The sequence below is a fragment of the Molothrus aeneus genome, chromosome 23, assembly GCF_037042795.1.
Source record: "Molothrus aeneus isolate 106 chromosome 23, BPBGC_Maene_1.0, whole genome shotgun sequence".
In the NCBI taxonomy this organism is placed as follows: Eukaryota; Metazoa; Chordata; class Aves; order Passeriformes; family Icteridae; genus Molothrus; species Molothrus aeneus.
Window position 1 is genome coordinate 5,971,349 of NC_089668.1, and position 125,064 is coordinate 6,096,412.

General features: G+C 57.2%; 5 protein-coding genes across 7 annotated transcripts; 4 read left to right on the forward strand and 1 right to left on the reverse strand.

The window, feature by feature from the left end:
• The first annotated feature begins 5,761 nt into the window (after positions 1–5,761).
• On the forward strand, positions 5,762–21,152 carry LOC136565965 (cAMP-dependent protein kinase inhibitor beta-like). Of its 2 annotated transcripts, XM_066564883.1 has the most exons (5): positions 5,762–6,151; positions 18,290–18,474; positions 19,610–19,714; positions 19,970–20,121; positions 20,661–21,152. In XM_066564883.1, exons 4-5 carry the CDS (start codon positions 19,977–19,979, stop codon positions 20,741–20,743), a joined length of 228 nt encoding a protein of 75 aa, XP_066420980.1. In that variant the 5' UTR covers positions 5,762–6,151; positions 18,290–18,474; positions 19,610–19,714; positions 19,970–19,976; the 3' UTR covers positions 20,744–21,152. The 2 variants fall into 2 exon arrangements, with proteins under 2 accessions (XP_066420980.1, XP_066420981.1); XM_066564884.1 differs by lacking the exon at positions 19,610–19,714.
• A 5,815-nt stretch (positions 21,153–26,967) lies between these two features.
• Positions 26,968–30,704, forward strand: FABP3 (fatty acid binding protein 3). Its single transcript, XM_066564630.1, has 4 exons — positions 26,968–27,156; positions 27,867–28,039; positions 30,134–30,235; positions 30,411–30,704. The coding sequence occupies exons 1-4, from the start codon at positions 27,084–27,086 to the stop codon at positions 30,462–30,464; spliced, it is 402 nt and encodes a 133-aa protein (XP_066420727.1). The 5' UTR covers positions 26,968–27,083; the 3' UTR covers positions 30,465–30,704.
• A 778-nt stretch (positions 30,705–31,482) lies between these two features.
• ZCCHC17 (zinc finger CCHC-type containing 17) lies at positions 31,483–53,114 on the reverse strand. 2 transcript variants are annotated; one of them, XM_066564628.1, is made up of 8 exons: positions 52,998–53,114; positions 52,746–52,844; positions 51,600–51,657; positions 46,992–47,092; positions 46,820–46,911; positions 43,530–43,630; positions 40,600–40,748; positions 31,483–32,165 (listed from the first exon to the last, which is right to left on the reverse strand). In XM_066564628.1, exons 2-8 carry the CDS (start codon positions 52,785–52,787, stop codon positions 32,001–32,003), a joined length of 708 nt encoding a protein of 235 aa, XP_066420725.1. In that variant the 5' UTR covers positions 52,788–52,844; positions 52,998–53,114; the 3' UTR covers positions 31,483–32,000. The 2 variants fall into 2 exon arrangements, with proteins under 2 accessions (XP_066420725.1, XP_066420726.1); XM_066564629.1 differs by having other exon boundaries at positions 52,746–52,854.
• A 277-nt stretch (positions 53,115–53,391) lies between these two features.
• Positions 53,392–70,174, forward strand: SNRNP40 (small nuclear ribonucleoprotein U5 subunit 40). The gene is made up of 10 exons (XM_066564627.1): positions 53,392–53,625; positions 54,700–54,829; positions 55,869–55,962; positions 57,836–58,001; positions 59,593–59,715; positions 61,863–61,983; positions 62,978–63,060; positions 63,454–63,515; positions 67,011–67,114; positions 69,778–70,174. The coding sequence occupies exons 1-10, from the start codon at positions 53,392–53,394 to the stop codon at positions 69,825–69,827; spliced, it is 1,167 nt and encodes a 388-aa protein (XP_066420724.1). The 3' UTR covers positions 69,828–70,174.
• An 8,094-nt stretch (positions 70,175–78,268) lies between these two features.
• On the forward strand, positions 78,269–116,852 carry NKAIN1 (sodium/potassium transporting ATPase interacting 1). Its single transcript, XM_066564964.1, has 7 exons — positions 78,269–78,527; positions 104,333–104,470; positions 104,976–105,056; positions 107,189–107,386; positions 108,230–108,290; positions 111,277–111,358; positions 115,170–116,852. The coding sequence occupies exons 1-7, from the start codon at positions 78,474–78,476 to the stop codon at positions 115,177–115,179; spliced, it is 624 nt and encodes a 207-aa protein (XP_066421061.1). The 5' UTR covers positions 78,269–78,473; the 3' UTR covers positions 115,180–116,852.
• Positions 116,853–125,064: the final 8,212 nt, after the last annotated feature.

Consider the following 125,064-nt stretch of genomic DNA (forward strand, 5'->3'; position numbering starts at 1 on the left):
TTCTCTCAGGCCTGCTCTGAGCTGTGGCTGGCAGCTCCCAGCAGGGCCCTGCACCCAGGCCCTTTGCAATAAACCCCAAGTTCCAGCCCTGGCTGCAGAGATCTCTGCTCTCACCCCATCCTGTGTTTGACAGAGCTGCAGGAGCCGAGCTGAGCCCAGCCCCAGCCCTGGGCCTGCCCTGCAGAGCCTTTGTGGGGTGCAGACGAGCCCTGCATGGATTTGGGGTTTGCTGCCTGCACCCCGCGGGCTCCCAGGGCTGTTCTTTGTTACCCACAGCAGCCAGCCGTGTTTCCCACCGTGTTTTTCCAGGATCAGGGATCCTAACCAGCTCCAGATGCTCCAGAGGGGCGGGAGTACCGGGCTGGGAGCAGAACCCAGGGCGGGGAGAAGGGCCCGGAGCCCGGCGGGAGCCCCAGCAGCCACCTGGGGCACCCAGGGGTGACAGAGTGACAGATGCCACCGGCGCGGGGCTGGCGCTGTCCCCCCGGTGCCGGCAGAGCCCCCCCGGCTCCGCCGAGCCCCACGTGGCCGTGCCGAGCAGATTTTGCTTGGCTGCCTGGGCTATATTTAGCCGCCTGTAAAAGGGGTTAGCGAGCAGCGCCGGAGCCAGTGGCACAGCTAAGAATGTCAACGTAAGAGCAGCCAGGGATAAAAAAAGCCCAGGCCGGGCGCTGGGAGCTTTGCACAAATCCCCGCGGCTGCGGGAGCTGGAGGCGGGCAGGGCTCATCTCCGGCACCGCCGTGGCCACTCCCTGTCCCCCCACCTGGAGGCTCCTGGCAGTTTTTGAGCCGGTTTGCAGCATCCCTGCGCTCAGCCGGGCACTCAGAATGGGGTGGGTTTGGTGAAACCGCCGAGTTCTGTCCCCTCTGTGCGCAGACAGGAGGCGCAAGGTGCTCCCCGAGCTGGGCGGTGTTCGTGAGGCTCCACATCCCCATCCAGGCATCTGCGAGTTACTGGAGCACGAAGAATGGATTTGAGCGCTCCTGCTTTTGCCCATGAACACATCTTTTTTGGGGATGCTGCCTTTCTGCTCGGTTAACTCCAGCACACCTTTCCTCCAGACGCTCCCCTCACTGCCCTGATCTGGCCCCTTAAAGCAAGAACGGGGCAAATCCCACCACATCCCAGCTCTTCCTTCCACATCCCTGCTCTTCCAACCACATCCCAGCTCCTCCTAACCCCTTCCCAGCTCTTCCTTCCACATCCCTGCTCTTCCAACCACATCCCTGCTCTTCCTTCCACATCCCAGCTCTTCCCATCCCAGCTCTTCCTACCCCATCCCAACCCCATCCCAGCTCTTCCAACCACATCCCAGCTCTTCCAACCCCATCCCAGCTCTTCCAACCACATCCCAGCTCTTCCAACCCCATCCCAGCTCTTCCTGCCACATCCCAGCCCTTCCTACCCCTTCCCAACCCCCTCCCAACTCCTCCCAGCCCCATCCCAGCTCTTCCCACCCTATCCAAGTTCTTCCAGCCCATTCCAGCTCTTCCCATTCCAGCTCTTCCCACCCCATCCCAGCCCCATCCCAGCTCTTCCTGCCCCATTCCAGCTCCTCCCAGCCCCATCCCAGCTCTTCCTGCTCCTTCCCAGCTCCTCCCAGCCCCATCCCAGCTCTTCCTGCCCCTCCTGTGCTGCTCTGAGCTGTCCTGACCTTGCCTGGGCTCACTCCTGCCTGTGCAGCCCAGGCTGTGCCCAGAACTGTGGGATTCCAGCCAATCCCAGAGCCAATGCACAGGCAAGGTGGTTTCCTGAGCTAATTCCCAGAAATAATTTGCGCGTTCTGCTGGTCCACTGGGGCAGGGGATGAATATTTTGGTGGCTGAGCCCCGAGAGAGGCACTTTGAGTCATTCATGCCCCTTTTCCCCCGGCTCCTGTGATGAGCTGGCAGCAGGATGAGCCTGGGGCTGGGATTGAGTCTGGCTGCAGGATCCACCTCACCTTTGGGTCAGGAGGGAGCGTCTGCTGCTGCAAAAACAGCAACAAATCATTCTTTTGGTTGAAATTTTCCATTCTGCCGGGGACAGCGAGGCTGCAGATGAGCTGCAAAGACCTGTGCAACTCACTGCAGATATTCCAGCTGCCCTGCCAGCCCGAACTAGGGAATAAAATCAGGAAAAGCAGCTCGTGCGCTGTCCCCCAGCGGGGCAGGATGCTCTGGGCAGGGCACACGCTGAGGGGGAGGATCTCCAGAAGGTCCCTGATGTCCTGGGGGCAGATGGAGCTGCAGAATCCCTGTGCCCTGTGAAGGACAGGGCGGAGCAGCACACTGGGATGCAGATGGCAGAGTCCTGGAGCACGGAGGGTGCCTGGGAAGGGCACTGCTGCAGCTCTGACATGGCCAGACTCTGCTCAGTGTGGCGCCCCAGCCTGCCTGGTGACAAATCTTCTCCCTGGGAGCTCTTTGCTGGCATTTTCCCTCTGCTTTGAAATCCTGCAGGCAAGGAAATGCTCTGGCTGCCTTTGTCCCCCAGATCTCACAGGCAAGAAGGTTTTCCCCGAGGGCTGAGGGCGTTTCCTGCAGGTCCATCCCTCAGGAGCCACCTCCATCCCTCCAGGGTGGCCTCAGGGCCGTGTCCTGTTGGACCTCATGGAAAGTCCCAGCCCCCAGCCAGGAACAACTCACAGGTCCCCAAACCCTGTGACCCATGTCCCAAAATAGCCCCTTAAGGGAGGCACTGACGCAGCCCCTGGGCTCAGGAGTGACCTTCCCTGCACGTCACCTTGTCCCCAGCAGGCAAGCAGGGGCTCAGCTGTCCCAGACATCTTTTATGGAAAATCCTTTCCTTAGGATTTTTCCTCCTGAGAAGCTGAGAGGCCTCAGGAACAAAATGTAACCAATGGTTATCTGCTGCTGTGGAATGCAACAGGGGCATCTGGGATTGGGCTCATGTGGTTGTTTCTAATTAATAGCCAATCACAGCCCAGCTGGCTCAGACTCTCTGTCCAAGCCACAAACCTTTGTTATCATTCTTTCTGATTCTATTCTTAGCTGGCCTTCTGATGAAATCCTTTCTTCTATTCTTTTAGTATAGTTTTAATATAATATATATCATAAAATAATAAATCAGCCTTCTGAAACATGGAGTCAGATCCTCGTCTCTTCCCTCATCCTCAGACCCCTGTGAGCACGGTCACACTCAGCCGGGCTGGAAATCAGAAAGGTGCATCTAAAAGAGGAACAGCACAGGGCTGCTCTCCCCCAGCAGTGACTTTTAGCCCAGATCAGAGCCCGCAGTGCTGGGCAGGGGAGTGGAAACCAGCTCTGCTCCCTCCCTGCTGCCTCCAGGAGCGCCAGGAGCTGCCCCAGCCCTGCAGCAGCCCCAGGCTCTGTGGGGATCATTGACCCTCCTGCCCCAGGGGGATAAAGCAGCTGGGCAGCAGCAGCAGCAGAACAGATTCTTCCAGACTGATTTTCTCCCTGTTCTGGATCCTGGGTTTTTGGGGGAAATAGGATTTAGAGCAGAGCAGGGAGCAGTCTGAGCCCGTCCTCACTGGCTTCACATCCCTGATGGATCAATCAGGGCTCTCCCAAAGCTCAGGAGGGCACAAATGATAGATTTTAGGCCCAGCTCATCCTGCTGGGAGCATCCTGGGAAGAGGATCCTGAGGTCTGCAAAGCCCCAGAGCAGCAGCTGGAGGAGCAGAGGGAGCACAGAGCAGCCCCTTTGCCCCACGCTGGGGCAGCACCAAGAACCACAGCCCTGCCCTGGGCCAGCTCCCAGTGGGAGCTGCCTGAGCAGAGAATAATTCTGGAATCATTTTCCCCTTCCCAGATGCTGTCCTGGATCCCTGGGGTTTGTACCCAATTCTGGGAGCTCCAGCTGGGGCTCTGGGCTGCTGCTGCTCTGCATGCCCTGGATGCAGGAGGGTTGGGAGAGGTTATTCCATGCCAGCACCGCCCTGGCAGGATATGGAGGCACTCACACACCTCTGGTGTGCCTCAGTTTCCCCAGGTCCCCCAGCCCAGCCGTCCCAAAGGATCACACTGGGGGGAATTGTTCAGCCTCGGAGGAATGGATGCTCTGCCCTTCAGCTGTCCCAGGGCGGAGCATCCGCCGGGCCCGCTCGGGAGCTGGGGAGAGGGAGAACTCTCCAAGGTGCTCCGAAGCACAGCGGGCTCTCCTCCCGTCCCTTCCCATTCCCATGCCCGCAGCATCCCCCGCTGCCTCCCAGCCGTCCCCTCGGCCCGCCACAGCGGTGTCACATCCGATCGGGTGCCAGGCAGGATAAACATCGCCGCTGCTCGGCCCGACGCTGCTCCAGCGAGGGGAGACAGTCAAGGAGAAAGCGGAGCGTGAGCAGCTAAAAATAGCGGCTGGCGAAGGCTCCGCTCCCCGCCGGCCGCGCTGGAGCTGCCGCCGCCCGTCCCCGCCGTGAGCGGCCACCGCCACCCGTGTGTCCCTCCCCGGGCACGGCACCGCCACCCGTGTGTCCCCACCGCCCCGGGCACGGCACCGCCACCCGTGTGTCCCCCACGTCCCCGCCGTCAGCGGCCACCGCCACCCGTGTGTCCCCACCGCCCCGGGCACGGCACCGCAGCCCCTGCCGAGGTTTTGGGGTTCGGGGGCACCAGAGGCGAGCCCCGGCCGTGTTCTGGTGGCTCCTGTCCGTGTCGCTGTCCCCTGGCCCGCTGGTGGCTGCGGGGCTCGGGGAAGCATCGCCCGTCCGGGGCGGCAGCCCCGCTCCAGGGGAAGGGACGGGATGGAAACCGCGCTCCGGGCGCTGAGCATCGCCCGTGGCCATCGGCGGCCAGCGGAGCTTGGCCAGAGCCGGGAATTTGGGATCACGGCCCAGCCGGGAATTTGGGATCACGGCCCAGCCCCGCTCCTGCAGGGATGGGGAGCAGGGACCTCATCACCCGCGGAGTCCCTCCCAAAGCACACCCCGCTGCCCCAGCCCTGGGGACAGCCACCTTCGGGGCCGGGAGGGACATCATTTTGGAGCCTCTCAGCCACCCAACGCGTTTCCCCGTGGCAGGGATGCCGATGGAAGCTTTGGGAGGTGGTCGCTGCTCCTGGCTGGAATTCCAGACCGTTTGAATTCCCGCTCTGCCTCCCGCACCTCCTGCCCTGACCCAGCTCGGGGTGGGGCTGAGAGCCCCCATCTCACACCCTCAGCGTTGGCCGTGTCCCCCCCTCAAGGTGACACCGGTGCCAGGCCAGGAGCAGCTGGCGGCATCAGCTCCGTGCCCGGGTTGTGCCCGGCGGGGCCGTGCCGTGATCCGCTGGATTTCCAGCCGCAGTTCAGGGTCTCCCAGCCCCCCGCTCCCTCCCCCACCCACCACACGGGTGCAGCCACGGATTTTTTAATTCTTTTTTTCCCCCAAAGACTGGGAGCCTGGCATTGATTTTGGCCGCACCAAACGGAGCTGTGTGGGTTGGGGTCAAATTGTCCTGGTGGGGGAGCAGAGCCCCCTCCACCCACCCCCCTGGGGGCTCTGCAGCCGGGGAGCCGAATCCAGAGGAAATCGGAGGGAAAATTTCCCATTTCCCCGAGCAGGGCTGGCGGCCACGCCGCGGGCTGGGGGTCCGGGGGGGGCAGAGTCCCCCGGAGCTGGGGACCCGGGGGATGTCACAGCCCTCCCTCCCTCCCTCCCTGCCGTGTGCCAGCGCGGGGGGACGCGGGGACACGGCAGCCCGGGGGGGGCCGAGGGGCGGCCCCGGCGGCGGGGGGAGCGGGGGGGGCGGCGGGCGGGGCCGCGCTGGGTCCCCCCCGCGCCGAGCGGGGGCCGGGCCGGGCGGGAGCGGCGGCGCTGGGCGGGCGGCGGCGGCGGCGGCTCGGCCCCGGGTGCCCCAGGGCCGCCTGGAGCCGGAGGCTTCCCCGCGGCTCCTCCCGAGCGCGGAGCATCCTTCCCCCGGCGGCCGGGCTGGCACCGGCACCGGCACCGGCTCCGATATCACCACCGGCACCGGCACCGGCATCACCATCGGAACCGGCACCGGCACCACCATCGGAACCGGCTCCGGCATCACCACCGGCTCCGGCATCACCATCGGCACCGGCACCAGAATCAGCATCAACAGCGGCACCGGCATCGCCCCCGGCACCGACATCTCCATCGCCCCCGGCACCGGCGGCAGCATCACCTTCGGTGTCACCGTCACCACCGGCCTCGGCACCGGCCCCGGGATCGCCGCCGGCACCAGGTGAGCGGCTGGTGGCTGCTGGGTGCAGGTGACGCGGTGGCACCGGGGCCCTGGGCCATCGCGGAGGGTGTCCTGAGCTCACCAGAGCGAGGGACCAGGTGCCCACCCCGGGGACTGGTGCCCACCCCGGGCACCTCCCTAGAAGGTGCAGAGGCCGGAGGGTCAGGGGTGGTGGTGGTGGCCTCGGGGACCGATGGGTTTTGTGGTATCTCTCGAGGGCTTGGGGTGTCTGTGCCAGGGGGCTCGGGGGAGGATTTGGGGGAGCAGTGCTGAGGCACCAGGCAAGGCTCGTCTGTCCCAGGGTGGGCACTCAGATCAGCCCCCATGGTGGCACCTCTGTCGCAGCCTGGCACCCACCCCTGCATGTCCTGGGCCACCGCTGCCCCTCCACCTTCCCCCTGCCCTGCCCTCTCAGCCGCCGCTTCTACCCCACCCCCAGCTCCGGCCCTCGGCCTCCCGGCTTGGAGCTTCCCAGGGGATTTGGGCCCGGGGCAGAGCCCCCCGGGGCAGAGCCCCCGAGCAGGAACACGGGCCCGCTCCTGTGGTGCTTCCAGCCGGGAGCAAAGGGCTTCCCCAGGGACAGCCCCTCCTCCCCGCCTTGGGGCATCGCTTTGGCACATGGCCCCTGCAGATGCTTGGATCGGGTCCCTTGGGTCCCCGGAGCTGGCTGCTGTCCCCTGGCTGGGTGGCAGTGCCACCGAGGAGGTGGCAGAGGCAGGATGTCCCCTGCTCACCCCGAATGCTCCCAGCCCACGACCTTGGGGTGTCCACCCCAGTCCTCGCTGTCACAAAGGGACCCGGCCCTGCCGCTGTCCCCTGGCCTCACCCTCCAGCTCAGCACCAATTCCCCCCAGGCCGGAGATGGGGGAGGGTAAAGGTGGAGGCAGAGCTCGATGCTCACTTTGAATTGAGGGAATCCCAGCGGTTCTGCCCGGGCTGGGAGGCTGGAGGCAGACTGGGAGTGCTCTGGGGCTGCTCTGGGGCTGCTCTGGGGGTTTGGCTGTGGGGACACCTTGGGGTTCAGCTCCTGGGGCGGCTGCAGGAGCTCTGCTGGCTGCTCCAGACCTTGGGGGACCTGGCACCATGAACAGGATGGGGACCCCGGCCCTGCTCTGCCCTTGGCTCCTGGAACAGCAATTCCAGCTCCTGGAATGGGCAATTCCAGCTCCCTTGGCTCCTGGAATGGCAATTCCAGCTCCTGGAATGGGCAATTCCAGCTCCCTTGGCTCCTGGAATGGCAATTCCAGCTCCTGGAAAGGGCAATTCCAGCTCCTGGAATGGCAGTTCCAGATCCTGGAATGGACAAATCCAGCTCCCTTGGCTCCTAGAACAGCAATTCCAGCTCCTGGAATGCACAATTCCAGCTCCTGGAACAGCAATTCCAGCTCCCTTGGCTCCTGGAATGGACAATTCCAGCTCCTGGAACAGCAATTCCAGCTCTCTTGGCTCCTGGAATGGACAATTCCAGCTCCTGGCTCAGCCCTGGCCCACTGGGACTGGCTCTGCTCCATCACAGATTTCCAGCCATGCCTCTGATCCCAGAGCACCTGCACGGATTTCTCCCCTCCTTGGCTGCTGGTCCCCTCCCTGCCAGCTCCCAGGGCTGGGGTTTTGTCACAGGGTGGTGGTGGCAGCTGGAGGCTCCTGGTGGCGCTCCCCCCTCGGTGCAGGGACACATCTCGATCACCTCCTTGCACGGCCTCACCACCGGCTGGGAGCTGCTGCCTCAGAGCTGGGGGTCCTGGAAGTTTCCCAGCTCCCCTGGGCTGGGCTGCAGTGCCAAGGATCCAAAGGCACCCAGGGGCTGGGGAAGCAATTCTCAGGGCTCCCTGGAGAGCCAGAGCTCCCAGGGAAGCTCCAGCTGCCTCTGCTCCCTGGAATTCTGGCTGTCTGCACTTATCCCGGTGCTCCAGCAGGGCTGGGAGCCTCCTCCAACCCCAGCTGGACCAGGGTCCTCCCCAGGGTCCTCCCCAGGTGCCACCAGGGGCAGATGGAGCAGAAGGAGCTCCTGCAGGGAGAGGAGGCTCCCGTGGTGCCCGAGCTCTGGTGCCACCCAGGCCGTGGCACTCCCGGCATGGCACAGCCTGGGACAGGCTTGGTGGCACCCAGCAGGCTCCCTGGGACAGCCCACAGCTCCCTGGGTTTCCCCTGGCACCCATCCCGGTGCCACCCACGGCTCCACAGCCACAGAGCCGAGGGTGTCCCCGTTCCAACCCTGGATGCTCCACCCGGGGCTGGGGCTGAAAACCCTCTGGGGGGAGGGAGCCTGAGCCTGGCCAGGAATGGAACTGCTGTGCATGTGGGTGACACCTTTATTATGCTAAATTACCTGGTTGGATTATGCAAAATTACAGTTTGTGGTGTGTCAGAGCAGGGAGCTGAGGGTTCTGCTGGGAGCTCCATTACCCAGGGCTCAATCACCTTAATTACCCTCATTAGATCCCTTCCTTCCCCACGGAGATGCAGGGCTGCTGTTGATTTCCCTGAGTCCCAGAGCAGGGCTGGGTTATCCAGGTTATCCAGGCTGGGTTAGCCAGGCTGGGTTATCCAGGTTATCCAGGCTGGGTTGTCCAGGCTGGGTTGTCCAGGTTAACCAGGCTGGGTTAGCCAGGCTGGGTTAGCCAGGCTGGGTTAGCCAGGCTGAGTTATCCAGGTTATCCAGGCTGGGTTAGCCAGGCTGGGTTATCCAGGTTATCCAGATTAACCAGGCTGGGTTGTCCAGGCTGGGTTATCCAGGTTATCCAGGTTATCCAGGCTGGGTTAGCCAGGCTGGGTTATCCAGATTAACCAGGCTGGGTTGTCCAAGCTGGGTTATCTAGGTTAACCAGGCTGGGTTAGCCAGGCTGGGTTAGCCATGTTAACCAGGCTGGGTTGTCCAGGCTGGGTTACCCATGTTATACAGGCTGGGTTATCCAGGCTGAGTTACCCAGGTTATCCAGGCTGGGTTATCCAGGTTAACCAGGCTGGGTTACCCATGTTAACCAGGCTGGGTTGTTCAGGCTGGGTTATCTAGGTTAACCAGGCTGGGTTACCCATGTTAACCAGGCTGGGTTTTCCAGGCTGGGTTACCCATGTTATACAGGCTGGGTTATCCAGGCTAGGTTAATCAGGTTATCCAGGCTGGGTTACCCATGTTAACCAGGCTGGGTTATCCATGTTAACCAGGCTGGGTTGTCCAGGCTGGGTTATCCAGGCTGGGTTGTCCAGGCTCCAGGTCCATCTCATGGGGCTGGGGTGGCTCCCACCCCCCTGATGCCAAAGGGGCCGTGGTGTTTCCCCCTTGGACTCAAAAAGGAGCCGGATGCAGCCGATGGCACTGAGGAATGTGGGGAAGGGAAGCTCACCCAGAACCTTTGTACAGTCTCTGATTGGCACCCAAGCTCCCCAGTAGGAATTCCTGTGCTCCTCCCACCACTCCAGCTGATTACCTTTAATCAGTTAATTAAAGGGAATTAACTGATGGGGGTGGAGGATGGAATAGGAATAGCTCTGGAACAGGTCATGGCCTACAGGCTGGAGAACACCTGGCTGGGCGTGGCTGGAGCAGCTTCCCTTCCTCCTTGGGATGGGATCAATCCTTCCATTCCTTCCTTCCATTCCTTCCTTCCTTCCTTCCTTCCTTCCTTCCTTCCTTCCTTCCTTCCTTCCTTCCGCCACTTCCTTCCGCCACTTCCTTCCTTCCGCCACTTCCTTCCTTCCGCCACTTCCTTCCTTCCGCCACTTCCTTCCTTCCTTCCTTCCTTCCGCCACTTCCTTCCGCCACTTCCTTCCGCCACTTCCTTCCGCCACTTCCTTCCTTCCTTCCTTCCTTCCTTCCTTCCTTCCTTCCTTCCTTCCTTCCTTCCTTCCTTCCTTCCTTCCTTCCTTCCTTCCTTCCTTCCTTCCTTCCTTCCTTCCTTCCTTCCATTCCTTCCGCCACTTCCTTCCTTCCGCCACTTCCTCCCTCCCTCCCTCAGTGCCTCCTGGCAGAGGGACCTCACCCCTCACAGCCCCTCAGACCCTGCTCCATGTGCTGGGAGAAGCCAGAAATCCTCGTTCCTTGCACAAAGAGATGGAAACGTCACCCAGGGGAGAGCAGCAGTGATGCGTGCTGGGCTGGGGGCCTCAGAGCATGGGGAACAGGAGCTGGGATTTGGCCATTCCCTCTCTGGGCAGCACAGCTGAGGTTCTCCAGGTTTTCCATGGAGGTTTGGGATGCAGGATGGAGCTGCAGTGTCAGCCATGGCCTCGTGCCTCTGAGCCTTTGGTGCTTTGCTCTCTAATCAGAGCAGCTCAGGGCTGGATCCAGGTGCTCCTGAGGGAATCACACATCCAGGTTTGCCAGGTGCTTTCAGCTTCTTTCCAGGATGCCCCTTGTGCTGCTCCCAGGGGAGAAACACCTCGGTTTTATCCCAGTGTGGGCTCGTGGGAGATGCTGAGCTCAGCAGGGCTGTGCCAGGATTAAACTGCTGAGTCCTCTGAGCGCTGCTCCCTGGCCCAGCCCAGGCCTGCAGGATCCAGAGGGGATTTTCTCGGGGGTCACTGTCCTGTGGGGGAGCCAAGCCCTGGTGGGGATGAGGTGTGAGCACCCCCAGGTCTGGAAGCACCTGGATTGTGCTGGTGTTCACCGGGGTTCTTGGACTAGGGAAGAGATGAGGATCTGATTCCATGTTTCAGAAGGCTGATTTATTACTTTATGATATATATTACATTAAAACTATACTAAAAGAATAGAAGAAAAGGTTTCATCAGAAGGCTGGCTAAGAATAGAAAAAGAAGGAATGATAACAAAGTTTTGTGGCTCAGACTCTCTGTCCGAGCCAGCTCCCTGTGATTGGCCATTAATTAGAAACAACCACATGAGCCCAATCCCAGATGCCCCTGTTGCATTCCACAGCAGCAGATAACCATTGGTTACATTTTGTTCCTGAGGCCTCCCAGCTTTTCAGGAGGAAAAATCCTAAGGAAAGGATTTTCCATAAAAGATGTCTGCGACACCTGGATTTGGGTTGGCAGAATTTGGGTTTGCTTAGGAAAATTTAGGATTGGGATGTCCAGGAGCACAAGAGCTGGGTTTGCTCCCACACTGGAGCAGGGCTTGCTCTGGTTTGTGTTTCCAGCACTAAAATCCCAAGGAACAGTTTATACAAACAGCCTGAAATCCCTTCTGGACAGACTCAGCTTGGCTTTTGGGCACAGCTGAACTCTGCCATCATCCCCGTGGGTGACAGAGAAACAGCAGAGCCTCTGCTGCTGCCGGCGGCTCCATCCTGGCAGCAAACCCCTCCTCCCTGCACCCCGCCCTGCTGGGAGCCGGCAACCGCAGGGATGGAGATTACCGGTGTCCCATTTCAGAGCCCTTCCTTCTCCTTGCCTTCTACAGGAATTTAGGTCTCAGTATGCCACAAGCCCAGCTGAGCCCCTGAGGAGAAGGGTTTGTGCTCTGCCTAGGCTGTATTAGCTGGGACACAGCTCAGGTTTTGTGTGGAAATAAAAATTCCGAGTCCTACAGCTGGAAAAAAAAAAAACCCTAAATAATAAGTCATAGAATCCCTGGTTGGAAAGGACCTTAAACCCCACCCAGTGCCACCCCTGCCATGGCAGGGCCACCTCCCACTGTGCCAGGTGCTGCCAGCCCCAATGCCCAGCCTGGCCTTGGGCACTGCCAGGGCTCCAGGGGCAGCCACAGCTGCTCTGGGCACCCTGGCAGAGCCCAAACCTCTCCAACCAGGCCTTGCCAGGCTACAAACCCCTGTGGCAAATGGCACTGGGGGCACCTGGAACCATGCAGGAAATCATTCTTTCCTTTCCTTTCTCCATTTGCTGCAATGGTTTTTGCTGCTGGTTTCCATCCTGGATTGAGGAATGGGAATGCCAGAGTGGTTTGGGTGGGAAGGGATCTTCAATGCCAGCTCATTGCAGCCCAGGGCCACCTCCCACTGTGCCAGGTGCTGCCAGCCCCAATGCCCAGCCTGGCCTTGGGCACTGCCAGGGCTCCAGGGGCAGCCACAGCTGCTCTGGGCAGTGAAACCCTGAATTGTGCAAAAGGAAGTAGAGGATGAAGGCTGATCTTTAAAAGGATCCCTGGGATCTGGGAGATGTCTGGGTGGAATAATTCAGGATTTGGGCGTGAGCAGGGGTGGGACTGAGCCTAAAGCTGGTCCTGCCCATCTGCAGAGCAGCAATAGGGACCAGGCAGGAAGGAGGGATGGGATGTGAGGGTGATGGAAAGGACAAAGAGACCCTTCAGCATCTCCCAAATCCATGGGTGGGACAATCCTAGCACAAACAGGAGTGGTGGAGAAGAGGCAAAGCCAATCCAGCTGTGAGGATGAGTGTGCAAGAGCAGGAGGAAGGTCAGAGCTCAAGGCAGGACACAACAGGAGGGGGCTTAGAGGGTGATGGGGATTCCTCTGGAAGTGGAATTATCCCAATGAGGGGGATCTGCTGCTCCATGGAGAGGGAAGGAGTAGGAGCCACTTGTCCAAAGCCTTTGGAACAGGGCGGGTTTGCTGGGAAGGGAATCCTGGGGAAGAGCCAACCCTGAGGGTACCAGGATGTGCCAGAGCTTTGGGGAGCTGCCAGTGTCACCCCTGCCTAGGAATCCCACTGGAACAATTCCTCAGAGCTTTGGGAAAGAGCCAGGGAGGAGAAGAGCCAGAGGAAAACTGGGGGAAAACCAGTGGGAGACCTTGCTGGTGCTCCAACAGGATGCAGGTTCACTTGGATCCCTGACACTTCACTCCAGACCATCGCTCCCAAAGTGCCCAGCAAGATCCAAGCTGGCCCAAATTCCTGCCTGGCCCACCTGGAATCCTGGGGATTTAGGGCTGAAAATGCCAGGCCATGGTTGGAGAGGTTCTGCTGCCCAGGGCAGGCAGGGGGGTGCCAGCATCCCATGGGGATGGGTCTGGAAGCTGCATCCCTGCCAGGAGGGACCATCATCCTCTCCAGACACTCCCTCATGTGGAGCAAAACCTGTTCCAAAAGTCATTCTGCACCTCCACGTTCCATATTCCTGCACCAGCCCTCATTCCTGCAGCTTTTCCCCCTTTCAGGAGTTCAGGCCAGTGTTTCTGTCCTTCCCCCTCCCTGGGACCCTGGAGCTGTCCCTGGCAAGTGACACAGCCCGTTCCCACCTGGCTCAGCATCCCCAGGGCTCCTGCAGCCACTTCCCTGGAGAGGAGCTGAACCTGCTGCCTCCCCGGGGAGCTCCAGGCTCTCCAGATTTTATCCTGTGTTTAATTATTGCCATCTGCTGCTCCCAGCTCCGGGGCTGCCTGCTGCCTCTCAGGCTCTGGTTAAGCCAAGCCCATTGGATTTCCCTCCTGTGTGGACTCCTGGCTTATTTTCCTGGTGATGCTCCCATTCCCTTCTGACCTGGGGCATCTCTTTCCTTCCCATTCCACTCAATTTTACAGTTTCATCTCACTAAATCCTTCCCATTTTTCATCGTGTTCATCAGCACTGAGTGGATGAACTGGTTGGATTTTTGATGGTTTGTTGCTGGTGGATTTTTGATGGTTTGTTCCAGGCTGCAGCATTCCCAGCACAGATCCCATAAAACGTTGAATGAAATGAGCAGGAGGAACCCCCAGAGAGAGGAAACCAAGATCATTAAATGCCCCAAACCCCCTTCCAGAGGAGCTCATGGCCCACTAACAACTCAGAAGCTGAAGAAGAAGCAAATCCTTGTGGTTCAATGAATCCTCAAGATTCCTGTAACACCTTCCAGGCCCTAAATTCCTGGAGCATTCCTGGTTTGTTGTCTCTGGTGGGGGAAGAGTTCAGCTGCTACCCCAGCACACATCATAGGAGTGTCCCTGGTGGTCCCCATGCTCCAGGTGCAGTTTGGGGTCCCTGCCACCCCCAGCAACCCCAAGAAGTTGTGTCAGAGGGGATCATGGATGTGTGTGACCCTGACCTGGGTTCCTTGGACTGCTCCAGCCCCAGGTGGGTCCTGTGGTGCTGTTTGAGGGTCCCAGGACGAGGGAAGAGATGAGAATCTCGACTCCATGTTTCAGAAGGCTGATTTATTATTTTATGATATATATTATATGAACAGAAAATGATATATTCAAACTCTACTAAAAGAGTAGAAGAAAGGATTTCATCAGAAGGCAGGAAAGGAAAGGAAAGGAAAGGAAAGGAAAGGAAAGGAAAGGAAAGGAAAGGAAAGGAAAGGAAAGGAAAGGAAAGGAAAGGAAAGGAAAGGAAAGGAAAGGAAAGGAAAGATAATAAAAACCTGTGACTGCTCACAGCCTCCACACAGGTGGCTGTCATTGGTCATCAAGTAAAACCAATTTCACATGCTGGGTAAACAATTCTCCAGATCACATTCCAAAGCAGCAAAACGTGGAGAAGCTGGAGCTTCTCAGGAGAAAAGATCCTGGCAAAGGGATTTTTCATAAAACATGTCTGTGACAGGTCTCACCTTCCTCTGCCCCTTCAGCACCCTCCTCCCCTCCTGCAGGGCTCTGCTGTTCCCAGGGAACCTGACCAAGGAGCTCATCCATGCCTGGCCATCTCCTCCCTCCACCTCTCCCAGCACCTTCCCTGCCCATCTCCAGTGGGATTAAGGTTTATTTCTGCCCTTCCCTCCTCGATCCCATTAGGGGCATTAAAGCAGGAGCCAGTGGCCCCGAGGAGCTTCCATGTGACTCCGGAAGCTTTTTTAGGCTGAGACCCCACTAAGCCACCAAAAGTGTCCCTGCTTAGAAGGGGAAATCCTCCCTCACCAGGTCTATCCAGTGGGATTTGCCCCATTTGGGTTGGAATTGCCTGTGGGACCTGTACAGCTGTGCTGTGAGGGGCCCAATGAAGGAGGAATGATGAGGAGGACTCTATTGGTATCAGAAGGCTAATTAATTACTTCATTATACTATATTATTCTATACTATATTACACTGTGTTATTCTATACTATATTACACTATATTACCCATCTAAACTGAGTCTGCCAAGCACCCAACCCTGCTCAACCTGCACAGAATCTCGTGACTGTCCCCCAACAGTCCTGACACACACACACACACCTGGCCCTGACAGGCCAAGGGAACCAAACCCCATCACTGTGGGTGAACAATCTCCACATTGCATTCTGCTTTGGCACAAACACAGAACAGCAAATGAGATGAGAATATTCTTGGGGAGAATTGTGCCTTGCTTTTCTCTGTGAGGAGAAATGTGGGGCTGCACACTTGGCCCTGACAGGCCAAGGAGCCCAAACCCCATCACTGTGGGTGAACAATCTCCACATTGCATTCTGCTTTGGCACAAACACAGAACAGCAAATGAGATAAGAATTGTGCTTTCTTTCTCTGATGTTCAGAGAATATGAAACCCAGAAATATCCTTGGGCAGAATTGTGCCTTGCTTTTCTCTGTGAGGAGAAATGTGGGGCTGCAGACCTGGAGGTCGTGGCATGGGGCAGGTGTTGGTGGCCTGGCCAATGTCCCCGGGTGCAGGGACAGCTCCATGGGCTCCTGGGACAGCAGTGCTGTACCCCAGGGAGCTCAGGGTGGTGGTGACAACCCCGGGTTTGTGTCCCCAGCCAGCCCCAGGGTCCTGGTCCCCGGTGGGACTTTTCAGAGCGGGGTCTGATCCCATCCCCATGGCCGGGACCCACGGGAGGGGCACGGGCAGGACCCGGCCGGCCCGGGCTGGGCACTCCCGGGCTGGGCTCCCCCAGGCTGGGCACTCCCGGGCTGGGCACTCCCAGGCTGGGCACTCCCGGGCTGGGCACCCCCAGGGCTGGGCATTCCGGGGTTGGGCACCCCTGGGTTGGGCACTCCCAGGCTGGGCACTCCGGGGTTGGGCACTCCCGGGCTGGGCTCTCCCGGGCTGGGCACTCCCGGGCTGGGCTCTCCCGGGGCTGGGCACTCCCGGGGCTGGGCACTCCCGGGCTGGGCACTCCCGGGCTGGGCACTCCCGGGTTGGGCACTCCCGGGCTGGGCACTCCGGGGTTGGGCACTCCCAGGTTGGGCACTCCCGGGGCTGGGCACTCCCAGGGCCGGGCACCCCCGGGCTGGGCACCCCCAGGGCTGGGCACTCCCAGGGCTGGGCACTCCGGGGCTGGGCACCCCCGGGTTGGGCACTCCCGGGGCTGGGCACCCCCGGGTTGGGCACTCCGGGGCTGGGCACTCCCGGGGCTGGGCACCCCCGGGTTGGGCACTCCCGGGGCTGGGCACCCCCGGGGCTGGGCACTCCCGGGCTGGGCTCTCCCGGGGCTGGGCACTTCCAGGGCTGGGCACTCCCGGGGCTGGGCACTCCCGGGTTGGGCACTCCCAGGGCTGGGCACTCCCGGGTTGGGCACTCCCGGGCTGGGCACTCCCGGCTCCCGGCGCTGCTGCGGCTGCCGGGGCAGCTCTGATCCGGCCGGGGGCCGGGCTGGGGCAGGGATTGTGTGTGTGAGTGTGAGCGTGAACGAGTGTGAGTGTGCGTGAGTGTGAGTGTGAGAGTGTGTGTGTGTGTGTGTGTGTGTGTGTGTGTGTGTGTGTGTGTGTGTGAGTGTGAGTGAGAGTGTGTGTGTGTGACCATGTCTGAGTGTGTGTCTGCATGTGTGTGTGTGCGCACATGAGTGTGAGTGTGAACACGCGTGTGAAAGTGTGTGAGTGAACATGTGTGTGTGTGCACATGTGTGTGAGCGTATCTGTGAATGTGTATGTGTGTGTGTGAGTTTGCATGAGAGTGTGTGAATGTATGTGTGTGCACGTGTGTGTGTGTGTGTGTGTGTGAACACGACTGTGTGTGTGCGCGCACATGTGTGTGCGTGTGAATGTGTGTGTAAATGTGTGTGAGTGTGTGTGTGCGAGTGTGAATGTGTGTGTAAATGTGTGTGAGCATGCACGTGTGTATGTGTGTGTGTGTGTGTGTGTGTGTGTGTGAACACGGCATCAGGGATCCGTAGGGATCCACAGGGAATCCCCTCATCCTCCAGCCTGGATCCCCGAGATCAGAGTCCGGCCATTCCCTCAGCCCTTCCCCTGTCCCCAAGTGCCACATCCCGCGGCTGCTCGGTCCCTCCCCTGTCCCCAAGTGCCACATCCCGCGGCTGCTCGGTCCCCTCCCCTGTCCCCAAGTGCCACATCCCGCGGCTGCTCGGTCGCTCCTGGTGGCTCCTGCCCAGCCCTTTCCGTGCAGGATTTCTCCCTCAAACCCACGGAGCCCCTGCAATGCGTGTGCTCTGTGCTCACACACACGGTGTGTGATCCCAAACACCCGGGGACACGGCGGGACACCCCGGGGGTGGCACACGGGTCCCCGTGCCAGGCTCGGGCTGCCCCGGGTGCCGCTGTGGCACGGGCTGGGCCAGGGGAGGGCCGGGACCTTGAGCACGAGGGGGTGGGACAAACTCTGGGACAAGGAGGTGACACGGCTGTGGCACTGGGAGCCTGGAGGTGCCACAGGTGCGGGCACAGTGACAGGGAGTGCCACACAGTGCGTGTCACACTGCACAGACTGCCAGTGTCACACAGGTGTGACAGGGAATGTCACACATGCACACACCTGTATGGGCACATCCAACAGCCCAGCAGAGGTGACATACAGAGACACACACATCTGTGACACTGCACACATACGTGACAATTCACACACACGTGACAATGCACACGTGGCAGTGTACACACATGCGAAAATGTGACAATTCACACCTCTGACAATGCACACACCTGTGACACTGCCCACACCTGTGACAACTCACACCTGTGAGAATGCACACCTGTGGCACTGCTCACACCTGTGACAATGCACACATGTGACAATTCACACCTGTGACACTGCCCACACCTGTGGCACTGCTCACACCTGTGACAATGCACACATGTGACAATGCACACCTGTGGCACTGCTCACACCTGTGACAATGCACACATGTGACAATTCACACCTGTGACACTGCCCACACCTGTGGCACTGCCCACGCCTGTGCTGGAGCAGTGCAGGTGGCTCCAGGGGGCAATGGCCATGCAGGTGTACAGGGAACCTTTGTCCCCACCCCTGCCTTTGTCCCCACCAGCCCGGCCCCGTGCCTCAGTTTCCCCCTTGAGCAGCACCCAGGTCCTGCCCCTCATGGCACAGCCACCCCAGCACTGATCACTAATTAACAAATCACTAATCACCTCCCTGGTTAATCATTTCTTTCTCCCCCTCCCCGCAGCTGTGGCCACCCCTCCTGTGCACACAGCACCTGTGCCAAGGACCTTGGCTCGTCCTCCCTGCAGTGATTCCTAGCAGGGATTCCCAGTGACTCCAGTGACTCCCAGTGACTCCCAGCAGGGATTCCCAGTGACTCCCAGTGACTCCCAGCACTGATTCCCAGCAGGAATTCCCAGCAGGACACCGGTGAGTTCACACCCCCACCGCCACCAGCTTGGGGACACCAGTCCCAGCATTGCCACCAGCATCTGGCCTGGAGGGGATGGGTCTACTGGGGGGGTGGTTCGGGGTCCCTGTGCTCTGTGTGGGGTGGAGGGGATCTGGGGGGTGGAGGGCCCCTTGTCCCTGCCAGGTCCTGTGCCCCCCTTGTGCCACCCCTGTGCCACCCCTGGACAAACCATGGGCCAGCCCTGGGCCACCCCTGTGCCACCCCTGTGCCACCCCTGGGCCACCCCTGGGCCACTCCCACCTCCCATGGCAAAAGCCCAAAGTGTTTCCAGAGCTGAGCAAACACCTCGAGAAGGTCCCAGCAGTGCAGGCATCTGGATGGCTCCGTGCCAGTTGGATTTTCCTGATTCCAGGGGCATCCCAGGAGTGCCCCCACCCACCCAGGGCACCCCAGCCCCTTCTGCCAGCAGGAGCCGCTCTCCAAGGGACTCAGGGGTGCCCCAGGCTGGGGACTCCATGCAGTTCCCTGGCAGTGCTGGCTCAGCCTCCATTCCTGTCACCTCTGCAGCCCCATCCCTGCTATCCATCCATCCATCCATCCATCCATCCATCCATCCATCCATCCATCCATCATCCATCCATCCATCCATCCATCCATCCATCCATCCATCCATCCATCATCCATCCATCCATCCATCCATCCATCCATCCATCCATCCATCCATCATCCATCCATCCATCCATCCATCCATCCATCCATCCATCCATCCATCCATCCATCATCCATCCATCCATCCATCCATCCATCCATCCATCCATCCATCCATCCATCCATCATCCATCCATCCATCCATCCATCCATCCATCCATCCATCCATCCATCATCCATCCATCCATCCATCCATCCATCATCCATCATCCATCATCCATCCATCCATCCATCCATCCATCCATCCATCCATCCATCCATCCATCCATCCATCCATCCATCCATCCATCCCTCTCCCATCCATCCCACCATGGATGATGCTCTGGGGGTGCTGTGGTTGCTCCCATGTGGTCACAGCCCATTGTCCCCCCCAGCTCTTTCCCTGCTCTGTTTTCACCCCCCTTGTCCCAGCCTCATTGGTGACCCCCTCTCTGCCTCCCCCAGGTCAGAGGCAGAGGGGACACAGCCAGGACAGATCCCTGTCCCCCGTGGTGTCCCTCACCTGGGCACGGGGCAGACGCGGTGCCAGGCCAGGCTGGAGGGTGCCCGGTAAGGCTGCCTGGGCTCGGGGGGGTGGTGGGAGCCCCTTCCCTCCCAGCAGTGCCCAGCAGAGATCAGAGCACCCAGAGGTGCCAGGGTGGGGGTGGCCAGTCCCAGGGGCTGCAGGGTGGCCCTGCCTTTGCTCCTGGAGGGCAGAGAGAGTGCAGGGGGAGCAGAGGGCACCAGAGCCGCCAGCCCAGAGCAGAGCCAGGTCCTGTTAGCTTGCCGTGCTCCAGAGGTGACACAGGGGACATCTCTCCCCAGGGTTAGCATGACCGAGGTGGAACCCGTGCTGGACTTCGCATCCTCCGGCAGGACGGGCCGGCGCAATGCCCTGCCCGACATCCTGGGCTCGCCCGCCGGCGTCAGCCCTGCCGACCTGCCCCTCAAACTGGCCGAGATGTCCCTGAGCGCAGGTGGGTGACCAGGAGGACGGGGGGGACGTGGGGTGGGCAGGGACAGCGGCTCTTGTGTTCATCCCGTGCTGAGGGACAAGGACACCGAGGGGCTGGAGCGAGGCCAGGGCAGGGAATGGAGCTGGGAAGGGTCTGGAGCCCCAGGAGAGGCTGAGGGAGCTGGGCAGGGGCTCAGCCTGGAGCAAAGGAGGCTCAGGGGGCCCTTGTGGCTCTGCACAGCTCCTGCCAGGAGGGCACAGCCGGGGGGGCCGGGCTGTGCTCCAGGGAACAGGGACAGGAGCAGAGGGAACGGCCGGGGGAGGCCCAGGTTGGATACTGGGGATAATTTCCCCATGGAAAGGGTGTCCAGGCATTGGAACTGCCCAGGGGGATTTGCAGTGCCCATGCCTGGAGGTGTCCAAGGTCACTGGGCTGGGGACAAGGCAGGCATCGGGCACAGGTCGGACTCGATGCTCTTGGAGCTCTTTCCCAGCCCCAATGACGCCGTGATTCCCTGCTCTGACCCCTTGCCATGACCGTGTCGCGCTCTCTCCCCGCAGGCAGTGCCCAGGACATGCAGTCGCCCTCAGCGGAGGCGCCCCCTCCGCAGCCGCCCAGCCCCGAGCTGAAGGACACGTCCTAACCCCGCCCGGGGGGACATTTGTGACCGGCGGAGGAAGGAGGGGGCTGCGGGCACCAGCCCAGCTCTCCTGGCTCGGCCGGAGCCCGCTGGGATTTCCTCGGTGCTGCCGCAGCGGGACCCCGGAGCGTCCCCCCGGCCGTGCGGGAGCCGCGCGTGGCGGGGACACGGAGGGGACAAGGAGGGGACACGGAGGGGACCTGCCGTGACCGAGGGGCGATTCCCACCCACGCCCTGGGCCAGGACTCGGGGGTGGGGGGGATGTTTTGGCCTCCCCGGGGGGAGGAATCTTTTTCTTCTGGGGCATTTGGCGGAGCCGAGCGCGGGGGGGTCCCGGGGGGCCCTCCTGGCCGCAGGAGCAGCCACGGGTGTTTCTTGCTGAGTGTGGTGTTCACTGTGATGTTTTTGGGTACCCCTCGTCTCCTGGCCTTTCTTCTGGGTGACTCACGAGCCACTCCCAAGTTTTTGGGGGGGTGAGGTTGGAAACACGACCCGAGAGCCCCCCAGCCCTTAAGCAAAGCTGCCAGCACGTCTGAGGGACCCCCAGCGTGCTCCCCGCTCCGGGGGATGGGGGATGCTGCTGAGTTTGGGGGCGGGGAGCAGGGCAATGCTGTTCGGAGCACCCCAGCCCCCGAGCCCCCACGGTCCCCACGCCGGATCCCCTCCCCAGCCCCGGGCGGGGCCCGCCGGGTCCTGCGGCCTTTGGGGACAGAGGGGACACGGAGTGGGGCTTTCCCAGGCTCTGCCCCTGCTCCCCAGAGGAGCTTCTGCCAGAGGGCGGGATGGGACCCTCCCGGCGGGCACTGAGGGACTCAGGGAGGGCTCCTCTGCCAGTCGCTGTCTCTGGCCGGAGCCGCAGCTCCTGGGAGGCCCCTGGAATCAGGAAAATCCGACTGGCACGGAGCCATCCAGAGCCCGCGCTGCTGGGACCTTCTTGAGGTGTTTGCTCAGCTCTGGAAACACTTCGGCTTTTGCCTCAAGAGGTGGGAGTGGCCCAGGACTGGCACAAGGGTGGCACAGAACCTGGCAAGGACTGGGTGTTTGGACGTGGAGCTGGACGCACCCCATCCATCCATCCATCCATCCATCCATCCATCCATCCATCCATCCATCCATCCCCCATCCATCCATCCATCCATCCATCCATCCATCCATCCATCCATCATCCATCCATCCATCCATCCATCCATCCATCCATCCATCCATCCCCCATCCCTCCATCCATCCATCCCCCATCCATCCATCCATCCATCCATCCATCCATCCATCCATCCATCCATCATCCATCCATCATCCATCCATCCATCCATCCCTCCATCCATCCATCCATCCATCCATCCATCCATCCATCCATCCCCCATCCCTCCATCCATCCATCCCCCATCCATCCATCCATCCATCCATCCATCCATCCATCCATCCATCATCCATCCATCATCCATCCATCCATCCCTCCATCCATCCATCCATCCATCCATCCATCCATCCATCCATCCCATCCCATCCCATCCCATCCCATCCCATCCCATCCCATCCCATCCCTATAGCTGTCGCTGTGGGACCAGCAAAGGAGTCCCGCAGCCCAGCTCCCAGGAGAGCCGTGCGGGGCCACAGGCGGGGCCACAGGTGGGGCCACCATCCCCAGCGCCCCACGGGGCCCAGCCACCATCGGGCTCCCAGGCACCTTGGCCTGGAGGGCAGTCCTGGGTGGGAGGGAGGGTTGGGTGTGAATGGACGCGTGCAGGGGCATCCCTGGCTGTGGGTATCCGTGTGTGGGGGCATCTGTGGGTGTGGGCACCCATTTACAGGGGCATTTGTGGCTGTGGGAACCCGTGTGCATGGGCATCCCTGTGTGTGTGCATCTGTGTGCGTGGGCACCTGTTTACATTGTCACGGGCTCTCGCGCACGCGTGTGTGTGTGTATCCATGTGTAGGGTCATGGGCACCCACACACACTGGAATCGCTGTGTGGGGCCATGTGTGTGCTCATGGGCACTGGTTTATGTGGGCATTCATGGGCATGGAGTCCCATGTGTGCACATCTGTGTGTGTGGGCATCCATGGGCACCCATGTGCACAGGCATCTATTTGTGTGTGTACCCATGTGTGTGCATCTGTGAGTGCGCATCCATGAGTGTGTGCACGTGTGCAGGGATATCTGTCTGTGTGTGTGTGCATGTGCGGGGCTATCCGTGTGTTTGTGTGCATCCATGTGTGTGTGCATTGTTGTGTGTGTGTGCAACTGTGTGTGCATGCACATCCGTGTGTGCGGGCATCCATGGGCACCATGTGCAGGGGCATCCATTTTTGTGTGTACCCGTCTGTGTGCATCTGTGAGTGTGTGCATGTGTGCAGGGACATCTGTGTGTGTGTGTGCATCTGTGTATGTGTGTGTGCATGTGCAGGGATATCTGTGTGTATGTGTGCATCTGTGTGTGTGCATCCTTCTGTGTGCATCCATGTGCATGTGCGCCCATGTGTGTGTGTGTGTGCAGGGACACATCCATGTGTGTGTGTATGCATCCATGTGTGCGTGTACATCTGTGTGTGTGCAACCATGTGTGTGTACACCCATGTGTGTGTGCATCTGTGTATGTGTGTGTGCATGTGTGCAGGGATATCTGTGTGTGTGTGTGCATCTGCGTGTGTGCATCCCTCTGTGTGCATCCATGTGTGTGTGCATGTGTGCAGGGATATCTGTGTGTGTGTGCATCTGTGTGTGTGTATCTGTGTGTGTGCATCCATGTGTGTGTGCATCCGTGTATGTGTGTGCACATGTGCAGGGATATCTGTGTGTGTGTGCATCTGTATGTGTGCATCCTTCTGTGTGCATCCACGTGCATGTGCACCCATGTGTGTGTGTACATCTGTGTGTGTGTGCATCCATGTGCATGCATCTGTGTGCATGTGTGTGTGCATCCATTTGTGTGCCGTGTGTGTGTGTGTGTGCGCGTGTGTGCAGGGATATTTTGTGCACATCCATGTGCGTGTGCATCGTTGTGCATGTGTGCATCTGTGTGTGTGTGTGTGTGTGCATCATCCATGTGCGTGTGCATCGTCGTGTGTGTGCATCTGTGTGTGTGTGTGCATCATCCATGTGCATGTGCATCTGTGTGTGTGTGCATCTGTGTGTGTGCATCATCCATGTGCGTGTGCATCGTTGTGTGTGTGTGCATCTGTGTGTGTGTGTGTGTGTGTGCATCATCCATGTGTGTGTGCATCCACGTGTGTGTGTATCTGTCTGTGTGCATCTGTGTGCACGTGCATCTGTGTGTGTTAGTGCATCCGTGAGTGTGCACCCATGTGTGTGCAGGGACATCCATGTGTGTGTGCATGTGCAGGGACATGCGTGTGTGTGTGTGTGTGTGTGTGTGTGTGTGTGTGTGCATCCATGTGCATAGCTGTGTGTACACGCACATGTGCAGTGGCACATGTGGGTATCAGCGTGTGTGTGCACCCGTGTGCGTGGGTATCTGTGCACATGTGCAGTGACATCTCTGTGGGTATCAGTGTGGGTGTGCATCTGTGGTCATGGACACTCATTTACACGGTATTTGTGGGCATGAGCTCCTGTGTGTGCATGTGTGTGTGTGTGTGCACGTGTGTGTGTGTGTGTGCACATGTGTGTGTGTGTGTGTGTGTGCATGTGTGTGTGAGTGTGCATCCATGGGCATGGGCATCTGTGTGTGGGCATCCACAGGCACGGGCACCCCTTTACACAGGCACTTGAGGGCATGGGCACACACGTGTGTGTGATAACAGCTCTGTCTGTGTGTGTGTGTGTGTGTGTGTGTGTGTGTGTGTGATAACAGCTGTGTGTGTGTGTGTCTGTGTGTGTGTGTGTGTCTGTGTGTGATATCAGCTCTGTGTGTGTGTGTGTGTGTGTGTGTGTGTGTGTGTGTGTGTGATAACAGCTGTGTGTGTGTCTGTGTGTGTGTGTGTGTCTGTGTGTGATATCAGCTCTGTGTGTGTGTGTGTGTGTGTGTGTCTGTGTGTGTGTCTGTGTGTGATAACAGCTGTGTGTGTGTGTGTGTGTGTGTGTGTGTGTGTGTGTGTGTGTGATAACAGCTGTGTGTGTGTGCACATGTGTGTGCATCCTGCAGGTGGGTGGGTGGCCATGTTCACAGGTGCTCCTGTGGGTGGCTGTGTAGGGGCAGCCCTGTGGGTGTCCCTGTGCCCCAGTGTCCCTGTGCCCTGTGGGTGTCCCTATGCTGGGGTGTCCCTGTGCCCCAGTGTCCCTGTGCCCTGCAGGTGTCCCTATGCTGGGGTGTCCCTGTGCCCTGTGGGTGTCCCTATGCTGGGGTATCCCTGTGCCCCAGTGTCCCTGTGCCCTGTGGATGTCCCTGTGCCGAGGTGTCCCTGTGCCCGGGTGTCATTCTGCACGGGCGCTCCTGTGGATGGGTGACCCTGTGGATGGGTGTCACCATGCGTGGGTGACCCTACCTGTAGGTGCTCTGTGTGGATTGGTGTCTCTGTCACTGGGTGTCCCTGTGCTGGGCTGTCCCTGTGCATTCCTGCCGGTGGGTGTCCCATGCCAGGGTGTCCCTGTGCCTGTGTGTCCCTGCCAATGCATGTGCCTGTGCCAGGGTGTCCCTGTGTTGGCGTGTCCCCATGCCTGGGTGTCTCTGTGCTGGGGTGTCCCTGTCAGTGGGTGTCCCTATGCCAGGATGTCCCTATATTGCGGTGTCCCTATATTGGAGTGTCCCCAACAGTGCCAGGGCAGCTGTTCCTGCCAATGCCCCCATCTCACGGTCCCGTTGTGTAAAGGGGACAGGGCTGTGCAGGTTTGGGACACTGACACCCAGGTGAGGGGACAAAGGACGCTCCTTGCCCTCTGTGTCCCCCCCCAGGCCATGGGGGCTGTGTCTCCCTGGGCAATAAATTGTCCTTGTCACCCTGGCCAGCAGAGCCCTGCCCGGTGTCCCAGCTGGGACAGGGGACACCCATCCCACGGGGACAGGTCCTGTGCCCCCAGGGCACGAGGTGAGGGGTCCTGCTCGGTGGCAGTGTCAGCAGGAGGACGCTGAACACGAGCTCTGGCTATTTTTGGGTGTCTGTGGTGTCACACAGGGGCCAGGCACAGGGAGAAGGTGTCCCTGGTCCCTCACAGCCCTGCTGGCTTTGACCCCAAGTCCCCAAGACAAGGGGACAGCCACGGGGCTGGGACAGGGACACCTGAGCCCCCAGCTGGGTGCCTCCATGACCCGGGGACGGGGACAGGAGTGGGCACCGTTCCCTGGGGTGGAGGGGACAGCAAATGCCATGGCCAGGGGTGACCCCAGCCACGCTGGGAAGGGGCTGGGGATGCGCTGGGGCCCAAAGCACAAGGACATGGGGGGGACCTGCTGGGGGTCCCACAGCCCCGTGCCTTGTCCCCAGTGTCCCCCCAGCACCCAAAGCACCACTGGTGGCACAGGCGTGTGTCCCCAGGCATGCAGGGAGGGGACAGGGTCACACACGTGCCCACACACACAGGGAGGGGACAGGGTCACACATGTGCCCACACGCAGGCACACCAAGCAGGGAGCGGGTCACACGTCCCCACAGACACACGGAATTGAGGGGGTGTCACACCTGTCCCCACACTCTCCTGGAGTCCCCACATGTATTCCGGTGCTCCTGCTCCCCGTGCCTCAGTTTCCCCAGCTCAGCTGTCCTTTCCCTGTGCCTCAGTTTCCCCAGCTCAGCTTCCCTGTCCCCGCCACTCGTGTCCCTAAAGGGCATCCCCACTGCCGCTGTCCCCACACCCTGACCGTGCCCAGGGGCAGCACCTGCCCCTCCCCACGCACCCACGGGACCACCCGGGCTGGGCACGCACCCCTGTACCCACCTCAGCGCCCCTGTCCCCATTCCTCAGTTTCCCCAGTTCATCTCTCTGTCCCCGTGCCTCACTTTCCCCACCTCAGCTCCCCTGCTCCCCGTGCCTCAGTTTCCCCAGTTCATCTCTCTGTCCCCGTGCCTCAGTTTCCCCAGTTCATCTCTCTGTCCCCATTCCTCAGTTTTCCCACCTCAGCTCCCGTGTCCCCGCCATTCGTGTCCCCAAAAGGCATCCCCACTGTGGCACATTGTCGCGGGGCTGAGGCGGGCACACACGCCCGTGCCCGGGCACATCTCACGGCCCGGCTGCTCCCGGGGCTGTGCCCGGGCGGGGGCTCGGCGCGGGGGCCGGGGGGCGGTGGCGGGGCCGTGCGGCCGCTGGCAGCGCTGCCGGGTGTATTTCTGGAGCGCGCTGTGCTCTTTCCAATCATGTGATGGGGACATTATTTAAGGCGGCCGCGGGGCCGCGGCAGCTGCAGGCGGTGCCTCGCTCGCAGCCGGCCGGACGCCCCCGAGCCCCCTCGCCATGGTGGACGCCTTCGTGGGCACCTGGAAGCTGGTGGACACCCAGAATTTCGATGAGTACATGAAGGCGCTGGGTGAGTGGGCGCGGCTGAGAGCGGCCTTGCGGTCACATCACCCCCTTTTATTTTCTTTTTTTTCCTACGCCCCCCCCCAGTTTGCCCGGCGAACCCTCGCCCCCACACGGGGGGTCTGGGGTGGGGGGCTGCAGGCGGAGGGGGGGGGTCGCTGCTGCCTTCATGAGTGGATTAGGGGGGCTCTGGGGCTTTGTGCACGTGGGGCTGGGCTGGGTGAAGGGATCCCGGGCTGGGTGAGGGGGTCCCGGGCTGGGTGAGGGGTCCCAGGTGGGTGAGGGGTCCCAGGTGGGTGAGGGGTCGCGCCCTTCCCCTGCCCCCCCCGGGCACAGCCTCTGGCAGAGGGTGGAGGGATGAGATGCCCCCCGTGGGTGCTGGGGGTCGCTCAGGAGCCCCCCAGCCTTGCCCAGCCCCCGAGCCCCCCATCAGGCAGTCCCGGCATGGTCAGGGGGAGTCCCCCAGCCCAGAGCAGGGTGGCAAAGGGGGGACAGACATCAGTCCCCCTCACCCAGCTCGGGTGGGTGGGTGCTGGTCCTGGATCCATCCCTCCTGGCCCCCCCTCTCTGCTCCGGCCCCGGGGGCGCACGGAGCCCCCCAGGACCATGAACGGGCAGCAGTTTTGGGGTTCACCCTCCGCCAGCACGGGGAGGAAGAGCTCGGGGGCGATGCCGAGGCTGAGTGGCTGCATCGTGCGCTCACCCCTCGCTCCCCAGGCGTGGGCTTCGCCACGCGGCAGGTGGCCGGCTTCACCAAGCCCACCACCATCATCGAGCTGGACGGCGACAAGGTCACCGTGAAGACCCAGAGCACCTTCAAGAACACCGAGATCACCTTCAAGCTGGGCGAGGAGTTCGACGAGACCACGGCGGACGACAGGCACGTCAAGGTGAGCCCCCAGCCCCCCCTGCCCCGCAGCACTCCCGAAAGGCTCTGTGGGCTCCGGGGGATCGCTCATCACCCCGGGGCTCTGGGGATCGCTCCATCACCCCGGGGCTCTGGGGATCGCTCATCACCCCGGGGCTCCGGGGGATCCCTCCATCACCCCGGGGCTCAGGGGGATCACTCCATCACCCCGGGGCTCAGGGGGATCGCTCATCACCCCGGGGCTCTGGGGGATCGCTCATCACCCCGGGGCTCCATCCCGGCTGCCTGAGCGAGGGCAGCACCTCTGTGCCTGCCGGGGCTGCTGCTCGAGCCTGGTCCTGTCCTGGCAGCCCCCCCGAGTCCGTTCTGCAGCTGGGCTGTCCCGGGGCAGGACGGAGCTGCCGGGAAGGTTGAGCAAGAGCCGGGCTGGCGAGTGCCAGCTTGCTCAAGAGGAGGCCGGTGGGGCGGTGAGGAGTGTCCCTGCTCCGGGGGAAGAGGGGCACCACCCCTCGTTTTTGAGCCCAGTCCCCTCTGTGCCTGCCCTCCCGAGCAGGCAGCGCTGCAGGGATGGAGCTCCGGGACGATCCCAGCGTGTCCGTGCCGCTCCAAGGGCTCATCCCAGGGCTGCCCCTCCCTGGGGAGCTCAAACCTTCCCAGCCAGGCTGCTCCTCCCTGGAAGAGCAAGGAAAAAATCACCTGAGAGAGAGCAATGACTTTCCTGGCCTCTCCCACCCTGCAGGGACATTTTCCCTCGAAGGAGTGGCCCAGCTGCTGATTTTTCCTAGATTCCAGCTGCGGCTGGCAGCTCTGTGCCCCACACCCAGCCCGGGGGGTTTTCGGGAGGAACCTGGGGGCTCTTTGGCCACAAACCCCTTTCCTGGCCCCAGAGCAGGAAGCACAAAGGGCCGGGCTCGGCGTGGGGCTGGGGGAAGGGGCTGAGTGTGAGCTGCCTCCCTCCCGCCCCGGCTCCTGGCCGCTGTTCAAGCGGCAGAACAGAACGTGTGACCGGCCCGCGGCTCCTGCCCTGCCCGGGCCGTGCCCTTGGGGTGTCCCCCAGCACGTGATGGGTCAGGGGGCCAGGACGGCTGCCCGAGAACGGGGCTGGACAGGATGGGGTCAGCCTTGGGGTGCCAGGAGTTGTGGGGCACCCATGGAATGGTTTGGGTTGGAATGGATCTTAAACCTCGTCCAGTGCCAGCCCTGCCATGGCAGGGACACCTCCCACTGTGCCAGGTGCTGCCAGCCCCAATGTCCAGCCTGGCCTTGGGCACCGCCAGGGCTCCAGGGGCAGCCCCAGCTGCTCTGGGCACCTGTGCCAGGGCCTCACCCCCTCCCGGAGAGGAATTTCTCCCCAGTATTCCATTCATCCCTGCCCTCTGCCTGTGGGGCACCCAAACCCTGCGGGTACCCGAACTTTTGGACAGCTGAGCAGTGGGGGGACCCAGCTATGGGGGAACTGGGGTCTGAGGGAGCACCCAGAGCCTTGTGGGGATCTGGGGCTGGGGCACACCTGGACAGACCCCAGCCATGGGGGCCCCGAGGGGCAGCCCCGGCTCTGGAGGGGTGGGTGGGGGGCACCGGGCAGGATGGGCACAGGCAGGCGGTGCCAGTGCTGGTGCCCGTGGTGTCCCGGCACGGCCCTGCCCTGCGTGCCGCTGTCACAGCAACCTTGGCACGGGCCGGGCTCTGGGGGCTGAGTCAGCAGCGGCGCTGTGCAAACAGCAGCGCGGCGAGCAGGGGCGCGTTCGCTGCATCAGCCGCTCCAAAAAGCCTCGGCGGGCCCTGCAGGGCAGGGAGGGTTCGCTCCAAGCCCCGATCCCTGCCCCGCCTCTCCGGTCCACGCGCTTGGGAGCGCGGCCGGGGCAGGTCCGGGTGGCCCCGGGGCACGGAGGGCAGGGTGACCGTGCCGGTGGCACCTGGGGACACAGGGGGACAGCCGAGGCCGTGCCCCAGTGCAGGATCCAGGCTGGGCTGAGCGCGGCTGACCCAGCCAGGCGGGGATGGTGCCAGATGGGCATCCCCAGGCTGATCCCGAGCCCTGCGGGGCTCCAGGGTCCCCTCTGAGGAATCAACCCCGGAGAGGAAAATAACTGCGGGTCTCAATCCCTCCCTGCAGTCCTTGGTCACACTGGATGGAGGCAAACTCGTCCACGTACAGAAGTGGGAGGGGAAGGAGACATCGCTGGTCCGGGAGCTGAAGGATGGGAAATTAATTCTGGTAAGGAAATGGTTTTATTCTGAGGTTCCCACCTCGGAACTGGTTTCATTCTGAGGTTCCCAACACAGAACTGGTTTTATTCTGACGTTCCCACCTCGGGAATGGTTTGAAGTGGGAAGAGCTCAGCTCGGAGCCGAGCAGGGCAGCACTAACTCCCCCCCCTCTCTGCCCCCAGACTCTCACCATGGGCAACGTCGTCTCCACCCGCACCTACGAGAAGGCGACATAGACGCTGTCCCAGGTCCCCTGCCTGTCACCCGGTGCCACATCGTCCCCACCTCCTGGCCCCGTGCCAGGCACGGCTTCCCGTGGGCTCGGAGCCGCTGCCCCAGCGGGGCCGCCCCTGCCCCCGCCCGGCGCCTGCAGGGGCTCCAGGGGCTCGGGTGGTGGTTTCGTGGTTCGTTGTTGGGTTCTTTTTTAATTGATAGTGGGAAAAGTCACATGGAAAAATAATAAAGGTGTTGTTACAGCTCTGTGCTCGGTTTACTCGGGAAAAGGCGTTTTGGGCACGTGCGCACCCACAGGGACGGCAGGGATGGGGTTAATGGCCAGTGGTGCCAGCAGCCCTGCGGGGCTCACTCTGGGAGTGCTCTCCGGGAATGCCCCTCCCAGGGCAGGAGGGAGCCCCACAGCCCCAGCCTCCCCTGGAACAAAGGTCCTGAGCTCCCGTGTCCGATTTGGGAAGGGAAAGGCCCCAAAGGTGGAGGCAGCCATGGGGAGCTGGGGTGGGAAGCACAGGGAAGGAAAAGGGATAGGGGGAGGCTGCATCAGCACTCCCGACTCTCCCACCACACCAAGAGCTGCCAATCCAGCTCTGTGCAGAGCCAGAGGCCGCAGGGACAGCTCCTTCCCCTTCACATCTGTCCCTGGCACACGGGGACAGCTCCTTCCCCTTCACATCTGTCCCTGGCACACGGGGACAGCTCCTTCCCCTTCACATCTGTCCCTGGCACACGGGGACAGCTCCTTCCCCTTCACATCTGTCCCAGCAGCGCCGAGCTGCTCCTGGCACCCTCCTCCTGCCATCCCTCCCCTGACCTTCAGCTCCAGTCACAAGATTTATGCTCCCTCCAGAAGGCTTCTCCTATGGGCTACCTCACCACACACCCCCTTCCCGCTCCAGGGAACCTGGGGGAGCAGCCAGAACTTCCCAAAAAAACCCTCTCCCATCTTCTCCATGCAGCCAGCACTGGTCTCCCCTGCCCAAGATGAAGTGGAGGGTACAGAAGAAAGGAGCAGGTACAAAGTACAGCTGCAGAGAGCAGATTTATTTTCCATCCCTTTCCAAGGCAGCAAACACTCCACAGTCCATGTTTACTCCCAGTATCTCCACTCCCCCATTTGCTCCTTGCTCCTCCACTCCTGGTGTTTGCAGAGAGGCCGAGGGAGCCGGGGCAGGTTTGCAGCCCAGAGCTCTGTGCCAGGGGCTGTGCTCCCACCAAACCTGTCCCCAGCACGCTGGGGGCCTGGCTGTGCCACCCCAAGCTCTGCAGCTGTCCCAGGAGCTGGCAGCAGCTCCAGCAGGCTGTGGCACAGCAGGCGTGCCCTGCAGGCTGTCATGAGCCTGTGCTGGCAGCAGCTGTGGGACAAAGGGGCAGCCTGTGCCCAAGGTGACAGAGGACAGCTCATGCAAGGTCACCACCTGTAACACCACATGTTACTTTGAAATAAACTCCTTGTCCTTGAAGCAGGAGCTGCAGGTCCCTGCTGGCTGCACCAGGGAATGGCCGTGGCAGCAGCCCAGCCTGCCCTGCTCACCCCAGGGCTACTTCTTGTGCTTCTTCTTCTTCTTCTTGGGAGCCTTGCTGGCTTTCCTGGAGTGCCTGGGCCTCTTGCTGGAGGGCTGAGCTCCGTCACTGTCCGAGGCCGAGCTGTCCGAGTCCGACTCTGAGGACTGCCTGGCCTTGTGCTTCTTCTTCTTCTTCTTCTCCTGGGAAAACACAGGAAAAACCTGGCAATGTGGGAATGCCCTCCCTGGTGCTCAGCAGGGCAGTGTGAGCCCTTCTGGGCCTGTTCCTGCATGGAAAGAGCACAGTGCCTTGGGAGGCAGGAGTTAAACACCACTGCCAGCCCTCAGCTGCAGAGCAGGGCACAGAGCACGGCAGCAACGTGGAAATCCAAGGCTGGAAAACACTGGATAATTCATGGAAGGAGTTCTCACTCTCATTCCATTATTTCATTGTTCTTTATTAATAAAAGTTGAAAAGATGAAGCGGTTTTTGCCCAAAAGTTGTGTTTCTAAACCAGCCAGGAGCAGCATCCCTGCAGCCCCACCAGGACAGGAGCACTGGAGCAGCCAAACTGTGCCAGCTCCAGGCAGGAGAGCCCAGTGGAGCAGCAGGACAAGGTCAGTGCCCTCCTGCAAGATGTGGCTCCTTGCACAACCAAGATTTCACCACCCCCTCCTCTTTCCCAACTTCCTCTGTGCCCCTTCCTGCTCATCAATTTCCTCTGCACCTCTTCCTGCTCCCCAACTTCTCCTGAACCCCATGCTGCTCATCTTCCCATGCTCCCCAATTTCCCCTGCACCTCTTCCTGCTCCCCAACTTCTCCTGAACCCCATCCTGCTCATCTTCCTGTGCTCCCCAATTTCCTCTGCACTCCTTCCTGCTCCCCAACTTCTCCTGAACCCCATGCTGCTCATCTTCCCGTGCTCCCCAATTTCCTCTGCACCTCTTCCTGCTCCCCAACTTCTCCTGAACCCCATCCTGCTCATCTTCCCCTGCTCCCCAATTTCCTCTGCACCTCTTCCTGCTCCCCAATTTCTCCTGAACCCCATGCTGCTCATCTTCCCACTGCACCTTGTCCTGCTCCCCAGTTTCCTCCACACCCCATCCTGCTGATTTCCTCATACACTCTCCTGCTTCCCAGTTTTCCTTGCACACCCTCCTGTTCCCAAACTTCCCTTCCACCCTCCTGTGCTGCTCTCTCCCTCATGCTGTGCTTCTGCAAAGCCCTGAGCCAGCAGCTCCAGACTGACCCTCAGCTGCAGCATGAGAACAGCTGGAATTGGAATAAAGCCCATGAAAACTCTGAAATGGATCTAAACCCTCAATTTGTGGCAAAGCAGCAGGCAGAGATTACCCTGAGGCCAGGCCTGGGGGGCACTGGGATCACCCCAAGGCACACCAGCAGTGTTTAATGATGAAGGATGGCAATTTGGGGATATTTAATCAGGGCACAGGCCTGGGGAGAGGATCTGACTGATGCCAGGGTTCATCCCCTGCATCCCCTTCCAGCTGGGAGCAGGAATGGTGCCAGCAGCTCCCAAGGGCCTGGCAAAGCCCATCCTGCAAAAGCTCAGGTGTTCCCTCCCCTTGGCTCTGGGAAGTGAAGGAGCTGAAGGGGCCTCTAAAACATCTGCACCGTGCACATGGTGAATGCACAGCTGCAGCTTTGTGTCCCAGCTCAGCAGCACCAGGATCCAGCAAGGATCCAACTCCAGCCACAAGAGAATTCCCTGGCAAAAGGCTCTGAGGATCATGGAATGGTTTGGGTTGGAAGGGACCTCAAAGGCCACCCAGTGCCACCCCTGCCATGGCAGGGCCACCTCCCACTGTGCCAGGTGCTGCCAGCCCCAATGCCCAGCCTGGCCTTGGGCACTGCCAGGGCTCCAGGGGCAGCCACAGCTGCTCTGGGCACCCTGGCAGAGCCCAAACCTCTCCAACCAGGCCTTGCCAGGCTACAAACCCCTGTGGCAAATGGCACTGGGGGCACCTGGAACCATCCAGGAAATCATTCTTTCCTTTCCTTTCTCCATTTGCTGCAATGGTTTTTGCTGCTGGTTTCCATCCTGGATTGAGGAATGGGAATGCCAGAGTGGTTTGGGTGGGAAGGGATCTTCAATGCCAGCTCATTGCAGCCCAGGGCCACCTCCCACTGTGCCAGGTGCTGCCAGCCCCAATGTCCAGCCTGGCCTTGGGCACTGCCAGGGCTCCAGGGGCAGCCCCAGCTGCTCTGGCAATTCCAGCCCAGCCCCTGCCCACCCTGCCAGGGAACAATTCCCAATTGCCAAGATCCCATCCAGCCCTGCCCTCTGCCACTGGCAGCCATTCCCTGCCTCCTGGCCCTCCATCCTTGGCCCCAGTCCCTCTGCAGCTCTCCTGGAGCCCCTTCAGGCCCTGCAAGGGCTCTGAGCTCTCCCTGGAGCCTTCTCCTCTCCAGGGCAGCACCCCCAGCTCTCCCAGCCTGGCTCCAGAGGGGCTGAGCAGGAATTTTTGCTCTGTTTGAGGACTCAAGCAGAGAAGCCAAGGAGGGTTTCAGGGAGCAGAGATGGCCACTGAGGTAACCAAAGCCATGGGACAGGCTTGGACACCCAGTGAGGAATGTGGCACAGCAAGCTCAGCTCAGGGCTCTGACTCACCCAAATTTAAGCAGCTGTGCCCAAATTGGGTTGGGTGTCCAAGCTCCAGGCCCAGAGGGAAAAGAAAGGAGCTGGCAGCTGGTTTTTAATCCAACAGATCAACTCTTTTAGGGAGCTGGAAGAGCAAAGACAACACCCAGAGCTGAGCATCCAGAAGATCCCTCTGGAATTCCAGGGAAGGGAGCAGAGGATGGAGCAGCTGCACACCCACCAGAGCCTTGGCACATTTTAGCTCCATACCAGCAAATAATGCCACCCAAAATTGGGTTTTGTTTTCCTGTGGGGTAACAACAGACTCAGCACAAAGTCCCTGACCCACAGAGGAAAGGCAGAAGCAAATCCTCCCAGTCCTAAGAGCATGGGAAGGAGTTAAATCCTCCCGAGAAGGGGATGCAGCAAGGAGAATTTTCTCAAGCTTTTCCAGCCCGTGCACATGGTGAGAAAGTTTGACAGGACCTTCACAACCAAGAGTTTCATTCCAGAGCTTGGGAAACTTTCTCAGGATGTGAGGGCTGCAGGCAGGACAGGATGTCACACACGCTCCTGGGGATGGAGCAGGGGACAAAAAGCACACATGGGCATTGTGCTGGCTGGGAAGAATCAACAAACCCCCACTCTGCCCTTTATGGGGGCTTCTAACAGCCAAGATCACTCCAAGAGAGACAAATCCCTTTTCTGGCACACAGTGGGGTGCTTGGGGTGTCCTGTGATCCTTGTGTGTGTCTTTTCCAGCCCTGGATATTCCAGGATTCTGATTCCTCCAGTGCAGAAGTGCAGGCAGAACAGCAAACACAGCCTGGGCTGGAAGTGCAGCAGGACACAAGGAGAGCTGAGCATTCCCAGAGGAAAAAATGTGGCAGCACCATGGCTGGAAGGGCTTTGGAGCACCCTGGGACAGTGGAAGGTACCAGGGGTGGCACTGGATGGGATTTAAGGCCCTTCCAATCCAACCCATCCCATGATTTTATGATTTTCAGTAGCAGGAGGCAGCACTGCTGCAAAATCCTCCTGCAGGAGCAGCATCCTGCCCCAGAGCTGCCCTTCAGTGCAGCATCCCAGCCCTGGAGATCTGCACTGAGGTCACACCAGGGACTCAGGGGATGGAGCACTGAGGTCACCAGGGACTCAGGGGATGGAGCACTGAGGTCACCAGGGACTCAGGGGATGGAGCACTGAGGTCACACCAGGAACTCAGGGGATGGAGCACTGAGGTCACACCAGGGACTCAGGGGATGGAGCACTGAGGTCACCAGGGAAGTCAGGGAGCAGGGGATGGAGCACTGAGGTCACCAGGGACTCAGGGGATGAAGCACTGAGGTCACACCAGGGACTCAGGGGATGGAGCACTGAGGTCACCAGGGACTCAGGGGATGGAGCACTGAGGTCACCAGGGACTCAGGGGATGGAGCACTGAGGTCACCAGGAACCCAGGGAGCAGGGGATGGAGCACTGAGGTCACCAGGGACTCAGGGGATGGAGCACTGAGGTCACCAGGGACTCAGTTTGCAGCCCAGGGATTGCCCAAAGCCCAGGTTTGTGCCTGCAGGGACACCCTGAGCTGCCAAGTGCCCTCCAGCCAGGCTGGATGGGGCTCAGCTCAGCTCTGGCACACCCAGCTCAGCTCTGGGCACACCCAGCACCCCAAACAATGCATTTTGGGGCAATATTTGGGGAGGTTTTGGCCCAAGCAGCTCTCAGTCAGCCTCACACAGAGCTGCACTTCACGGATCCTTGCACACCCCGCCCCACCTATGCAATTAGCACAGCAGAACCCAACCAAAAGTGCTCCAAAACCTCTCTCCAAGCCCCTGCTGGAGCTGCCAGCAGGGCAGCAGCAGGCTGGGCTGGAGCCTGAGTGCTGCTTTTCATGGAATTCCTTCCCTACTGCTCCAGAAACTCCTCCAAGAGGGGCCCCTTGGAGCACTCCAGGCCCCCTCCTGTCCTGTGGGAGGAAACTGCTCCAGGCTGTGCTCTCAGAATGTTCCAACAGCTCATTCCTCCTAAAGCTATTTGGGGTTGAGATAAGAGGGGAGTGCCCAGAATTGTCCAAGAAGTTGAAATATTTTTCACCAGACCCTTCTGAGGAGCTAAAATCCCATTCCAAGACTTTGTGTCTTGTCCTTGTGCAAAACAGGAATGGATTCCTAATGTCTGCCTGCACCCCCAGGGCTGTGCCAGGAATCCTTCTAGGCTTCTTCATTTCATTCTTTATCCTCATTCCAGCAGCCCATTTCATTCCAAACAAGATTCATTACACCAATCCAAAGGTGTTTTTGCATCCTTTGTTGGAGGAGCAGTCAGAATGAAGCTGAGGAGGAGAACCCAGCCTAGAGCCAGTAAATAAAGAGAGCCAGATTCAGAAACATTTCAAAGAAAACAATGTGTGAAGGGCTGTGGCCTCTTCATGCCATGGAAGAACCAGTAAAACCAGTAACACTGAGGATGGACCAAGGTTGGATGAGCCACAGGTCACAGAACAAACACACTTAGGTGTGGTTTTAACATGAAGATCTGCAAATCTTCCACCAGGTGGGGAAAAGAGCAGCAAAGCCATAAAAACGCCCCAATCCCAAAGGCCATCCAAAAGCACCCCAGGGATGAGCTGTTCCATGTGCAATAAAGCTGATAAGGAACTTTGAAATGGATCCAAACCCCCAGATTTGAGGTTGTGTGAGCAGAAGATGGGATAAACGTGCAGAATTTCAATGCAAGGGTTATCCCTCAGTCAGCACTGCAGGTTTGTCCTTGGAAAACAAAGGCAGCAGGAGGAGAAGGGCTCAGCCATTCCCAGCCTCCTGCCTCCCACACAGCCCAGCAGGGACACTGCAGTTCCCACAGGAGCCACTTCATCCCTGACCCCAGGAGGAGAAGGGACACAGAGCCTGGGCCTGCCCAGCTGTCCCAGCCAGCTCCAGGGCCCACCCCTGGCACAGCACCATGGAATGCTGGAATTGTTTAGGGTGGAAAAGCACCCCCAGATCAGCCAGTCCAACCATGGCCCCAGCACATCCCCAGGTGCCACATCCACGGGGTTTAGGAGGGATGGGGACCCCACCACTGCCAGGACACTTTCATCAACCCTTTCTGTGAAGGGTTTGTCCCAAGTATCTGCATGGGAGATGGGCTATAAGAAGGGCAAAGCAGACAAGGGAGTGAAATCTTCAAAGAGAAGTCAGGGGGAGGGAGGAGAACCCCTCCACAAACCTTCAAACACCCAGATTGCTGAGATGGCAGGGAAGGCAGGATTTGAAGCAGATGTGGGGTCAGAGTAGGTGCAACCCCCTGCCTCCTCCTGCTACAGGGGAGAGTAAACAGGGGCATCCTGCAGCACTGGCTCAGTGTTTGCTGGCTCTTCCTCTGCCCTTCAGTGCAGTCCTGCCCTGCTCTGGGAAGGAGGGAGCAGCTGCACACTCCTGGGATGAAGGTGCAGGGATGGGGAGAACAGCCATGGTATTGCTCTGTCAGGCTGCACACACGTGGAAAACCTTTAAATGTCTCATTTTTCTAACTTGCCCTGGCTTCCCTAAAGCTCCCTCAGCACATTCCCTCCCTCCCTGCCCTCACTCCCCGGGAGCATCCCCTGGCTGTCCCCTCCTGTTAGGGGCAGGGAGCAGTGCAGGGCCAAAAGGGCCCCCTTGATCCCCTTTTTCTCAGGCTGAGCCCATTCCCAGCTCCATTCCCTCCCCTGGACACCCTTCAGCCTCTCCCCTTCTCCTTCCATCACCCCTTTTGTCAGGGATTACAGGAGACAGGACAGGGCTAAGTGCTGCCACCCAGGATGTGTCACTGTCACACCAGTGCCACCCCCACACAGAGACCCAAATCCAGCTCCAGCCTGGGAATACTGGGGGGCTCAGGAAGGAGGGGAATCAGGAGCTGGGAAGCACTGGGAAGGCAAAGTGGGAAAAAAAGGGAGTGAGGATCATGGAGGAATCTCTGGGAAGAGGAGAAAAACCCCAGAAACTCCAAGGAAACATCAGATCCAGGAAGAGGAGAAAGGAAACATCAGATCCAGGAAAAGGAGAAAAACCCCTCAGGCAAGAGGGAAATCAGATCCAGGAAAAGGAGAAACATCAGATCCAGGAAAAGGAGAAAAGCCCTCAGGCAGGAGGGGAATCAGGAGCTGGGAAGCACTGGGAAGGCAAAGTGGGGAAAAAAGGGAGTGAGGATCATGGAGGAATCTCTGGGAAGAGGAGAAAAACCCCAGAAACTGCAAAGAAACATCAGATCCAGGAAGAGGAGAAAAACCCCTCCAGCAAGAGGGAAATCAGATCCAGGAAAAGGAGAAACATCAGATCCAGGAAGAGGAGAAAAAACCCCTCAGACAAGAGGGAAATCAGGAGCTGGGAAGCACTGGGAAGGCAAAATGGGGAAAAAGGGGGTGAGGATCCTGGAGGAATCTCTGGGAAGAGGAGAAAAATCCCAGAAACTCCAAGGAAACATCAGATCCAGGAAAGCACAAAATGCTGATCCTGAACAATCACAAATATTGATTTCATGACTCTGACACTCAGTGGAGATGGAAACCCTTGGGAGCTGGCAGCTCCCTCCTCTCATTTCAAAACGCCAGGGCCACGCTGGTGTCACCCACATGGGAGGGGACAGGTCAGCAAGGAGACTGTCCCTGAATGCAGGGAGCTATTTCCACGTGCTGTAAATCCCTGGAGCTCCAGGCAAGCAGGGAAGCACATGGTGGCTCCCAGACAAGATCACAGCAGGCACTCCAGACTACAAGGGAACCATTCATCTGCAGGATCCCACATCCTGCCTCCAAAAAAGCTCCAAGTTTTATTATTCCAGCTCTGGAAAACATCTGACAACTTTTGATGTCACCCTTGAGAAGGGAGGGAGATCAAAGGAACAAGGGAGATTTCAAGGAAAGCTATTAATCCACCAACCCCCAAAAAAACCAGGAACAAATTTGGGACAGTGACCCACATTTCCTGTAGTGTCAGCAGGGCAAGGCTCCACTGGGAATCCCCATGCTGGTGGATGGGCAGGCCTAGGATAACAAGCTGTTTGTGCACTTCTTTGTGTCATTTTCCCCCAAAACTTTAAAATAACTTGAGCCTTTTCTGCCTGTTGCCACTCTCCAGGGATCCAGAGAGGCCACAGAGCTGGGAAGAGGGGAAAAATAGAGAAAGGGTTTTGGAAGAGTCATTCAAAGTGGGACTGGGAAGGGGCTGATGGAAGAATTAATTGATTAATTAATTGCATTGTATTGTGGCTGCCCCTGGATGTGTCCCAGGCCAGGCTGGAGCAACCTGGGAGCACGGCAGGGGTGGGGTGGGATGGGATTTAAGATCCCTTCCACCCCAAACCCTCTGGGGTTCTGTGAATACTCATCCCTGAATAATCCTGAGCACCAAAAGCTCCTGGCCTGGGTTCAAGTCTCACCTGTGTTTTATTTTATCTCATCCTGCTCTGAGCCAGAGGTCAAACACAGCCTGGGAAATGTCTCTGATCTGGTGCCATTTTCACAGGGACAGAAATTGCTCTGGAGCCTGGGAATGCTCCCTGTGCAAACACAGCCAGGGATTTTCCCCCAGAGTGTGCAGATAAAGCCAATTCCCACAGCCCTGGCAGGGTCAGGATAGCCCTGGAGCCAGCAGGGCACTGAGTCCAGATCAAAGAAGGAAAAAGGAGGCAAACAGGAATCACAGGACTCAGGACACTGAAGCAATGCCTGCAGAGCCTCACAGAGATCAGGAAAAACAATAATCATCTTTTTCTCACTCTAAGAATATCCTCTGAGGGCTGTGTGGTGTAGCACAAAACGAGTTTGAAGGGAACCTGACAATGGCAGGAGAAAACCTAAGGATGAACAGGAAATCTGCAGAGGAGATTCCTGTTTAGCCACAGAGTCTGCCCAAACTGAGGCACCTCCTCAGGCCACACCTGGCCCCTCACACCCACCTTGCTGGAGTAACCCAGCTGGAACTACAGAGCCAATTCCCATCCCCCAGCTCCTTTTCCAGGCCAGCCAGGGGCCACCTTGTACCTTTTTCCTCTTTTTTGAAGACTCCTCAGCCTGGCTGATCTTTTTATCCCCTTCACGTCCTGCTGCTGCCCCCTCCTCTTCCTCCTCCTCTGGAATGAGGCTGTATTTGGTTCCTCCAGGCTGCATGAAACACTCCTTGGCAAAGTGACCTGGAGAAAAAAGGTGTTTGAAGGAACAACCCAGCCCCTTTTCCTTCTTTTGTTCTCTTTTTAACAAATGCATTTCATCCACCTGAAGTGCTGCCAAGGCTTTTTTTGATTATCAGTCACAAGGAGAAAATCTACACTCCAGGACATTTTTTATCCTGAAATTTCAGCTGGTTGAACGTGCCCTGATTAAACAGGACAGGGAACAAACATAACCCAGGTCATTCTGGAGGGATTAGTCAGGCAAAATAGAAAATATTCTTGTCTCAACAAGTAAAAATCTGTCTCTGCAGGGGCTTAATCAGCCCAGAAACGAATGGGAGAAAGGTAAATTGGTGTGATTGGCACCTGGAAAATGAGCTAAAGCCACAAAGAGAGAGAAATTCAGCTCTTCTGGTTCTACCCTTCCTACTCTGGAGACATCAAAGTTGACCTATTAAGCTGCAGGGGAAATTTGGAGAGCTGGCACCTGCTGTTAGGAGGAGACGCCATTATTAAAAAGCAGATTGAAAATAGGCATAATCCTGGTTTGGCACCTGCTGTTAGGAGGAGACGCCATTATTAAAAAGCAGATTGAAAATAGGCATAATCCTGGTTTTTGGGGTTCTTTAAAATAGTGTTTTATACATAAGAGTTCTTTAAATAGTGATAATTCTTTAAAATAATATTTGAAGGATACTTCTCTACAGCTACAGAGGCCACACTCAGCATTAACCTCCTCCAGAATAGCACAAGCCCCATTAACCATTTCTGCAAATAACACAAGTAGGGCACAGCAAAAACTCCTGCACAAAAAAAAAAACACCTTGTACCTCAGCAACTTGAATAAATCTACTGAAAGGCACCACAAAATCATCTTCACACTGCTGAACCAGGCAGGACATCCTTTCAGCAGGGCACAAACTGGGTTTTAGCTCTAGGACACAGCCCCAGTGTCCCACCAGCTGAGCTGGAGCTTCCACAGATGGGAGCTGACAGTGGGATCACCTGCTGAAGGTTTGTTTGCTTCTTAAAAACCAAAATCAGAGTCATTACCTCAAATGGGACTGAGCACTGGGGATGGTCCATCCTGCACTTTGGTGAAGCCCCAAAAATCAGCTCCATGCAGAAAACAGGCTGTTCCTGTGCCTTTCCTGTGCTCACCTGTCCCTTGGTGTCCCCCAGGGCTCAGGGGACTGTGACAGCTTTGCCACCCTGAAGGGACACAGCGGGGCTGTCATGGAGCTGCACTACAGCACGGATGGCAGGTGAGGGCAGGGGCTCTGTGCTGCTCAGGGAACAGGGCTGGAGCCCCAGGAGGGGCTGAGGGAGCTGGGCAGGGGCTCAGCCTGGAGCAAAGGAGGCTCAGGGGCCCTTGTGGCTCTGCACAGCTCCTGCCAGGAGGGCACAGCCGGGAACAGGGACAGGAGCAGAGGGAACGGCCTCAGGCTGGGCCAGGGCAGGCTCAGGGTGGGCACTGCAGGAATTTCCCCATGGAAAGGGGGCTCAGGCCTTGGCAGGGGCTGCCCAGGGAGGTTTGCAGTGCCCAGCCCTGGGGGTGTCCCAGGAATGCCTGGAGGTGGCACTCAGAGCTCTGGGCTGGGGACAAGGTGGGGATCAGCTGGGACTCGATGTCCTTGCAGCTCTTTTCCCACCTCAGCTCTGGCATCCTGAACACCAGAATCCCAAAGGCTTTTCCCACAAGGGAATCTCCATCCAATGCAAGCCCCAGCAGCAGAGGTGGCCCTACCCCAGCCCCTTCTGGCAGGGAACATTTCCTGTTCCCCACAGCTCCAAACCCCTCACACCAACAACAGAAAAGGAGCCCTGAGAGTCCTTAAAGTCCCATTTTTGCATATTGGGGTAAAATTTCCCCATGGAAAGGGGGCTCAGGCCTTGGCAGGGGCTGCCCAGGGAGGTTTGCAGTGCCCAGCCCTGGAGGTGCCCAAGGAATTCCTGGAGGTGGCACTGAGGGCTCTGGGCTGGGGACAAGGTGGGGATTGGGCACAGCTGGGACTCAGTGACCTTGGAGCTGTTTTCCCACCTAAATGACTCTGCCTCCCAGCAGGAGGCACAGAATGGTTGGGGTTGAAGGGATCACCTGGAGCAGGTGGCACAGGGACACATCCAGGGGGTTGAGATGGCTCCAGAGAAGCAGACTCCACTCCCTGCCTGTTCTCTGCCACTCCTCATGGACAGAAGTTCCTCCTCGTTGTGTTTTCCTTTCTTGCCATCACTCCTGGTCCTGTCCCTGAGCAGAGTCTGCACCATGCTCTGACAGCCCTGGGGATATTTGTGTGGATTGATGGGATTCCTCTGTTTTCTTCTCCACAACAACCAGGCCCAGCTCCCTCAGTCTCTCCTCATCTCTCCAATCCTTCATCACCTTTGTGCCCTCCACTGGCCCCTCACCAGTAGTAGCCCAAAGGGGTGTGATTTTAAGGAATAATTTTTTTTTTTAGTTTTTTAAGGACTTGAATTAATTCTTTTGTAGCAAGTGATAAAAACTCCCTCCTCTAAAGGACAAACATAGAACCAAAATTCAGTCCTTACAACCACATGTAACCATGTCAGCAGCTGTGGCTGCCCCTGCATCCCTGGCAGTGTCCAAGGCCAGGCTGGACAGGGCTTGGAGCAGCCTGGGATAGTGGGAGGTGTCCCTGGGGACTGCAATCAGGTGGGATTTCAGGTCCCTCCCAACCCAAACCATTTTGGGATTCCAACCACGAGACAGACACTGATCCAAGCCCAGCAAGGCTCAGTGCCTGGCTGGGACAGAGGCACAAAGCAGCAGCCCAGACCCACCTTTGCAGCCACACTTCTTGCACACCGTGTTCAGCACAGCCTCCAGGGTGATCTTCTGGCTCGTGTAGTCCCTGAAGGAGCGTTTCTTCCTCTCATCCTGGCTGGGAGGACAAGAACAGCTCCATTTTCAATCCATTCTCATCTTTAATCCCACATTTTTGTACAAACAAAAGGCTTTTACATTTTTGTACGACCACAAGGCTTTTAAAGGTTATTTGGTGTGGTGGTTTTGGTTTGCTAATTCAAGATTTCACTAATTTTGAGATCACTTGTGGCCATAGCTCTCTTCACAGAGAGCAGCAGGCACAAGATCCCAAGGATTTCTCCCCTAGGGAAAGGCAGTGAGAAGCTCAGAGAAGAAGAGAAAGCAATTCTTATCTCTATTCACTGCTCCTGTTGTTTGGCACATGTGGAATGTGTTATGGAGATTGTTTACCCAAAGTGATTTGTTAATTGGACACTGGTGAGGGTTGTTTTGATTCCTTGGCCAGTTGGGTCAAAGCTGTGTCCTGGCTGTCTCAGACACTCCCAGGTTTTTCTTTAGTATCCCTTTAGTGTAGCACCTTTTAGTACAGCATGTCTATAATTTAGTACAGTCTTAGTGTAATAAAGTACAGCTTAATAAAGCATTTGTTCAGCCTTCTGAGGCATGGACTCAGAGCACATCATTCCCTACACTGGGGTCACCCTGCATTGATAATCACTTTCATAAATGTCTCCTGCTGCAATGGATTTGCAGGGTTAGGCCATAGTGGCACAGTCAGCCTGCTCCTGAGTTTGCTGTCAAAGCCTCAGGGACTCCTCAAGGCTGTTGGAACATAAATTGTGCAAATGAAGAAAGAAGGGGCTGAGAAACCAAATACCAAGATGGCAAGGACAGGATAACAGAGGGCTGTGAAACACCTGCACTGTAACCAATCCCACACTGTGAGAAATGCAGGCACTAAACAGAGAGCAAGACCAAGGCACCAATCAAGCAGTGTGTACTTAGCAGTTTGCAGAGTCTCTGAAACTGTGTGTAAATGTAACAAAGGCTTCTGCTGGATCACACTGGTCAGCAGTGCAGGAGTCCTGGATTTCCTGCAATAGTCTCCCATGCAAAACCAGGACACTCTCAAAGTAAAACTTTCTAAACCCAAAGAGCAGAGCTGACCTGGCCTTGGGCACTGCCAGGGATCCAGGGGCAGCCACAGCTGCTCTGGCAATTCCAGCCCAGGGAACAGTTCCTTCCCAAAATCCCCTCCATCCCTGTCCCCTGGCAGGGTGATAATTAGCACTGATTCCATGATTCACAGAAGGCTGATCAATATCTATCTTTTTTAAGAAAGCCATTGCTTTTATAGATAGTTACAATACAAATAGACTTAATTGGTCCTCTAATCAAAACACCATCACCACTGGCTAATTAAGACACCACCCTTTGGTAAACAAATCTCCATAGCACATTCCACACAGCACAGCAACAGGTGCAGCAAGTGAAGGTAAGAATTGTTTCTCATTCTCTTCTCTGATCTTCTCACAGCCTTCCTCAGGACAATGCCTGGGAAAGTTGTGCTGTTCCCTGTGGCCAGAGAGCTGCTGCCACACAGCCCTGCCCTTTGGCAGAGGAAGCCATGCCCTGTGCCCCCCTGGGCAGCCATGCCCTGTGTCCCATAGGAAGCCATGCCCTGTGTCCCACAGGCAGCCATGCCCTGTGTCCCACAGGCAGCCATGCCCTGTGTCCCATAGGAAGCCATGCCCTGTGTCCCCTGGGCAGCCATGCCCTGTGTCCCACAGGCAGCCATGCCCTGTGTCCCATAGGAAGCCATGCCCTGTGTCCCCTGGGCAGCCATGCCCTGTGTCCCATAGGGAGCCATGCCCTGTGTCCCCCGGGCAGCCATTCTTTGTGCCCTGTGCCCCCTGGGCAGCCATGCCCTGTGTCCCATAGGAAGCCATGCCCTGTACCCCCTGGGCAGCCATGCCCTGTGCCCCCCTGGGCAGCCATTCTTTGTGCCCTGTGCTCCATAGGGAGCCATGCCCTGTACCCCCTGGGCAGCCATGCCCTGTGCCCCATAGGCAGCCGTGCCCTGTGTCCCACGGGAAGCCATGCCCTGGGCAGCCATGCCCTGTGCCCCATAGGAGGCCATGCCCTGTGCCCCTCTGGGCAGCCATGCCCTGTGCCCCATAGGAGGCCATGCCCTGTGCCCCTCTGGGCAGCCATTCTTTGTGCCCTGTGCCCCCCTGGGCAGCCATGCCCTGTGTCCCATAGGAAGCCATGCCCTGTGTCCCCTGGGCAGCCATGCCCTGTGCCCCATAGGAAGCCATGCCCTGTGTCCCCTGGGCAGCCATGCCCTGTGCCCCATAGGAAGCCATGCCCCGTACCCCACAGGCAGCCATGCCCTGTGTTCCATAGGGAGCCATGCCCTGTGCCCCATAGGCAGCCGTGCCCTGTGTTCCATAGGGAGCCATGCCCTGTGCCCCATGGGAGGCCATGCCCTGTATCCCCTGGGCAGCCATGCCCTGTGCCCCACAAGCAGCCATGCTGTGTGTTCCATAGGGAGCCATGCCCTGGGCAGCCATGCCCTGTGCCCCATAGGAAGCCATGCCCTGTGTCCCCTGGGCAGCCATGCCCCGTGCCCCCCTGGGCAGCCATGCCCTGTGTTCCATAGGGAGCCATGCCCTGGGCAGCCATGCCCTGTGCCCCTCTGGGCAGCCATGCCCTGTGCCCCATAGGAAGCCATGCCCTGTGCCCCATGGGCAGCCATGCCCTGTGCCCCATGGGCAGCCATGCTGTGTGTTCCATAGGGAGCCATGCCCTGGGCAGCCATGCCCTGTGCCCCCTGGGCAGCCATGCCCTGTGCCCCATGGGCAGCCATGCCCTGTGTTCCATAGGGAGCCATGCCCTGTGCCCCATGGGCAGCCATGCCCTGGGCAGCCATGCCCTGTGCCCCTCTGGGCAGCCATGCCCTGTGCCCCACAGGCAGCCATTCTTTGTGCCCTGTGCCCCACAGGCAGCCATGCCCTGTGCCCCTCTGGGCAGCCATGGCCTGTGTCCCATTGGAAGCCATGCCCTGTGCCCCATGGGCAGCCATGCCCTGTGCCCTGTGCCCCCTGGGCAGCCATGCCCTGTGCCCCTCTGGGCAGCCATGCCCTGTGCCCCACAGGCAGCCATTCTTTGTGCCCTGTGCCCCCTGGGCAGCCATGCCCTGTGCCCCTCTGGGCAGCCATGCCCTGTGCCCCCTGGGCAGCCATGCCCTGTGCCCTGTGCCCCCTGGGCAGCCATGCCCTCTGTTCTGCTCAGATTTACCCACTCAAGGGAAACGTTGTTGGGATCCAGGTCCTTCCCTGTGCCTTGGTGAACAACCTTCATGGAGAGGGAGAGCTTCAGCTTGTCATCCTTCATCTGCAAAGCCCACAATTAGCAGGATGAACGAGCCACCAGTGTTAATGAACCCCAGGGCATTGGATTGGAATCAGGGTTACCTCTCTCCCTATGAGCTTCACCCAGACCTTGTCCCCCACGTCGAGCATCTCTGCGGGTTTGTCCACGGGGCAGGAGGACATGTGGGTCCTGTGCACCAGGCCTGCAGGAGGATGGGACACAGGGGACACAATCAGCCCAGGGATGGGACAGAGGGGACAGGAACAGCCCCAGGGATGGGACAGAGGGGACAGGAACAGCCCCAGGGATGGGACAGAGGGGACAGGAACAGCCCCAGCTGTGCCTGCCAGAGAGCAGCTCCTGAGGGATGGGACAGAGGGGACACAATCAGCCCAGGGATGGACAGAGGGGACACAATCAGCCCCAGGGATGGGACAGAGGGGACACAATCAGCCCATGGATGGGACAGAAGGGACAGAATCAGCCCCAGGGATGGACAGAAGGGACACAATCAGCCCAGGGATAGGACAGAAGGGACAGAACAGCCCCAGGGGATGGGACAGAGGGGACACAATCAGCCCCAGGGATGGACAGAAGGGACACAATCAGCCCATGGATGGGACAGAGGGGACAGAATCAGCCCAGGGATGGGACAGAAGAGACACAATCAGTCCCAGGGATGGGACACAGGGGACACAATCAGCCCAGGGATGGGACAGAGGGGACACAATCAGCACGAGGGGATGGGACAGAAGAGACAGAATCAGCCCCATGGATGGGACAGAGGGGACACAATCAGCCCCATGGATGGGACAGAGGGGACACAATCAGCCCATGGATGGGACAGAGGGGACAGGAACAGCCCCAGGGGATGGGACAGAAGGGACACAATCAGCCCCAGCTGTGCCTGCCACAGAGCAGCTCCTCAGGGGATGCAGGGAATGACACAGGGTGTGGAATGAATGTGCTAGGGTTCATCAATTAATCAATAAAATCAATAAATTAACTATAAATCAATAAGAAAATTAATAAATTAATTATAAATTAATAAATAAAATTAATAAACTAACTATAAATAAAGTAATACATGAATTAAAATTAACAAATAAAACTAATTAATTATTGATTAATAAATAAATTAATTAACTATTATTTAATAGATAAATTAGTAGTAAACTTAATAAAATATTAAAACAAGAGATAATAAAATTAATGATGGAGCTTAGAAAATAATAAAACTAATAAATGAAATAGATAATAAAATACAACAATTATTAGTGTTCATTCCATCCTTAGCTCATCCTTTCTTCAGTTTCATACAGAAGATTCTCCACTGAACCTTGGATTTGCAGTTTCCAAGTTTCCAAAGTGGCTGGGAGCAGAAAATCCTTTCGGGTGTGGGAGGAAGGTGTTTTTATACCACATTCTATTAATAAATACAATTTTAAAACTATTTCTTTTTAAAACTTTACATTTAAATTCATATTTATTTATATTTATTAAAACTTGTATTTATTTTAATTGATACATTTATAGTATAATTTTTATTTATATTTTATTTATTTATATTTATTTAAATTTAATTTATTTTTTATATCTCTTTATTTTTTATTTTTATTCATTAAAAGTTATATTTACTATTATAATTTAAATTTCTTTTTAAAACTTCATTTCTTCTTGAACTCATTTTGAATTTCTCATTTTTGATTATTGTTTACAACGCAGGTACCACCAGTAAGGTTGTAAATGGTAATAATAAATACAAGTAATAAATATATTTATAAAAAAATAAATATATTTATGAATAAAAAAGAATAACAAATATATTTTTGAATACTATATTTAGTAGTTACAGATGTATTTTAGAGGGTGCTCCAATTTTTTAACTGCTGAGACAGATGACAACTCCCCAAACTGGATTGGAATTTGGGTACTGACAGTGGAGAGCAGGGCTCTGCAAGTAATAAATATATTTATAAATAATAAACACATTTATGAATAAATATAATAAATATAATAAGAAATATATTTGTGAATAATATATTTATGAGTAATAGATGTATTTTTAGCTCCAATATTTTGAGACAGGACACAACAGCCCAGCCTGGACTGGAATTTGGGTACTGACAGTGGAGAGCAGGGTTCTGCAAGGAATGTATTTATTTATAAATAATAAACACATTTATGAATAAATATAATAACAAATATATTTGTGAATAATATATTTATTAGTAATAGATGTATTTTTAGCTCCAATTTTTTGACACAGGACACAACACCCCAGCCTGGACTGGAATTTGGGTACTGACAGTGGAGAGCAGGGCTCTGATAGTAATAAATATATTTATAAAAAATAAATATATTTATGAATAATATATTTATTAGTAATATATATATATATTTTTTAGAGGGTGCTCCAATTTTTTAACTGCTGAGACAGATGACAACACCCCAGCCTGGACTGGAATTTGGGTACTGACAGTGGAGAGCAGGGTTCTGCAAGTAATGTATTTATTTATAAATAATAAACACATTTATGAATAAATATAATAAGAAATATATTTGTGAATAATATATTTATTAGTACTGTATATATATTTTTAGAGGGTGCTCCAATATTTTGAGACAGGACACAACAGCCCAGCCTGGACTGGAATTTGGGTACTGACAGTGGAGAGCAGGGCTCTGCAAGTAATAAATACATTTACAAAAAAAAAATATATTTATGAGTAAAAAAGAATAACAAATATATTTTTGAATGCTATATTTAGTAGTAACAGATGTATTTTAGAGGGTGCTCCAATTTTTTAACTGCTGAGGCAGGTGCCAACACCCCAAACTGGATTGGAATTTGGGTACTGACAGTGGAGAGCAGGGTTCTGCAAGTAATAAATATATTTATAAATAATAAACACATTTATGAATAAATATAATAAATATAATAAGAAATATATTTGTGAATAATATATTTATTAGTGATATATATATATATATTTTTTTTTAGAGGGTGCTCCAATTTTTTAACTGCTGAGACAGATGACAACTCCCCAAACTGGATTGGGATTTGGGTACTGACAGTGGAGAGCAGGGCTCTGCAAGTAATAAATATATTTATAAAAAATTGATATATTTATGAATAATAAATATATTTGTGAATAATATATTTATTAGTACCATATATATATTTTTAGAGGGTGCTCCGATTTTTTAACTGCTGAGACAGATGACAACTCCCCAGACTGGATTGGGATTTGGGTACTGACAGTGGAGAGCAGGGCTCTGCAAGTAATAAATATATTTATGAATAATAAACAAAAACATTTGTGAATAAGATATTTATTAGTAATATATATATATTTTTTTAACTGCTGAGGCAGGTGAGAACCCCCCAGCCTGAACTGGAGTTTGGTTATTGCCAGTGCAGAGCAGAGTTCTGCAGTGTGAAAAATGCCTATTTTATGGTTGACTTTTCACCAAGATTAAAATTAATATTATGCATGTTATGTTAGAAAATTATACTCTATTAATTTTCTTAAGTGGTGTGTTAAAGACAGTTTTAGGTTATAACAAAATGTTAAAATAGAAACTGTGCTATGTAAAATACTTTTTAAAGAGAGGACTGAGGTACTGGCACCAGACAGCAGCCACAGGGCACCTGAAACTTTCAGAGAAAAAGAATTTCTTGCTCCCTTATGAGAAGAAATGAACTTCTTCCTGCCCTGAAGAAGCTGACCCTGCCCAGCCAGAATCCTGAGTTTGAATGGAATTTATGCATCATGGATGAGGTGCACGAATATGCAACAGGCCGTTGCTCTTAAGGGTTAATCCTCTGTTAACTTTGCCACCCAAAATCCCCCTTGTCCTGCCCCATTTCCCCCTCAACCCCACCAAATCCCCCAAATCTCACCCCAAATCTGCTGTGTGTCCTTTTTCAGGCTTATTTTGCCCAGAAAGATGAACCCAGACTGTCCCTAACTCTATATTTTTATTGTCTCCTATTGTCCTAATCCTAGTTGTCCAAATTTTTATTACTCTATAAATTACATTACTATTTTTAGAACCATTTTATTACTATTAAACTTTTACAATGTTCAAAACAAGTGATAGCTGTTTTTCACATGCAGGAGGAGCACATGGGAGCACATGGCTGGTCCAGCCCCATTCCAGGGCACCCTGTGCCTCCCCAGCAGCCACAATTCTGCCCAAAAATCCTGCAGGGAGCAGGGCAGGGCTCCTGGGGGGCTGCAGCTGTCCCACAATCAGACACAGAATTAAATCAGGCACAAAATTAAATCTAATTTTCCCCTACTTTTGATTTAATTCATTTCTTTCACTTCATTTCTTTTAGTCTTTTTTCTCCACTCATTCACACTGACAATCAAAGGGAGGAAATTGGGCAAATTGCAGAATTTCTACAGTTCTGCCATTACTTTCAAATAAATCTCTGAAATACCCTGAAGTTCCCAAAAGCTCCACTAAAATCTGAAGGTAAAAAAAACCCAAAATCCCACCCCAAGCTATCCTGAAGATACCAGAACCTCCTTTGTGTTTGGCAATCATGCAAAAGTCCATCCTCTTCTAAGTGCTTTCCAAGTTTCTTCCTAATTTAGGAAACACTCATTTGCTGATTTCTTTCTGAAAGCCTTTAATTCTGAGCTGGCTGCTTGCCTTGGCCACAGCAACAATGAAATAATTGCACAGGTACCAACCTTGTTTCCTGCAGCCTGGGATTTTGATGAATGCACCATAATCTGTCACTGCAGCAACCTGGGGAGAAAACCCAGAGCTGAGATGGAGGAAATCCCTTCCCAAAGAGGGGAGAATCTGCACAACAAACCTGCCCAGCTCACTGGGCTGGAGATTGGCAGAGAATCAGGGAAGGGGTTGGGCTGGAGGGAATTAAATCCCATCTGGTACCACCCCAGGGACACCTCCCACTGTGCCAGCCTGGCCTTGGGCACTGCCAGGGCTCCAGGGGCAGCCACAGCTGCTCTGGGCACCCTGGCAGAGCCCAAACCTCTGCAACCAGGCCTGGCCAGGCTACAAACCCCCTGTGGCAAATGGCACTGGGGGCACCTGGAACCATGCAGGAAATCATTCTTTCCTTTCCTTTCTCCATTTGCTGCAATGGTTTTTGGTGCTGCTTTCCATCCTGGATTCAGGAATGGGAATGCCAGAGTGGTTTGGGTGGGAAGGGATCTTCAATGCCAGCTCATTGCAGCCCAGGGCCACCTCCCACTGTGCCAGGTGCTGCCAGCCCCAATGTCCAGCCTGGCCTTGGGCACTGCCAGGGCTCCAGGGGCAGCCACAGCTGCTCTGGCAATTCCAGCCCAGCCCCTCCCCACCCTGCCAGGGAACAATTCCCAATTCCCAAGATCCCATCCAGCCCTGCCCTCTGCCACTGGCAGCCATTCCCTGCCTCCTGTCCCTCCATCCTTGGCCCCAGTCCCTCTGCAGCTCTCCTGGAGCCCCTTCAGGCCCTGCAAGGGCTCTGAGCTCTCCCTGGAGCCTTCTCCTCTCCAGGGCAGCACCCCCAGCTCTCCCAGCCTGGCTCCAGAGGGGCTCCAGCCCTGCAGCAGCTCCATGGGCTCCTCTGGGCTCTCTCCAGCAGCTCCAGGTGCTGCTGAGGTTGGAATTCCGAGCTCTGCAGGCGGGGAATCAGGTGACAGAAGAGGACATCGCCTCTCCCCTGCTGCCTCGCTCTATGGCTGCCCCCACACCTGCACATTAACAACTCCACGGACACAGATGTGTGCACCTGTACAGAGCCGTCCGCCACCCAAACCTCCCCGCCCTAAACCCCGGCTGGACCAACAATGAATTCACCCAGAGCACGGCCCCGGTCGCTCCCGCACCTCGCCCTGGAAGATGGAGTAGAGCTCGGGGAGCGGCTCCATCGCCTCCCTGGGTGCCGTGACAGCCAGCGGGATCAACCCCACGCTACAGCATCTCCTCTGCAGGATGCCGAGGAAAGAAACATTTCATTAACGCCCGAAAACCCTCACAGAGCCCCCAGAGAGCCCCCCCAGAGCCCTCGGGGCTCAGCGGCTTGAGCAGCGCGGGGATGGACCCGAGCGGCACCCGCAGTGCCCCGGTGCAGGACTGACCCGGACCAGCGCGGTTGGACAGAACGACTCTTCCCAGAGCCCACGGGGCGGTGGGGACTAGTCAGCGCCCAGGGCAGCAACACCAGGGCGCCGCCATCGCCTCAGCCACCCCCAGCATAACGCCCTCACGCTGAGAGGCCGCCCTCCCCGCCAATCACAGAACGCAATGTTGCCGTGTGGCAGACCACAGCCAATCAGCGTTACCCATGCTGCCCAGCGCCCGCTTTTCTCCAATCAGAGCGAGGCGCGCCAGAAGGCGCCGCGCTCCCCGCTCTATCCCCGGCGTGCCGGCACTGTGTCTGGGGGCGGGATATCCAGGGCGCTCCACCAATCAGCGCGGCGGGTGCGGCGCCGGCAGCCAATGGGGCGTGGGGGGCGGGGCCCGGTGCCCGCCATGATCGAGCAGCAGAAGCGAAAGGTCCCGGGTCCCGGGCCTGGTCCCGGCCCGGCGCCCGGCGCCCCCCCGGGCCCCGTCGCCCCTGGAGCCGCTCCCGGAGCCGCCCCTGCGCCCGGCCCCGACCTCCCGCTCGTCCCCGTGCCCGCCAAGCGGCCCCGCCATGACCTACCGGGGGCGCCGGGCACGGGCGGCGCAGGGGGGCAGCCGGCGTCCGGGGCTCTGCTGCAGGCGGTAACGGGGGAACGTGAGGGGAGGGTGGGAGGAGAACCGGGTGGGATGGAGAGCTGGGGGGAGAGGGGCAGGGGTGGCTCCGGTAGGAGGGAAGGGCCACGAGCGGGTTGGGGTTCGGCACTGCTGAGGCACCTCTGGTGCTCAGTGCGGTTCTGGGCCCTCGGTTCGGGAGGGGCTGGAGCGGGTCCGGGGAATGGGGAACAGGCTGGAGCCCCAGGAGGGGCTGAGGGAGCTGGGCAGGGGCTCAGCCTGGAGCAAAGGAGGCTCAGGGGGCCCTTGTGGCTCTGCACAGCTCCTGCCAGGAGGGCACAGCCGGGGGGGCCGGGCTGTGCTCCAGGGAACAGGGACAGGAGCAGAGGGAACGGCCTCAGGCTGGGCCAGGGCAGGCTCAGGGTGGGCACTGCAGGAATTTCCCCATGGAAAGGGGGCTCAGGCCTTGGCAGGGGCTGCCCAGGGAGGTTTGCAGTGCCCAGCCCTGGGGGTGTCCCAGGAATGCCTGGAGGTGGCACTCAGAGCTCTGGGCTGGGGACAAGGTGGGGATCAGCTGGGACTCGATGTCCTTGCAGCTCTTTTCCCACCTCAGCTCTGGCATCCTGAACACCAGAATCCCAAAGGCTTTTCCCACAAGGGAATCTCCATCCAATGCAAGCCCCAGCAGCAGAGGTGGCCCTACCCCAGCCCCTTCTGGCAGGGAACATTTCCTGTTCCCCACAGCTCCAAACCCCTCACACCAACAACAGAGAGTCCTTAAAGTCCCATTTTTGCATATGGGGGAAAATTTCTGCATGGAAGGAGTCATCAGGCCTTGGCAGGGGCTGCCCAGGGAGGTTTGCACTGCCCATCCCTGGAGGTATCCCAGGAATTCCTGGATGTGGCACTCAGAGCTGTGGGCTGGGGACAAAGTGGGGATGGGGCACAGGCTGGACTCGATGATCTTGGAGCTCATTTCAAGCCTCAGTAGTGCTGGGATTCTGGAATTCTGGTGGGAAGGTGAAGATGCTCACCAGGGGTGGCAGGCTGGCCATCTCCTGGCCTTGTCCCTTGTCCCCTCACGGTGTCCCCTGTGTCCTGCAGGGCCCTCCCCGCTGCTCCTCGCTGCAGGCCCCCATCATGCTGCTGTCAGGACACGAGGGGGAGGTTTACTGCTGCAAGTTCCACCCCAACGGCAACACCCTGGCCTCAGCTGGCTTCGACAGGCTCATCTGTGAGTGCCACTGCTGTCCCCTGCTGTCCCCCGGGCTCAGGCCCCGCTGCTGAGGGGTTTTAGCTCAGCCTTCCCCTGCTCCTGGGTGTGAATTGCTTCCCCAGGAAGCTTTTCCCAGCTCCTGTGGCAGGTGCCATCCTGCTGGTGCTGGAAATTTGCCTTGCTGGTGTTATTGTTGTTGCATTAATTGAAGGGATGGGACCACAATCAGGTCCCATTTATTGTTTAAATAAACATCACTCCCAGAGGTTGGGAGATTTTGAGACAGTAAGCAGTGGCCATAGCTCAAGATAGTTACAAATTCTTTGTTGCAGGACCGTACATAACTTTCTAACCTTATGGACAGTCACCACAGAGAATGTTTTGCTTTTCTAACCTGTCACCTTTACTTACTTTTACTGCAATGCAAATACTTGAACCAATAGGGTGTTATTACATGTACTTCTATTATACACACACATATATATGTATACTTCTGTTATAACATCTAAACTCCTAACTTATTCTATACAATTACACCCTTACATTAGAAACCTTTCACCATCTTATCAGTACAGTGTCTCACTTACTTAAGGCATATTCTTAACTATAGAAACATAAGTTTATGATTTTTCTACTTAATGTCTGCATGCTTTATTTTCACATCAAGCCAAGCTCCTTCCAAGGCTGCAAATCAAACCCTCCAGTGTCTGTGGCAGTTTCTATCTTTCCATTTCCCACAGCTGGAGCAGGCTGTGACAGCCCTGTGTCCCTGTCACATGGGTTCCAGAGGTCTGCAGAAATGCAGGTTTTGATGCTTAGGCTTGCTGAAGCAAAGATTTTATTTTTTTTAATAAATTCACCTTAACCAAGATCCCTGAAGCTCCTTTGCCCTGGGGCTCAGCTGATGCTTTGTCACTGCTGTGAATGTCCCAGCTGGGACTCAGCACTGGGGATGGCCCATCCTGCACTTTGCTGAAGCCCCAAAGATCAGCTCCATGCACAGCACAGGCTGTTCCTGTGCCTTTCCTGTGCTCACCTGTGCCTTGGTGTCCCCCAGTGCTCTGGAACGTCTACGGGGACTGTGACAACTTTGCCACCCTGAAGGGACACAGTGGGGCTGTCATGGAGCTGCACTACAACACGGATGGCAGGTGAGGGCAGGGGCTCTGTGCTGCTCAGGGAACAGGGCTGGAGCCCCAGGAGGGGCTGAGGGAGCTGGGCAGGGGCTGAGCCTGGAGCAAAGGAGGCTCAGGGGGCCCTTGTGGCTCTGCACAGCTCCTGCCAGGAGGGCACAGCCGGGGGGGCTGGGCTGTGCTCCAGGGAACAGGGACAGGAGCAGAGGGAACGGCCCCAGGCTGGGCCAGGGCAGGCTCAGGGTGGGCACTGCAGGAATTTCCCCATGGAAAGGGGGCTCAGGCCTTGGCAGGGGCTGCCCAGGGAGGTTTGCAGTGCCCAGCCCTGGGGGTGTCCCAGGAATGCCTGGAGGTGGCACTCAGAGCTCTGGGCTGGGGACAAGGTGGGGATCAGCTGGGACTCGATGTCCTTGCAGCTCTTTTCCCACCTCAGCTCTGGCATCCTGAACACCAGAATCCCAAAGGCTTTTCCCACAAGGGAATCTCCATCCAATGCAAGCCCCAGCAGCAGAGGTGGCCCTACCCCAGCCCCTTCTGGCAGGGAACATTTCCTGTTCCCCACAGCTCCAAACCCCTCACACCAACAACAGAATGAAAGTCCTTAAAATCCCATTTTTGCATTTTGGGGTAAAATTTCCCCATGGAAAGGGGGCTCAGGCCTTGGCAGAGGCTGCCCAGGGAGGTTTGCAGTGCCCATCCCTGGAGATGCCCAAGGAATTCCTGGATGTGGCACTCAGAGCTCTGAGCTGGGAATTTGGCACAGCTTGGACTTGATGATCTTGGAAGTCTTTTCCAACCTAAATGATTCTGGCATTGTTACCTGTGCTCAGTCCATAGTCACCAAATCGTTGTAGTGTGGGCAAAGGATCTGGGGGCACCTGTGACCCCCCCAGTGTCATTGATGCAGTTTTGGGGCACAGAGGGAAATTTGTGTTGCGTGCCTGGGAGTCATTGTGGAGGAGAAGAGAGAACAAGTGTGATCCTGGTTAATTTAAAAGGCTGTTCCACCAGTGCTGCTGAGCTTTGCTGAGCTGTGCTCATCCCAGATGCTGCTTGAGGAGGAAGAAAACCAATTTCCAGCAGGGATTGAGGGGAGTTTGTCTGTGCAGTTGTTCCAGTGTCAGTCAGTGTTTCAGGCTCCTCCAAAACACCAAAGGGGGAGGTTCTTCTCCCTCTGGTTCCTGGTTGTCTTGGTTTGGACAGAGAGGTCTTCCTGCTGAGGAAGGCAGGAGCCTCCCCTGAAATGGAGAATATGCAAACCCCCTCCCTCCAAATTGCTATAAATTTTAAATTAAGGGGCTCTCAGGCAAAAAAAAATAATATGGGAACAGGAAATAACAGTTCTTTACTAGGGAGGAAAATAAAAGGATAAAATGAACAATGCAGTGAATTAAAGCAACAGTGCCAGAGTCAGAACCCAGCCTGACACCCTGTGGGTCAGGCTGTTGGCAGCAGAACCATTGGAATTGTGGCTCAGCCCTCCTGCAGTGCCAGGGCTGGTTCTGCTGGAGCAGGGATCCTGGAGAAAGGTGCAGTCTCTGCCTCTGCAGATCCAGGGCAAGAGGCAGCTGCTGTTCCTCTGGGCAATCCAGTGCAGAAGCCGTGCTGGTGTTCCAGAATCTCCAGATTCTATCCGGGTAGGAATGCTTGGCTCCTCCCTCTGGGCTCCCATCTGCCAATGGGATGCTGTAGTTCTTATCAGCCATGCAGGGACATTCCATAGCTGGTATCAGCAGGAGGAGTGGGCGTGGAAGAGATAAGGAAAACTGCCCATGAACAGGAGACAGCTGCCATGCAGATGGCAAACAGATACAATTTGCTTGGCAATGCAGGACACAGGTGAGGGGAGGTGGGAAGGGAGCTGAGCCCTCACTATGCTTGTTGCCTGCAGCATGCTCTTCTCAGCATCCACCGACAAAACCGTGGCTGTGTGGGACAGCGAGACAGGGGAGAGGGTCAAGAGGCTCAAGGGCCACACGTCCTTTGTCAACTCCTGCTACCCTGCCCGGAGGGGACCCCAGCTCGTCTGCACCGGCAGCGATGATGGCACTGTCAAGGTCAGTGTGTGCTCGGTTTGTGGGGTGCCCCATGGCAGGCAGGAATGATGAGTCTGACTCCATGTTCTCAGAAGGCTCATTTATTATTTTATGATACTATATTATATTAAAGAATACTAAACTATACTAAAGAATACAGAAAGGATCCTTACACAATGCCAAAAAGATAATAATGAAAACTTGTGACTCTCTCCAGAGTCCTGACACAGCTTGGCCCTGATTGGCCAAAGAGTGAAAACAACTCCCAGCAGAATCCAATGGAACAATCCCCTGTGGGTAACCAATCTCCAAACACATTCCACTGAGCACAGCACAGGAGAAGCAAATGAGAGAAGAATTGTTTTCCTTTTCTCTGAGGCTTCTCAGCATCCCAGGAGAAAAGCCCTGGGTAAGGGGATTGTTTCCAGAAAATGTGAATGCCACAGGTGTGTGCCCTGGGCAAAACCTGGGAAAAATGGTGGAAAAGTTTTAGGATCTTCCCATTTATCTGAGCTGAATTCAGCTTTTTGTTACTCGTTGCATTATCGCTCTGAGTTCAGAGTCAGAAATGTGACAGCAAATCGCACTGCTCTCTTTTTTTCTGTACTTCTCAGGGGGGTGGGGAAGGTTGAGCTGCTCAGCTGGGATTTTTCTGCTGCTCTGGATCCACACAAGTCCCTGACAGGAGGGGACTGTGACTGTGCTCACAGGGGTCTGAGGATGAGGGAAGAGATGAGGATCTGACTCCATGTTTCAGAAGGCTGATTTATTATTTTATGATATATATTACATTAAAACTATACTAAAAGAATAGAAGAAAAGGTTTCATCTCAGAAGGCTGGCTAAGCTAAGAGTAGACAGGAATGAATAACAAAGGCAGCTGTCCCAGACTCTCTGTCTGAGCCAGCTGGGCTGTGATTGGCCATTAATTACAAACAATCACATGAGCCCAATCCCAGATGCCCCTGTTGCATTCCACAGCAGCAGATAACCATTGGTTACATTTTATCTCTGAGGCCTCTCAGCTTCTCAGGAGAAAAATCCTAAAGAAAGGATTTTCATAAAAGATGTGTGTGCCAAGGGACCCCATGGGGGCCGGGCTGTGCTCCAGGGAACAGGGACAGGAGCAGAGGGAACGGCCTCAGGCTGGGCCAGGGCAGGCTCAGGGTGGGCACTGCAGGAATTTCCCCATGGAAAGGGGGCTCAGGCCTTGGAACTGCCCAGGGAGGTTTGCAGTGCCCAGCCCTGGGGGTGTCCCTGGAATTCTTTCTGGACAGAAAATCAGAAATCAGAGTTTCTTTCTGGATTAGCAAAGCATGAGAAGAGTCTTCCTGCAATCTGGACTGGCCTCTTCTTTCTCCTGTAATCTCCTGTACTGGCTCCTTTTTCCCTCTCCTGAAATCTCTGCTGGTCTCTTCTTCCCTCCCTTCATTCCTGTGCTCCAGACACAGCAGATTCAATTTTTTTTGTAAAGATCTCCAGATCTGATGTTTTTTATGAGACCTACAAAGGCATTTCAGGAGAACAGGCTGAGTCTCTCCCAATATCTCTGCTTTGATTTTGTTGTTAAATATCTGTGCCCACCTCTTACAAGTGCCACATTTCTCTCCAGCTGTGGGATATCAGGAAAAAAGCTGCTGTCCAGACATTCCAGAACACCTACCAGGTCCTGGCTGTCACCTTCAATGACACCAGTGACCAGATCATCTCTGGAGGCATCGACAATGACATCAAGGTAGGACCCTGTGTCCCTTTTCCTCCTGTCACACCCTGTGTTGGTCAAGGACAGCTGTGGGTGCCTCCTGCTGAATTTTCCATCCCCAACCCCCCTGGGCCTGCTGTGTCCATCCCTGCTGGTGGTACAGGGCCAGTAAAGTGGCAGGGAGCTGGGACAGCCTGGCAGGGACAGCGTGGCATTCGGGTGTCCCAGCACTGCTGTCACCTGCAGAGCCAGGCTGGAATGCTGGCAGCCTGGGACAGAGCCATGTGTGAGGTAAGCTGAGGAGAGCGTGGTGACGTCCCCTCTGTGCCCTCTGGCCCAGTTTGCAGCTCCCCTGGCACCTGATGGTGTGGAAAGTTCTTATTTACCAGTGAGCTCAGCGTTCATTCAGCTGATTGCCCTGGGGCTGCAGGGCTCAGCCTGTCCCCATGGCCTCAGCCTGTCCCCAGCCTGTCACAGCCAGTGCTTAGAGTGGCACTGCCACCAAAGCTGTCATCAGCCTGCCAGAGCTGTCCCCAGCTTGTCACAGCCAGTGCTCACTGTGGCACTGCCACCAAAACTGCCCTCAGCCTGCCAGAGCTGTCCCCAGCCTGTCACAGCCAGTGCTTAGAGTGGCACTGCCACCAAAGCTGTTATCAGCCTGCCAGAGCTGTCCCCAGCCTGTCACAGCCAGTGCTCTGTGTGGCACTGCCACCAGAGCTGTCATCAGCCCCTCTCCAGCCTGTCCCCAGCCTGTCACAGCCAGTGCTCGGTGTGACACTCCCAGCAGAATTGCCCTCAGCCTGCCAGAGCTGTCCCCAGCCTGTCACAGCCAGAGCTTGGTGTGACACTGCAATCAGAGCTGTCCCCAGCCTGCCAGAGCTGTTCCCATCTTGTCACATGCAGAGCTTGGTGTGGCACTGCCACCAGAGCTGTCCCCAGCCTGTCACAGCCAGTGCTTAGAGTGGCACTGCCACCAGAGCTGCTCCCACTGCCCCTCTTTGGGAAGAACAGCCTGGAACTGGGGAGCTCCTGCTCTGTGCCAGGGGATTTGGGGGATTTTGGGGCCAGTTGAGGAGGAATTCTGCAGGCCTGGGGCTGCTGACATTGAACTCCTTGGAGGTTGAATGTATTCACTTGGAAATGTTCTAAAAGGCAAATTCTGCCTTTCTAGAAACCCATAAACTTCCATCCTCATGTTTTCATGGGATCATGGAGTAGTTTGGATGGAAAGGATGAAACCCCATCCAGTGCCACTCCTGCCATGGCAGGGCCACCTCCCACTGTGCCAGGTGCTGCCAGCCCCAATGTCCAGCCTGGCCTTGGGCACTGCCAGGGCTCCAGGGGCAGCCCCAGCTGCTCTGGCAATTCCAGCCCAGCCCCTGCCCACCCTGCCAGGGAACAATTCCCAATTCCCAAGATCCCATCCAGCCCTGCCCTCTGCCACTGGCAGCCATTCCCTACCTCCTGTGTGTGTGGGGTTGCTGCTGTGTAACTCCTTGGGGTTTGAACACGTCCAATTACAAATCTAAGGCACAAATCCCATTATTCTACAACTCCCATCTGTGTTGGTGTTCACAGGGGTCCCAGGACAAGGGAAGAGATGAGAATCTTGACTCCATGTTTCAGAAGGCTGATTTACTATTTTATGATATATATTATATTAAAAGAAAATGATATATTAAACTATAAAAAATGATATATTATAAAATGATATAAACTATATAAAATGATATATATATAAAATTATTTAAACTATATAAAATGATATATATATAAAATGATATAAACTATATAAAATGATATATTAAACTCTACTAAAAGAATAGAAGAAAGGATTTCATCAGAAGGCTAACAAAGAAAGGAATGGAATGATAATAAAATCTTGTGACTGACCAGAGAGCCTGAGCCAGCTGGGCTGTGACTGGCCATGAATTAGAAACAATCACATGAGCCCAATCCCAGATGCCCCTGTTGCATTCCACAGCAGCAGATAACCATTGGTTACATTTCGTTTCTGAGGCCTCTCAGCTTCTCAGGAGGAAAAATCCTGAGGAAAGGATTTTCCATAAAAGATGCCTGTGACACCCATCAATCTCCAGCAGCTGGCACCCACAGCTGCTGCTGAGGGCCTGTGTGGGTGCTGTGGAGCTGCAGCAGTGCTGGCTGTGTTTGTGTGCCAGGTGTGGGACCTGCGGCAGAACAAGCTCACCTACACCATGCGGGGCCACGCCGACTCGGTGACGGGCCTGAGCCTCAGCTCTGAGGGCTCCTACCTGCTCTCCAACGCCATGGACAACACAGGTACACCCTGCTGACCTCCAGGGACACCTCTGGCTGCTCATCCTGGCACAGCTGAGCTGGGGTGGGCTGCAGGGAGCTTGGCTCCAGAGCTGAACCCTCAATTGGGGTCCTTGATGGGAGAGCAGCTGCCTCAGGGGGTTTGTCCCAGCTCCTGCAGGACATTGGGGACAGGAGCCATGGCACAGGTTATCCTACAGGATACTGGGGACAGGAGCCATGGCACAGGTTATCCTACAGGATATTGGGGACAGGAGCCATGGCACATGTTATCCTGTAGGGAGCCATGGCACAGGTTATCCTGCAGGACACTGGGGACAGGAGCCATGGCACAGGTTATCCTGCAGGACACTGGGGACAAGGGCCATGGCACAGGTTATCCTGCAGGATATTGGAGACAGGAGCCATGGGACAGGTTATCCTGCAGGATATTGGGGACAGGAGCCATGGGACAGATTATCCTGTAGGATATTGGGGACAGGAGCCATGGCACAGATTTGTCCCCTCAGCAGGAATGACAGCCCAGCTGCTGCAGGACACTGGGGACAAGAGCCGTGGCACAGGTTTGTCCCCTCAGCAGGAGTGACAGCCCAGCTGCTGCAGGACACTGGGGACAAGAGCCGTGGCACAGGTGATCTGTGCACTCTGGCTGGTGTCAAGGTGGCTTGGCTGTGTCCCCTCAGCAGGAGTGACAGCCCAGCTGCCACCCTGCCTGTCCCCTTGTCCCTCAGTGAGGCTGAGCCCATCAGGGCCGTGCCCATGGCATGTGTCAGGATGAGGAAAAGCCTCCTGTGAGGAGCTGGGGCTCCATTTTGGCATGGCAGGTTGGGAGATTTTTGTAATTCCACATTGCTGCTGTTCTGCCAGGGCAAAGCCTCCTGCAGGGGAAGCTGCTGGTTCCCTGTGGGGAGTGAGGGGTCAGGGAGCCTGTCCTGGGCACGGGGGCTTTGCCAGGGGTCCCTGTCCCCCTCAGCCTCTGTCCCTCCCTCTGTTGCAGTTCGGATCTGGGACGTGAGGCCCTTTGCCCCCAAGGAGAGATGTGTGAAGATTTTCCAGGGAAATGTCCATAATTTTGAGAAGGTGAGTGTGCTCCACTCCTTGTTCAATTCCCTCTGCTATTAACTTGCTTCTAAATTGTTTTTTTTTCAATTCAAGCTTAGGCCAGAAAGGCTTTAATAAGAACTCTAAGAAAGATGAATCCACAAAGTGGGTTCCAATTAAAGCCTCAGTAACAAGATTTCTTTGCTCAGTTCATTTGTAATTAGTTGTAAATTAAGTGTTTTCTACACTTACCATCTACTTTGTGTAAAATAACAAGGCACTGGCTGTTTCCAGCAATAAAATAAAATCTGTAATTACCATCTCATCTTCCAAGGGAGATCATTAAAGTGGTGCTGGTTAAAGTCTCATGGTGATTTGAGTTCAAGGAAAAGGGGGAAACTAAATAGGTCTGTGCATGTTCTTTTGTTTTAGAACCTTCTGAGGTGCTCCTGGTCCCCAGATGGCAGCAAAATTGCAGGGGGCTCTGCTGACAGGTGAGTTTGCACTGCATTCCTCTGTCCCCAGCAGCCCCTGATGGATTTGCAGCGTTCCTAGATCAGAATCTCCAGGCTCAGGGCTGTGTGTAGAGGTGGGAAATCCCAAAGAGCCCTCAGGGAGTTTTCCTGTTTTCCACAGGGATGTGTTTCTGCTGCATTGGGGTCTGTGGAGGAGCATCTGACTGTTGTAAAATCTGGTTGTTATTATTGTCAGAAGCTGGCTGAGGCTCTGCCCTGTCCCACCACAGGATCCCCCAGCGGGTGACAGGGACATCTTTGCCACTGGCTTGGAGCCCTGGGTGTCCTGGCAGAAGCTTGGGGGGGTCTTTGAGAGCAGGGTCTGTGTGTGGGGTTGGAGGATGAGGAGCACAAATCCCAGTTAAATCCCTGCATGGTGGGATTCCACAGATCATTAATGACTCCTCCTTTAATTAAGGAGAAAAAAAATCAATTGGCACATCTCAGACTTGTAAATGAACGATTCTGTAAAGGGAGCTGAGGAGTGGAAAGGGCAGAGGGAGGATGCAGAGCAGGGTCTGAAGGTCCCTGTGAAGGACACCAATGTCCCCTGGAGCAAATCCAGGCCCAAATCCAGTGCCAGGGAGACAGGAATTCCTGCAGGCCAGGGGCCAGGCCGTGGAGCAGCAGTAATCACCAGATTAATGAGCTTCTGATAGCACACAGGCAGAACTTGAGCTCTCCCTGTCCAGATTTAGTGGGGCAGCTGTCCCAGCATGAGCTGGGGCTGTGACTGCCCCCAGCCCTGCTGGGCTCTGAGTGGGGAGGGAGAATTCCTGCCTGGGGAGAGCAGAATTCCTGCCTGAGGAGGGAGAATTCCTGCCTGGGGAGAGCAGAATTCCTGCCTGAGGATGGAGAATTCCTGCCTGAGGATGGAGAATTCCTGCCTGGGGAGGGAGAATTCCTGCCTGAGGGGAGAGCAGCAATCCCTGCCCTGGGGGAAGAGCAGCAATCCCTGCCCTGGGAGAGCAGCAATCCCTGCCTTGGAGAGCAGCAATCCCTGCCCTGAGAGGGGAGAGCAGCAATTCCTGCCCTGGGGAGAGCAGCAATTCCTGCCCTGGGGAGAGCAGCAATTCCTGCCCTGGGGAGAGCAGCAATCCCTGCCCTGGAGAGCAGCAATCCCTGCCCTGGGGAGAGCAGCAATCCCTGCCCTGGGGAGAGCAGCAATCCCTGCCCTGGGGGAGAGCAGCAATCCCTGCCCTGAGGGGAGAGAGCAGCAATCCCTGCCCTGGGAGAGCAGCAATCCCTGCCCTGGGAGAGCAGCAATCCCTGCCCTGGGGGGAGAGCAGCAATCCCTGCCCTGAGGGGAGAGAGCAGCAATCCCTGCCCTGGAGAGCAGCAATCCCTGCCCTGAGAGGAGAGAGCAGCAATCCCTGCCCTGAGGGGAGAGAGCAGCAATCCCTGCCCTGAGAGGGGAGAGCAGCAATCCCTGCCCTGGGGGGAGAGCAGCAATCCCTGCCCTGGGGGAGAGCAGCAATCCCTGCCCTGGGGAGAGCAGCAATCCCTGCCCTGGGGGAGAGCAGCAATCCCTGCCCTGAGGGGAGAGAGCAGCAATCCCTGCCCTGAGAGGAGAGAGCAGCAATCCCTGCCCTGGGAGAGCAGCAATCCCTGCCCTGAGAGGAGAGAGCAGCAATCCCTGCCCTGGGGAGAGCAGCAATCCCTGCCCTGGGGAAGCAGCAATTCCTGCCCTGGGAGAGCAGCAATCCCTGCCCTGAGGGGAGAGAGCAGCAATCCCTGCCCTGAGGGGAGAGCAGCAATCCCTGCCCTGAGAGGGGAGAGCAGCAATCCCTGCCCTGGGGGAAGAGCAGCAATTCCTGCCCTGGGAGAGCAGCAATTCCTGCCCTGGGGAAGCAGCAATTCCTGCCCTGGGAGAGCAGCAATTCCTGCCCTGGGGAAGCAGCAATTCCTGCCTTGGAGAGCAGCAATCCCTGCCCTGAGAGGGGAGAGCAGAGATTCCTGCCCTGGGAGAGCAGCTCCTGCCTGGATCCCTGTGGCCAGGCTGAGCCCTGTTCTGGGCAGGTGTTCCTGGAGTTTTGGGTCACTTGGTTCTTTCTGCAGGTGCTGCTGGAGCTCAGGGCTCTGACAGCTCCTGGGGCAGGTCCCAGCAGAGCTCCCCACAGCAGACACTGGGATTTGGGGATTTTGGGCTCAGTTTCCCTGACTCTGAGACTGTTTTTTAGAGAAGTGTGAAAGTTCAGCTGTGCCTGGTGCTGCCAGGGGAGGATGCTGGGGGGGTTCTCAACCCAGGCAGGAGCCAGCAGTGGGTGAGGCCTGGCAGAGAGTGATCAAAGGGCTCAGCATGATCCCATCACTCCCTAATAAAGGCTGGCAAGTGGCTGATGTGGCACAGCAGGAAGGAATCCCATCTTTAGAGCTGCTGGCTGGGAGGGGCTGCAGTGCAGCAGGGGCTGGGGGGCTCTGGGCTCCTCACTGCCAGCCCCAGGGATGCCTGGATGTGCACAGAGTGTGTGGGGCTCTTTGGGAGGCTGAGACCCCTCCTCCCCATTCCCAGTGCTGATTTCCTCCCTGTCCCTGCACTATCAAGGATTTCTTTGGCCTCACAGCTTTCAAATCCATCTCTGTGCCCTGAGGGGTGAGGTGCACTGCTGGCAGGGAGGTTTTTGCCAACTCTTGACTCCTCCCTGCTCAGCCTCTGCTCTCCTGGGCCTGTCAGAGCAGCATTTTTCCATTTTTCTCCTGGGAAGTTCCTGTTTATCCTCACAAAGATCATTCCAGCTGCAGAACTGTCACTATAGGACACTAAACAGCACAAGCACACAGTGCTGCTCTCAAGGTGAAGAAAAGGGAAGTTTATTTTCTGACTCTGACATGTATAGATTTCCAAAAGTGATAGTGCTGTGATGGTGTTCACAGGGGTCTCAGGTTGAGGGAGGAGATGAGGATCTGACTCCATGTTTCAGAAGGCTGATTTATTATTTTATGATATATATTACATTAAAACTATGCTAAAAGAATAGAAGAAAAGGTTTCATCAGAAAGCTGGCTAAGAATAGAATAAAAATCATAACAAAGGTTTGTGTCTCAGACTCTCTGTCTGAGCCAGCTGGGCTGTGATTGGCCATTAATTAGAAACAACCACATGAGCCCAATCCCAGATGCACCTGTTGCATTCCACAGCAGCAGATAACCATTGGTTACATTTTGTTCCTGAGGCCTCTCAGCTTCTCAGGAAGAAAAATCCTAAGGAAAGGATTTTCCATAAAAGATGTGTGTGACAACAGTGCCACCTCTCCAATGACACTGGACAAACCAACAGCCCATCAAATTTCTCCTCCTCCACAAAAGAATGCAAAACAATGAGTTATTTACACAAGGTGTGTGAGAAAGTTTGTTACAAGAATGTGAATATCAGAAGGCTTAGAAAATCTTAAAAAATCAGGGTGACCCAGAAGCAGCTGGGGGCACAGGCGTTTTCCTTGGCCCATGGCTGCCCTCAGCAGGACTCTGTTGCAGGTTTGTGTACGTGTGGGACACCACCTCCAGGAGGATCCTGTACAAGCTGCCTGGCCATGCTGGCTCTGTCAATGAGCTGGCCTTCCACCCCGAGGAACCCATCAGTAAGTGCTCCCCCCTCCAGGCTCACTGAGCTGCTGATCCTCTGGGAAGTGACCTCAGAATTGCCAATTCTCAGATTTAGGGGGGGCAGAGCTTGGTTTGCTCATCTCCAGTTGAGTGGGGGCACCCTGGGCTGAGCACAGGGACTCTGGGACTGGGCTGGGGACACCCAGAGGGCAGCAGGGTGGCTCTTGCTGTGGGCTGGGGGTGGCTGCCACTGCCCAGGGCTTGTCCAGCCTTCCCAGGGAATATGAGGAACAGGTTTGGAATGGCTGGGATGCCAGGGGTATAACCATGTGTGGTGATGGCCTCAGGACATGGATCACCAGGGAGCCTGGGGGGTCCTAAGTGTCCCAAAAGCTGTAGGAAGCAAATCAAAGAATCACAAAATCATAATCCCAGAATGGTTTGGGTTGGAAGGGTCTTTAAATCCCACCCAGTGCCACCCCTGCCATGGCAGGGCCACCTCCCACTGTGCCAGGTGCTGCCAGCCCCAATGCCCAGCCTGGCCTTGGGCACTGCCAGGGCTCCAGGGGCAGCCACAGCTGCTCTGGGCACCCTGGCAGAGCCCAAACCTCTCCAACCAGGCCTTGCCAGGCTACAAACCCCCTGTGGCAAATGGCACTGGGGGCACCTGGAACCATGCAGGAAATCATTATTTCCTTCCCTTTCTCCATTTGCTGCAATGGTTTTTGCTGCTGGTTTCCATCCTGGATTGAGGAATGGGAATGCCAGAGTGGTTTGGGTGGGAAGGGATCTTCAATGCCAGCTCATTGCAGCCCAGGGCCACCTCCCACTGTGCCAGGTGCTGCCAGCCCCAATGCCCAGCCTGGCCTTGGGCACTGCCAGGGCTCCAGGGGCAGCCCCAGCTGCTCTGGCAATTCCAGCCCAGCCCCTGCCCACCCTGCCAGGGAACAATTCCCAATTCCCAAAATCCCACCCAAAGGAAGCTGTGGGTGCAGTGGGTTTGGGTCCTGTTCTGGAGGTGGCACCACAATCAGAGCTGGCTGATGCAAAGCTCAGGTGGCTTTTCAGAGGCATTTGAAGGTGGGAACAGGCTCCATTCCCATCTCCTGGTCCAGCATGGGCTGGGCAGGACTGCAGGGTGCTGGGTTTCCATGGAAATGCTCACCTTGGCCTGGTCAGCAGCCAAAAATTCCCAGCAGTCACCCCCAAAGGCAAGGCAAGGGGCAGGGAGCTCTGGGTACCCTCAGCTCTGCTGGGCTGGGGCTGTGCTGCAGGAGCAGAGCCAGCTCCTCTCTGGGTGTGGGATCCTGTGCTCAGCTCCTCTTGGCCCATCAATCACAGATAACAATTAAAAAACTCTTACTAAAAACCCATTGAGTCGTGCAGCTGTTGGCTGGGAGCTCCTGGGGATGTTAATCCATAAATCCCTGCAGGATTCTCACCTGCACAGGCAGCCAGGCTGTGACAGGGTGACAAACACTGGGCTGGGAATGGTGCAGAAACCCCCAGAGCTCTCCTGGACAGGGATGAAACCACTGCTGGTGTCTTCTGGGTCATTCTTGGGAATTCCCTGAGGAGAGGAAGGGTCTGGAGCCCCAGGAGAGGCTGAGGGAGCTGGGCAGGGGCTCAGCCTGGAGCAAAGGAGGCTCAGGGGGCCCTTGTGGCTCTGCACAGCTCCTGCCAGGAGGGCACAGCCGGGAACAGGGGCAGGAGCAGAGGGAACGGCCCCAGGCTGGGCCAGGGCAGGCTCAGGGTGGATTTTTGGGAAGAATTCCCCATGGAAAGGGTGCCCAGCCTGGCACAGCTGCCCAGGGCAGTGCTGGATCCCCATCCCTGGAGGGATTTAGAAGCCCTGTGGATGTGGCACTTGGGGACATGGGCAGGGCTGGGTTAAAGGTTGGACTCGATGATCTCAGAGGGATTTTCCAGCCCTGATGATTTTATAATTCCACAAAGACATCAGAATCTGGCCCTTCTGACCCGTGCCCAGTGTCCAGCCCTGGTGGTGGAGTCCCCATCCCTGGAGGTGTTCAGAGCACCTGGGGATGTGGCACTGGTGGGCAGGGGTGACCCTGGGGTGGTGCCAGGCTGGCAGTTGGGTGTGATGGTCTCGAGGTGTTCCCCCAGCTCAAGGATCCCGTGGCTGTGGCTCAGGGCCAGGGGAGCTGGGAGCCATTGGGTTTTCCCTGTTCCCAGGCCATGCTGTCCTGGGGACACTTTCCTGGCCAGATGTGCCCTCTAGTGGCACCCGGAGCTGGCAGAGCCCAGGCTGGAGCTCAGCACTGCCCGGGCTGGAAACCCCAGTGGGGAGCCCTGCAGGGGGGTTCATCCATGGGACCTCCCCTCAGGGAGGTCACAAACCACTGGGGTCGTTTTTGTATTCTATTTCAGTTTTTGTATTATAATTTTTGGATTCTATTTCAGTTTTTATATTCCATTTTAATTTTCTTATTCTATCTCAGTTTTTATGTTCCATTTTAATTTTCTTATTCTATCTCAGGTTTTATATTCCATTTTAATTTTTGTATTCCATTTTAGCTTTTTATTCTGTTTTAATTTTGTATTCTATTTTAATTTCTGTATTCTAATTCAGTTTTCATGTTCGATTTTAATTCTTGTATTCTATTTCAGTTTTTAATATTGTTTTAATTTGTATATTGTTTTAATTTCTTTATTCCTTTCTTTCCTTGCCCTTCAGTTCTCTCTGCATCCAGTGACAAAAGGCTCTACATGGGGGAGATCCAGTGATGGCCCAGGAGCTGCTGGATCTGTGCCTCGGTGCTGCCTTGGCTGGGTGATTCCCCTCCCAGTGCAGCAGGTGACAGCTCGGTGTGACAGCCCCTAGTGCAGGCTGTCCCCTCCCCACATCTCACTGAGCAGCTTTTGCCACCTCCCCTTTCTTTGGGGGGCAGGAAAACTTGGAATTGAAAGGAATTGCGTTTTGGCTGTGCCACTGACAGTGAAACCCTTCTCCAGATCCCTTGAAATTGAGAACTTTTGGTTCAGTTCCACACGTGGCCTGTATATCCCTGTCCTGTTTCCTTTGGAGTTTTTTTGATACAGTTAAAACTGCAATAAATGGCTTTTTTTACACAGCTCAGTGCCTGGAGTTCATTGCTCTGTGTCTTGGTTTGAACAGCCAGGTGTCTGCTAAGGAAAGCAGGAGCCTCCCCTGAAATGGAAAATGCAAACCCCCTCCCTCTGAATTATTGTAATTTTGACATTAAGGGGCTCTCAGGCAAAGATGTGGGAGCAGGAATAACAGTTCCTTATTGGGGAAGAAAATAAAAATAAAATAAAATTGCAGTAATACAAACCAGCCCTGGCAGAGTGAGAGCAGGCCCTGGCACGCTGTGGGTCAGGGGGTGGCACAGCCCCATCCCATGGGGGCTCAGCCCTCCTGCAGTGCCAGCTGTGGCTCTGCTGGAGCAGGGATCCTGCACAAGGGGGGAGTTTTCCTCTGCAGCTCCAGGGCTGCTGGAGATGGGCCTGGGCTCCCTCTGGCCATGCAGGGCAGCAGAAGCTGCTCCTCTGGCAATGCCCTGGGCAAAGGCTGCTGTGCTGTGCCAGGCTCACATTGGATCCAGGTAGGAATGCTTGGCTCCTGCCCTGGGCGCAGCATCTCCCCATGGGATGCTGGAATTGGATCAGCCCTGCAGGGACACTCAGTGGCCATGGACAGCAGAGATCTCCTGCAGGGAGGATTGGCTGGGGCAGAGATCAAGAAAACTGCCCCAAGAACAGCAGAGAACTGCCACATCAGAATAGGGCATATTCCCCATAGGAATGGAACACACACTCCCCATTTCCAACCTCAGACACTCTGGTTACTTTTCTGTTCTCCAGTTTTAAATCCAGGTCCTGTCCTGTAGCTAACCAGGGAAATCATTGAGCTGGGATGATGGAATCCTTGGTGGAATCACTGAACTCATGGAATGGTTTGGTTGGGAAGGGACCTGAAACCCCACCCAGTGCCAGCCCTGCCATGGCAGGGCCACCTCCCACTGTGCCAGGTGCTGCCAGCCCCAATGCCCAGCCTGGCCTTGGGCACTGCCAGGGCTCCAGGGGCAGCCCCAGCTGCTCTGGCAATTCCAGCCCAGCCCCTCCCCACCCTGCCAGGGAACAATTCCCAATTGCCAAGATCCCATCCAGCCCTGCCCTCTGCCACTGGCAGCCATTCCCTGCCTCCTGTCCCTCCATCCTTGGCCCCAGTCCCTCTCCCAAATCCAGGGAGGGTTCTCCAGCTCCTGGCAGCTCCCCACACCCCCCTCCCATCGTTCCCCTGGCCCCAGGGGGAATGGCTGCTGCAGCCTGGGGCTGTCCCTGGAGTTGTCCCTGGTCCCCTGGGGTGTCCCATGGTCCCTGCCCTCAGTGGATGAGTGACAGGAGCCCTTGGGGAGGTGCTGCTCAGGCAGATCCATCTCCAGATCCCGATGGGTGAGCAGCTCCAGGCAGACAAAGCCCTCCCTGGAGAGGGGCAGGCTGGAGGCATGGGAGGGTTATTTTATTTACTTTTTTAAATTTTTGGTTATTTTTATTACTGTGTTTTGTTTACTTTTACTTTTATATTTTTATTATTTTATTTTAAATTTTTGTTTATTTATTTATTTATTTATTATTATTTCTTTATTACTATTTTTTATTTATTTTATTATTTTAGGGTTTCTTTTACTGCCAGGAAGGACCCTGGGCATGCCACAGTGGGAGCCTCGTGCCCAGGGCTGAGCCCCTTCCTCTGCCCCTGGCTAGGGAGGGGTTGCCCCACAGATTTAGGGTTTAATTAGAGCCTATTTAATTATAATCCCAAAGGTTTATGGGTTTATTTGGAGCTATACCCAAGTGCCAGAGGGGAGAGAGACCCTTGGGGCTGATCTGTGCCTGAGCCTTACCGGCTCCTGCTTCTTTAAAGGAACAAAAAAAGGGTTTTGTTCCTAATTCCCACCCCAGGAACCAGCAGGGAACGGAGGGAAGGGCATCCTTCCTCCCCTGCCTGGGTCCTGGGCAGTCCTGGGGCTCCTGGTGCCAGGCAGGGGGGGTGGATGGATCCACAGCCCGGCCTGGGCTCCCTGGGTGTCACCCTGGGTGTCACCCCCTGTGCCCGGACACCCCCCATGGCCTGGGCACAAGGGACACGGAGCCGTGACCCAGATCGGGAAATGATCCGGATTAAGGGCAAATCCTGAGCAGAGGGATGGGAGAGAGACCTGGATGGACAGAGCAGGGCTGGACAGACAGAGCCAGACCTGGACAGACAGAGCAGGGCTGGACAGACAGAGCAGGGCTGGACAGACAGAGCCTGACCGGGACAGACAGAGCCTGACCGGGACAGACAGAGCAGGGCTGGACAGACAGAGCAGGGCTGGACGGACAGAGCAGGGCTGGACAGACAGAGCCTGACCTGGACAGACAGAGCCAGAACCGGACAGACAGAGCCTGACCTGGATGGACAGAGCCTGACCTGGACAGACAGAGCCAGAACCGGACAGACAGAACCACACCCTGGATGGACAGAGCAGGGCTGGACAGACAGAACCACACCCTGGATGGACAGAACCACACCCTGGAAGGACAGAGCAGGGCTGGGCAGCTCTGTGGGCACTCCCTGCCCATGCCCAGCTGCCCCTGGCACACTGCCCCCAGCACTGAGCACCCAGCCCAGGTCCCTGTGCCCATCCCAGCTCTGTGACCATTCCCAGTGCCAAGGAATTAAACAATAATTTATAATGAGGAATTAACCCTTTGTTCCCTGTGGGCAGTGAGGAGGGACACAGGGGTGGGACAGCTCAAGGTTTCAGTGCTCATTGCAGCCAGGGCTGGACAATGCCCACCCCTTGGACCATGGGTCCCTGTCCCAGCCCCTGGGAGGGAGGAAAGTTGGTCTGGGAGAAATTGGAATCCACCATGGAGAGCTGGAACACTCCTTGGAGAGCTGGAACCCACCATGGAGAGATGGAACCCACCATGAAGAGATGGAACCCACCATGGAGAGCTGGAACACTCCTTGGAGAGATGGAACCCACCATGGAGAGATGGATCCCACCATGGAGAGCTGGAACACTCCCTGGAGAGATGGAACTCACCATGGAGAGATGGAACCCACCATGGAGGGCTGGAACCCACCATGGAGAGATGGAACACCCCTTGGAGAGCTGGAACACTCCTTGGAGAGATGGAACCCACCATGGAGAGATGGAACCCACCATGGAGAGATGGAACCCACCATGGAGAGCTGGAACACCCCTTGGAGGGCTGGAACACCCCTTGGAGGGCTGGAACCCACCTTGGAGGGCTGGAACCCACCATGGAGGGCTGGCACCAACCACCCCAGAGGTGCCAGGGCCAGCACTGCCACCACCCTTTGGGGACAGGACAATGCCCTGTGCTGGGCAGCAGAGAATCCAGAGGGATTTGGGGCCAGTTTCCCCCATTTCCACTGGTTCTCAACAGCATTAAGGGGGATTTGGGGCCAGTCCCCCCTGTCCCTACTAGTCCCACCAGCATCCAGGGGGATTTGGGTTCATCCTCCTCTGTTCCCACTGGTTTCCAGCAGCATCCAGGAGGATTTAGGGCCAGTCCCCGTGTTCCCCCTGGTCCCAGATGCAGCCAGGGCAGCCCAGGGCTCTCCTGGCTCCCATCCCACAGCGGATCCAAGCCAGCCCTGGGCCATGGCAGCAGCAAAGCATTCGAGCTTCATCTGAGCGCAGAGCAAATTGTTTCCTTAACCAGGTTTATTCCTCCGAGGGAGGTATTTGCTTGAGAGATTTCCACTGGAAATTAAATCTTTCCTGGGATCCGGATAAACAGCCCCAGTTCCACGGAGCTGGGCTGGCAGGGGGGGCTGATCCCCGGCCTCAGGGGGCTGGAGGTGACCCCGAGGTGGCCCTGGGGAGTGTCCCCATCCCTGTCCCTGTCCCCATCCCGGTCCTTGACCCTTTGGCAATGCCAGCACCCCCAGGAGCTCCCGGGGGGAGGCGGAGGCAGCACCCAGAGCCCCGGGGGTGCAGCGGGATGGATCCAGCACCCCCCTGTGGGGTCAGTGGGGACATCCCGGGACATCCCAAAGGCAGCTCCGGCCCTGCCCCACCCCCTCTCGTTCCGTCCTGTCCTTCCTGCAGCTTTTCCCTCCCTTTCCCCACCTTTTCCCACTGCTGCTCCCTAATGAATTCAGAGAGTTCCAGCGATGGTTTCTGAGAGAATGGAAAACAATTATTTGCTCTGGTGGGGAATAGATGCTGTTTAGTCTGCGTTTAATGGGGAGCTAATTAAATTACATGAGCAAGTGAAGAGAAATTTTTTGTTAATTATGAATTTTGCGAGCTACAAAAGAGAAATGATGACGATGGATCCTGTGATGTGCTGCCCTTCTCCCCAGCACAGAGATAAGATAACAACAGAGAAGGAATGGTGGGAACTCATTTTAACTCATCCATCAATTCTCCAACAGCCGCCTGAGCCCGATCCATTACCTGGGATCCACAGAGCTGATGGTGACTGGCAGCTGGGGGCTAATTATCCTCAAACTGGGGACAGGTTGCCTAAATAAATGTGTGTTTCTTCCTGGAGGTGGCTCAGGAAGTCACAGCCTCATGGAATCCCTGAGTGGTTTGGCTGTGGGGATGTAAAGCTCATCCCATTTCACCCCTGCCCACCATCCCAGGGTGCTCCAAGCCCTGTCCAGCCTGGAGCTGAGCTGGACCCAGGGATGGGGCAGCTCCGATCCTGGGCCTGGGACATCCCTGGAGTCAGGGCTGGAGCAGCCTTGAGCCCAGGGCCAGGATGTTCCTGACCCCGGGGCTGGAGCATCCTTGACCCCACAGCCATGGCCTCTACCACGCCAGGGATGGAGCATTCCTTACCCAGGGCCTCTACCACCCCAGGGATGGAGCATCCCTTACCCAGGGCCTCTACCACGCCAGGGATGGAGCATTCCTGATCCTGAGTCTGGGACATCCCTAACTCAGGGCTGGAGCATCTTTGACCCCAGGACTGGGACATCCCTGCTATCCATGGCTGGAGTGCCACTGACCCCAGGGATGGGGGGTCCTTGACCCCACAGCCATGGCATCTGTGACCCCAGGGATGGGGAATTCCTGATCCTGGCTCTGGGTCATCCCTGGATCCAGGTCTGGAGCATCCCTGACCCCAGGACTGGGGCATTCATGACCCTGGGGATGGAACATTCCCTGGAACATCCCAGGAGTCAGGGCTGGAGCAATGTGACCCCAGGACTGGGACATCCCTGATCCCAAACCTGGGACGTCCCAGGTATCCATGGCTGGAGTGTCACTGTCCCCAGGGATGGAGCATCCCTCACCCCGGGGCTGGGGCACTCCTGACCTCAAACTGGGCCATCCTTTACCCCAGGGCTAACCCTGACCCCAAACTGGGCCATCCTGTACCCCAGGGCTGACCCTGACCCCAAACTGGGCCATCCTGTACCCCAGGGCTGACCCTGACCCCAAACTGGGCCATCCTTTACCCCAGGGCTGACCCTGACCCCAAACTGGGCCATCCTGTACCCCAGGGCTGACCCTGACCCCAAACTGGGCCATCCTGTACCCCAGGGCTGGGCCATCCCCAGACCCAAAGCCAGAGCATCCCTGGCCCTGGGACTGAGATGTTCCTGTCCCCAGGCTGCTCCAGCCCTGCCCATACAGACAGAAACCTGACTTTGGTGTAAAAATATCCATTTAGTGAAAAAACCTGATGTCTCTGTGTTCTGTTTATACCCCTGGCAGGGAGAGCTCTCTCTGGCATAAAGATACAGATGGTTTTTGACTTCAAACACTCGGGTTTAGTGGAAAGAGAGGATTTTGTGTACCTGGGGAAGAGATCCCATCTGGCTGCTCCTGCCCTGGGGGTGCAGAGCTCAGCTGGGTCAGATCCAGCCCCTGCCAGAGCCAGGTGGCCATGGGGGACAGGGGACAGCCCTGTCACCCCATCACAGCATGTGGGGTGGCAGAGAAATGGAGTCTCAGCCTTGATGGGGTTGTTCCTCTCCCTTCTCCATCCCACTGGAGATTTGGGAGGAGGCTCTGACCCCCCCAGCAGTGTTGGGGAAACTGAGGCACAACAAGGCTTGTGAGCTGGGGATCAAAGCACAGAGCCTGGTGGCTCCCTCCCATTTCCCACCCCCCACAATTAATTACAGGACCCTTTTTGGATTTCCTCTGATATTTTCTCTGTAATTTTGGCCACTGGGGCTTTGTCTTGCACACAAACCCCAGGGTGGGGTGTGGGGTGGCAGGTTCTGAGCAGAGCAAAGCACAAAGGCTCGTTCCCCACCCTCTCCTGGATGAAGTTGTCTCCTCTCCTCCCAGGGAAGCTCCATGACAGGGTTTATTGACCTTTTTTTAATCTAAAATTGATTCTTTGCAAAACTCCACCTGCTTGGGAGCCAGGCGGGATCTCGGTGCCATTGGATGGGAATTTATGATTTCCCATCAAAGCATTTTGCCTTTCCCTGGTGGTTTGGGGGGCTGCAGGAGGGCTGAGCTGGGCAGATTTGCCTGCCCGTGGCCAAGGAGATGCTGTGGGATGCATTTTTGACCTGTGACGTGATCCCAACCCCTCTGATCCAAATTTCTGCTGTTTAAATCCCAGAGGAGCCCAAAAGCTGAATCCTGGAGCTGTGGCTGTACCAGGATAACCCTCAGGAGCCTGAGACAGAACGGGATGAAGGCGATGGGACCTGTCCCAGGTGAAACCTGGGGATCCCAGAGCCAGGAGAGCTGGGAGGGATGGCCCAGCCCACGGTGGGGGTGTCCCAGCTCCACAGCTTGGCCTGCAGGGAGCTGTGGGAACACTCGGGGCTGGTGGAGGTCACCCAGCCAGGCCAGGGGGGAACAAACCACGTCTGAGGCTGCTCCTGCTCCCAGGAGCTCGGTTCAGAGCGTCCCTCGAGGAACCCGCTGCATCTTTGCCCTGTGTGTGTCTGAATGCACAAAGCCAAGCGTTTCCTGCAAAGCCCCCTCCGTCAGCCTCAGCCTCCCCAAACGCCCCCGGGAGCACGGAACAGCCCCGGGGGAGAGAAATCCCCATCGTGGAGGATGAAGGAGAAGCTCCAGGTGTGGGAGGTGGGATGAGCACAGGGATGAGCCCTGGCAAGCTTGGGTGGGTTTGGACCACACACACAAATGCAGCTTCATCCCCCGGATGCCGTGTGGATGCTCTGACACCTAAGGCTGTGTGGGGTGGGTTTAGAAGATGCTTCCTTCTGAACATCGGCACTGAGGATTAAGAAATCATGGAAATTAAAAGCAACAAACTGTTTCCAAGTGCTTCTGCCAGGCGGCATTTCAGCCAGAGGTTTCTAAAGCGCTGGGAAAGCAGCATGCCGGTGATTCCTCGCGCTCTGCGATGTCCCCGAAGGTGTGCTGTGAAAACAGAACAAAGGCGAGCGGGTGGGTGGCGGTGAGGGGCCGTGTCAGCCCTGTCTGCACCCACGCCCTGCCCAGGCACTCTGCCCCCGGCCGGCACTCGCCGCTGGGCCCAGCCGCGTGTGCCGAGCGGGGCTCTGCGGAGCGGGGGCTCTGCGGGGGGATGCGGGGCGCTCCCGCCGGGCTCGGCCATCTGTCCTCCCCGCAAGCCCAGCTGCTGCGCGGGCATGGCCAGCCCAGGGGAGGCGGCGGGGTCCCTGTGCTGCGGGTCCAGGCGCCGCCCAAGGGCCGCAGGGCCGGGGGATGCAGGGGGGATGCGAGGGGATACGGGGGGGGATACGGGGGGAGCATCTCGCAGCCCTTCCCCAGGGTCTCACCCAGCCGCACCTGGTTCCGGAGGAGGCGAAAAAAGAATTATAACAAAAATCTGCGATTCAAAAGACAAACGCTGATGATTAAGGATAAGGATAAGGCCAGGCGGGAGCCGCGGTGCGGCGGAGGGGCCGCGCTGCCCGCGCCCCCGGAGGCCGCCAAGGGCTCGGCGCGGCTCGGCGTGCCCGCCCGCCCCCCGCCCCGCCCGGCCGCGCCGCCCGCCGCGCCCCGCCGGCTGCCGCGTCCCGCCTTGTTCCGGCCGCGCCGCCCGGCCCCGCCCGCGCCCCCCGCCCGCCCGCCCGGGGCGCGGAGCGCGGCTGTGCGGGAGACAATAGCGGAGCGCACGGCTCCGCGTCGGGCCGGGCATGGGCGGCCAGGGCTGCGCGGCCCCGCGGCCCCCGCGCCGCCCGAGCGGGCTCTAGCGGGGCGGGGGGCGGAGGGAGAAGGGGGCGATGCCCCGCGCCGAGCCCAGCCCGCCGCTGTGCTGAGCCGGCGGGGCTGGCCCGAGGCTGGAGAGCGGGACATGGTGCTGGAGCCCCCCGTGACGCTGCCCGGGTGGCCAAGGGGCGGCTGCTGAGGAGCTGGAGCACGGCGGCGGAGCGAGGCCACGGTGAGGGAGCCCCGAGGATCCGGCTGGGGAGCCATGGGGAGATGCAACGGGCGATGCACGCTGGTGGGATTCTGCTGCCTGCAGCTGGTAAGGCTCATCGGCATGCCGGGGGTGCTTTGTGCGAGATGCTGCCTGTCACCGCTCCCCACGCCGCCTCGGCGGTGACCTTGTGTTGGGACCAGCTCGGGGATGCTTCACCATCACCCAAAAAGAAAAAACCCAGAGGAAAGAAAATATGCTGATCTAAAAGACAGGCAGTGCCACCCTCATCTCCTGCCTCAAGCCGGCGCTGGCCGGGGAGGTGGATGGGGACCCCTTCCCTGCGCTGTCAGTGCCCGAGGTTGCGTCTCCAGCAGGTGTGAGCTTTGTTCCCAACTGCAATCTCTTCCCTCCGAGTTCACTCCCGCCCGCGGTTTCCCATTCTGGTGACTCCGCGGATGCGTCTCGGGGTGCTGGTCCCCTGAGTCGGGGCGGGAGGGAAACTTGGAGCCGTCGGCAGCACTTTGGAAACTCTGCTGCTCCTGAGCGGGACCCACCTGCCCGCGGTGGGGGGCACCGGGCTGTGGCAGCAAGGAGAAAGGAGAGGGTTGATTTCACGGGATTGTGGGGTTTCATTTGTAGGGTTCCGTGACAATCCGTGCCGCGCTTGCCGCCGCCCGCGAATCAATCTTCATCAGGCTCTGCCCGAGGAGCCGGCGAAGGGAGCGCGGGGGGGATCCGGGGGGGTTCTGCTCAAACCAGCGCCGGCGAGGTTGCGATTAATTATCCCGGCAGGGTGGTGCGTTAATGGAGACTCAGCCGCCTCCTACCCGCACCCGCGGCCGTGCCGGGCGAGGAGGGCAGGGAGGGACTGCTGAAATCTGTGGGGTCAGCTCGTGGTGTCCCCGGCACGGGGGTGATGGATGGATGGATGGACGCGGCGATGGGAACGGGCTCAGAGCCCTCTGGAGATGATGGTGGCATCCTGCTGACAGGCACTTTCTTCCCGGCTCTTGCTCATCCTTCATCCTCCAGAAGGCAGCGGGTGGGGAGGGGTCCCCGCTTTTGGATGGGGGTACACGAGGGGAGGATGGGGGATGGGGAAGCTTTGAAGCCGGTGCTCAGCCCTGGGATCATCCCCAGGCTGGAGTCCCCCATTCCCAGCAGGAATGGCCTCGGTGTCCCCAGCTGTCCCCTCGCTTTGGGCTGTGCAGTCTCGCTTGGCGTTTCGCTCACCTGATCCAGGATAAATCCAGCGGGGCTTTTCCAGGTGTGCAGGAGTTTCCTGGCTCTTGGTCACATTCCTTTTCACCACTCGGCTCCCAGGCAGGTTTGGTGGTGATTACTCCCCGAGATATCCCAAATCAGAGAGGTTTTAATCTGCTCATTTCGGGGAAGGCTGAATAGGTGTGAGCTCCTGGGCTGCGAGAGCAGCTCCTGCTCACCCCCACAGGAACTTTGTGCTGCTAATTGGGGTCAGGCTGTCCCCTCCACCTTCCCCCCGTGTGTCCTGGTGCTGTTGGCATCCCCAAAGGCTCCAATCCCTTACCAGGGACCTTCCCCTTCCCTCTCCAGGCTCATCCTGAACCAGTTCATCCTTTGGGATGCTCTCCAGAGCTCCTTCCTGGGTTTGGAGGCAGCAGCTTCCACCCCCTATGGGGAGATCCCCCCAGCCCTCAGCTCCTCACCCCAAGCTGAGGGGTCTGGGTGCCCACCCATGGCCCTGTGCTGAGCCAGCCCCAGGAGACTGGAGGTGGCAGTGCCACCCAGGCATCCCCTGTGGTGACCAAGGCCACCCTGAGGTGACACAGCACCTGGACCAGGCAGAGCTGAGGTTTGGGATGGAGCCTCAGGGAGGGGGGATGATCCCCAACCCCATCCCTGCTCCCCTCCTCTGCTCCACCCCTGGCATGGGGATGGCATGGCAGGCTCACATCCCCCCACCTGTCCTGGGCCCTCTGTCCTGTGGGTGGGGACAGCTGTGTCCCCAGTGTGCCCAGTCGGGGGGCTGGGGTCACCCTGGTGAGTGTGGGGCTGCCCCATGGCTGCAGGAGCAGCTCGTGCCACCAGCGAGGCTGCCCAGGGAGGGCACGGCTCAGCTGAGCCCCCCTGGCCAGCCTGGGCCCCGCTGTCCCTTCAACAGCAGCGTGGTGACATCCTGAGGTGATGCCACCTGCTCCTTCCTGCCCAGCCCAGGCACCTTCCCATGGCTCCCTGTGTGCCACTGTCACCCCTTGGGCACCTTCCCATGGCTCCCTGTGTGCCACTGTCACTCCTTGGGCACCTTCCCTTGGCTCCCTGTGTGCCACTGTCACCCCTTGGGCACCTTCCCATGGCTCCCTGTGTGCCACTGTCACCTCACAGCCACCTTCCCATGGCTCCCTGTGTGCCACTGTCACCCCTTGGGCACCTTCCCATGGCTCCCTGTGTGCCACTGTCACCTCTTGGGCACCTTCCCATGGCTCCCTGTGTGCCACTGTCACCTCACAGGCACCCTCCCATGGCTCCCTGTGTGCCACTGTCACCTCACAGCCACCTTCCCATGGCTCCCTGTGTGCCACTGTCACCCCTTGGGCACCTTTCACACCCAGCTGGTTTCCCAATATCCATGACCTGCTGCCTCACCCCCTGGCCCCAGGGATGCTCTGGATGTCCCCAGGTGCAGCTGGCACCCACTGGGCACAAGGTCCCTGATCCAGAGGGGCCCTGCCGAGCCCTGCCCGCTCCAGCCCACCCCTGAACCAGGTTGGGAAGCTCCTTTTTGGGCCGTGACACCACAGGAGCTGCTTTGGAGCACTCAAACACCCCCCAAGCTCCTTCCCCCCTGGCAAGGCCGTGCTGCAAGTGCTGGCTGACCCCAGTCCTGGGGACAGGCAGCACGTGCCACATTTTGCCTCCTTTTATGGTTTTTCCCTGAAAAAATCCTCTTGGCAAACCCCCACTGGCTGTCCCCTGCCTCGGGAGGGGCCACCTGCAGATGTTTGTGATAATGAGGTGGGATAAAACCCAAACCCCGGGGTTTTGCTGGTTTTCCCTGCAGCTGGGAGACACCAACCCCTCTCTGTGCCCCGTGCTTGTGGGATTCACCCTCTCTGTGGGAAATGGGAATGCCGAGGGGTGGGATGGGGCAGGGACCGGGGTGGCGCTGCCCTGCTCGGGCAGGGGTGTGGGAGCCACAGCATTTGTTCCTCTGCAGCCTGCAGGGGGGGAACAGCTGTGCTCTGGGGCTGGGCCAGCCCTGGTGACATGGTACGGGATATCAGGGTATTGGGATATCGGGATATTGGGATATTGGGATATCGGGATACTGAAATATCGGGATATTGGGATATCAGGGTATTGGGATATCAGGATATTGGGACATCGGGGTATTGGGATATTGGGACATCGGGGTATTGGGACATTGGGATATTAGGACATCAGGATGTTGGGATATCAGGACATTGGGACATCGGGATATCGGAACACTGGAATATTGGGGTATTGGGACATCAGGACATCAGGACACCAGGGTATCAGGATATTGGGACATCAGGATGGCAGGATATGGGGATATCAGGATACTGGGACATGCACTGCTGGCAGCTGTCAGGCCGGCTCTGTCCAGCTGCTGTCCCATGTCCCTTGGCCACCCCGCTCCGTGCCCCGTGGCCGTGCTCAGGCTCTGGTGCGGGATGGTTTTCCTGGAGCCGGCTCCTTCTCCATCCCAGACCGGCTCCTTCTCCATCCCAGACCGGCTCCTTCTCCATCCCACCCCACCGTCCCCTCCTCGCGGCCGCTCCGTGCCCCCCCCCGCCTGCCAGAGCCGGCAGCCGCTTCCAGCCGGGCTCCCGTTTCCTTCTTTGTTTCTCTCCTTCTCCTTTAATTGGCTGGAAAAGCAGAGCTGGGTTGGCACCTCCCGCCTGCCGGAGCCTGCCAGGCTGGCGGGGTGCGGTGCGGGGCCGTGCGGTGACACGCGGTGCCATGCAGTGCCGTGCCATGCCGTGCCGTGCCATGCAGTGCCATGCCGTGCCGTGCCATGCGGTGCCGTGCCATGCCGTGCCATGCCGTGCCGTGCCGTGCCGTGCCATGCCATGCCGTGCCGTGCCGTGCCATGCCATGCCGTGCCATGCAGTGCCATGCAGTGCCATGCCGTGCCATGCAGTGCCATGCAGTGCCATGCAGTGCCGTGCCATGCCGTGCCATGCAGTGCCATGCCGTGCCATGCAGTGCCGTGCCATGCAGTGCCGTGCCATGCAGTGCCGTGCCATGCAGTACCATGCCGTGCAGTGCCATGCCGTGCAGTGCCATGCCGTGCCGTGCAGTGCCATGCCGTGCAGTGCCATGCCGTGCCGTGCAGTGCCATGCCATGCCGTGCCATGCAGTGCCATGCACTGCCGTGCAGTGCCATGCCATGCCGTGCCATGCCGTTCCATGCCGTGCAGTGCCGTGCCATGCAGTGCCATGCCATGCAGTACCATGCCGTGCAGTGCCATGCCGTGCCGTGCAGTGCCATGCCGTGCCATGCCGTGCCGTGCCATGCCGTGCCATGCAGTGCCATGCCATGCAGTGCCATGCAGTGCCATACCATGCCGTGCCATGCCGTGCCGTGCCGTGCCATGCCGTGCCATGCAGTGCCATGCCGTGCCACGCTAGAGCGGCGCTGCCGTGCCCGGTCCCTGCGGGGTCCGCGGGTCCACCCCAGCTTCTCCCCGAGCCGCGGGGTTCGGCGGCACCGGGAGCCGCTGGGAGGTGACCCAAGGCTGGGGAAGGATCAGGAGTTTGGCTTAACGAGGGATGGGTGGAGGGAGAGGATGATCCTTCACCCCTGGGTGTCATCCCTGTGCGACAGCGGGACCCTCTGCACCCCTGGGGGCTCCGTGGCCCTCCTGTCCCATTCCATCCTCCCTTCCTGCTCTGATTTCCCTGGTTTGGCCACGGCCGCTGGGAACCACCCTCCTCCCACCTCTGCCGGCGTCTTTTGTCCTCGCCCGGCTCCGGGGCTCGGCCGGGGATGGCCCGAGCACCGCGGGGCTGGGGCGGCCCCGGCCGCATCCCCTCCCTCGGAAAGGGGGAAAGGAGCCCGGGCTGAACTCGGGCTGGAGGTTTTCAATTACACAATTAAATGCACAATTAGGTGTAATTACCAGCGCTCAGAAGGTGCGACTGTTCATAATGGGCTTGTAATCTACTGCCGCCGCTGTTTGTACTGCTCCTCTCCGCTCCCTAATGATTATGGAAAGCTTTCCCATTTGCATGGTTGCCATGGCAATGGGGGCTGGCAGGAGCGCGGGGATGGCGAGGGGAGTCCCTCAGTCCCCCGAGCCCCCTCGCTGCCCCACATCCCCTCTCCGTGGGGTGAGGGGGGTGCTGATACCCGCGGCTCTGTGGGGTCACGGATGCTGCCATGGAGGGATGAGGATCCTCCAGGGATCCAGAGGATCCAGAGCCGGCCCCAAGGTGGGAAATGTGTTTTAAAAGCCTGAAAAGCCCAGCCCAGCCCGTCACCTCCCCGGGTGAGCGCGGTGTGGGTGGCCCTGCAGAAGCATCAGCCAGCCCAGAGCTCCGTGTGGGTGAGCATCCTCCGGCACATCCCCATTCCAGGCAGGGCTGTAAAGGTTTATTGACGTGTGTTTGGGAAGGCAGAGCCTCACAGCTCGCAATTAAAACCGCGATTAAAGTGCCGTACGTCTAAATTTGCAGGACCAGCTAATGTGCACCCAAGAGGATTAACGAGGCCGCCTGAAGAACTCCCTAAATCATTCATGGCGGTTCTTAACAGAGCTGGGAGTGAGGGGGGCTGGAAAATAAATGTCTCAGGGGGCTGGGTTGTAGAGAAAATAAAGAGGATGAGGCTGAAACCAGCCTGGCCTGACAGTGGAACTGTCAGAGCCCGGGAAGGAAAGGCTGATGTGAGCAGAAAAGCCTAAAGCAGATGTGCTCATGGAGAGCTGGGAAATGTGTCTGGCCCAGCCAAACCTGGCTCTTGTTTCTCCTTGAGCTCCCAGGTTTGGCTGCTGGAAGGGGCTGAGCTGCCCCAGCAATGGTCTGGATGCTGATAAGGAATTTGATTTAATCCCAGGTGGCTTCTGTTAGGAAAAAAATTAGTGCTATGAAAAATCAATGCTGCTCATTTCAGCACTGGGCAGAAAGAAGAGAAGGAATGAAATCATCACTGGAGAAAAGGTGTGGGATGAGGGGATGGTGGTGAGCAGAGCCTGGCACGGGAGAGTCCCCCTGGAGATGCATCCTGGGCAGCCCATGGGGCAGGGACGTTCCCATCCCAAAATCCATTGCCAAGCCATGGGGAGGGGCTGGGGAGAGCAACTCCAGGATGGGAGATGTGGCCAAACAGCCTCTGGAGAGGCTCAGGGTCTGTGGCTGCTCTGAGGGAAGATCACAGAACCTGGGAATGGTTTGGTACCTTAAATTCCACCCCTGCCACGGCAGGGCCACCTCCCACTGTGCCAGGTGCTGCCAGCCCCAATGTCCAGCCTGGCCTTGGGCACTGCCAGGGCTCCAGGGGCAGCCACAGCTGCTCTGGCAATTCCAGCCCAGCCCCTGCCCACCCTGCCAGGGAACAATTCCCAATTGCCAAGATCCCACCTGAATCGATCCTCATTTAGTTTAAAACCATCCCCCCTTGAAGATTCCCAGAATTCCCAGAATCACTGGGTTGGGAGAGACCTTCAAGCTCATCGAGTTCAACCCAGCCCCAACCCCTCAACTCAACCCTGGCACCCAGTGCCACATCCAGGCTTTGTTAAACACCCCCAGGGATGGTGACTCCACCACCTCCCCAGGCAGAACATTCCAGAACTTTTTTCACTCTTTCCATTAAATACTTTTTCCTAATATCCAACCAAGATGGGGAGGTTGAAGAGATTCCCAGACCCAAAAGCCCTTAATGCAGGAGAAATGAGGCAAAGTGAGTGGGTTTTGGGGAGAAATGGGGTTTTTCAACCCTGAAGGTGATCAACCACTGCCTTTGGCCAGCGCTTGCCCCAGGCTTGGGCCATGTTTGGTGGGACAAGAGGGACATCCCGACACAGTGGCAGCATTGGGGGTGCTGAGCACCCTGGGTTGTTATTCCAGCAGAGGTTGGGTTTGTTTGGGAATTCACTGCTGGAGGATCCAGGAGCACCTCATGAACTCCTCATGGTGTTTATTGTTTATTCATGGAATGCTCTCCCTGCCCAAGGCTTTGACGGATCCGATGCCTTGGGAAGTCTGCTCTAGGACAGAGACTAGATGAAGTTAAAGAATAAAGCAGGGATTTATGGAAAGGATCTCCTCAATGGATGCACCTTGGGCAGCACCAGAGCCCAGCCAGGGCTGCACCCAAGATGAACCAAAATGGCCCCAAAATGCACGGCCGGGCACGGGGTCTCTCCCTTGGATCAGTTCTGCTCCATTTGCATCTTGCAGTTCATTGTCCCATTCCAGCTTTAGCCCCTGCAGTCCCACCCTGCTTGTTTTTCTCTCTCCAGCCCACGGGGTTTGTGCTCCTGGGCTGAGATTTGGCTCATTTGTCCTTGGTGCCCAGCTGGAGCAGGAATTGTTTTGTCTCCCTGCTCTGTGCACAGAGCTCAGCATCCCATAATGTGAAGCCCAGACCCACACACCAAAGCAGAGTCTGAAAAATAAAAAAGCTGAACCTGAGGCATCAGCTCCCACAACTTTTTCCTTCTGCAGAGGTGCTCTTGGCTCCTCTCTGCTCAGTTCATCCAGAGAGAAACCCCAGGGAAGCCCTGGAAGAGGGTTTGGGGCTCAACCAGACCAAAACTCACTGTGCAGGAATTCAGTTCCCAAAGGGAAACCCACAGCCCCCTCTGGGACACAGACCTGGCTCTGAGCTCCCAGCCCTGGCCCCACAAAATTGGCACAGGGGTGGATTGGGCAGTTGGGAGGATGCTGGGGTGGGAACCTATTGGATTTGCAGGGTGCCCTGATGAAGGCAGGAATGATGAATCTGACTCCATGTTCTCAGAAGGCTGATTTTTTATTTTATTATACTGTATTATATTAAAGAATACTATACTATACTATACTATACTATACTATACTATACTAACTATACTAACTATACTAAAGAATCCAGAAAGGATACAGACAGAATGTTAAAAAGATAATAATGAAACTCCTGACTCTCTCCAGAGTCCCAGCACAGCTGGGCCCTGATTGGCCAAAGAGTGAAAACAACTCCCAGCAGAATCCAATGGAACAATCACCTGTGGGTGAACAATCTCCAAACACATTCCACTGAGCACAGCACAGGAGAAGCAAATGAGAGAAGAATTGTTTTCCTTTTCTCTGAGGCTTCTCAGCTTCCCAGGAGAAGACTCCTGGGCAAGGGGATTGTTTCAGAGAATGTGAATGGCACAGGGACCAGGACACCCTCCTGGCCTTGTGCCCATTCCCAGGGCTGGGAAGGGCTCTGTGTCCCACTGGACACCACAGCAGGAACAGGATCCTGCTGGCATCACCTCCCCCCTGGGCCGGGAGCCCTTGGGGTGCTGCCGCCGTTCCCTGGGGATCTCCCATCCTTTGGGATAGGGGCAGGGATGGAAACCCCACAAATCCCTCACTCCTGCCTGCTTTAACAGCCTGCTCTGGGGTGCAGGGGGTTCTGTATCCATCTCTGCCAGCCTGGGTGAGCAGTACCAGGGCTGGGAACCTTCCCAGCCCCATCCCAGTGCTCCAGGCTGTGTCCCCACCCCTTCTGCTCCTGGAATGCCCCGGGATGTCCCTGTCCCCACCACAGCCAACATGGCTGGAATTGATGAACACTGGGGGCTGAGTAGGGAGAGAATATTCATCCCAAATCCTGGGGGATGCTTGGAGCAGCTCAGAATGGCTCCCTTGGCACTGATTTTTCCCTTCCCCCCATTTGAAAGCAGCTATTTATTTCAATTTCCAAAATTTGGATGTAACAGGCTGGAAAAGTGGAAATGCATAGCGGGCAGAGAGCAGCCCAGGCAGTGTTTAACCAGGACATTAAAGTCCAAGAGGTTTTTAATAAGATTAATAACAGCTCCCGTGTGCTTGGGGGAAATTCCCCCTCCTTTGGGTCTCATCAGCAGTAGAAGGAGATTTCAGGGAGGAAAAAACAATGGCCCAAGTGGTGCAGTGGGACAGGATATGACTCCTCTGTCCCCATGGGGTCACATTATTTAATAGAGGTTACATTATTTAATTATTTAATGGGTGTGGAGGATGAGAGGTGCTGTAGTGTAGGAACGTCGGGGGGTAGGACGGTCAGGATGGATGGAGAGCAGAGATCTCTGCAGCCAGGGCTGGAACTTGGGGTTTATTGCAAAGGGCCTGGGTGCAGGGCCCTGCTGGGAGCTGCCAGCCACAGCTCAGAGCAGGCCTGGGAGAAGAGAGGGGGAGAGAGGATGAGAGGGTGAGAGAGTAAAAGGGTAAGAGAGCGAGGTTCCCATTACAATACCATAAATCTTCTGTGCTGAATATTCTGATTCTCACTAACCAATCTAGTCCAAGATACAAATCCTACAGCATTTCCATACAGCCTATAGGAATCATTCCATTACCACACTGGGTTACATTTTAAACCCTACAAACTCCTCTTTGGGCCCCTTCTGCCAAGCTGGCAGGGTCTGCTCTGAGCCTTGGGCCTGTCTGCAAGCAGAGGGGATTGTTGGATCAAAAGGGGATCACCTTCAGCTGGCCATGCCATTGTTTTCCAGTTGTTCAGGAACTGAGGGATCTCAGAGCTTGCTTTCATTTCAATCTCACTTAGAGTTTCCATATTCTCAGAATCTTTTGCCAGGCAATCACATTTATAAGGCTTTCCTGGTTCACCTTCCCCAACATCACAGGACCTGCTTCGGGGTGCTGGTTCCCTGCTCACCCTTGGGGTGCTGGTTCCCCCTCACCCTCAGGGATCAGCCCCTGGCACCTGCAGGGAGCAGGGGCTCAGCACATCCCAGCAGCTCCAGGGTTTGGAAGCAGGAGCAGCAGGGAGGGAGGGGGGGATGCAGGAGGGCACGGGGGAGTTTGGGGTGCCCGGGTGTGAACAGTGGGACCCCTGAGCTGAGCTGGGCTGGGAACCCCCCAGAGGGGATTTCTCTCACCCTGGTGCCACCTCCTGGCTCTGTGCTGGCAGGGGCACCGGTGCCCTGGGGGTGCTGGGGGAGGTCCTGGGGTACCCAGGGGCTGGCGGTGACAATGACACTGCAAAGCCACGGGCGCTGGCTGCGTCCTGTCACCCTCGTCACCCTCCCTGCCCACACCGGGTCACAGCTGTGCTGTCACACGCAGGGGACACAGCCAGGCTCGCTCGGGGCTGCCCCACTGCTCGGCTCGCAGGCTAATTACCTTAATTAGGGTTAATTAGTACCCTGGGGCACTGTGGTCTCTTCCCACGGCCGGATCGATGGCGAGGCCCTTTCCCAGCAGGGGGTGTGTCCGGGAACCCCGGGAATGTGGCACCGGGTGGTTTTGCCTCCCCTGGCCTCGTGCTGGGGCAGGAAAACGTGGAACCTTTGGTGGATGGGATTTGGAAAAGCAAAGGGCCAGGGGTGGCCTCAGTGACTGTCCCAGTTTGGGAACTGGGGCTGCAGGCAGCTGTCGCTGGAATGGTGCCACACTGGTGCCACCCCACAGGGACTCCCGGGTACAAACCCTGAGTGGGAAATGTCCCAGGGCAGGGCAGGGCAGGGGAGGAAGCTCAGGGTGGGAGTGTGGGAGTGGAGGGTGCTGGGTCATGGGGAGGATGCTCAGGTGGGAATCAGGGATGCTCAGGGTGCTTGAGGTGCTTGGGGTGGCAATGGAGAACGCTTGGGGAGTGGAGGATGCTTGAGGTGGTTGGGGTGAGCATGGAGGGTGCTTGGAGCGGGAGCAGATGGAACTTGGGACGAGTGAAGGGTGCTCTGGGTGATGCTCAGAGTGGGACTGGAGGGTTCTTGGAATGCTGGAGCTCCTGGGAGCCCCAGGGAAGCCCTGGCCGTGCTCTAACTCCGTGCAGGCACAGCTCGGGTTAATGGTGGTGCTCAGGCACTGCCTGCAAGTGTCACCCTGAGAGTCCTTGTCCCACCCTCCTGGGCTCTGGCCCCCTCCTCTCCACCCCAGTGGATCTCAGGAGTGGTGACAGCCGTGGCTGTGGGCTCCAGCTGGGTCCCCCCGCCCTGATTTGTGTCCCCACCCTCAGGAAAGGTCCCAGGTCCCCCCGTGGGTGCAGCAGCCGGGCCCGGGGTCGGCAGCTTTGCACAAACCTTTGCAGGCTCAGATTCGTGTTGTCTCTGCTTTTCCCTGCCCTGCTTTGGCTCAGGAACCAGCCCTGTCCTTCTCACCCACCCTGGGGACACCTGGCATCTCCATCTGTGCCTGTGGGACCCCCTCAGCTCGTGTCCCCTGCTGTCCCCTCCTCTGCTGCCACTTCCAGCCCGTCACCTGCCATGGCCAATTCCTCTGGGGCGGGTCCGCCCCTCCCTGGCCTTGTCTGCAGCCCCTGGCACCGGGGCTGGGGGCACAGCCAGGGCCGTGGGACGGGCATGGGTGGCACAGGGCTGGCACTGAGTCCCCATGGCCACAGCCAGGGCCATGGGACGGGCATGGGTGGCACAGGGCTGGCACTGAGTCCCCATGGCCACAGCCAGGGCCATGGGACGGGCATGGGTGGCACAGGGCTGGCACTGAGTCCCCATGGCCACAGCCAGGGCCATGGGACGGGCATGGGTGGCACAGGGCTGGCACTGAGTCCCCATGGCCACAGCCAGGGCCATGGGACGGGCATGGGTGGCACAGGGCTGGCACTGAGTCCCCATGGCCATAGCCAGGGCCATGGGACGGGCATGGGTGGCACAGGGCTGGCACTGAGTCCCCGTGGCCATGAGGGGACCGCTGGGGTGGTCACAGAGCAGCTGGGGGGGGTCTGAGGGAGCCCAGGGCTGGAGGTGACACTGGAGGTGGCACCTGTGGGTGGGAGGTGGCATCCTGTGACCATGGGTGATGGGATGGGTGATGGGCAGCGCTGGGGCCGTGGGTGCCACTGCCAGGCTTGGGTGGGGACATCCAGGGGACGATGCTGTGGGGGTGGCACTGGGCATGGGAGGCCCCGGGGCTGGGGGTCCCTGTGCCCACCCTGCTGTGCCTCAATCCCCTCCAGCTCCCAGCCCTGCCACTGCCTGTGGTCACCCTGTGCTCCTGGGATGTCCCCCCATCCCCCTGGGAGGGACACAGGGCACAGTCTGGAGCGATGGGAATTTCAGGGCTGTGTTTTATTCCCTGTTTTGTTCCCTCCTGGGAATTTGCCTCGTGTCTTGGATTTGCTGGCTCCCCCAGGGATTCCATTTAGCAGCACAGCCTGGTGCTGCTGTGACCAGGAAACACCCACGGGGAGTGGGTTGTTAAAAGTTTTTTTTCTATTTTTTAGATCTTTTTCCCACCAAAGCTCAGCAGTTGTGGGGTGGTGGCCTGTGGAGAGGTGCAGGTCCCTCAGTCCCTCTGGGGGTGAGGATATCCCTGTCCCCTTCCCACCCTCCCAGGGCTGCATCATACCTGGATTTCAGGCTGCTGGTCCTGGGGCTGATGCCGGTCCAGCACCACCAGGAGCTGAGGGTATCTGGGGAATTTGGGGTGATTTTAGGGTGTCTACCTGGGGCTCTGGTGGTGTCAGGAGTTGTATTTAGGGATGCCCTCACCCATTTGGGGCTGGTTTATGCCCCATTGGTGCAGTTCCTCTCCATCACCCATCCAGGACGTGGGTGCTGTCCCCAGTTTTGGCACCCACAGGCCCCAACCCCAAACTTTGGAGTGCACCCACAGCAAGAATGAGGATTTTCACCTCAAAAAAGTGGGGGCAAGTCCCAGCCCAGCAGCACCCACGGCCTGGACACTGGACCAGCTCCCACCACGTTTTGTTGTCCCTCTGTGGCTCCTTCCATGGTGCTCCAGGCTGTCCCCATGTCCCCCTGCCCCATCCCCTCCTCCATCAGGGGGATGCTAACCCCACTAAAGACCCCAACTCCCTAACGACCCCATCCCCACCTCCCAGCAGCCCCAGGCCCCAATTATTTTGAATCCAGCTCCTCCCCCCAGGAGGAGCTGTGTGGCTCAGGGTCCCGTGGGTGGGTGGCACTTCCCAGACAAAGCAAACCCGGCCCTAACAAAGGCCCCTGAATTATACATGGGGTGAGGGCTCGCAATTAACACACCCTCATTAGTGGGGTCCAGGCCTTGGGGTTTCCCTAAATATTTTCATATGGAAAAACTCATCCCTGCCATGAGGGGGATAAGGGGGTGGGACAGACCCATCACCCAGCTGGCAAAGCCGTGCCGGTGGAAAAACAGTTCTGGGGGAAAATCCCCATTATGGGGCCGCCCTGAAGCCAGGGGGATGGACTCACATCCCTGCAGGGCTCGGGATGTCACCTGTCACGACATCCCGGTGTCACATCTCGTCCTTGAGGGATGGAGCAGAGTGGGAGGCCCGGGATGGATCCAGCCCCGGAGCTGCTCATCCACGACCCCCACCCAAGAAAGGGGCTGGGAAATCCCATCCCAAACCCCTCCCGCAGGGTGGCGATGGAAGGGGGGTGAAGCAATTAATAAAAGCGATTTTTACGGCTGTTTGAGGAGTCTCTAATGAGCTCCCGAGCTGCCGATGGCCGCGGTTAATGAGGAGCCGGGGGCCGCGGCACCGCCCGGCGCATCCTGCCCGGATAAACGGGAGCGGGAGAGGGGGAGCCACGGCACAGGGACCCTGGGACCCACAGTGAAGGGATTGTGGGATCCACAGCACAGGGACCCTGGGATCCATGGCACAAGGACCCTGGGACACACAGTGAAAGGATCCTGGGATCCACAGTGAAGGGACCCTGGGGTCCACAGTGAAGGGATCATTGGGATCCACAGCACAGGGACCCTGGGATCCACAGTGAAGGGACCCTGGGATCCACAGTGAAGGGACCCTGGGATCCACGGCACAGGGACCCTGGGATCCACAGTGAAGGGATCATTGGGATCCACAGTGAAGGGATCCTGGGATCCACAGCAGAGGGAGTATGGGATCAAAAGTGAAGGCATCATTGGGATCTACAGCAGAAGGGTCATTGGGATCATCAGCAGAGGTGTCAGTAGGATCGACAGCAAAGGGATCATCAGGATCAGCACCAGTGGGTCCTTCACTGAAGGAGTTACCCCGAACATTCCAGGTTTGTTAGGACAGTGCTTCCCTTTGGGTGCTTCTCCAGCTCCTGTAGTTTGGAAAGCCCTGGGATGCAGGTGCAGGGGTGGTGGGAATGGGGGGATGCCCTGGTCCTGTGGGATCCTGTCTGGAGCACAGTTCCACTGCCAGGGCAGGGGGGCTCCACCCTCACCCCTGGGAGCAGTGACAGGGATGGGGATGGGGGATTTCAGGAAGAATATTGATGGGATTGTTATTGAATTCCTCAGTGGATACTGAGATGTCCTGGGCAGACTTTTGCACCCCAAAAAGCTCCTTGAGGGCTCAGGAAACATCCCAGCCCTTTCTCTGCTATTCACCTTTCCCACCCCCCATCATTTCCTTACAGCCCATGGGAATTTCTATCCCAGCACCTTCCCCTTACAGGGTGCTCATCCAGCCAGGAGGAGACCCCAAACCCTCCAGGTCCCAGTATTCAATGGAGAAATAAGAATAAATCTCCAATTCTCCAAGAAATTCTCACCCATGGTGGGGGGTTGCTCCCATATTTAAGCCCAAGATCCCCCATTTTTAAAATACAAATCCCCCAAATTTAAACCAAAGGTTTCCCATATTTAAGCCCAAACTTGCCCAAATTTAAGCCCCAATTTCCCCATATTTAAAATACAAATCTCCCAAATTTAAACCCAATGTTCACCATATTTAAGCCTAAACTGTCCCATATTTACACCCCAAATTTCCCATATTTAAAATATAAATCCTCCAAATTTAAACTAAAGGTTTCCCATATTTAAGGCCAAACTCTCCTATGTTTAAGCCCCAAATGTAAGCCAAAACTCTCCCAAATTTAAGCACAAAAATCCACCAGATCAAGAGCAAGATCCCCAAATCCCAGCCCCCAAGCCCCCCAGGATTTCAGCCCAGGATGGGAGCGGGCAGTGGGGGTGGTGCTCCCCACCCAGAGCCGCGGGTGCCCGTGGGTTGTGGAACTCCCGAGGAGAGGGAAACCCCATAAATCCATTTGGGTTTCCTATAAATCCATTTGAGGCCATCCCATAAATCCCATTTACGCCGGCAGCTCCCACCTCGCCGGGCAGGCGAATCCCTCAGACCTGCGTGCTTTGATCCGGGGTTTTAAAGCTAAAAAATTGGATAAACGCTGGAAGAAACACCCACACCCGCCGGGCTGGGTGGGCGCACACGGGAACCACCTCCAGATGTCCGCTCATCCCTCCAGGATGTGGGGGCGTCCCCTCCTCCTCCAAAACAATCCCAGAAAAAAACCCAAAATCAATATTTTGGGAGCCGTTTCGCCTCCCCACCGGCTGCCGCCGGCTGCTCCTTTGGCGGCGCCAGCGCTCGCAGGGATTATTTTTGCTCCCCGGCTCATTAACGGGGTTGTTACCAGGCAGATTTCCTCAGCCCAGCTTCTCCTTCGCAGCCCGCGGGCCGTGGGAGGAGGGAATGCCGGTTTCCATAGCGATGCGCTTGGCTTTAATCAGGGCTCTTCCCTGGGAGAATTGATTACGGAAAGTGGCGCTAAATAAGTCAGTAAATTGGATTTTTTGGGGTATATATATATATGTATATTATATATTCATTTTTTCCCTCTCCTCTATCGGATTGTATTAATGGTGTCTTTGAGGCATCGGTTGAGATTCGGGGAAAATACCTCTGGCTTCTCCCAGATGTCAGGATAAAGAACAGAACCGGAGAATTAGCATGGAAATTGCCTGCGGCTTAATCCGTGTGCACCGCGGGCTGCTGGGGCATCTCCTCCGGCATCCATCCTGCCCCATCCTGCCCCATCCTGCCCCATCCTGCCCCATCCTGCCGGCTGTGGCAAATTTTTGGAGCACATTGTCCCATTCCTTTGCTTTTCCCTGCCCGTTCCCCTCCCTCATCCAGTCCCAGCCTTTGTCTGTGTCTCATTCCAGGAATTTGTGATTTAGGGACTCAGGCTCCCCACATCTCTCCTGGTTTCCCAATTTCCCAATTTCACTCTGGCTGTGCAGTGCCCCAAAGTTAAACCCAAGATTCCCAAATGTGAGCCCAAGATCCCCCATATTTAAGCCTCAAATCCCCCAAATTTAAGGAAAAAATACCCCAAAGTTAAACTCAAGTTTCTCAAATTGAGCCCAAGATTCCCATATTTAAGCCCCAAATCCTCCAAATTTAAGCCCCAAATTCTCCAAATATAAGGACAAAATCCCCCGAAGTTAAACCTAAGATTCCCAAATTTGAGCCCAAGATCCCCCATATTTAAGCCCAAGATCCCCCCAATATAAGGAAAAAAATCCCCCAAAGTTAAACCCAATATTCCCAAATTTGAGCCCAAGATCCTTCATATTTAAGCCCCAAATCCCCCAAATTTAAGCCCCAAAACCCCCAAATATAAGGAAAAAATCCCTGAAAGTTAAACCCAAGATCTCCCAAATTAAAGCACAAGATCCCCCAAAATTTAAACCCCAAATCCATCAGATCTAAGAGCAAGATCCCCAAATCCAAACCTAAACCCAGACTAAAGCACAAGCTGTCCTAAATCTTAGATCCCAAAATTAACCCCCAGCTCCCCCAGATCTCACCCAATGATTCCCCAAATTTAAGCCCAAAACCTCCCAGATTTAAGCCCTAGTTTGCTCAGACCCAGGCCCAAGATCAGCCAGGTTTAAACCCACATTTCCCTACATTTATTCCCCGATCCCACAGGTTAAAACCCAACACCCCCCAGATTTCGGCCCTGAGTTATTCCCCATTTGCTTATGGGGTTTTTAGGGATTTTTCCTCCATTTTAATTAAATCTCCACCTCTCAGTGGCTTCTGCTGGGACTCTCCAAGGGGATGCTTGGTTGAGTCCTGGATTAATCCCCATTTTCTTTAGGGGCTTTGGGTTTGGGGGCCGATGTCCCTGGGGATGGCAAATTCTTGCAGGGCTGAGCTGGGGCTCAGGAATCTGCCTTGGATGGGACAGGGATTTATTTATTTGGGATAGGATGGGATGGGATGCATAGAATGGATGGAATGGGATGGGATTGGCATGAATGGGATTGGGAATGGATGGGTGGTATGGGATACAGTGGGATACAGGGGGATACAATGGGATGGGATGGGATGGGGTACGTGTGATGCATAGAATTGATGGAATGGGGTGGGATGGGATTGGCATGAATGGGATTGGGAATGGGTGGGTGGTGTGGGATAAAATGGGATACAGTGGGATACAATGGGATGGGTGGTATGGGATGGGATATGTGGGATGCATAGAATGGATGGAATGGGATTGGGAATGGACGAGTGGTGTGGGATACAATGGGATACAGTGGGATACAATGAGATACATACAATATGATACGATGGGATACAGTGGGATATGATGGAATACAATGGGATAGGATGGGATGGAATATGTGGGATGCATAGAATGGATGGAATTCATTGGGATGGGATTGGGAATGGATGGGATACAATGGGATACAATGGAATACAGTGGGATAAAATGGGAAGGGTGGGATAGGATGGGATGGGAAGGGATGGGATATGTGGGATGCATAGAATGGATGGAATGGGATGGGATTGGAATGAATGGGATTGGGAATGGATGGGTGGTGTGGGATACAGTGGGATACAATGGGATACAGTGGGATGGGATGGGATGGGATATGTGGGATGCATAGAATGGATGGAATGGGGTGGGACGGGATGGGACAGGATGGGATGGGATGGCTGAGAGGACAGCAGGCTCTCTGGCCTCCCCAGAAGTCCCAGCCCTGCTCCCAGCTTGGTGTTCCCAAGGCACAGCCTTTCTCCAGGGCTGGAGCCCCGGGCCCTTTCCATGCCTCAGTTTCCCTGAGGCCCTGCTCCATGGAGCTGCTCCCCCTGGCCAGGAGAGCAGATGCTGAGCAGGAATCAGGCTGTTTTCCAGGGAAACTGAGGCACAGCAGGACAGGCTCAGCCTCACTGGAACACTGGGTCCAGCTGCAATCACAGCCCTGTGCCTCAGTTTCCCCCCATGGCTGTTCCCACTGCATTCCCCTCTCCGGGGACACTCCTGGCACCCTGGCACCCCTTCCCACGAGTGCCACCACCCCGTGTGCCCCCACCAGGGCACCCTGGGCTTGCCAAGGTCGCTGCAAGGTGACACTGAGGGGATGCTGAGCCCCAGCCCGGGATGAACGGGACCACCCCGGCTCCCTCCTGTGGGAGCAGCAGCAGCAGCTCCCGAGGGGATGGATGGAGCAATTCCTGCGGGAACATCCAACCACCCCGGCTCCCTCCTGTGGGAGCAGCAGCAGCTCCCGAGGGCATGGATGGAGCAATTCCCCCCTGGAATATCCAACCATCCCAGCTCCCTCCTGTGGGAGCAGCAGCAGCTCCCGAGGGGATGGATGGAGCAATTCCTGCGGGAACATCCAGCCACCCCGGCTCCCTCCTGCGGGAGCAGCAGCAGCTCCCGAGGGGATGGATGGAGCAATTCCCCCCTGGAACATCCAACCATCCCAGCTCCCTCCTGTGGGAGCAGCAGCAGCTCCCGAGGGGATGGATGGAGCAATTCCTGCGGGAACATCCAGCCACCCCGGCTCCCTCCTGCGGGAGCAGCAGCAGCAGCTCCCGAGGGGATGGATGGAGCAATTCCCCCCTGGAATATCCAACCATCCCGGCTCTCTCCTGCGGGAGCAGCAGCAGCAGCTCCCGAGGGGATGGATGGAGCAATTCCCCCCTGGAATATCCAGCCCGCTGTGCAGGAGGGCAGCGCTGCGATGGGCGGGCAGGAAATTGAGCTGCTTCGATCGCCTCGGCTTTCCCTCGGCCTGGAAAAGTTTCCTGGCTGGGAGGCAGGAGGGGAAAGGGATCTCACGGCAGCGTTTGTGGGCTGGTGCCAACGGGAGCTGGGGCGTTGTGCTAAAGCTCAGTGAAATATAAATGTGATATCGTGTCAGAGTTAAGGAGGTATTTTATCAGTGGTAAATCGGTTAGAGCAGCCTGCTCCTGGGGAAATCGGGAATTTGTGGTGTTTTCAGGGAAAAAAACCCCAAACTATCAAAATTCCCGGGGTTCTTATGGGGATATTGGAGCCGAATGCACCCAGACCCCACAGTTTGGGAGCTGATGGGGCTCAGGGCTTTGTTTTAGAGGTGGAAATGAGGAGGAGCTTCCTCCTGGGTGAGAATCTTTGGGAGGTGATCATGGAGCATCCCCTCTCCATGGGGGAACACCAAATTCCCTGGATTTCAGTGCTCCCAGCACCTCAGAAGGTTTGGGTGGGGGGTTGGGTTTCTCTCTATGCCGTGCCTCAGTTTCCCTTTCCTTTGGTGGAGCCAGAACTGGATGGGCCGGTTTTGATCAGCTACATTTAGGGGAAAATAATAATAATAATAATAATAATAATAATAATAATAATAATAATAATAATAATTTATGGCCATTAGCCCCCCCAAGGCTGCATTTCCCAGCCCTCCCTGATGGAACCCTCAGGGACGGCCGGAGCCAGGAGCATGGATGTGGGAGCAGGGCTTGGGGGGCACCCAAGGGGTGGCACCCGGGGGGTCCCAGGGGTGGGGACGCCTCCAGGGCTCATCCCATGGGGCAGATTCCATCGGGATCCCGGGATGCAGCGTCCAGACCGGCGCATCCAGCTGGGGCTGCATTCCCATGGCAACGCCGCCGGATGCGAGGGAATGAAATAAATAACTGGGAAAGGGGGGGGGGGGGGGATCCAATGAGAGAGAGCAGGGGAAGCCGTGGGGGGGGGGCGGTGAGTGCTGGGGGACCCTGGGCACCCCAAGTGTCCCCAGTGCCACATCCCGGGCACCAGGGGTGCTCCAGCCACACGTTGGGAGCTCCTACCTGGGCCATTCAAAGGGGCCCCAAAACCTGCAGCACCCACCAGGGACCATCCCAGCAGGGGAAGGACCCCATTTACGCCTCTGTCACCCCAATTTCTGCTCCTGCCGTGGTTTTGCTCCTGCATCGGGGCCTCTTTCCAGCTGGGGCTGGATCCTGCTCCTCCCCACCCGATGCTGGAGAGGGATTGGCGCCTTTCATTTCTTTCCATCTGTGATTTTATGAAGGCTTTTGCAGATGGAAGTAGGTCAGGAACTTGTTTCCAAGCCATTAAATGAAGTCCCTGGGTTCACAGCGGTATTTGCACCTCCCTAATAACCAACCGTGCTCTCCTCATTTAAATCGCGGCCGATTCCCCTTCCCGGGCCGGGCTGCGGGGTGGAGCCGCTTCCCACGGCTCCTGCGGCTCCTCGCGGGCAAGGGAGGGGGTTGGCACAGCCAAAATGCCCTAAACTGCCTCAAAAAGAGGGGCTGGGGGAGGGGTGAGCCTGTTAGGGGGTCGGGATGGGGATGCGGGGTCCTGGAGCACCTTGGGGGTGTCCCTGGGGCTGGGGGGAGCTCCGGGGATGCTCCATCAGCCCCGGTGCTGTGGACAACATTCCTTATGGACCGGGCATCCCGCTGTCCTGCCAAACGCTGCCCTGGGGGGTTCCTCTCCCAGCCCCGATGGGTTTTGGGGCCCAGAACCCCCAGAGATGGCGGCGGCTCAGGGATGGGGTGAGCGAGGCTCTCGCAGCATCTTCGGCCGCGGCACACGAGGAGTCAGAACCGGCAAATCTCCTCCAAACGCGGCCAAATGAAAAGTTAAATCCTCGGGCATATGGTGTGCGGGAGGAAATGACCCGGCTGAGATAATGACCCATCGGGGGCCAGGAGCCCTGCCCGGCCCGGAGGGGAGCTCAGAGCTCAGCCCGAGGGGCAGATGCTGCTGTGGGGCTGAAGAGCAGCAGGAGCCAGGAGCAGCTCCAGGATCCTGCCCAGCGCCAGCTCCAGGTCCTGACTGCTCCAGGATCAGAGAGAGAAGAATCCAGGGAGAGCTCAGAGCCCTTGCAGGGCCTGAAGGGGCTCCAGGAGAGCTGCAGAGGGACTGGGGCCAAGGATGGAGGGACAGGAGGCAGGGAATGGCTGCCAGTGGCAGAGGGCAGGGCTGGATGGGATCTTGGCAATTGGGAATTGTTCCCTGGCAGGGTGGGCAGGGGCTGGGCTGGAATTGCCAGAGCAGCTGGGGCTGCCCCTGGAGCCCTGGCAGTGCCCAAGGCCAGGCTGGGCATTGGGGCTGGCAGCACCTGGCACAGTGGGAGGTGGCCCTGCCATGGGAGTGGGATGGGATTTAAGGGTATTTAAGGTCCTTTCCAACCCAGACTATTCTGGGATTCTCTGGTTCCAGGAGGAGCTGCTGGGCAGGAAGGTTTCTCCTTTCCCAGGGTGCTGGGTCTGGGGTGTTCACCCAGCACTCTCCCCCTTGCAGTCGGATCTCCAAGCTCGGCTTCTCAGGAAAAGAGACCTGGGAAGGGGTGGGGAAGGGGCTCCTGGCGTCCCTGCAATGCTCCCAGCACAGCCAGAGCCAGATCCAGCCCTCCCACCCTCCTCGTGGGGATTGAGGACTGGGAAACTTTGGAGCGATGGGGTGGGTCTGAAGAAGGTGAGGGCGCCAAAACCAACGGGTGATTCTGGGACAGAGGAACTCCTTCCCTCTTAAATTTGGTGCCAGCACGGTGGAAAAATCCCATTTTCCTCCAGCTCTGCCTCCCTGGTGCCACCTCCCTGAGCCCCAGCTGAGCTGGTGTCCCCACGGGTGTCCCCTCCCCACGGGTGTCCCCAGGGGTGTCCCCAGGGGTGTCCCCTCCCCACGGGTGTCCCCACGGGTGTCCCCTCCCGGCACTGCCCGCCCCTCACCCACTGATGGAGTTCGGTCCCTCCCGCTCCCATTCCCGGTGCACACAAATCCCTTCCAGGCTGGGATGAGCGGGACCAGCCCCCGCCCCCAGCCAATCGCTCTGATTTGCTGCCGAGAGAAGTTTTGGGGCCGATCGATGAACTCGTGAGTGTTTAATTAAGAGGGAGCCCTAAAACTCATTGCATGGATCAGCCGCAGGTTTATCTTAATTAGCTGCGGGACGGCGTTTGCATCCCGGCTCCGGCGGCGCTGGGGCTGGGAGGGGAGGGAGTGTGAATGGGGCTGGGAGCAGCGGGAATTCCCATTCCAGGGGCAGGGAGGATGCTCTGAGCCCACGGAACAATTTTGGCTCTGTTGGATGCTGCCGGGAAGTTTCTTGGGATGATGCTGAGCCCCGGAGCCAGGGCTGCTGTCGCCGAAGGGCTGGGGGTCCTGAGGGTCCCTCCCAGGGGCATTTTACCCTCCCAGGATCAGGGATGGTGCTCCAGGAGCTGGAGCAGCCCGAGGAGCAGCTCTGAGCTGAGGGTGCTCGCTCAGCCCTACAATTCCCTGGGCAGGGGCACCAAACCTGGACTCTCCCGCTGGAGGCTGTGCCTCAGTTTCCCCACTCGTGAAACACGTGGGGCTGCCCTTGGGATGCCCTCAGCAGGCACTGAGAGCCGGGGAGCTGCAGCCACACTGCCTTTGTGAGTCTCTGTCCCTTAACCTTAAGCTGCATCCCACAAGGATGGAAAATCCCAGATCTGCTCTTCCCATGGAGGGAAAAAGCTGGGATAACACAGCCAGGGAGCAGGGCTTTGTGGTGTAATTAGCAGCCCCTAATTAGCTGATCCATGGGGAAACCGGGGTGTTTATCCCGAGTTCTGCCTCTTTGGGATGGAGAAGGGTTTGCTTCAAGCAGGGTCCTCCCAGTTCCTCCTTTTCCAGGCTGGAATTAAGGAGCCACATGGGTGTGATCCCTTCACTCCAGATCCATGGGATGCCCTCAGAGGCTCCCCTCTATTGGATTTGTGGGGTGCCCCAATGAAGGAAGGAATTGAGAATCTGGCTCCATGTTCTCAGAAGGCTAATTTATTATTTTACTATATTATATTATATTAAAGAATGCTATACTAAACTATACTCAAGAATACAGAAAGGATACTTAGAGAAGGCTGAAAAGATAATAATGAAACTCGTGACTCTTTCCAGAGTCCTGACACAGCTGGGCCCTGATTGGCCAAAGAGTGAAAACAACTCCCAGCAGAATGCAATGGAACAATCCCCTGTGGGTGAACAATCTCCAAACACATTCCACATGAGCACAGCACAGGAGAAGCAAATGAGAGAAGAATTGTTTTCCTTTTCTCTGAGGCTTCTCAGCTTCCCAGGTGAAGAATCCTGGGCAAGGGGATTTTTCAGAGGCTGTGAATGCCGCACTCCCCAGCCCCATCCCTCAGCTGGGAGCATCCCTGGTACCCAAAGCTCCACCCAGCTCCACTGACAGCCCCCAGATGGATGGGTGCCCATAAACCCCCAGCACTGCACTCCCTGGATCATTCATTATTTCCATTCCTCAGTTAAGGAGATTTACAGCCTGGCTGTGAGTATTTCCAGAGGCTGCTTCCTCAGAGAGCTGAACCAGCAGGGAAGTGAATTCAGTTTCAGTGCAAACAGCCTTGTCCTGGCCCCACAGCCCCAGGGGCTGCTGCTCCAAGGGTTTGCATCACTTTTAACAGAAATCAAGGTCCTGCTGGCTCTGATCCAGCAGATCCTACCCCAGGGGTTGGGTAGGGGATGGGATATCACAGCCCTAGGGTAGAGCTGGGCTGAAATCAGTGGGAATTAGAGCCCTCACAGAGGACAACCAATGAGAATTTGGAGTGTTATGGGTGGGGAAACTGAGGCACGGCTGGTGGATGCACATCCTGGGGAAAAACTCAGGCAAGCACCTTCCCCAGCTCATTAATTCTCCCTGTAATTAGGGCTCACTAACTCAGCCGGGGATGATGCCTGGGACCCCCATGGGCTGTCCCCTCATTCTAGATCCCTTTGGGAGCTGCTGGGGAATGCAGGGGAGAGGCAAACCCCCTTTTCCCTGTGGTTTTCAGGATAAACTCCCCCTTTCTCTGGCAGAAAATTGGGGAATGGTGCTGTAGGGAGTACAGGGGGCCCTGAAGCTCTCAGGGTGAATCTGGGGCACCTCAAAGAGTGACAGGACAGGGCTGAGTAAAACAATTGGAAAAAAATTTGGGTTTACCAGGCGGCTGCTGTCCCTGCACCTTGTGGTGTGCCAGCATCCTCAAGTTCCCTAAAACTCCCTTAAAAGTTCTCTAAAAAACCATGGCCTCCTCCAAACCCCCATTTTTTGAATTAAACCCATCACTGAACATTCTAGCACTCCCACCTCGCCTTTGCTCACCCCTTCCTTGGAGCTAATCCTGTGATTAGGAGCAGTGGAGCCATAAATAAGTGCTGGGATCAGGGCTGGATCCCCTCAGCTGCTGGGGGATTTACCCCCTGCAGCACAGCCCCGTTTGTGGATTGCTGATGGTAACGGTGATCAGAGCCCCATGGACACACAGAGGATGGGCAGGAAATCAAAACACGGGAGCTGGAAATCAAAACACAGGAGCTGGAGGCTTTTCCCACCATAAATCATCCTTGGGATGGGTTTTCAGCAGTGCCTGAGCTCTGAGTGATGGGAAAGTGAGGCACAGAGTGGGGTCACATCTCCTTGGGTTCCCCTTTGGAACTCAAGGAGATGTGACATAATATAATATAATATAATATAATATAATATAATATAATATAATATAATATAATATAATATAATATAATATAATATAATATAATATAATATAATATAATATAATATAATATAATATATGCATTATATATTATACATCATATATTTATATTTAATGTTATGTATTATAATTTATTTTATTATGTATTGTATAGAAACATATTAATATATTATTTTTATATATTATATTGATATAATATAATATGTGTAAAATAATTTTCCCAATTATTGATATTACCAATACTGGGGACAGGACGTGCCTTGGCTTGTCTGGCCCTTGCTGCTGAACCAAACAGCAGCACTGTGGTGTTTCACCCACAGACACTTTTGCCTGCCTGGGTGTGTGGTGTTTCACCCCAGGGACACTTTTGGCTGCCTGGGTGTGTGGTGTTTCACCCACAGACACTTTTGGCTGCCTGGGTGTGTGGTGTTTCACCCCACAGACACTTTTGCCTGCCTGGGTGTGTGGTGTTTCACCCACAGACACTTTTGGCCGGCTGGGTGTGTGGTGTTTCACCCACAGACACTTTTGCCTGGCTGGGTGTGTGGTGTTTCACCCCACGGACACTTTTGCCTGCCTGGGTGCTGCAGTTGGCACGTGGGGACAAGTCCAGGCCTGCAGGAGCTCTGGTGCTGCTGGGATGGAGCTTCCCCCCATAACAGGGGCTGCTCCTGGGGTTTCCCTCTGGCAGAGAAGCTTTAAGGGGATGGTGAAGGAAAGGAGTCGGTTCTGATGGAGGGTTTGGATCCAGAGCTTTATTCTGGCCCTCAGGCCTCTGAATGCAGCACCAGCTCCAACAGAACTCCCTGAGCCCGTGGCTGCTGCTCCTTTAACCCCGGGGAGAGGGGCAGGGAAGGGGCAGGGAGGCACCAAGCAGGGACAGGAGGGGAGGGACAAAGGGACAAAGGACACCTGGATGGCCCAATGCCCCCCAGGGGTAGAGGGCATCCTTTGGATCTGCCAATCAATGCCCTCTGGAATGCCAGGAGTGCCAGACAGTGCTGGGAGGGGAGAGGAGAGGTGACTGACACAGCTGGGAGGGAATCCTCAGGGGAGGGACCCGGGCTTCTGAGCTAAACCCTGGAATCACACTGCAACACCCAATAACCCCAGTCCTGCTGGCCAGTGCACCACACAGACATTCCAGCCTACCCCAACCCTTATCCACAGAATTCCCAGCCATTCCCAGCTGTTCCTTGCCCTCAGCACCCCGGGGGTGCCCAGCCCTGATCCCTGCCCCCTCCCTGCTCTGTTGCAGGTCGCTGCTCTGGAGAGGCAGATCTTTGATTTCCTGGGATACCAGTGGGCCCCCATCCTGGCCAACTTCCTGCACATCATGGCCGTGATTTTGGGTATTTTTGGGACCATCCAGTACAGATCCAGATACCTCATGATGGTAGGTACCACCCTGGGGGTGCAGCAGCGTCAGCCCCAGGTCCCTCCTGTATCCCTGGGAACACCAAAGCTGTGGCTGCTCCATCCCTGCCAGTCCCCAAGGCCGGGCTGGACAGGGCTTGGAGTGGGACAGAGGGATTTGGGAGATGTCCCTGCCATGGCAGGGGTGGGAATTAGAGCCCTCACAATGGAAATCCAATGAGTATTTGGAGTTTTATGGGTGGGGAAACTGAGGCACAGCTGCTGGGAACATCCTCGGGAACAACTCAGGCAAGCACCTTCCCAACCTCATTAATTCTGCCTTTTAATTAGGGCTCACTAACTCAGCCTGGGATGATGCCTGGGGCCCCCAGGAGTTCTCCCCTAACTGATGAACGTTAAGGTCCCCCCCAGCCCAAACTGTGCTGTGATTTTGGGGTTCCACGATCCCAGCCCGGATCCCTGGATGGGCGGGGCGGGGCGGGGCCGGAGGGGATGCCCGTGCCCTGACCCCTCTCGTCCCGCAGTACGCGGTGTGGTTGGTGCTGTGGGTCGGCTGGAACGCCTTCATCATCTGCTTCTACCTGGAGGTCGGGCGCTTGTCACAGGTAACGTCCTCACCTTCCTCCTCTTCCTCCCTGCATCCTCCTGCCCTCCGTCCTGCCTGCTGGCCCGCCCTTGCCCTCCTCCTCCTCATCCTCCTCATCCTCATCCTCCTCCTCCTCCCCTCCCTCCTCCCCCAGAAGTGCCCCCCCAGGGCCCAGGGGTAAAAGCGGATGCGGGGGGCGCCTCCCCGGAGCAGGAATGGGATGGGATGGGATGGGATGGGATGGGATGGGATGGGATGGGATGGGATGGGATGGGATGGGATGGGATGGGATGGACAAACCAACAGCTCAGAGGGGCAGAGAGCGGCAGTTTCCGAACCCGAACCAAATTTCCTTTATCTCCACTGAGGGGAAAAAGGAGAAGCAGAACCCCGGGAACGGGATGAGCTGGGGCAGGAAAGCTCGGGGCAGCGTCTCTGGCAGGGATGGGGAGGGCAGAGGGTGAGAGGAGAACCCCCTGCTGTAAATTCTCTGTTTTCCCGGGATTTCTTGGGCTCACCGGGATCAGCATTCCCAGCCTTGGGACGTCACCCATGGGCCATGGGGTGAGGATGTGACGGGGCTGTGCCTCCACCACACCCTGCGCTGTTGAATTTTGCTTTTACACCAAAAAGAGCAAAACCTCCCGGGGGATGGGGCAGCACCGGGTGCTCCGAGGGAACCTTTGAACCCAGGGTCGGGGTTCCTGCGCGTCCCTCCCCGGCTCTGGGGACATCCCGCGGGGCTGGGGACAGCCAGCTCCGCTCTCTCCGTGCTGCCCCAAGCAGGGAGAAGCCTCTGGGGGTGTTCCATGGCTGGAACCTTCCCCGAGCAGCTCCAGGTCATTTGAGGCTCTCCCGGAGCGCTGAGTGTGCAGCACGACGGGGAGAGGGGGAGGATTCCCTCCCCCCGCGGGTTTTTGTGGAAATCCCGGTGCCCGTCACAGCTCCCCCCCTTCCCTGTGCCTCAGCCGCATCCTCCAGCTCCACAAACCCAAACCCACTCGCTCCCTTTCGGGGTTTTTGCCGCCCCCAGCAGCAAAAATCTTTTAATCCCAGATCGGTGATTTCCTGCAGGGGATGCTCGGCCCCAGCACAGCCGGGGGGGCACAGAGGGGCTGGGGGGGCTCCCCAAGGGTACCAGGGGGACCCTCATGGGCTGGGGGCTCCCCAGGGGTACCAGGGGGATTCTCACAGGGTGGAAAGGGGCAGCCAGGGGCTGGGGATTCTCCCCCTTGCAGGAAGCTGCTGCCTGCCCAAGGCCACCCCACAGCTGTTGGAGAGGACCCAGGCAGAGCCCCAAAGCTTGTGAGGGGCTGACAAGGAGGGGATGTGCTCCAGGGGGACCCTACAAGGCTCCCTGGGAGTGGGATGAGGGCATGGCAGCCCCAAAGCCCAGGGGAAGCAGCAGGGGCTGCCCTGCATCCCTGGAACACGCAGATGGGGTGCTGCCAATCACAAACACCCTCCCTGCCACTCTGGTCCCGCTCTGTGACACCCACCCTGTCACTGGGCACCCCCCGGGTGCTGCCTGAGCAGATGCCCACAGTGCCAGCATGGGAGGGAGCCCCAAGCCCCGGGCTGGGCTCAGGGAGATGCCCTGCTCTGACCTCAGGGAGCATCCTTGCCTTGGGAAAACCCATTTGCTGTCCAGCCCTCCTGCAAAGAGCCTTGGATCCACCATCCTTCTTCTTCCTTTTCTTCTTTCTTTCTTCTTCCTTTTCTCCTTCTTCCTTTTCTTCTTCCTTTTCTTCCTTCTTCCTTTTCTTCTTCTTCCTTTTCTTCTTTGTTATTCTTTATTGTTCTTTCTTTTCTTCTTTCTTCTTTCTTCTTTCTTCTTTCTTCTTTCCTTTCTTCTACTTTTCTTTTCTTCTTTCCTTTCTTCTTGTTTCTTTTCTTCTATCATTTCTTCTTTTTTCTTCTTTCTTTTCTTCTTCTTTCTTCTTCTTCTTTCTTTTCTTCTTTCTTTGTCTTTCTTCTTTCTTTTTTCTTCTTTTTTTTCTTTCTTCCTTCTTCCTTTTCTTCTTCCTCCTTCTTCCTTCTCCTTCTTCCTTCTCCTTCTTCCTTCTCCTTCTCCTTCTCCTTCTCCTTCTCCTTCTCCTTCTCCTTCTCCTTCTCCTTCTCCTTCTCCTCCTCCTCCTCCTCCTCTTGCAGGACCGAGATTTCATCATGACCTTCAACACGTCCCTGCACCGCTCGTGGTGGATGGAGAACGGCCCTGGCTGCCTGGTGACGCCGGTGCTCAACTCTGCGCTGGCTCCCGAGGATCACCACGTCATCACGGTCAGCGGCTGCCTGCTGGACTACCAGTACATCGAGGTGGTGAGCAGCGCCACGCAGATCTTCCTGGCGGTAAGGGCGCCCCTGCTCCCCCTCCGTCCCACACCGGGAATGGGACCGGCGGGGTGGAGGGGCTGGGCTGAGCAGAGGAGCCGCGGTGTCCCCGTCACCATTTCTGTCACCCAGAGAGGAGCAGGCAGAGCCCTGCCAGCACCCAGGGGGGTGTCTCACCCCAAAACTTGTCGGGTCGAGGGCTGGATGCTGCAGGGATGGAGGAATCACTCCTTGGGAATGAGCTGCTGGAATGTGCTGCCTGCCGGGAGGGAGGGGCTCCCCTTGCTGGTGACTGTCACCCCTGTGACAGGGAGGTGGCAATGGGACACGCCTGGAGGCAGAGCTCCCTAAAATGGAGCTTTGAGGGGAATCGGGGTTCCCAAAGGGGCTTCCAGCCCTGTGTGGGGCTCAGCACCCTCTGTGAGGTGCCAGCTCCAGCAGCCTTGGAGCCCCTCCTTGTGCAGCTGGATCCACCCAACCCTGCTGCACCCCAAATGGCACCGGGATGGGGCTCCCAAGGCTTCCAGTTCACTGCCAGGGCCCCCAAGTCACTCCCAGTGCCCCCCAGGTCACTCCCAGGACCCTCAGTTCACCCCCATGGTCACTCCCAGTGCCCCCAGGTCACTTCCAGTGCTCCCCAAATCACTCCCAAGGCCCCCAGTTCACTCCCAAGGCCCCCAGTTCACTCCCAGGGCCCCCATGGTCACTCCCAGGGCCCCCCTGGTCACTCCCAGTCTCCCCAGTTCATTTCCAGTGCCCCCAGGTCACTCCCAGGCCCCCAGCCATGCCCCCACTGGCACTGTGCCCGTTGTGCTGCCCATGCCTCCATAACCAGCCTCTCCCTGCCCTGTTTCTCCCCAGCTCTTCGGCTTCGTCTACGCCTGCTACGTCAGCAAAGTGTTCCTGGAGGAGGAGGACAGCTGTGAGTGCCTTGGCTGGGGGACAGGGACACAGGTCCTCAGCTGGTGCCACCCTGAGGGGATGGCAGCTCCCAGCGGGGTCTGGGGAGGCAATGCCAGGGTCCCTGACAGCTCAGGAAATCCCTTTAGTTGGGTTTTTTCCCTGTTTTCCCATCCCTGGTGAGGCAGAGCTGCTGGGCTGTGATGGGGCTGCTGTCACCTCCCTTCTCCCTTGGCAGCCACTGCGACTTGGGGACACTGTGTCCCCCAGGCTGTGTCCCCACTGCCAGGATTTCACCCCAAATCAGGGGAAAAACAGCATTTTAGGCAAAGTGAAGGCTGACTTTATCCAATCTGTGCTGCTCCTCCTGCTCCCACCCCAAACCCTGCAAACTCCCCTCGGGAAGCGCCCCGGCCCCGTGAACCAGGTGGTCGAGGCTGAGGCTGTCCAAGTACATTAAAAGCTCATCTGCCATTAATTAATTCCCACCAGCTGGCAGATCCCTGCAGGGCTGGACCACAGCCACCCGGATGTGCCCCTTCCCTGGGCTCAGCACTGGGCCTAGACTGGGCTCAGCACCGGGCTTAGACTGGGCTCAGCACCGGGCTTAGACTGGGCTCAGCACTGGGGTCAGGACTGGGATCAGACTGGGCTCAGCACCGGGATCAGACCAGGCATGGACTGAGCTCAGCACTGGGGTCAGACTGGGATCAGACCAAGCTCAGACCGGGCTCAGCACCGGGATCAGGACTGGGATCAGACCAGGCATAGACTGGGCTCAGACTGGGATCAGACTGGGATCAGACTGGGATCAGACCGGGCTCAGCACCGGGCTTAGACTGGGATCAGAACCGGGCTCAGCACCGGGATCAGACCAGGCTCAGACTGGGCTCAGCACCAGGCTCAGATCGGGATCAGACTGGACTCAGCACTGGGCTCAGACCAGGTTTAGACTGGGATCAGACTGGGCTTAGACCAGGCTCAGACCAGGCTCAGCACCAGGCTCAGACCAGGCTCAGCACTGGGATCAGACTGGGCTTAGACCAGGCTCAGCACCAGCCTCAGACCGGGCTCAGCACCAGGCTCAGCACCAGGCTCAGCACTGGGCTCAGACCAGGCTCAGCACTGGGATCAGACTGGGATCAGAACTGCGCTCAGCACCAGGCTCAGCACTGGGATCAGACTGGGATCAGAACTGGGCTTAGACCAGGCTCAGCACCAGCCTCAGCACCAGGTTCAGCACCAGGCTCAGCACTGGGATCAGACTGGGATCAGCACTGGGATCAGACTGGGCTCAGCACTGGGATCAGACTGGGATCAGCACCAGGCTCAGCACCCCCCCCCATGCCCACAGGTGGTCCCAGCCCAGCCCGGGGCTGCAGCACCCCCAGGTTTCCCCTCCTTTCCCATGGAAATAAAACATTCCCGTGGGGAATTGGCCTCTGCCTGGGGGAACAGCTCCTTTCCAAAGGGTTTACCCAGCGCTGGCGGCTCTGGAGCACGTTTGCACTCCCACAAACTCTGCATCCAACACAATTTTAATATTAATGCTGCCTCAGCCCAGGATGCAAATGCATCTTTTTAATGGAATATCTTATTAGATTTGAAATGGATGGATGGTGTCAAAATTGAGAGCTGGGGGAATATTGAGTCAGGAAGGGAAATATTGCAGGAGAGGGGGGCTCTGCCCTGGAGCTCTCAGCTCTCGGACACCCATGGATAACCCACCCCAGTGTGGGATTTGGGGATCCTGGAAAGGTTGGAATTCCCAGCCTAGCTGCACCTGGAGTCCATTCCTGTGCTGGCTGTGCCGGGGAGAGGGGTCAGGTCTGGGGAAAGACGGGGTGATCTGCGAGAAGTTGGGGCATGCTCACCCACCCAGGGCACCCCCAGAACCCCCAGGGCACCCCCAGCCCCCCAGAGCTGCCCTGGCACCGCTCGAGACGAGGGGCCGGGCTCTGATCCCCCGGACGGGGCTCGGAGCCGCCAGGCTGGAAACCCCAGCGGTGAAAGCTGCTCTATGGAGCCTGCAATCCCCCGAGGCGACAGCCCCAAAGGAGCGCTGATTCCCCCGTAACTGTCCCGCAATGCCGAAATGCCAGCCCCGCGGGCAGCGGGGGGAATCGCGCCCTCTCTGTGCGGCGGGGCTGTGCTGGGGAGAACGGACGGGAACGGAGCCGCTGCCCCCGCGGGAGCTGCTCCGGCTCCTTCCCCCCATTTCCCCCCGCTGTTTTCCCGGGATGCTGCCGCGATCCCGGCTGCTGTTCCCTGCGGTGAAGCCCTGGCCGGGGGTGCCCCTGTGCCTCCCTGCGTGCTCCATTCCAGGCTGCAGAGAGCCCGTGGGGTCTCCAAAGCTGCCTGGACAGAATTCCAAGTGCCCCGGGGGACCCTGCCTGAGCAGGGGATTGGGCTGGGTGACCCCCAGGGGTCCCTTCTGATCTGATCCAGTTTGTGGCTCTGATTTATTCCCTTGGGAATGCAGCACTGGGATCCCCGGGATGCTGGGGTGGCTCAGGGTCACCAAATCACGGGATGGTTTGGGTGGGAAGGGACCTGAAATCCCCTCCAGTGCCACCCCTGCCATGGCAGAGACACCTCCCACTGTGCCAGGTGCTGCCAGCCCCAATGCCCAGCCTGGCCTTGGGCACTGCCAGGGCTCCAGGGGCAGCCACAGCTGCTCTGGCAATTCCAGCCCAGCCCCTGCCCACCCTGCCAGGGAACAATTCCCAATTCCCAAGATCCCACCCAGCCCTGCCCTCTGCCACTGGCAGCCATTCCCTGCCTCCTGTCCCTCCATCCTTGGCCCCAGTCCCTCTGCAGCTCTCCTGGAGCCCCTTCAGGCCCTGCAAGGGCTCTGAAGAGTTTCCCAATTTCACACTGAGCACTCGCATTTCCCTGGGGTGTCACATTTTGATGGGATGCAGCTGCAGCCCGGGATGTTCCCATCCCATGGGGATCTCCCTGCTGCCCTTCCCGGCTCACCCCGCTGCTCTCCCGGCTCTCCCCAGTTGATTTCATCGGCGGCTTTGACTCCTACGGGTACCAGGCACCCCAGAAGACGTCGCACCTGCAGCTACAGCCGCTCTACACGTGAGTGCCGGGGTGCTCAGGGGTGCAGGACCCTCAGTGTGCCCACACTTGGGGCTGCGCATCCTCCCCGCAGATCCCCAGGCTCCACCCGGGCAGGGTCGGGCGCTCTGGGGAGGATCCCGCTCGCGGTTTGTGTTCGCTGGTTTTGTGTTCCCTGGGTTTTGTTCGCTGAGTTTTGTTTGCTGGGTTTGTGTTCGCTGGGTTTGTGTTCGCTGGGTTTGGGTTTGTTCGCTGGGTTTGGGTTTGTTCACTGGGTTTTGCTCGCTGGGTTTTGCTCGCTGGGTTTTATTCTCTGGGTTTTGTTTGCTGAGCTCCCCCGCCGTGCCCGGGGCAGAATCCCTCTCCTGATAAGCGCAGCCGACTCCTCCTCGCTCTCCCTCCCCGTTAAGCCGAGCTCGGTAAACACTCCAGCGAGATAAGGCTCGCAAATCTAAAGGGATTAACCTCGAGCAGGCTCTGCCCGCTGCCAAAAATTAATTATATTTTAAGCCTTGGATGCAAATTGAAGGGCAGGCAATGCCATTGGGGAGGCAGAGAGGGGCTGGGAGGGGACAAATCCATCTGTGACACTGCTGGGCCCTCCCTGGGGACACTGATGGGGTGGGGGGGAGCACCCATGGGTGCTGCGCCCCCTGCACGGGGCTGCTCCTTCCCTGGGAGCCCCCTGGGTGTGGGTGGGACACAGATGGGGACATGGATGGTGGCATTGGCACCTCCTGGCACATCCTGGGGGTTACTGGGGTGTCCTCCCTCACCTTGGGGGTCCCAGGAGTTTTGTCCCATGGATGGGACACGTCCCCTGTGTCCCTTCAGCCCTGCCTGGGTGGGACTGGGCAAAGCCACCATGGGCAGAGGGACAGGGGAGCCACCCTGACCCCTCCAGGGCACAGGGGAGCCTGTCCTGTCCCCATGTCACACCTCAGAGCACAGAGGAGCCTGTCCTGTCCCCAGATCACCCCTCAGAGCACAGGGGAGCCTGTCCTGTCCCCCATGTCACCCCTCAGAGCACAGAGGAGCCTGTCCTGTCCCCATGTCACCCCCAGGGCACAGGGGAGCCTGTCCTGTCCCCCATGTCACCCCTCAGAGCACAGAGGAGCCTGTCCTGTCCCCCATGTCACCCCTCAGAGCACAGAGGAGCCTGTCCTGTCCCCAGATCACACCTCAGAGCACAGAGGAGCCTGTCCTGTCCCCCATGTCACCCCTCAGAGCACAGAGGAGCCTGTCCTGTCCCCATGTCACCCCCAGGGCACAGGGGAGCCTGTCCTGTCCCCATGTCACCCCCAGGGCACAGAGGAGCCTGTCCTGTCCCCATGTCACCCCTCAGAGCACAGAGGAGCCTGTCCTGTCCCCTATGTCACCCCTCAGAGCACAGAGGAGCCTGTCCTGTCCCCCATGTCACCCCCAGAGCACAGGGGAGCCTGTCCTGTCCCCATGTCACCCCCAGGGCACAGAGGAGCCTGTCCTGTCCCCAGATCACCCCTCAGAGCACAGAGGAGCCTGTCCTGTCCCCTATGTCACCCCTCAGAGCACAGGGGAGCCTGTCCTGTCCCCCATGTCACCCCCAGGGCACAGGGGAGCCTGTCCTGTCCCCCATGTCACCCCCAGGGCACAGAGGAGCCTGTCCTGTCCCCATGTCACCCCCAGGGCACAGGGGAGCCTGTCCTGTCCCCATGTCACCCCCAGGGCACAGAGGAGCCTGTCCTGTCCCCATGTCACCCCCAGGGCACAGGGGAGCCTGTCCTGTCCCCATGTCACCCCTCAGAGCACAGAGGAGCCTGTCCTGTCCCCATGTCACCCCCAGGGCACAGGGGAGCCTGTCCTGTCCCCATGTCACCCCCAGGGGCACAGCAGACCCTGATGGCACAGGGGTCAGGGCTGAAAGCTGCAGGATTTGGGGAAATCAGCTCAAAATTGGATTTGAAGTGCTGGGACAGCAGCTTTGGACACACAGGGAACACAAAAGCTGCTGGCACAGAAGGCTGGGGCTGTGTCACCAGGTGGGGACACCTCGGCTCCTGGGGGTCCCTGTCCCTATCCTGGGGGGTTGTTCCCTCCCTGTGCCCTCTGCCCCTCCCAGTGTCCCCCTGGCACTGCCCCAGCTGCCAGGGACCCGGGCTGGGGTGTTGGGTGACACCAGGACACTGTCACCGCCCTGCCAGCTCCTCCCTGTCCCCAGCAGCTCATTAATGAGCCACTGATTAATTAATTAATGCAGTTGTCATTTCCATGTCCGCTCCATCCCCCTGGCAGCCGGGGGCAGCTCAGGGACTCAGGGGTGCCCCTGTCCCCAGAGGAGGGGACACGGAGAGGACAAGGAGGGGACACAGGGAGGGCTCCTCCCACCAGCCAGGGGACAAACAAGGGCTGGCCTGGCTCTGTGGGGCAGGTCACTCCTGTCCCCAGGTCACTCCTGTCCCCAGGGTCAGCCGGGCTGCAGCAATTACAGCTCATTCTGCAGTTTCTAATTAGCTGTGATTGAATTAACGGACACGTGAAGAGATCCGGGAATAATAACAATAACAAAAACAATATAATTATTATTAATTATAATAATTTTACTATATCGTTAATTATTTTAATTATTATTAATTATTATTAATTAATAATAATATTATGTCATTATTCATTATTCATTATCGTTATTTTATATTATTATTATTATTATTATTATTATTATTATTATTATTATTATTATTATTATTATTATTATTATTATAATATTGTTGTTAACAATAACAACAATAAGGAAAACCTGTGATATAACAACGGTTTAATAATTGAAATGAAGCAAAATATAATAACCAGAATAATAGCAGTAGTAATAGTGGTAATAGTTGTAGTAGCAAGTGTATTATTATTATTAATAAAAATAAAAAGCGACGACAATAATAGGGAGAACTTGTGGGGTAACAACAGTTTAATGACTGAAGTTAAGAAGAATATAATAACAAGAATAATAGTAGTAGGAGGAGCTGTATTATTATTATTAATAAGAAGAAAAATGTCAACAATAACAGGGAAAACCTGTGTGGTAACAACAGTTTAATAACTGAAATAAATGAATATATAGTAACAGGAATAATAGTAATAGTAGTAGTTATAATAGTTGTAGGAGGAGCTGTATTATTATCAATAAAAATAAAAATAGCAACAACAATAACAGGGAGAACTTGTGGGGTAACAACAGTTTAATAACTGAAATTAAGCAAAAGATAACAAGAAGAATAATAACACTAGTATAATAGCAGCAACAGTAGAATAATAGCACTAGTAGCAGTAGCAACTGTATTATTATTAGTATTAATAATAACAACAATAAAATTATTAATGATAACAACGATAGCAATGCTGATTATAACAACAATAATAAAAATTAAAAAATAAAATCCAAAATAAAAATAAAAATAAAAATAATAAAAATAAAAAAGACAAAAAAGATAAAATAAAAAAGATAAAATAAAAATAAAATTATAATAGACACACCAAGAAGAGAGAAGGATGAACCCCAGGAACACGCTGTCCCCATGTGAGGGGACACCAGCCCCGCTCCCCAGCCGCTCTCTGACATTTTTGGGGGTGGAAGAGAGCAGTGACCCCATGAGCAGGGCGTCACTGTCCCCTTCTGGCCGCGGCTCTTTGTCCCCATGTGGGGACACCCCATGGGCTCTCTCCCATCCCTTCCTGTCCCCTCTTTGTCCCCATGTGGGGACACTCCATGGGCTCTCTCCCATCCCTTCCTGTCCCCTCTTTGTCCCCTCCTGGGCACACTCCGCGGGTTCTCTCCCAGCCCCTGCTGTCCCCTCTTTTCCAGCTCGGGATAACCGGAGCCAGCGGCGCCAGGACCCCGCGGTGCCACCACCCCCTGATGCCACCACCCCCGGCGCGACGGGGCCACCACCCTGCTGCAGCCCGGGACATGGCGGGGGCCGTGCCACCCCCTGGGCACCCCCTGCCCGCCGTGGGGACACGGGGACAGCGCGGAGGTGGCAGCGCTCACGGGACACCGCTGGATGTGTTTGTCCCAGCCTGGCTTTTCCTTGGAGCAGCGGAGCAGGCTCGGGACAGGGACAGGGACAGCACCGCCCTGGGGACAGGCGGGCTCGGGACAATGTCCTGACACTCCGGATCTGGCTCAGACTGGCTCCGAGCACGGGATTGGTGCTCCCGGCAGGAATTCTCCCACCGGGATGAAGCAGCAGTGCCGGGACGCTCTGGGACGCTCCGAGGAGTCGGATCCATCCATCAGCATCGCCTCGACCCCAGATTTGCGGACACGGGGGACACACAGGACCCTGAACCCCCCTGCACCCCCTCCCTGCCACGTTTTGGGGGCCTTGCTCTGAGCTGGGAGCCCCGAGGCTGCCGCAGCCCAGCCCCTCCCCGGCCCTTGGAACGATCTGATGAATGTTTTGGGTTTTGCTTTGGGATTATTTTTTCCAATCATTTCTTTGGGTTTTTATTTAATTTAAAGTGCCTGAGTAGACTCTGGCTGAGCTGGGCCCCCCCCCCCCAAGGCTGACACCGTGCCTTCAGCAGGGCTGGGACCCCCAGAGCCCCCCCAAACCTCACCCAGGGCTAGGGGTCCCACCCTGGTCCCTTCATCCGTGGGGGGCTCAGTGCCAAATTCATCCATCAGCTCCAGTGGCACAGGGACACCGGCACTGGGGGAGGATTTTGGGGGGTGTGAGATGGGCTGGGCAGGGATTGCTTTGCAGGAGGAAGATCAGCTGGGAAGGAAAAGCCTTGGAAGAAAGTGGAAGGAAAAAAAAAAAAGGAGTTTCCTGGAGTGTCCCAGCTGCCCAGAACCTTCTCGCTCTCCTTTCTGTGGGATGTGGCTCCTCCAGGATCCTGGATCTGCTCCCAGGCCCACCCTGCCCCCCTGGGAGGGAGCTGGGGAATTTGGGTGGATTTCACCTCCCAGCTGTTTCTCCTCCAGTGCCAGGGGAGTTTTTTACACCCTGGAATGGTTTTTGGCCCTTCCCAACAGGGAGCCCTGGAAGTGCCAGGGCGCGGAGCTGGGATGGGCTGAGCCACCTCCAGCCAAGCTGTGAACTCTACAGGCAATAATTTTCCACCCTTTGCCCCTATTTTTCCATGGAAAATCGTGTTTTTTTCAGGCAGTGATCCCCCTCATCCCCCAGTACACATCCCCATCACCAAGCCCTGGAGCCAGCAGCATCTTTGGGGTTTATTTTCCTCTCCAGGACCAAGGGTGCTGCACTGGCCTGCTCTGGGATGGGATGGACAGGCAGACACTCCCCTGCTCCCAACCCTTCCCAAACGCAGCAGGAAGCAGCAGGAAGAGCTCACTGCATTAAAGCTCTGGGGAAGAGCCTCCCTCCCTCCCTCCCCTGGGCTCCACAGGGGCCAGGCACGGCGCTCCAGGACCTTGGGTGTTTCTGTTCCGTTGGCTTGGTTTTCTATGAGCCCGTCTTTGTAACGTGAATTGAGGATTTCTTTTCTATTCTGTAATTATAAAAGTCAAAGGAAAGTTTCAGCTGGTGCTGTTCTGCTTTGGGGCATTTCCCTTCCCCAGGCAGTTCAGGTGATTAAGGTGGGGGTGGTTTTTAATTTTTTTTCTTAATTCTTTTTCTCTTTTTCCCTTCCTTGACACTGTCACCTCCCTCCTCAGGGCTCTGAATGCCCGAGATTTCCCCATCTTATATCATGGAATGGTTTGGATTGGGAAAAGAGCTTAAACCCCATCCAGTGCCACCCCTGCCATGGCAGGGCCACCTCCCACTGTGCCAGGTGCTGCCAGCCCCAATGCCCAGCCTGGCCTTGGGCACTGCCAGGGCTCCAGGGGCAGCCACAGCTGCTCTGGGCACCCTGGCAGAGCCTAAACCTCTCCAACCAGGCCTTGCCAGGCTACAAACCCCTGTGGCAAATGGCACTGGGGGCACCTGGAACCATCCAGGAAATCATTCTTTCCTTTCCTTTCTCCATTTGCTGCAATGGTTTTTGCTGCTGGTTTCCATCCTGGATTGAGGAATGGGAATGCCAGAGTGGTTTGGGTGGGAAGGGATCTTCAATGCCAGCTCATTGCAGCCCAGGGCCACCTCCCACTGTGCCAGGTGCTGCCAGCCCCAATGTCCAGCCTGGCCTTGGGCACTGCCAGGGCTCCAGGGGCAGCCCCAGCTGCTCTGGCAATTCCAGCCCAGCCCCTGCCCACCCTGCCAGGGAACAATTCCCAATTCCCAAGATCCCATCCAGCCCTGCCCTCTGCCACTGGCAGCCATTCCCTGCCTCCTGTCCCTCCATCCTTGGCCCCAGTCCCTCTGCAGCTCTCCTGGAGCCCCTTCAGGCCCTGCAAGGGCTCTGAGCTCTCCCTGGAGCCTTCTCCTCTCCAGGGCAGCACCCCCAGCTCTCCCAGCCTGGCTCCAGAGGGGCTCCAGCCCTGCAGCAGCTCCGTGGGCTCCTCTGGGCTCTCTCCAGCAGCTCCAGGTCCTTGATTTCGGAGGCTCCAGGGCTGGGACAGCTCTGCAGGTCGGTTCATTCCATGGCCACAGCACTCCAGCATCCCACGGACCCCCATCCGGGGAGTCCATCCCACCGCGCTCCTCCCCAGCTGGGTGGGAGGGGCGAACCCTTCCCCTGCCCCCACCACGGATCTGCCTCTTCCCCAGCAACCTCCCAGCCCAGCCCAGCCCGGCCCGGCCCAACCCAACCAGGCTCCGCAGCCGGGCCGGGCACACCGGGACATCCTCCAGAGGTGGTGGAGCTGCAGCTTCGCCCTCCTGGGAAGGGCGGGAGAGCATCAAACTGGAGGCTGGAATGGACTCCTTAAAGTGGTTTTCCATTAAAACCTTTAATTTTGGGACACAAGTCCGAGTTTATAACCGCAGGTTTGGTTTTAGAGCCAGAATCGTGTTTTGAGAGCAGCAGGGGGAATTCTTGTGACGGGGCCAAAGCTGTCCCAAATGTCACCTGTGCCGTGTGATGTCCCCACCCCGTCCCCAGCCGAGCCTGGAGCCGGGACACGGGTGCAGCGCCCCAAAAAACCATCGGGGCTCCCCAGATTTAAAATCCAGAGAGTGTGGGCATTGCATTGATCCTCACAGACACGGGGGAGTCTGGAGGGTCGCTCTGAACTCTGGCCCCAGCCGGTCCCTCTGCACAGCCCACGTCCCATTCTCACGGTCCCCGTCCCCTTCCCTACACACCCTGTCCCATTCCCACAGCTCCTGTCTCCTCACCAAAACCCTGTCCCCTCCTGAAACCCCTGTCATCCCCCCCAGCCCCTGTCCCCTCACACTGTCCTTGTTCCCTCTCCAAGTCCCTGTCCCCTCCTCACACCCCTGTCCCGTCCCCAGCCCTGTCCCCTCTCCAAACCCTTGTCCCCTCCCAGCCCCTGTCCCCTCCCCAAACCCCTGTCCCCCTCACACAGCCCCTGTCCCCTCACACAGGCCCTGTCCCCTCCCAGCCCCTGTTCCCTCACACAGGCCCTGTCCCCTCCCAGCGCTGTCCCCTCACACAGCCCCTGTCCCCTCCCAAAACCCCTGTCCCCCCCCCAAACCCCTGTCCCCCCCACACAGCCCCTGTCTCCTCACACAGTCCCTGTCCCCTCACACAGCCCCTGTCCCCTCACACAGTCCCTGTCCCCTCACACAGTCCCCGTCCCCTCACACAGCCCCTGTCCCCCTCACACAGTCCCTGTCCCCTCACACAGCCCCTGTCCCCCTCACACAGCCCCTGTCCCCTCCCCAAACCCCTGTCCCCCCACACAGCCCCCGTCTCCTCACACAGTCCCTGTCCCCCCCACACAGCCCCTGTCCCCTCACACAGTCCCTGTCCCCTCACACAGCCCCCGTCTCCTCACACAGTCCCCGTCCCCTCACACAGCCCCTGTCCCCCCCACACAGCCCCTGTCTCCTCACACAGCCCCTGTCCCCTCACACAGGCCCTGTCCCTTCACACAGGCCCTGTCCCCTCCCAGCCCTGTCCCCTCACACAGTCCCTGTCCCCTCCCAGCCCTGTCCCCTCACACAGGCCCTGTCCCCTCCCAGCCCTGTCCCCTCACACAGTCCCTGTTCCCTCCCAGCCCTGTCCCCTCACACAGTCCCTGTCCCCTCACACAGCCCCTGCCCCCTCCCAGCCCTGTCCCCTCACACAGCCCCTGTCCCCTCACACAGTCCCTGTCCCCTCACACAGGCCCTGTCCCCTCACACAGTCCCTGTCCCCTCACACAGTCCCTGTTCCCTCCCAGCCCTATCCCCCTCACACAGCCCCTGTCCCCTCACACAGGCCCTGTCCCCTCACACAGTCCCTGTCCCCTCACACAGCCCCTGTCCCCTCCCAGCCCTATCCCCCTCACACAGTCCCTGTCTCCTCACACAGTCCCTGTCCCCCTCACACAGTCTCCCTGTCCCCCTCACACAGTCCCTGTCCCCTCCCAGCGCTGTCCCTTCACACAGTCCCTGTCCCCCCACACAGTCCCTGTCCCCTCAGCGCAGTCCCTGTCCCCTCACACAGTCCCTGTCCCCCTCACACAGTCCCCGTCCCTTCACACAGTCCCTGTCCCCTCCCAGCGCTGTCCCCTCCCCTCGGGGCTGCGCTGTCATTACCGAGTCCGAGCAGTGCCCGGGCTCCGTGCAGAGCCCCGAGCGGGCCGTGCCCGCAAGGGCAGCAGAAACACGAGCTGATTTTCTTCCATCCCCAGCCCGGCAAAGAAACGGCGGAGGAGCAACAAAGGATGAATTTTGCCTCGCGCAGCCGCCGGAGCCCGGCGAGCCCCAGATGTTCAGGAGGAAAAAAGGCGCTTTCAGAGCCTCCAACAAAGGCACAGAGCCGCTTTTCAGGGCTCGGGGATGTGGGGAGCCAGCTGGGAGCTCCAAGGTGTGCTGGGACCCGGGGAACGGAGCTCTGAGGTGCTCTCACCAAGCTAAATCATCAAGGGACAGGTTTGGGGTTTGATCCTTCCTGCTTTGGCTCGGGAGCAAGGAGGAATGGAGAGAACATCCCTGAGTGAGAAGGGATGGAGTGAGCATCCCCGAGTGAGGAGGGATGGAGAGAACATCCCTGAGCAAGGAGGGGTGGAACAAACATCCCTGAGCAAGGAGGGGTGGAGAGAACATCCCTGAGTGAGGAGGGATAGAGTGAGCATCCCTGAGCAAGGAGGGGTGGAGAGAACATCCCTGAGTGAGGAGGGATGGAGAGAACATCCCTGAGCAAGGAGGGGTGGAGAGAACATCCCTGAGTGAGGAGGGATAGAGTGAGCATCCCTGAGCAAGGAGGGGTGGAGAGAACATCCCTGAGTGAGGAGGGATGGTGAGAACATCCCTGAGCAAGGAGGGGTGGAGAGAACATCCCTGAGTGAGGAGGGATGGAGTGAGCATCCCTGAGCAAGGAGGGGTGGAGAGAACATCCCTGAGCAAGGAGGGGTGGAGAGAACTGTTGTGGTGTTGTGAGGGTCCCCATGATGAGGTGAGAGGTGAGAATTTGACTCCAAGTTCTGAGAAGACTGATTTATTATTTTATGATATTATATTAAAGAAATTATATATTAAAACTATACTAAAGAAAGAGAAAGGATACGTCAGAAGGTGAGAAAAGAATGAATAATAAAAACCCGTGACTCCTCAGAGTCCAACACAGCTGGCTGTGATTGATCATTAAGAAAAAAACAATTCACATGGAACCAATGAAAGAATCACCTACCACATTCCAAAGCAGCAAAACACAAGGAGAAACACCAGATAATTATTATTTACATTTTTCTCTGAGGCTTCTCAGCTTCCTAGGAGAAGAAATCCTGGCAAAGGGGTTTTTCAGAAAACATCATGGTGACAGAGAACATCCCTGAGCAAGGAGGGATGGAACAGACATCCCTGAGCAAACAGGAATGGAGTGAACATCCCTGAGCAAGCAGGGATGGCTCTCCAGGGATCCCAGCCAGATGTGACAACCCCAAAGACATCCTCCTAAAACCACATCACTCATGTCATGATATGGGTTGGGTGTCCCCGAAGTCCCCAGCCCTTCATCCCCAGAGAAATGCCCTTTTCAGGGCTCCCATCATCTCTGGTCCTGGCTGGAAGGTGACACTTGGATGGGCACTGCACGGATGTGACTCCTGCCTTGGTGACAGATCTGGGGCTTTCTCTGCTGGCTGTGGTGCAGCCACAGCACAGGCACAATTTCTCACTCTCGAGATCTCTATCTGTCTTTATCTGTATCTATAGCAAATATGTATTATATATTTTATGAAAATATAAGCAAATATAAATATAAATAATATAAATATAAATGTAAATATGTGGCCCCATCAGTCCCCAAGATGAGCAGCGAGGATGCCCTCGGTGGAGCAGAGGAAGAGATCCAGCTCAGAATGAGCCGGGTTTAGCCCCAGAGCCTCAGGGCGGGGCTGAGGACGGGGCGGAGGCAGCTGGAGCTCGGTGCGGGCAGTGAGGGTGGATTTGGTGCCAGAGCCACCGTGGGCAGGGCAGGGGACACTGCTGGGAGCAGGGGGAGGTGGCAGCTGGCACGGATGGCAGGAGAAGCTCCAGGGTCTTCCTGCACCATTCCCTGCCCTTTGCCATGGGATTTCCCCTGTGCTGTTCCTGCCTCCGGGAGCTTTGCTCACAGCTCTGGGCTCTCCAGGATCCCCAAACTCGCCCTGCAGACCCCATCCACCCCTGAGGGCTCTGCCCTGCTCCTGCCACAGCAGCCAGGGGCGTTTGCAGGTGGAGGGGATGGGGAGGCAGCACCTCCCGGGCAGGGCAGGGCAGGGCAGGGCAGGGCAGGGAAGGGCAGGGCAGGGAAGGGAAGGGAAGGGAAGGGAAGGGAAGGGAAGGGAAGGGAAGGGAAGGGAAGGGAAGGGAAGGGCCTCAGGAGTGGCAGAAGGATTCACATCCCTTTGCCACCATGAGTGCAAGACCTGAGCGTGGGCTCGAGTAAATCCCTTGGTTATAGCCTGGATGGCTGCAAGAACAGGGAAAATCAGGCAAATTCCCACCTGGAACTGGCTGAGAAACCCTCCCAGCCAGCTCTGAGGTCTCTGTGATCTGTTGTCCCTCTGTGAGAGCAAAGCTTGGCTCCTGCTGACTGTAAAAGTTACAAATTGTAAAAATGGTCTGCAAGTGGAACCCCCAGACGGTGCCTCCACCACCCCAAAGCGTCACCTGGGGTCACCTCTCGGGGGTGCTCCCTGCCCTCCTCCCTCTCCAGCCTCACAGGAGGGGCAGGGCAGCTCCAGAGGGTGGCTCAGCCCTGCTCAGCACGGATTTGGGATTTGCTGCCTCCAGATTACACCGAGGCGATTTGGCTCCCGAGCCGGGGGTACCTGAGCTCCAGCAGGAGCTGGGAGGAGCTGGGAGCTCCAGGGGGGATGAGGGAGCTGAGGGATGTGGGGCAGGGCAGAATGGGGTCGGGATAAATCATTCCTGGCCCCAGGGAGCTGCATCTCTCTCCTTTCTGCAAAAAAAACCAGTGAAACCATTGAGCTCCAGCTGCTCCCCAGGCAGCTCCTTTGGGCTGGGAGGGCCAGGAGTGACAGGAGGTGTCCAGGCTGTGCCCAGGGTGGGCTGCAGCAGGAGGGAGAAGCAGCAGCCCCAGGCACAGCCGTGGGAGCCGGGGGCAAGGAGAGGTGGAACGAAGCAGCCTCCACCTGCCCTGAGGCACAGCTGGGCCCAAAGCCCAGGTGTGTGTGGGCACGGGGATGGCAGGGATGGCACAGCTGGGCCCAAAGCCCAGGTGTGTGTGGCACAGGGATGGCAGGGATGGCACAGCTGTGCCCAAAGCCCAGGTTGCATGGCACAGGAATGGTAGGAGGCACAGCCCAGGTGTGTGTGGGCACAGGGATGGCAGGGATGGCACAGCCCAGGTGTGTGTGAGTGGCACAGGGATGGCAGGGATGGCACAGCTGTGCCCAAAGCCCAGGTGTGTGTGGGCACAGGGATGGCAGGGATGGCACAGCTGGGCCCAAAGCCCAGGTGTGTGTGGGCACGGGGATGGCAGGGATGGCACAGCTGGGCCCAAAGCCCAGGTGTGTGTGGGCACGGGGATGGCAGGGATGGCACAGCTGGGCCCAAAGCCCAGGTGTGTGTGGGCACGGGGATGGCAGGGATGGCACAGCCCAGGTGTGTGTGGGCACAGGGATGGCAGGGATGGCACAGCCCAGGTGTGTGGGAGTGGCAAAGGGATGGCAGGGATGGCACAGCTGTGCCCAAAGCCCAGGTGTGCATGGCACAGGGATGGCAGGGATGGCACAGCCCAGGTGTGTGTGTGGGCACAGGGATGGCAGGGATGGCACAGCCCAGGTGTGTGGGAGTGGCAAAGGGATGGCAGGGATGGCACAGCTGTGCCCAAAGCCCAGGTGTGCATGGCACAGGGATGGCAGGGATGGCACAGCCCAGGTGTGTGTGTGGGCACAGGGATGGCAGGGATGGCACAGCCCAGGTGTGTGTGAGTGGCACAGGGATGGCAGGGATGGCACAGCCCAGGTGTGCGTGACTGGCACAGGGATGGCAAGGATGGCACAGCTGTGCCCAAAGCCCAGGTGTGCATGGCACAGGAATGGCAGGAGGCACAGCCCAGGTGTGTGTGGCAAAGGGATGGCAGGGATGGCACAGCTGTGCCCAAAGCCCAGGTGTGCATGGCACAGGGATGGCAGGGATGGCACAGCTGTGCCCAAAGCCCAGGTGTGCATGGCACAGGGATGGCAGGGATGGCACAGCTGTGCCCAAAGCCCAGGTGTGCATGGCACAGGGATGGCAGGAGCTCTGCTGGGCCAGGGGAGAGGGAGGAGGCACCAGGGAACCCTGGGCAGCACGGGAGGTGCTGGGGAGGGGTCTGGGGGGACCCTGGTGGCAGCAGGGGTTGGGTTTGGGAGCTGAGAGGCTCAACCTCCACCCCTCACCCTGCACTGCCCAACAAACCCTCCTGGGTTTCTGCAGAATTGCTCAGACAGAGGAGAAGCAAAACATTTCAAGCACCAAACTTCTGTCCTTGAAGCTCCTTCCAGCTTGGCCAGGAGTGGACACATGGAGTGGACAGGGGGTTCCCCTTGTCCCTCTCTGCCCTGGGACAGAGCCAGGCCTGCCTGGGCCAGGGGTGTCATGCAAAAACCCCTCATTTGTGAACCTGTACTTAAGGAGTGCACAGCCTGAGGGGGCTGAATTAGGGTTACAGGCAAATGTGACGCTGCTATTTCCTAAAGTTGAGCCCAGGAGGGTGCAGCTGGCAGGGTGGTGGCCTTAGAAATGTGACAGTTTTGAGGCTGTTGATTTCTCTTAGCTGGGAACACAACAGGAAACGTCTGGAAGGTGCAGGGAGCAGATAGCTGTGCCCTGGGGAGGGCCTCAGGGCCACCCCAGCAGCACCAGCTCCTTGTCACCCTCTCCAGTGTGACAAGGACGAGAGCAATTTGGAGAAATTAAGTACCACTAAATAAGGTCTGAGGAGCTGGAAGCAAAGAGTGGGGTTGGAGACTAGGAAAACCCAGCTGCCAGAACAATACTGCAAAATTAGAGAGTCTCATAATATCCTGAGCTGAAGGGACCCCCAGGGATCACCCAGTCCAACCCCAGGCCCTGCCCAGACCCCCAACAATCCCACCCTGGGTATCCCTGGAGTGCTGTCCAAAGGCTCCTGGAGCTCTGGCAGGTTTGGGGCTGTGCCCATTCCCTGGGGAGCCTGGGCAGTGCCAGCGCCCTTGTGAGTCCCCACTCACCCCTGTGAGAGCTTTGCTGCTCTGTGACTCTGCTCCA

Bases quoted from the DNA above. Each gene is read 5' to 3' on its own strand.
- LOC136565965 (XM_066564883.1), top strand. From the start codon at position 19,977: ATGACCGAGGTGGAACCCGTGCTGGACTTCGCATCCTCCGGCAGGACG. The intron at 20,122-20,660 runs GTGGGTGACCAG...CTCTCCCCGCAG, and splicing joins CGAGATGTCCCTGAGCGCAG to GCAGTGCCCAGGACATGCAG.
- FABP3 (XM_066564630.1), top strand. From the start codon at position 27,084: ATGGTGGACGCCTTCGTGGGCACCTGGAAGCTGGTGGACACCCAGAAT. The intron at 28,040-30,133 runs GTGAGCCCCCAG...CCCTCCCTGCAG, and splicing joins CGGACGACAGGCACGTCAAG to TCCTTGGTCACACTGGATGG. The intron at 30,236-30,410 runs GTAAGGAAATGG...CTCTGCCCCCAG, and splicing joins AGGATGGGAAATTAATTCTG to ACTCTCACCATGGGCAACGT.
- ZCCHC17 (XM_066564628.1), bottom strand. From the start codon at position 52,787: ATGGAGCCGCTCCCCGAGCTCTACTCCATCTTCCAGGGCGAG. The intron at 43,631-46,819 runs GTGGGTAAATCT...TTGTCCTCCCAG, and splicing joins CCCAACAACGTTTCCCTTGA to CCAGGATGAGAGGAAGAAAC. The intron at 32,166-40,599 runs GTACAAGGTGGC...GTGTTTTCCCAG, and splicing joins CTTCAAAAAAGAGGAAAAAG to GAGAAGAAGAAGAAGAAGAA.
- SNRNP40 (XM_066564627.1), top strand. From the start codon at position 53,392: ATGATCGAGCAGCAGAAGCGAAAGGTCCCGGGTCCCGGGCCTGGTCCC. The intron at 53,626-54,699 runs GTAACGGGGGAA...TGTGTCCTGCAG, and splicing joins CCGGGGCTCTGCTGCAGGCG to GGCCCTCCCCGCTGCTCCTC. The intron at 59,716-61,862 runs GTAGGACCCTGT...TTTGTGTGCCAG, and splicing joins GCATCGACAATGACATCAAG to GTGTGGGACCTGCGGCAGAA.
- NKAIN1 (XM_066564964.1), top strand. From the start codon at position 78,474: ATGGGGAGATGCAACGGGCGATGCACGCTGGTGGGATTCTGCTGCCTG. The intron at 78,528-104,332 runs GTAAGGCTCATC...GCTCTGTTGCAG, and splicing joins GATTCTGCTGCCTGCAGCTG to GTCGCTGCTCTGGAGAGGCA. The intron at 108,291-111,276 runs GTGAGTGCCTTG...GGCTCTCCCCAG, and splicing joins CCTGGAGGAGGAGGACAGCT to TTGATTTCATCGGCGGCTTT.